Source organism: Sorex araneus, chromosome 4 (assembly GCF_027595985.1).
Source record: "Sorex araneus isolate mSorAra2 chromosome 4, mSorAra2.pri, whole genome shotgun sequence".
Classification (NCBI taxonomy): domain Eukaryota; kingdom Metazoa; phylum Chordata; class Mammalia; order Eulipotyphla; family Soricidae; genus Sorex; species Sorex araneus.
In genome coordinates, this window is record NC_073305.1 from 148,457,248 (window position 1) to 148,601,426 (window position 144,179).

The following is a 144,179-nucleotide window of genomic DNA, read 5'->3' on the forward strand; positions in this document are numbered from 1 at the left end:
GTGCACCTGAAGAATCAAAGCATTCTAGCATTTCTCTCTATAACAGAGTAAAACTACAGTCTATAAAATTATTTGCCTAGATTAAAAAAATACATTATTATATAATAAAATAATAAGATCTTATATCTAAATGTGATGATAGCAAATAATAAATTTTGAAGTCACACTAAAGATGAAATAACTCTCAATCTTTTTGATCATTGCCTAACTACACAAATTACTGTTTTTGAACATTGAATGTACAGTTGATGGCATTTAAAAAATTGCAAATTTTAATGGTGCTATTTGAAAGAATGTCAGTCAGTTTGAAAGGCTGAATGATGTGAATTCAAAAACTAATGGAGACTTTTTCTTAGATTATTCCCTTTTCTTCAAATGAACTAATCCTTGCTGAGCCCCAGTTTATTTTCTAATTATTTTTTTGTATTTTGGGTCACACCCAGAGATGCTCAGGGGTTACTTCTGGCTCTGCACTCAGGAATTACTCAGGTTGGCCTGGTGCAAGGCAAATGCCCTCCTCTCTATACTATCACTCCAGGGACACCCCCTCCCCAACACACACCGTTTATTTTCTGAAAGCATATTACTACAAAGGCAGAGGGGAAGAGGAATGCTCAATCACTCAAAGAGCTTTATGGTAGGTCATTTGCAGATATTTTACTATATCTGCCTCATTACATTTCGTATCTCAATAGCCTTGCCCTAAGTGGGGAATTTGGAACAAGTAGTGCAATGGCCCAGGCCATGGCTAGGAAACCAGAGCACAGTGGCAATGAGCACTGAGTATATTTTTGTTAAGACTTTGAACATGTCATGAGTTTCAGGTTATCAGTAATCTCTGGGTTCCTGCATGGAGAAAGCACTTCAGGAAGCCTAGAAGTGCATCTTAATTTGATCAGCAATGTTGCTGATATTAAATGGCATTTAAAGGACACAGGGATACCTAACTTAACAGTAAGGACCTCATTTTTCTTAGTGAGAACCTGAAAGTGAAACTTGGTATGAGTCATTTTCTCTTTTCTTTCTATTTGCTTGCTTTCTTTCTCTTCCTTCCTTCCTTTCTTTCTTTTTCTTTCTTTCTTTCTTTCTTTCTTTCTTTCTTTCTTTCTTTCTTTCTTTCTTTCTTTCTTTCTTTCTTTCTTTCTTTCTTTCTTTCTTTCTTTCTTTCTTTCTTTCTTCCTTTCTTCTTTATTTCTTTCCCTCTTTCTTTTTTTCTTTCTTCCTCTCTTTCTCTCTTTCCTTCTTTTTCTCTGTCTTTCTTTCTGTCTTCTTTTTTGCACAAAAGTTATGGGCATTACATGTTGCTTCCCTATCTGCAAATTACAATCTGTTAATAAACGCAAAGAGCCAGATTCTGGCTGCCGATAGGAAAACCATGCACAGTCCTACCTCTCCGAACAGCCACAATTAGATTAAAGGGCAACCTTATGACACTTGGACACAAACCCTCCCAGCGCACGCACAAACGGGTTGGACGGTAAACAAGATGTCCAGGAGCAGGAAAACAAAATGCCAGCAGTCCTCTCAAGCAAATTCTAAACAGACCCTGAACAGTCACTCGTGGGAACTGAGAACAAGCCTCTGGGGAGGACACGGGTTCTGCGATCATCACTGATGATCAGTCGTGTGCCAACGCGCACGCTAGAGCGAGCCGGGTGTGTTGCGCCCGCCGGGAAGGGCCGCCCGGCTGGGGCTGCACCTTGCGCAGGACTGGGCCGGGGGAGCCGCGTTTGGCTCCCGGGGGCGGATCCTGGCGGCCGCTGCCTCCGCCCCCCGAGTCCCAGCCGCCGCCTGGCGGAGCTCCAGGCAGCTGCTCCGAAGCGGCAGCATCTCGCCGGGCTGGAAAGGTGGTCGCCGAGCCAGTGCACGCGTCGCCGCTGCCGGCCACACGCAGGCGGCCAGCCGGGGCGCGAGGGAACGTGGCCCGGACCCTGCCGGTACGTACCTGCTGGAGGGGCCGCGGGACTGGGAGGGAAAGGACTTGAGAGTCGGGGGAGACGGAACCCCAGCACGAGTACAACTTTCGCATTTCCCCCCTCCCCGTCTGCACCATCCTGGGGCGGGGGCAGTCCCGGGCGATCGCCCCTTTGGCTGGAGCGATCACAGCAGTGACATGCAAAGTAGGGGACTTAGAATGCGAGAAGGGGCGCTGGTGTCCTCAGGCTTAACCCTGGAGATGTGGTTACCTGTCTGGGGATTTGTTTCCTCCCCGTCTTTTAATTGATTTTTCCCTTCGGTCCAACGGACGGTGGGTATAGGTAGGTGATCTATTTTTAATTACCGCTGACCCCTCTCCGTCTCTCTCTCTCCGTCTCTCCGGCCGCCAATGAATGCCACGTCGTTTTCCTAGGGCTGCGCTTTCCCAGGTCCAAGCTGCTGCTCGAGGCTAGAAAAGAGCAGACCCGGAGTTCTACCTGTGTGTCAGAATCGAGCTGTGTGACTTGAGTGTAGTCCCCTCAAGTATCCCAGACACGGCTGAAAAATATAGAGATATTTGGGGCTGGAGGTTTCCAGGGGTCTACTAACAAGAGTGGTTTTCCCTGATGCGAGGGCCCTGGCAGGCGGCCAAGAAGGGACTGAGGGTGCAAAATGGTCCCAGGAGATTCGGGGAGGGAGGAGTGTGGGTCCTTCCCGCTGCTGCTGCTCTCTTCTGGGAGAAGCTCCCCAAGTGCCTCTGCAGTGAGGTCAGCTAAACCTGGCCAGCTGGGGCCCAGACCTACTGGACACTAGTATTATCTTCCTAGAATTCATTCCAGGGAGCGCAGCCAGAAGAGTCAGTCTGGAAAAGCGCTTGGTAGGAGCAGGGCATCTAAGAAACATGAAAACAAAGCCAGCAACAATTACTCCCCCCTTCACCTCCTCCCCCCCCCCCCCAGCCTGCAGGCAGTGTATTATACCTGTGATTATACCTGTGACTACTTTAACGTGGGGGGTGGGGGGTTGGAGAAAAAGAACAACTGAAACTACACCACCGCTTAATAAACGGTTGAAAGTTAATTTCCTAAAAACGTGTTTTGGGAAGGTGGATGATTTAATTTAGAAGCAAAATATACCTTTTTTTTTCCCTCCCCCTCTCCTTAAACGTTGTTAGTTAGTTGACATTTTTTTCAGTTGTGGCAAAGTTTTCTCTTTGCCACAACTTTATCCAACCCGTCGTTTAATGGAATATCTTATATAAGATATTAAGAAAATGGGCCACATTTTATCTTTGTTAAAAGATTTTTACTCCTCTTTAGTCAAATTTAGTCAACTTAAAATTTAAAGTTGAATTTTAGATCTTTGATTAGAAATTTACCCCTTTCAGTGATTTAAAAAAAAATTACCAATTAGTAAAGCAACCACCATTATTGAGTCTTAGAACATCTTCCTCATCCAATAAAATCCATCTATAATTAATTTCTGTTCACCCTTAGTATTGAGAGATTTGCCCCTTCTGGGTACTTCACATGAGAGGAATTCTACAAATATATCAATTGTGTTTATGATTTTTTTCACCTAGCATACTGTTTTTGAAATTCATGCATGTCGTAAACATTTTATTTTTTTCATTGTTCAGTAGATATTTTTCTTTCCTGGCAGTACTGGAGATTGAACAGAGAGATTCTGACATGTAAGACATTCACTCTACCACTAAGCTGTAATATATATATATCCCTGACCTTGAATAATTTTCCATTGTGTTTACTGTATTTTGTTTATTCATTTATCAATGATTAAACCTTTTGATTGTTCCCAGTTTGAAGTTACTGTAACTCATACTGATAAGAACAAACACAAGCAATTCTTTGTACATATATATGATTTTATTTCCGTTGGGTAGATGTTTAGTGGAATTGCCAGATTGTATGATGAACTATGTCTAATTTTTAAAGAGCACTATAGAGTGACTTTTAAATAGAAGTTAATAATTTTTCAAATTATAAACAATTCTGAAGAAATTAATGTTTCTTGCTGGATTGCCTATTTTATTTTTATTGACTCACTGTGAGATACAGTTACAAAGCTTTCATGTTTGAGTTTCAGTCATACAATGATTGAACACCTATCCCTCCACCAGTGCATATTTTTCACCACCAGGTTCCCCAGTTTCCACCCCCCCAATCCCAACCCTCCCCCTGCCTCTATGGCAGACGATTTACCCCATACTCTTTCTCTACTTTGGGGGATTGCCTATTTTATAAGTATATTGAGAGAAGCCTCAGAGAAGAAACACTTTGGTTCCTTTTGTATTTATGGCTCTAACACTGCAAACATTCATGTTCTGCACAACACAAAACAATGTAATGCAAAAAATCATGTAACATTTTCCAGAAAGAAAGTGTCTTGCTTAATATTTTAAGGTGTTTATTTTTAATAAATAACAACACTGAAAGGAAGGTACAGAGATTTCCAAACTATGTCCAGTCCAGACGCATACACAATCTCTTTCATTATTAACATTGTACACAGGAGTGTACATTTGCTATAATGGATAACAAATTATACATTTGTTATAATGGATAAGCCTACATTGACTCATTATAATCATATAAAGCCCATAGTAAGATAAATAAGGATGGCTGATAACTCTTGGTGTTGTTCATTCTGTGGATTTGGACAAAGATATAATGACATGGATGCATCATTGTAATATCACAGAGTACTGCCAAGGTTCTCCTTGCGTTCTCCCCATTAATGTTTTTTATTTTTCTAGTGTTACATGAGCAAAACAGGCTTAATCAAAACTGTTTTCTTCATTGCCCATTGAAAATGAAAGAAAGGAGCTATTTGAAATTGTATTTTAAGATGTTGATAAGATATAGCCCTCCCTGAATGACTTAATAAGTTCAGTTCTATTCCATTCCTTCAGTACAAGATTTTAATTCAGTTAGAAAAAAATGATTAATTTCTTAATATTAAAAACAAACTTCAACTTCTATGATAAAATCAGCTAATTTAATCAGGATACAATATTATTACTTACATTGTGTTTATAATGTATACAATTATCAAGGATAATACCAAGGTTTATGTTTTTCTGTTTGTAGACCTTCTCCCATAAGCACATCTGTCTGAATCCTGCTGATCTCAGAAATGTTTATATTGATATACTCCATGTATATTCTCTAAGTCATTCTTGGTAACTATATAAAAAGAAATCCAGGTAAAACATTTAAATATATCCGAAAAATGAAAAGATATGATTTTTTTCTTTTTATTTCAATTGGAATTGAATTTAGGAAATCTAATAGCCTTTTTACTCAGTAGAGATATACTTTTCATTCTAGCTCTCAATGACAAACCACATTTTTTTTTGTCTTCGGGTCATACCCAGACATGCTCAGGGGTTATCCTGGCTCTGTCTATGCTGAGGGATCATTGCCAGCAGTGCTCAGGGGACCATGCAGTTCTGGGGCTGAATCTGGGCTCCTGCAAGCAACACTATGCTCCAGTCTTTGGAGATATCCTCCTGTCTCCAAATTGCAGTTTCATCCATCTGTCTAAGCTTGATGTATTCTATGAACTTTATAAAGCAAAGCGGGATTCGTATCCTTTGGTCACCCCGATTCTTAAAATGCTACAGTGTGTGTGATAGAGGTTTGGGAATTTCAGAGCTGTCTTGCCTATAGAAATGTTTTTGATCTGTATATATTCCTGTACAGAAGGGAACATTGAAGGATTACAGGGTCTAGCAAAGAGAAATGGAGTCTTTGTATAGGGAGAAGCATTCACAGACAATATCAACAGAGTTAAAAGACTTTCTCAGTCTCTCACATTCACCCCTAGGCTTCGTTTCCTGCTAAACTTTATAATCTACTATGCTGATGCAAAATAGTCCCCATTTGGGACTGTGAAAATCAGCATGGTTAACATAAGTTTTCATTTTCAAGGGAAAGAGGAAACTGAGACCCAATGAGATTGTTTCATGAATAAAACCACAAGAGATGGGGAAGAGTTAAGGAATCTTGCCAATCAAACTTACATTTTAATTGCCATAAAATAATTTACTTTCAGATTAATCTGTTTGGGCTGAGCTAATGTATCTCAGAAGAAAATGCTTTTCTTAACATTTGTTTGTGTTTGTATGTGTGTGTGTGCATGTGTAACAATAGTTTGCAACTCATGCAATTTCATTATTATGTTTGTACATTTAAAAAATGAGAATAAATGCTGTTATCATGGAGCCTCTGGAGTCTAGTTATATTAAATCTTAAAACACTGAAATAGACCCCTCTAGTCTGCCTTTCCTATCGAGGGCTTGAAATCTAATAAATCAAATTACTGTGACAATGGATTTTGTGACAAACTAAAGGCTGGTACAGTCTTTTAAGTCAAAAGGATATGTGACAAAGGCCAAACCTTCACACAAAAACCACTCTACCTTTCAGTTCCTCTATCCTTGAAGGAGGATGTTGAACATAAAGAAACAGAAGTATTCTGTAGTGAAAAGTTAGAAATGCAGAAAAGATTTTACATATTTTAACATATCCAAAATGCATGCTTGCATCTCTCTTTTTCTCTTTCTCTCTCAATGTATCTATATTTTAATAGTTCTGAGGTAGTTGGGTTTGTCTTGGACAATAGTACAAACAAAAGATATGAAAGGTGAGTGATAGTTGAGATGAAGGATTAGAGATTTTAAAAAGTGTCTTTAAATTTTAGAGATATTGGGAACTAAAAGTGATCAGGCTTTGGTGATAATTAGGGTATGAAACAGGGAAAGATGGGGGTGAATAAAGATTGGATTCTTGTCTCCAGGTTGTCGGCTAGCACTATTTAGAAAGATGATAGAAAGAATGAAGAGAAAAGTTGGTTGGTTTATTAGATAACGTCTCCTCAAAATTCACATACTTGCTGTAACCTCAGAATGCTACCCTATTTAGAAAAAATTAGAAGTAATGAGTAAAGAGGTCATACTAGCGAAGTATGGATTCTCAACCCAATAGTTCTAATTCTTTTATTAAACGAGAAGAGGCAAAACAAGAGACACAGAGAGGGAAAACAAGTATGTAAGGTTAGGGGCATGGATTTAAGCAAGCCAAGGGATTCTAATATTTGCTGACTACAAGTAGAAGTAAGAAGAGAGGCATCAGATAATTTCTCCTTCTGAGATCCCAAGAAAAGAACAGTGATTTGGGACTGTGAAAATTAATTGCTAATTTTTTAAACACTGGTTTGTGGCAGTTTTTTACAACAGGTTTAGGAACAAATACAGTGAGAGGGAATATGATGAAAAAATGTATTCAAAGCAGGTGTAAAATAATTAAAAATATATAAATTTAGTTGACATTGGCATCCAGGAGAAAACACAAAGATGAGAGTCTATGGCAAGAACACACAAAAAGAAAGGAAATGGGGCAAGAATAGAATCCTGGGAAATGAGTTCTACTGGAACTTCAAGAACAGAAATTAGAAAAGATGCAGTCTTAGCAACAAGGGTAAGTAGAATTTGAAAATGTTTGTGATGATCAATAGATCTTAGTCATTACAAGGCTTATTAGAAGGAGAAACGCTGAAAGGACTTTATGGTTGGGTGATGGAAGCCCTAATGTATTGAGTGAGGGATGGAAAGTAAAGAAATGGCAATAGCTGGTACTGATTATTCATTCTAGGCTTAGAGGTGAAAAATGGAAGAAAAAGTTGGGTGACCAGTGGGGATCAAGACAGAGTCATGTTAATTTTCAGTTAAAGTTTTGAGGATTCCTTGGATCTCTCTTTGGATGCCAAAAAGGAATGATTGGATGGACAAAGTTGAAGTAATAGAAAAGATAATTCATCAAGCTGATTTACAAAGGGGGTATATGGGATTATAGTGAAACTAAGAACCTTAAATGTTTATATATTTTTCAGCATGTAATACTAAACTTGCATGTTTCTAAGGAACAATGTATATTTTTCTTTCTATGGAAAGTACTGTACATGTTAAGAGAAGGAAAATTACTCTTTACATACCTATATATTATTCTCCACCCCATAGAACTGTCTTTTTCCCACATAAAAAGGAGAAGAGAGAGACTATATCAAAGTCACTTAATAGTAAGTTGAAGAGTTAAGGGATGTTTGTCAGTATTTTGGACTTATTTTTAGGAATTGATTTCTGTATTTATCATTTTAACAGTTTCTATATTCACTTTTTGATTTCTGGGAGCTTTCTATTTGTAAAAAAAAATAATAGTAACTTGTAAAAAAAACATAATACTCTACATTATTTTGTAATTTTAAGTCAGTATTTTGCCATGACTTAATTTTCCATGCAATTCCCCAGAGGCCTGGGATGGCTCAGCAACAAATGCTCTAGCCTTGTGAGTGTGTGGCTAAGAAGTTGATCCCTGTCACCTAGTGAACAAACCTGGTGGGACACCTGCTCTTTGGGTTCCCGGGTACCAAAACAAACCAGGTGATCTCTGGTGTGTTTCTGGTGCATTGAAGTGAAATGTATGTGGGCCTCTTGACTACAGTGTACACTGCCTGGTGTGTCTTATGTCTGAAGTACTTGAGTGTTCAGTCCCCTGTAAACATGTGTGTGAGCACCACAACCAAGTGTCCAAGCTCTCTTTCCGGTGTGTGTGTGGACCCCTCACCCCTGAGTTATCTTACAACAACAAAGGGGAAGGAAAGAGAAATTTTTAAAAAAATTTATTTGTTTAAAATATTATTTTGCATCTATAGTATTTTTTGGTGCCTTTAAATATATACTTACTTGAAGGTTATTTTAGAAGAGTATGAAGTAGAGAGACCAGGTGTGTAATTACTTTTTATAACCAGGATGTTGTCAAGCCATTTACTCTGTAGCTGATTTCTCCCCCACCAATTTGACATAGCATTCCCCCTGGTCCAAGCCCCATACCTCTTTAGAGATCACCTTCCTCACAGTTGTCCCAAGCACTGTGAGTTTCATAGACTTTCTACCTACATACTTTCCTGACCACCAATTCTATACATGATACTCTTTGATTTCCTATTGAGTTGCTTTTATTTTTTATGTCAGACACCCCCTCACTCAAGAATGAAAAATGATTCCATATCCTGTTTTATAGCTCTCTCCATATCCTGGTTTGGGATTTTGGAACGCTACTGGTTTGGGAACGTGGAATTTTGTTATAGATCCTACAAAACAGATGATTTTCTTCAACCAGTTGTCTGTTCTAGGGCACTCGGGTTTTTTCCAGATTCTGGCTATTGTAAACAGTGCTGCGATGAACATATAAGTGCAGATGTCATTTCGACTATACTTTTTTGCTTCTCTGGGATATATTCCCAGCAGTGGTATTGCTGGGTCAAATGGGCGCTCGATTTCTAATTTTTTGAGAATCGTCCATATTGTTTTCCAAAAGGGCTGAACCAGTCGGCACTCCCACCAGCAGTGTAGGAGGGTCCCTTTCTCCCCACATCCTCTCCAACAGTGGTTGCTTTTGTTCTTTTGAATGTGTGCCAGTCTCTGTAGTGTGAGGTGGTATCTCATGGTTGTTTTGATCTGCATCTCCTTGGTGATTAGTGATGTAGAACACTTTTTCATGTGCCTTTTGGCCATTCGTATCTCTTCCTTGGGAAAGTTTCTGTTCATTTCTTCGCCCCATTTTCTGATGGGGTCAGACGATTTTCTATCATTTCAAATCTCTACTTTTATTGTCTGCTCAAATTTCTTCTTTCCTTTGAAATGTTTTTATGCCAGGTTGCCTTTTTTGGGTGAACTTCTGCTTTCTTATTCTTTCAAAACCATTCCATCATACTCTGTAGAAAACCTATTCAATCTCAAGAAACTCAAACTGTTTCATCCTACCTTGCCCTCTGTCCTCTATCTCATTTATCCCTGAATTATTTATTGTGTAGACTTTATTATTACATTGTTTATGAATCCAGATAAAGGGTTGGTTACATACCCTCCATGTAAGCATATTTTACTTTTAGGCCATTATTTCTTTACCCTTCTATACTAATCCCTTTTACTTTTAGCCACTTTGCTGCATTATCCTCTACCGTTTATCATTCCTATCATTTACCCACAACATGAACAAGTTCACAAGTTTGGTGAACTCGAGCAATTCTCCCATGTTTCATTTGTTCTGTGTCTCAATGGCCTCAGATCTAACATCTTACCCTCTCATTTCTTTGACTCCCACAACTTAGAAAGTAATGTTTTTAACTTTTCACTAAGCCTCTTCTGTACCCACACCTTGGGTTTGTTGTCATGTGAAATTGCCATTCATAAATCTTAATCCAGAAACTCTCTGACCACAGCAATATATATAAGATATTTTTAAACCACTAATCTAAAGATTAAGAACAAACTTGCCTCTTAGTTTCATTGTGATGAAATCATACTTTTAACTCATCAATTTTCAGTCTTCATGCATTCAGTGATTGGAATAAGCTGTTTCTCAGTGGATTCTGTTTCTATAAGTGAAAGTCACCAGATTACCTAAGAACTCCATGCATTTGTTAGTCCTTTACCATTTTCACCTTTAGAATCATGGATCCTGGGGGCTGGAGCAATAGTACAGTGGTAGGGCATTTGCCTTGCATGTGGTCGACCCGGGTTCGATTCCCAGAATCTCATATGGTCCTCTGAGCACCGCCAGGGGTAATTCCTGAATGCAGAGCCAGGAGTAACTCCTGTGCATTGCCAGGTGTGACCCATAAAGAAAAAAAGTAAAAAAAAATCACGGAGCCTTTCACCACCTGCTTTGAGCCCTTCATGACCTAATAAAACTTTATCTTCTTGTTAATGCAGAAATTCCCATATTCCCACATAGCATGACTGATTCCCTGTTGTTCCTGGGACATAAGGTTTTCCCAGGAGACTATGTAGAGAATGTGCTTGGCGTTTTGTTTTTTGTTTTTTTTTTTTGCTTTCTGGGTCACACCTGGCGATGCACAGGGGTCACTCGTGGCTCTGCACTCAGGAAATACCCCTGGCAGTGGTCAGGGGACCATATGGGATGCTGGGAATCGAACCCAGGTCGGCCGCGTGCAAGGAAAATGCCCTACCCGCTGTGCTATCGCTCCAGCCCCCAGAGAATGTGCTTGCCTTTAAGTTTCTACACTTTTGAAATTCCTCTTATTCTTTTTCTATTTACCTATTTCCATCTTCACTTTTAAGCCGTTATTTCATCTGAAATAAGTGATAGTTTTTACCATTCTTACTTCCTAGATGACCTCATCGATTGGTTGAGAAACTCAAATATTAAGTGAAAAGTCAGGTAACTATAACTAAGTTCATTAAAAGTTTACAGTTCATGATGGAAAACCATGTCAAGTTGGCTTAAGGAGAAAGGAAGAATTTCTCGAATTTATGTAAGCCAACCATAATTTGATCTAGAGTTCAAATTATTTTGTAAGAACCTAGTTTTCTTTAACTTCTTGGCTCAGCTCTTCTCAACTTGGCTTCGTTCTTAGATTCTGCTTGGTGACAAACTAGTTATCAACAGCTCTAGGCCTAACTTCTCAAATTAAATTCAAAGAAGATTTAAAAAAGTGATTTTTCTTAGTAGCTTTGGCCCCAGTCCTAGGATAGATTTGCTTGCATCATGGACCCATTCTAAGTATTTGCTGCACTTCAAAAACTCCAGTAATTCTGCTAGAACAAATTTAGGTCACACACCGCTTTTGACTCTATTTCCTTGGTGTGGGGCTTTACAAGTGCTGATTTTTCAGGTCTTGGCCTCAACTTCATTTTCTTATTTGGGAACAATTAAACCACTTGAACTGAGTAGAGAAGGGAAAGTTCCTAAATTTAGAAATGCATGTTAGACAGGCAAAATTTTTACTACCTGACAAACTTATGATCAACAAAAATAACAATAGGTGTTTATTAACACTTTAGTACATCTTACAAATAAAATTGCAAAATTATCAGGTACAGGTTTATGATGAAAGGGAAATACTTTTTTTCCTTTTCTTTTTTAAAAAATTTTTTAATGAAGCGTCATGAGATAGGATTATAGACTTACACTTTTGTGATTACGTTTCACTCATATAATAGTCGAGTACTGATCCCACCACCAGTGCCCATTCTTCACCACCAATGTTCCCAGTTTCCCGCCACCCCCATCCCACCCCCTCTGCCTCTGTGGCAGGCACATTGAAAGGGAAAATTTTTTAACACTGTTTCTATACTGTGTTTTGTAGTTTAAGTTGCAAAATAAGTAGACTCTGCACAACATTTTCTATGATACTTCCATTTAATATTAATGGATTTTACTTTGAGTTATGTTTGAGTAAAAACTTGAAGTGTAATAAGAAAATAGAGAATTTTCTTTACATATACTTTTGCAGTTGGCATTGTTTGGAAGCAAATAGTGGGGGGAAAAAATCACTAAATTGGCTATTGAAAATTTTTATTGTGTAGCCATTGTAGACCTGCAGGTTCCTTTGACTCTCTTGACAGTTTCATTTTGTTTTGTCAAAATACTGTGCCAGTGTGAACATGAGTTCAGGTCTTCATCTTGAAAAAAGTACTTGTTATTTTATATTGAATCTACAATTATTTTTAATACTATATGTTACCGTCTTTAGTTTCATTTTTATGCATGGCTATACATTTACAATTTTAATGGATGCTAGAACTCACATACAGCTCTGATGGAAGTGAAATTAAAATAAACAAATACCTATTTAAAAGTTACCTCCCTGGATCTAGGTACTTATTTTTAGTAATACTGTGCATACAGTAATGACTGACCTCTCTTCTATAGGAAGCTTAGAATTACATCTATTTGGGTGAGGTGAGAGATGATAACATACACAACTCTCCTATGAGGTATTCTAAAAGAGTGTGATATTTCAAAGAATATAAGGATACAAATTTGAAATAAATTACATAGCTTTAAAAGCTAATGCAGTTATTGGGATGTCCCTGAGTAACTGATGGAATTTTATTGAGCAGAAAAAATATTTCTGATTGAGAGACAACCTGATAAAAAGTAAAATTTGGAAAATCATGAAACAGAACTGTGTAGTTTTAGGGAAATGAGAGAAAATGATGGTAGAAAACTACACCGGGATGTTATTGAACAATTATTGATGCTGGGGTGGGTGAACTTTTGGGTTTAAATTCATTGCTAATGTAAGTCCTTGGAAGTTTTCGAGGGTGTTACAATGGCTGTGTTGTATGCTATTAGTGAACACTTATTTTGACAGGTCGCTTATATGTCAATAAAAAGGTTGTATACATTTTTAAAAAACATACTATATGCAGAAGAAATTATCTGTAAAATCCATTGAAAACACAAATTGACTTGAGTTTATTGGCAATTCAGTATGAATTTGTACTATCAAGTCAGTGTCCAACAAAGGCAGCATTTTTTTGGCCTGTTTAGTAAAAATATTTTTTTTGCCTGTTTGTACTAAATATTAACTGCTTATCTGTTATAAAGGAAGTTATCTTTTGTAAGGGATTAGGGACCATATAGGATTCCAGAGATTAAACCTGGAACCATCACATGCAAGACAAGTGCCCTACCTTCTGTACCCTAGAAAGAAAAAACACTTCATTCTTTCGGGCTACAACTGGCAATGCTGGAGTTTACTCCCAGAACTGTGCTCTACAGGGTCTGTCCCGGTGGTACTCTGGGGACCAAGTTGTGCTGGGGATCAAATCCAAGCTTCCTGCATGCAAAGTAAGTACTCAGTTCCATTGAGCTATCTCTTCAGTCTAGGAAAAATGATTTACAGTTAACTGACTCTAAAAAAGATGTTATAAAAGGCTAAGTTGCATTAAAAATGGGATTGTATCTCTTGGGGGTAACTTTGTTTTATTTTATTTTTGCTTTTTGGGTCACATCTGGCAATGCACAGGGGTTACTCATGGCTCTGCACTGAGGATTTACTCCTGGCAGTGCTCAGGGGACCATATGGGATGCTGGGAATCGAACCCGGGTCTGCCGCATGCAAGGCAAACACCCTAGGCACTGTGCTATTGCTCCAGCCCCTGAGGGTAACACTTTGATTTCAATGGCAATGATACTGATCTATAACTAAGAGGATATGTACATTTATAGAGAAAGGAAGAAATTTTCCCCATCCAGGGAGAATTTCTCAAGAAAAGGTCTTCTAATTTTTTTTTCTATTAAAGATTTCCTAGAAATTAGAAGCAAAATTCAAAACTCAATAGAAAACTGTGAAACATTTTTGTACATTATTTTTATAATTAATTTTAGCAATTTTTTTGAGATGCCTTGATTTACAATACTGTTCATTAACTTCCCACGCACACATTGTTGTTGTTTTTTTTTTTAATTTTTTTTTTTTAAATTTTATCACCATGTGGAAAGTTACAGAGTTCTCAGGTTTATGTCTCAGTTATACCGTATTCAAACACCATCCCTCACCAGTGCCCATATTCCACCACCAAAATCCCCGGTATACCCCCCGCCCCCCACCCCAACTGTATAACTGATGAATTTTACTTTATTTTCTCTTCACCTTGATTACGTTCCATATTTCAACACAAAACTCACTATTGTTGTGGGAGTTATATCCCCAAACAAGATAACCCTAATAAGGAGGCATTTGATAATTAGTTTTCCATTAAAAGATTGTATGTTTTCAGATTTTAGAAAAGGTCGGCGGCGGCTCGGATGTGTCCCAGTCCCGAATCCTGGAGCCGTGTTAGTTGCTGCTCAGTGTCGCCAGGGCTCCATCTGGAGAAGGTGTGCTGGCGGCACCTCTCCTTCCGGCCCCCCGGTGTTGCTGGCCCCGATTCGGGTCCGGAGCATTGTCCGGGCTGCGTTGCTCACCAGAATGCCTGCCGCTTCTCTGTCGATTGTGTCAGCAAGATGGCGCCGAGGGTGGGTCAAGGGCGTGACTTCCGGCGGCCGGGACCACTTGGAGTTTTGGGCTGGCGCCGCCCCACTCCAGTGCCCCCCCGAGGCTCGGATGTGTCCCAGTCCCGAATCCTGGAGCCGTGTTAGTTGCTGCTCAGACCACGCACACATTGTTGCAGTTCCACACCCATCATCAGAGTTCCTGCTTCCTTCCACCTGTTTCCCTCTACAGGGTCCCTTCCATTCCCTGTCCACCTCTCACCCTCCAGGCATACTCATTTCTGAGATGAAACATACAGTTATGATGCATTTGACCGTTGCTCTTCCCTTACTGTGTTTCTCTATACCCCCCTATAAAAATTTTTTTTCCAGCTGTGGAGGTAGTGATGACAACACACATTTAGATGAATAAAGCTGAATTCCTGAAATTTCATAAAACCATAAATATATGATAAGTTTATAACAGTGCTTAAAAATTTTTAGGGGCTGGAGCAATAGCACAGTGGTTAGGGTGTTTGCCCTGCACTCAGCCAACCTGAGTTCGATTCTCAGCATCCCATATGGTCCCCTGAGCACTGTCAGGGGTGATTCCTGAGCGCAGAGCCAGGAGTAACCCCTGAGCATTGCCAGGCATGACTCAGAAAGCAAAATACATAAATAAATAAATAAATAAATAAATAAATAAAATTTTTATAGACCTAAATTTTAAATTGTTCATATGAATAATTCTATGCTAATACATTAAAACTTATATGAATAGATAAATCCTACAAGTATACAATGTAGTAGGAATAAGAAGATAATATAATGCATCTGCATTAGTAAGGAAGCAAAAAATATAGACTAAATGAAATTATCTACATAGAATAATATTCAATATAAATGAACATTATTGCATTATTTAAAAAGTATGAAACTGGGGCTGGAGTGATAGTACAGCGGGTAGGGCGTTTGCCTTGCATGTGGCCGACCCGGGTTCAAATCCCAGCATCCCATATGGTCCCCCAGCGCACTGCCAGGGGTGATTCCTGAGTGCATGAGCCAGGAGTGACCCCTGTGCATTGCTGGGTGTGACCCAAAAATAAAATAAATAAATAAATAAATAAATAAAAAGTATGAAACTTTGCACTTTTATACTTTTTCAAGAAGGTATTTTACTTTAGAACGTATTTTGTTTTAATATACATATATTCTTTAACTACTGTTAAGTAAAACTTCTTTGATACATCAAAGTTGTCATGTTCTTGCGATAACTTCTATATATAAGCAAATATTTTCAGATTTTTTAATTGTAGCAGCACAGTCTTAGAAGTATAAAGAGCCCTAAACTCAGACTGAAATTTTATCTGTTTAATGTAAATAGACCGATAATTCAGATTATCGTTAAATAGACTTGTATAAGTTAGACAATAATATTATAGCCAATGTGAGGATATTTGCTAATATAGTTGCATAAACATATATATGTGGTATATATAAATTGAGGTGCTACAGAAAAACTCACAAACTTTTATATTGAAGATGGAAGCTCATATTTTGCACTTCAGAGGTGGTGAGAGAAAAGGTAGCAACTTCATGATATTATATATAGCTTCTACATTTGTAGTCTATTGTATTTTGTTTGTTCATGATACTATTTATTTTTTAAATTAGTGCTGTGAGGGAGACAGATGTTGTGTAAGTGCTGTTTTGTGAAGATTTTTCAGAAGGTTTTAAACATTGGAATAACTATTCTTTGGTTTTTTATGTAGCCACATTCTTGTTTATCCTCTCAGTTGCATAAGTTGATTCAGTTATTTTGGTCGCAGTGTGGGGCGGGGGTGGGGGGGAGGCAGGAAGGTGCTCCCCAACAATGACCAGGGTGTCGGAGGATCATTCCCAGCTATCTTCAGTCAGTTGGTTTGAATGAATTGTAGGATGCTAGGGCCAGTGGTACTGGCAGCCACCGAGGACACTCTGGAAAGTGTCCTGGTGATGCTGGTGATGAAACTCTAGGCTTCATATTCTGGCCCTTTTAGCAGGATCTATCCCTGCAGGCAGACTCAGCGGACTAAACACAAGCCTTCTATCTGGGGTATTGATCCTGGGCATGCATGCCCCTTAGCACAGAGCTGGGAATAGCTGCTGAGCACTGTGGACGCAATCCTAATCTCTACCCATCCCAATGAGTTGTTAATCTAAATGAAAATTTAAGTCAGATTTCCTCATTGCCCTTAAGACTAAAATCAGAGAGACTTTGATTATCTGAATATGTGACTTCCTTGAGATATCATGCTATTAGAATGAACATAATGCATCAATCTGATAATTTTAGTTATAGTGCTGGATGGATTTGATCATAATTTATTTGTCCTCAGTGTTGAGTTATAATTTAGAGACATCACTGTCACTGTTATCCCGTTGTTCATTGATTTGTTCAAGTGGGCACCAGTAATGTCTCTATTGTGAGACTTATTGTTACTGTTTTTTTGCATATCCAATACGCCACAGGTACCTTGCTAGGCTCTGCCGTGCGGGCGCGATAGTAGCTTGCTGGGCTCTCCAAGAGGGGCGGAGGAATCGAACACGGGTGGCTGCGTGAAAGGCAAACGCCCTACTGCTGTGCTATCGCTCTAGCCCTAGAGACATCAAAAGATTAAATTTTTTGTTTTTGGTCAAGTATTTTAATTACTCATCCCTAACTAATAAAGTGACTTTTCTTTGCCTTTGGGGCCACACTCACTGTACTCAGGTGAGTACTCCTGGCTTACTCCTGGTTTACTGAGTACTCCTGGCTTACTCAGATCACTGTTGTCTGGGTCAGGGGAACTATATGTGGTGAAGTGGCTCGTACTCAGCTGAGTTGTGTGCAAGGTAAGTGCCTCACCTGCTGGGCTATATCTGTGGCCCAATAAAGAGGTTTTAAATGTCCAGTTTTCTCCTTTATTTTATGATTTTGTTTAGAACTAATATTCTCTGATTATTAATAAACTATATTACAAAATACCTGTCGGTGCTAGCAAAGAAGCTGGCATTGGGGAGGCCAACTTGATAAGAAAAAGGCTTTAACCCTTTTTGGATGAACATCATGGAATTAATGTTGTGTAGGTACACGACTGTTAAACAGTATGACTAATACTACCATCTCCATATGAATCAAATGTAATGATAACAAGGGTGATTATAAGTAATTCTAAAGTCAGGAGTGGTTTCTCAGAAGAAGTGATGTCATTGCTTGATACAGAACTAGACCTAATAATTTTACAGAGAAGGATGTTCTAGGAAGAGGAAAGAGGAAAGAGATTTAAAGTGCTTGATACATTTAAGGAACTATAATTAAATCAATATAGTGGACAGCAGCAGATGTTGCTGGAAGTTTGACAGGGAATCGTGCCTTGAATATCACATTAAATAGCTCAGACATGACTAGTTTGAATTAGAAAATTAGTCTCATTTGTATTGTTACTGAATGCAAGCTGATGTCTCTTAGAGCTCATCCCTTCCTCTACAATGGAAAAGTTGGGAGCAGTAGGCAGCTAGCACAAGGCTGGATTCATGGTTTGATGTGTTGCTTTGGATCGAGTTTTTGCCTTTTTTCCTAAGAGATAGCTCAGATGTAGATGGAAGAATCTGAGCAGTGTGTTGAGTTTGAGTGAAAAGTTTAGCAGTCAGGAATCACTGAGACTTAAGGTGTAAATTTAACTCTACAGATTAGCAGTTTAGGTCTTTCCTAGACATTGCTACACTTAAATAGAGTTATATGCTGAAGTATTTTAGGAACAGTCTTATGAGTAATATGGTTTGCTGATTATGTTCCCTCCATTTTGGTCAACAACATACTCCAATAACACTACTCTTTGTAATTATATAAACTTTGAAAGCTCTATTTTTAAATGTGATTTGAAAAGGAACTGGCCTCCATTATGGGTGTGTGTTTTTTTAATAGACTGTTTTTGGCTACGAATTTTTGGCTCTGATGCATTCGTTTTTGTCAGCTTCCTTAAAAATCCATGCATGGAGATTAAAATAAGAATACTTTTCAAGGGTACCCTTCGGGGTAGAAAGTGGCTCTGCTCTGCTCTTTATTTAGTGACAATTGGAGAGCACTTAGAAGGAATGTGTATAGAGATTATGTAACTAAGTCATTTAGGGCCCCTGGCCTCCTGTTAACCAGGTCCCCCTTGAGAGGCCTGTGCCTGGAGCAGCTGGGTTTGACTCAGGACAGTTGCCTAGCACTCCCCTAGGCGCAGTCATAAGGGCTTGTTGCTGAGCAACCAGGGGGCTGTGGTGGCTCATCTTCCTCCATGGGCTTTTACAGTAGCTGGTGAGCCTGCCCCATGGGAGAACCATCGCAGTCTGGCAGGGGGCCAAGCCTCCCTCAGAGGCACAAAAGTTGTTAGCAGTAAGTACTTGACCTTAGAATCAAAGCCCATAATTCATGTTCTATGAACATGCCAGCAATTTATTGGAAGTATTGATGTAAATTTAATCAAACATGAACTTGCAGGTAGCTGTGACCACTAGAGTTCTCATTTCAAATATTTTATTTCAGTTTCTCTCCTTTGAGGACCATTCATCTCCTTAAAGATGAATTTTCTTTAGTGTATGTAATTGGTTTTGATACAAATGAAAAGTTTTGCTATTTTCCCAATGCCAGTGCCAACAGTATATCGAACCTGAACAGGAAATAAAATGCCTCAAACTAGGGAGACTAGAAAGGTGCTTTGATCTCTAAGTGTTGGTGGGGGTGGAGGCAAGGGTGGGTGGGACATTCAAACTAGGAATGGCTTTGGAAGGAACAATAAGCCTGAGAAATGTTATGAAATTGAAGAGTTGCAATTTGGTCATTTAATGGGAAGGAAGAAGGATGAGAAGAAAATACAGATAGAACTGCTATCCCAATATATAATATCAAGCTGAAGTTTTATAGCACTTATCAGCATATGAGTATTTGCACAGCAGCCCACTCATATTCAAAAATATGAACAGAATATGGTTTTCCTGTTTAGAAAACTTTAGTAACTACTATTTGTTGGTTCACTGTTAGTTGAAAGATCTGGTTTACCTAATGATAAGTTATAACCACTTAAATATACCGATTAGGGTTATATGTATGGAAATGAAAATAACTAAGTATTATCATTTTTAAATGGAAGATTACTAGGATATAAATTCCTAACAGGATATAACAGGGATATCATACAAGTGTTAATATGACTATTCATAGCAAATGTCCAGGTTACTTCTTGATGCTGAAGCATTATATGTGGGCTAGGTTTTTTTGGGCTAGTTTTCTCTTACATGATTGATACTACCATCTTTTATAATTGAGGACAACATTGTCCCTCTTCTTGACATTGGGATGAAAAGATGAATTGCTTTGGGGATTTATTGCTTTTAAAATCATAATTCAGAAAGACTCACTCAGCTAGTAAAGCTATACTCCATAGAAACTTTGAAAACATGAAGGAAAATGTATATTTTACTTTATTGTTGATTTTAAGATTCAGCAAGACTGAATATTTATTTACACAGTCTTATAGACCAACCACAAGGAAAATTGCTCAGACTGTAATGGATTTGAATAGTGAACAAAATAACAGCTATAATAACCAAAACATTCTGCATTTACAAGGGAATATTCAGCTTCGTATTCAAGAAATTTTATCCTGATGCTGTTATACATCAGAGTAGCACAGAAGAAAAAGAAGTCAGGATAGTTAAGGAATGAAAACTAGCAATACCATTTAAAATTTTATGGCACTTAACCTTTTAATTAGATGTTATTCCTCAAAGAATCATTTTTTTTCCTTTTCAGAGACCAGGGAAGAAGGCTATTTATCTCAACAGTTTCCATCAGCCCCTTTCCCCTTATTTCCTTTAGGGATTTGGTCTATTGAAAAGAACTTTAACAGAAATCTGGGGGAAGCTGGAGTCCATCAAGTAATTGAGGCTACACAATTGGGAGAAAAGATAGAGGTAGGTCCCTCCTTTTTTGTTTATTGGCCCTACTATTGAGGATATCCTCAAAATTATTTTTGTTCCTATAAAACATGAGAACAATACAGAAAAAGTAGAATGGTAGGTCTTTTAGAAAACTGTAAAAAACTACTGCCAGGGGGGCGACCGGGGGTAAACCAGTGGGCCACCCCCGGGTTCGAGGGGGATGGGCCCAGGCCACTCACCCAGCCGGAGCGGCCTGGGCCATGGGGCAGACGGAGGAGGAAAACGAGGGCCAAGCCAGTTGATCAATCAGTTGTCGTTTATTTCATTCTTTCTCTCCCCTTCTCTCCTGGCTCTCGATCTCTCTCTGGATCTCGCCCCCCAACCCACTCTTATAACCTAGTTAAATCCCCCCAGCATGAGGGGGTTGGGGCTTACACATAGGTGTGGTCACAATCAATAGGGGTAAAGTTCTTTCCCTTCAGGGGATGCTGCTTTTAGGACAGATTCTCCTTCAGCAGGACCATCCACCCAAGGGCGGAGTCCATGAGTGTGTTTCTCCTCTCCTTGTCCAGCAAACATATAAGCATTCATAATATTAATCATTTTGTATGGACACAATAAGAAATGCATTAAGCTTATAGAATTGCTCTCCTGGGGCCATCTTGATCTCAGACTACAGTGCTCAGGCCAGATTAGTCTTTGCTATCCCTGGCAAGGTCCTAGTCTCGTCATTACTTTTACATCATGACAGCATTTGTATATGATCAAGCTCTTAACTTAGAGTTAAGAATTAGGCACTTTGGCCAGGCCCATCTCGATGCCAGGGTAGCACATAACTTGCGCTGGATCCGTCCCATCCCTTGTCAAGACCCTGCTTTTGGGGTGCTAGGAACTGAGGGCAACTGAGGCTTAAGTGGAGAAAGCAGATGCCTGGGAATGAATAATATTTGAAGCCAATTAAATTCCAAGTTACAAAAGCATAATATTGTCTTCTTGTGTCTATACAAAAAGGACATTGCTTTAAAGTAAACTATTCAAAAGACACAAGGAGAGGAGAAAGGCAATATTAACTTACAATATAAGTTCAGTGTCCTAGAAAGATCTGACTTTACAAATTAACATTTTGATTAGGGGGAAAAGCTGATTAACTGGGGAAGAGAGCATAGAGAAGTTGTTACAGATAAACAAAGAAATGGAAGTACCTTGGGAACACCTTGATGGGTGTGACCAGGGATAAACCTAAGCTCCTTATGGCAAGGGAGGAAAAAACAAAGATGTCATCCTACAGAAAACAAATCAACATATTTTAACCAAAGCTGGAAAGAGTTGTTAATGTCATATTGATAGCAAATAATGCCTAGTGGGAACTTAAGGTATACCTTTTCATCCTGTGTCTGTCAAGCACTAGTGATTAGTACAGAAAATGAGTTGTTTATTATTTTCACTCTTAACTATGCTTATTTAAAATGTACTCATCAAGGGCTGGAGTGGTAGCTCAGCAGATAGTGCGTTTGCCTTGCATGCGGCCGACCCGGGTTTGATTCCCAGCATCCATATGGTCCCCTGGGCACCATCAGGAGTAATTCCTGAGTGCATGAGCCAGGAGTAACCCCTGTGCAATGCTGGTGTGACCCAAAAAAAAGAAAAAAAAATGTGCTCATCAGAGGCAGCTGACTCACCAAAATATTTAAGTTAGTGAAATAGGAGGAAGACTCATTACTTATCAACTCTTACAAATTTATTACTCTAGTACTAAACTTTTCAGAGATCATTTTAATAGATTTATAATCAGTGCACACCAGAATTTTTGTTTCAGGCTATACCTGGCAGTACTCAGGGTTTACCCCTGGCTCTGTGCTAAGGAATCTGGTGGGTGTAGGGGACAATATGGGTGCTGGGAATCGAGCCTGGGACAGCTGTGTGCAAGGCAAATGGCCTACCCACGGTACTACAAATATTCTTGTTGACCTGATTGGTCATCAGTGATGGAAATCTTAAATATTTTTTGAGAAACAGTCTTCTGTATATTAGTGAGAAATAACTGTTGAAGCATATATGATATGTTATTATATGATAGATATTTAATAAGCATATATAAACCTTAGAAAATATAAATAACATTGTATAGGTGAACTGAATATATAGTTTTCTGTATATACTTATCTGTATGTATATACTATATTATATGAGATCAAGCAAGCACTATTAGTACCTGTGTCTGTCCACTCACAAATTGTGTGTCCTTTGAATGTGAGGCATTGTTCACTTGTAATCCTATTATTTTTCATTAAACTTGTTACATTGTTGAGAATTTTTTTGCACATATTTTAATTTCTTAGTCCTGCAATGTCCTACTTGAAGTGACATCTTTGCTCTTTCTTTGCAAATAGACAGCAGTTCAGAGAACATGCAGTAAGCCTCAGCTTCTGTGAAGGCACTAGCATTCTACTCCCACTCTCCGATTCCCGTGAGAACACAATTCCCAGGGAACAAGAAAGAGTGGAAGTCATTAAATTTGGGTTAGGCGTATTGCCTAGTTTTTTTCTCCAAGCCAGTATAACTTTTTCTTTTTAACCCATTGATAGAATGTAGAGTGGCAATGGGAACTTTTGCTGTCATAGTAGAGGATTTTTACTCTAATGTCAAGACTTAAATTCATGTAAACAAAAAAATAGCGTATCTTAATGGAACTCTACTTTAATTAAATAATTTTATCAATGCATTTTGAATTTCTATGCAAATTTTCATAATAAAAATAGCAAATAAAATAATAAACATTAATTTTGTGGGGTTTTTGAAGTGCTCTGGGCAACTGGCCCTGTTCTTGGGGGCCGTTGACTAACTGGACTGGATGATTTGGTGGTGAGCACCGAGGTGTTGGGGGTCACCAGGGCCCCACCCTGTAGTGCTCAGGTGTCTTCAGAGCTGCACGTTTGACCACTGAGCCATCTCCCTGACCCTTGGTTTCTGTTTATGGAAAAATTTAATATAATGTATAAAATAGTTATTGAGTATCATGGGTAGGGCCCACTGTTAGGAAGATACCATTATGTAATCATAATAATTCTATGTGAAGAAGATAATTAATGAATGGTTGTTCTTCCCCTTGCCTGAAGTGCACCTTGCCATATGTATGCATTTAACTAGAGGATGGTGAAATATGGATTTGAGCCTAATTTTGTGTGATGCTTAAGTAAGCTATGTCCTTGACCACAGCTGGGTAGGAAGCTTTGTAGGAGCTAAAATACTATCTGATTAGAAGAGCAAAGAATCTTTTCATCAAGTTTGCATAATCAGTTGTTAGAAATGTACACTTTTAAGGAGCATATTATCCTCATATACTCTGTGAACACTGCAAAAGATAAAATATTTTTCTGACAGACTTAAAAAACACACTACTGAACAGCAAGTCTAGTCAAATTTGTGCAAAAAAAGTCATGAAAATTTATTCATATACTACACTTTGGAATATAGGAATCAGCTAAATTGTTATTACAATTATTTTTATTAGTGTTTGTTCTAGGAATATGCATCTGGTTCAATATTGGTTAATTTGTTAAAATAATGAAATAGATAATACAAATTAAAAGAATTGGTTGCAGATGTGATTTAATAGTATTGAACTACATTTCAATATAAAAGATATACTGAGATCATGGTTATTTAAGAACAGATGTTATTAAAAAGGAAAACATATTGTTACATATAATAATCTATTAGGAATAGATATTATTTAGGTGCAAATGTTGTTAAAATGTAAAAATAAAATATACTGTTGAATATAAAAATTATTTCATGAAGACTGCAACTTTAAGAGCTTATTCCATGTCATTTGTCATTTGTAGTTAACATCATTCTTTAAATTCTAACCAGTGTAATAAATTTTAAAGACTTAACATTTTAAAAGTTAATATGTAATCTAGAAACTGTCCTGAATACACTATAAATTTAATTTTCTTCGTGTTTGTCAGAGTCCTAGGAAATATTGACTACTGACTTTCTCATTTTACAGTTAAAAAGTTGAGGGGCCAGAGCAACTAAACACTTGGTCAAATTCATATGAGTAAAAACTTACATAATTAAGATCTCAAATAGTAAGGGAAGCACTTCTCAAAGTCATAATTACAAGAAAAAATGTGACATCTTATTTGTTTTAATATATATATGTGCCTTTGGGGCTGGAGAGATAGTATAGCAGGTTGGGTTCTTGTCTTGCATGTAGCTGACCTGGGTTTAATCCCCAGCGTAGCATTGGTACTGGAGGCCTACCATGAGTCTCTAAGCACAGAGCCAGGAGTAAATCCATGGACATGTCACAAGAAAAAGAAAATAAAAGTATATGTAGATTTAAGAGATAAAATTACAAAAAAAATCAACCAAAGAATTATTCGTGTGACACGTGCATTAAGTGATTGAAGGAAAAATGTACATCGATCAGAAAATAATATTTTATTAAGAAACACAAAATAAGATGAGCAGTCATGGACGTACATATTGTGTTCTTGGATGACAATAATAAAGATGCTAGATTGCCAAATGAATTTGCAAAGTTAATGTGATCCAGCTTAAACCACCAAATTGATTAGCTGCTTGGAAAAAATAATTACTAAACTATTTTTTTGAATTATCAACAGCCTGGAATAGTAAAAAAAAAATACATTTTGTTTCGTTTTGTTTTGGGCCACTCATGGTTTACTGTTAGCGCTGCACTCGGGGATTATGCCTGGCAGCGATCAGGGGATCTCTCCTGGTGAGAATTCAGCCACTCCTGGGTGTTGGGATTGTATACAGGTTGGACTACATGCAAGGCAAGTGCACTACCTTCTTTACTATCTCTCCAGCTCCTGGAAAATCCAAATTTTTATAAACGATGTAGTGGAAGGGCTGGTTACTTCAAATTTTGAAAAATTACCACTGTTACCACTAAATTGCTACTACTGAGGCAGTATGGTACGGTTACTAAAATAGAGACTAAGAGGGGTTGTATCAGCATGAAAATTCTCTAAACAGACTTAAGGACTTAAATGTAATATGTAGTCAGGACAGTAATTCAGGACATAGAGAAAAATACAATTGCAGTAATGGACTAATTTCAAAAAATGTAAAGATGTGTCTTTTATTTGTACAATATACAAATAAATATCATACTAATTTAAGAAGAAACAGAGGCTGTAGAGATAGTACAACAGTACTTGCCTCACATGCGACTGACCCAGGTTCTATCTCTGGTGCCCGACCTGGTCCTCTGATTTTTTTTTTTTTTTTTTTGTTTTTGGGTCACACCTGGCGATGCCCGACCTGGTCCTCTGAGCAAAATAAACACAATGAATAAGACTGAAAAATAAAAGATTTGGGAGTAATATTTAATCTTGTTTTTTTGTATCAATGGTAAAAAAGCACATCTAAAAATCCGTCTGAATGCACATATTAAAGCTTCTTTATGTATAGACAGAAAGGAAACTCAGCAGCCTGCTTAAAAATGACTTTGAGGACCAGGAAGATGGCTCCACAGTTGGAAGCTTGCCTTATTAGCTGGGGGAGAAGGCAGCTGGGATAGAGAAGGGATCACTAAGTCAGTGATGGTTGAAGGGATTACTCAGGATGGGAGACGTGTGCTGAAAGATAAGGGACCAAGCATGATGACCTCTCAGTATCTGTATTGCAAACCATAATAATGTCCACAAGTAGAGAGTAAGGGGTAAATTGTCTGCTATAGAGGCAGTGGGAGGGGTGGTTGGCGTGGGAAGGATACTGGGGACAGCGGTGGTGGAAAATGTACACTGGTGGAGGGATGGGTGCTCGGTCATTGTATGACTGAAATTCGAACATTAAAAAAAATAACTTTGAATTGATTTTTCCTGATTTGTTTTTTGAGGCTTGGATTTATGAGTTAAGAAGTTCTGTTTTATCTTCCAAAATATACTGCTATTTCAAGACTATATAAATTAGAGACTATCTTGTTATATCAGTTGGTAACATACTGCCAGGCATAAATAATAAAAATATTGCGTGATGAATATATACTAAAAATATAGATGAGGTTCTTCCACTGTATTCTCATCTACCTCAGAGTAGCTCTGCTCCTTCAAGACTGGAATCTCAGAGAAAATAAATAATAAAGAAAAATGTGTTCACATATTTAAAATATTCCAGGAGGTGTCAGGCTAGAGTATGACAATCAACTTATGTTAGCACGAATAAAGCAATTATATTCTGTCCTAGATTCCATTATGAAAAACTTATTGCACCTTCATGCTTAAGTATCACAAGAGTAATCATCAGTCACAACAAATTCTGTTTCTTTGTCTTCACATCCAGTCTTTCTGTCCCTGTGTCAGTGTGTTGGTGTCCCACCATTGCTATCCCTCCTAAGAGAATCCCCCTGCTCCTTGGTATTTCTCTCTCTTGACGAGGTCTCCTTGCTTCTTCCCCTTTGCAGGATGCTCTTTTATTTTCAGTTTCACATTCCCCAATGTTTTGCATTCAGCGCCACCCCCCCACATATCCCATTAAAAAAAAAATTCCTGACCATTGTCCCTAGGTCAGGAGCATTATTCAACTCTTTGGCCATGAGCACTGACGAGGGTCTTCCCCTTCTAAGCCAAACACTGGGACTGCTCGTAGCTATCTTTTTCTTAGGAAGCTCAGGAGTCTTGGTCCTGCATTCAGTAGCTGTAATCAGTGTCCTTCTTCATACAACTTGTAGGTATTTGTGAAATTATATACTTGGAAGATCCTTCCTGCTAGCTTATTAGATAGTCCTGGAAAAATTTGTGACTAAAAAATATAATTAGACGCCGTTTACTGCTGCTATAAGCAAAAAAGTGTTTAAGTGCACATATTTTTTGTTCATAGTTCTGCACTTGAATGTGGTGAATATGTTTATTTACCATTCTCAGAGAAATATCTGTAACTAGCCCAAATAAATGCATAAAAATGTTTTTTTCTCATAAGTAATTAAAGCAAAAGAGAGGCTTAGTCATTTTGTTTTAAATAAGAGTAGCAATATCAAACAAGTGCAACCATAAAGATAAAGAAATAAATCTTGTTAATTTTCTTGCCAGTCAGACTGTCACTTTTTAAAGTCTGTTACAGAACTATTTGTAAGTGGTGAGTTCTGAAGGGGAAAATGAGAAACAAAACAGCCAACAAACAAGAGAGATACAAACCCCTTTATAAAAAAGTACAAAGGAATATATATTTTACATATATTCATATACATATTTCATATATATATTTTATATGTATCTATATGAAATACGAAGGTTGTTAGACACAATCTTCACCTAATTGTTTGTGATCAAAATGATTGTCATGTCATGTCCATAGTGTTTATAAAACTCATTTTTCTCATTCCTTCATTCAGTAAGTTTTATTGATTGCTTGCCCCATACCCTGTGCCAGGGGCTTCTACCAATAGATAGGATTCAGAACTATGACAATCATTGTGCAGGTTTGCAAACTATCAGAATAAAAATTCTGAAGAAAAACTGACCAGAGGATCACAAAGTTAATGAAAGGGCATCAAATCAGGAGTGGCTTTGAGGAGGTGCTAGGGATTACATACTGATCGTTTTAAATATCTAAAGCATATGTGGAAATGGAATTAAATATTCCTATATGGCTGAGAAGGCAAACTAGATTGATGAAGAATTAATGAAAGACAGTTTTGCTCCATTGGAAGGGTGAAACTAATAAAATTAAATTATGCTATGCTATTAAAATAGATATTCATGATTAAAAGCTTCATTTTTTAAATGAATAAAGTTATAACATGCTCCTGGTGGTAAGTGATTGCAGAAACTTCCTACCATAGAAGAAATGTGGATGGCAAGGATTCATATGTGAGATAATGAGCGACTAGAAATGAAGAGTTGATAGTTGCTTGTCTCTCAGGACAAAAGTTCTAAGATATTTATTGAGAGTAAATTGGGAAGGGTTTTACAAAGAAAAATTGAGTATAAGAAGGCCTTAGTGTAAAAAATTTCTCATCTCTGAACCTTACATGAGAGAAATGATGATAACAGCGTATGCTTCAGAGGACCAGGGTGAGGAGGACTAAATTAACTATAGTACAAGTAATTTAAGATGTTTTCTGAATAAAGTGTACTTTATAAATGGTGCTATTATATTGAGGAACTAGGGTCTCATTGTGAAAATACTGGAGCTGTTTAAAACAATTCATAAAGCTAAAATTATAATCATTCTCCTTCCACCTACCCAGGGATTTCTGAAAACAAGTCATTCCTAAAATTTGCAATGAAAAATGGTAAACATGTACAATGTTATAAAACCTGTAGAGCCATTTTGTTAACATTTGTTTATAGTTTATCTCTTTTGGATACTGCAAAGTTTTCTTCTTTAAGGCAATTAAGCCTTAACTATAAATTAATATAGTTTTTTTAATTAGACTATAAAAGTGACTTTGCTTTTCAGTTTTAGTTAAGTCTATAAAGATCTTGGACCATGTATTGTGATCTATTCAAACAAATATTGTTTATATATGTTGGATGAGTTAAAAAGTTGTTGGTATTTAGATTGCAACTAAGTGTGTTGGTAATATGTTCTCCTGTTTCAGTCATGTTAATATCAACCACTGAATAATTTTAATTAGTCCTTAAGCAGGCCAAAGGATCTCAGGCAGCTGTGCTATCATCCACTTTTGGAGACATAAATCAGTAAAACAATCAAAAACTGCCTGTCACATCAACTCAGTTGCAGTGGATGACTGCAACTTGTGCTTATGAATTGCAATAAATTCAGGTATTCCATGCTGTTTTTTCAGGTACATATTTGATTAATTCCAATTGTGTTTGTTTCAGTAGCTCATGTCCTGTCCCATTTAATTATTATAAGGACCACTCTCAGTGGTGACAAAGAGGTCGGGGTCATTCTCAGAGTTTCGAGGCTTGGTGCTGTGGGCCTGACTGTACAGTGGTTGTTCTCACCATGTTTCCCTGGCCAGGTTCTGCAAGTGCTTGGAGCAAATTGCACCATAGAGCTAGTTAGGCACTAGTATATGCTAATCATTTCCATTTTATGTTTTTACCGATGTATGAATGCAGCCATTCTGGCATTTGTAATTGCTGTGTTTTTTTTTTTTTTTTTTTTTTTTTTTTTTTTTTTTGTTTTTGGGTCACACCCGGCAGTGCACAGGGGTTACTCCTGGCTCTTCACTCAGGAATTACCCCTGGCGTTGCTCAGGGGACCATATGGGATGCTGGGATTAGAACCCGGGTCGGCCTCGTGCAAGGCAAACGCCCTACCCACTGTGCTATCGCTCCAGCCCCTGCTGTGTGTTTTAAAAATTCACAAAAAATAAAAGCAGATTGCTTTTTTGACAGACCTTTTGTTTTGGAGAACTGCTTAGTGCTCTTGTGATATTTATATTTAATTTGCTAAGACACTTGATGTTCACATCTTGGCTTTCCTTGTTTCTAAATTGTTCACTGGCAGAGTTTAGAGAAAATATTCTAATTTGTCTTCCTATATTGGCAATATCCAGGACCTTTTACTAGTAACAAAAGCTAGGCCGGGTGGAAAAACTGGAAAGTGTAAATGAACTAGGGCTTTCTCAGACAAACCACAGTGAAGGATTAACCTACAGGGAGCCCAAACAAAGCTACTGGCTTTCTGGTTACGCAGCTCGCTAATGGCAGGTAGTCCTTGAAAATCCCAGTCTAAATTTCAGAGTCAAAGAATTGCATAAGATGAGACACAGAAAGCTTTCAAGTTCAGTGTTCTTTTCATTATGCTTCTTATGTAATAGAAAGATGTAAGGAAGTAAAATAATGGCTTGCTAAGGCCATCTCATCCCCCAAATGTTTTCAGCATGACTGGTTATTAATCCACTTTTCTTCTTGTGGATTTTAAATTGTATTTATTTATTTATTTATTTTTGGTTTTGGTCCATTCTTGATGATGCTCAAGGGTTACTCCTAGCTCACATGCAGGAATCATACCAAGCAATGCTCAGGGGCCCATGTTGGGGACCATAGAGGATGCTGGGGATATAACCCAGGTTGGCCACGTGTAAGGCTAGTGCCCTACCTGCTATACTACCTCTCTGGCCCCTAATCTATTTTCTAAAAGAGATTGTTGCTTCCATGTCTCGAAAAATGCTGTTACCTTCATTTTCTAATGGTAAAACACCTTTTTTTCTTTTTTCTCAATAAGTAGTATAAATATGTCCAGGTTAATCTGTTTTTATTGGTGATTGACTAAGTTACTTGATAACTAAATTACTTGGTAATTTAGCTTTGCCTTATAGTAGCTCGTTAATTACTAGTTAATTCATGAACCTTCTTTCTCTGAGCCTGTGATGTTTGGGCATGACAAGATTGCTAGGAAATAAAGAATTGACTTTTTGATTTAATCATGGCCTTAAAACAAGCAAGATTTTTCACTCTTAACTCAGGTCTGTGGTTTCCTTTCCCAAGCCTTAATCTCAGATTTTCTACCATAGGATACTGGGATTGCAATTGTGTTGTAGTACAGAGTATAGGAAGAAATCATTCAGCTTTTCAAATTTTATAAGAACTTCAAAATTAATATAGTGCTTAGTATTAAAATACTTGGAAATCATTTCTAAATTGTACTCTTTTAAAGTATTTTTATTTCTCCAAGATATTTGAGGTGTCTATAGAATAAATGAAACTGGTGTTCTTATTCCACTGCTGGATATGAAATTAATTGCTAACATACTCTATGCGAGAGAAGTCATACACTGAAATGAAATATCCTGTAATTATCAAGTGTCATATACTTAGGTTATTAATAAAATTATGGCTAATTAAAAATAATTTCAGCTTACAAGATGCTTAAGAACACAATGTTTTTTTTATTAATCTAATGCCCTTCTAGTATCCTTCCTTGTGAATAAGAATTGTACAGTCAACATAAAATATAGAAACCCATTGAAAGGAAAGTAAATACTTATGATTACTTTTAAGCACAATGACAAAAGATGAGAAGGTCATAACTTTCTACTTTTTTTTTTTTTGAGTCACACCTGGCAGTGCTCCCACATCTAGCAGGATCATATGAGATGCCGGGGATCAAACTCAGACTGACCATGTACGAGGTCCTAACTTTTGAACAATAAAATAATTATCCAAAAACTACCGAAGAGATGTCTCCCAGGGCTAGAGGCCATGCTCTGTATTCAGGAGCACTGGTGTTGACTTTGGACACCAACCACCTGGGCCCTCATGCACCACTGGGTGTGTCCCCTAAACAGACAAACAGATAAAGCCCATACCTGCACATGAACCGATCTTTCTTATTTGTTTTAATGATTCGTCTTCAGATTGCTCAAAGACATAATATTTTAGCTTCTGATTGCTATTTAAAAGTCCTCAATATAGCAATTCTATTTGTGTTGCATTACTGGTGCAGAGTGGCTAATGGGACGATTGCCTCAGCGTCATACCACATACCACAACCTGTGCAGTCGCCTTTTTGATTTAGCTTAATTTGTTGTTATAATTTGTGAATTGTATTATATATACCACAAGTTTGTGAGTTGACTTCTTGGGGCCACCCAAAATGAATCACTTAATATAATATTACTCTCTATACTAGTTCATGAATTCCCTTATTACTCTTTAAACCCATATCATTGCTGAATTACAGTCAATCAATTTATAATTTCAGTAGTACTTTTTCTCTCTTTGGTTGTTTTGGCTTGTGGCAATTTGCTCTAGTCCACTATATGAGACATCAGAAATGTCCTGATACCAGAAAAACATTGGGACTGTACAAAAGATTTGGTAGAAAGAAGATTGACTGTTGGAACATGATCCCTTATTTTTGCCTTTCTTTGCCATTTTCAAGAGTCAGGAATCTTGGTAAGTCATTTATAGATACAGTACAGTGCAATGAATCAAATTTTGCTCCTGCTTGTGCTATTTATTGTTTGTTTTCAGACAAATTGCTTAGCTTGTCTGTGTCAGGGTTCTATAAATTTGAACTGGCAATGATACCTGCTTTATAAAGTTATTTAGATTAAATTATGTGGTATTTATAAAACAAAATATTTGACTATATGACTTATTCTAAAAATTTAAATGTGGTTGTATGTTTTCACATTTAAAGACTGCATCATTCAAAATTTCTGTTGTCTGTCTTCAACATACATTTTCCATTGATTTTTATTAGTCTGTAATATTATCAGCAGTGCGGAAGAACACTGCTCTGTGTCTATGGCTTACGGCACCCTCCGCTGAAGTTTCAGTGTGATCCCACCAATAAAAAGAACCCTCTGCCCATTCTTCCACCTACCCTTCTCCTGTTCCTCCTGTAATCACTGCACTAGTGTTTTTCACTTTTCACCAAACTTGGAATTAGATTTGTTGTTGTTGCTGCCAGTTCATTTGCTTTAATTATTTATATTTCACCTATGAGTGAAACTACCTGATGATAATTTTCATTCACTTTATTATATATTTCAGTTAGTACGATTATATCAAATTCCTTTTGCTTCAATGGTATAATTTTATCTTTTTTTGTTTGTTCTGCTTTTTATTTTTATTTTGGGGGAGGCACATACTTGTTGGTACTCAGGACTTACTTAATCCTGACTTTGTGCTTAGGGATCTCTTCTGGTGAGGCTTGGGATCCAATGTGTTCAGCTTTTATGTGCAAGACAAGTACCCTACCTTCTGTAATATCTCTACAGCCCTGAAATTTCATCCTTTTAAGAACAAAAATACTATTTCTTTGCTTGTATATGCCACAGCTTCTTTATACAGTCACCTGTGAGGAGCATTTAGCTTGATTCCATGTTTTGATTGTGAATAATGATTCTATTTTGGATTAGTATTTTTAAGCCCTTCAGTGATTTTATGCCCTACGAGTGATACTGCTAGATCATGTAGCATTAAACACATTAAACAGTTTTTCTGGTAAGAACCTTTGATATTGTTTTCCATGGAGATTACACTGATTTACATTCCCACTAACACTATAGCAGATTTCCAGTTTGTCCACATCCTTGCCAGTATTTCTTGTTTCCAATGTAGAAATTTGAGATTATTATTTGCATTTCCTTCATGACAAGAGATATTTATTGAGCTCTTCTACGTATGTGTGTGGTGCACCTGTGTGTTTTCTTTGAAGAAAGTATCTATTCAGGCCTCTTGGACATTTTTTGGAGAAGATAGTTTGCTTTTTGTTTTTAAGTTGTGTAAGTCTTCCCCAATACCTTTTCTTAATTTCTAGGTTGCCTTTTTGTTTTTATGTAGTTTCTTTCACTTCATGTAATACTATTCATTTATTCTTTCTTTGTTTTCCTTGACAGTGGAGTTGAGTCTCCAAATACAATTCTGATTTTGTTTACACTTCTTAAGTTTGTTTAACATCACTGTCATCCCATTGCTCATCCATTTGCTGGAGTGGGCATCAGTAATGTCTCCATTGTGAGACTTGTTGTTACTGTTTTTGGTATATTAAATATGCCACGGGTAGCTTGCCAGGCTCTCCAAGAGGGGCAGAGGAATTGAACCTGGATGGGCTGTGTGCAAGACAAACGCCTTACCCGCTAGGCTATCACTCTAGCATGTGTTTGTTTATTTAACATATGCTCATGAAAACATTGTTTCTCTCCGGAGTATTAAGTTTTTATAGTTTAATATTGATGCTTTTTTTTCTATTTGTTTTAAATTAAGACACAATGTATAATCATATAACTAAAAAATCCAGTCAATTTCTACATATGTCATAGTTTATTAAAACTCTTACAACAGGCTTGGGACTTGTTTTTACATTGTATAGACATTTTTTTGCCTTTCCAAAAGACTTTGTCATTTATTTTACTTTTCAACTTCTTTTTATAGCAATGTTATTCGATGACAGATTGGATGACAGACTGAATTTAACGGTGGATTTTCACCTCTGCAATGATAAAGAAAACATTCCACTCTTTATGAGGTTTCTTTCCTACAGGTTGGGTTATGGCTTCTAATTTTTTAAGGCTTATTACATATCTATAGTTTTATATTAAATAATAAGTTTTTTCTTATATGTAAATTTATCTTGCAACCTATAAAATTATTCTCTTTTGTAGGACATAGAAGAATATAACTTCATTTTAAGAGGCTTGGTGTTAGAGGTATATATTCGTTTTGTTTTTTTAAGAGATATGCCATGTCCATCTGAGGTCATTGAAATTGGAACTAATATTAGCTGATAGGATAAAATTCACTGAAGCCCATGTTCTTATTATCTAAAAAGAATGATGATGGTAACAGGAGGCAATCCTGATGGGCAGGGAATTGGAGTCTGAGACCTACAAGGTAGAGCAGATGGTATCCCAGCAGGTGGGCGGGCAGGTGACACAGAGTCTGAAAGAGGCAGTATCTAGGCAGATAAACAGAGAAATCTGATCACAGATAGCAAGGCCCCAGGGCTCGGACTGGAGCCTAACATTCAGGACCTAGGAAAACTGGACAGACTAGTGCAAAGGACCTTTATACAATAGCAGGATATTATCGAAGGCATTATCCAACTTCACTGTAGAGTCTGTTCTTTGGGACCATGAGTAAAAGTGACCTTGTGATACTCCAAGTTTGCTGGGTTGTGTCGACTAGAGATGCTAGAGTGGATGTTTATATTTTTGATGCTAGAGCATTGATTGAACCAGGTAGGTCTTTATAGATGTTAAATTTGTTTGTTCTTAGAAAAGACTCACGTGACTATTGAAAATAGTCTATAAATATTATAGACTATAAATACTAAAGTGCTTATTACTAAGACATAAATACTCCAGTGTTATTACTAAGCTTGCTTTCTTCATAGCAAATGAATTCGATTAGCAGGCAGCCTTGATGAAAGTAGCTTTGCTTGGTTTTTGTTCGTCTTAGGCTTACACAGTAGCCTTCAGATCAGACTGAATTTCATGCAGCTGAAATTACACACATGGGGCCTGGGTTAAGTAAAATGTACAATAGGAGGTGAGATTCCCTGTGGTCATGCATGAGAGAAAAGAAACTGAAAATTAGTGGATTAGCAAGGAAGTGGCTCTTATCTTCTGAGCTTGCTTGATATAGAGGGAAAATATGGAAGTCGCTGAAATTTATTTTCTGACAGTGACAATTTAACTGGTTCTTTTCCTGAAAGTCCTAATTTAGCAGTACTGGCAAGCTTCTTCTGTCTAGGACCATGAGGATATTTTAATAATCCCCTTTCCCTCCTAACATCATTTTTTGGGGGGTCCACACCTGGCAATATTCAGAGATTACTTCTGGCTCTGTACTCAGGAATCACTCCTGGCAGTGTTCTGGGGCCATATGTGGTGTTGGGATGGAACCAGGTCAGCTGAGTGCAAGGCAAGTGCCATACCTGTTCTACTACCTCACTGATAGTTAATGTCATGCTTGGGCTATATAATTCAGGCAGCAGAACACATGGATGTCCCATCATGTACCTTGTAAATTTTTTCCATAAAATTTTTTTTTGTTGTTTCTGTTTTCTTTACAAACTTGTTCATGATTAGGTTTCAGTCATAAAATGCTCCAACACCTGTCTCTTCACCACTGTACATTTCCCACAGCCAGTGTCCCGTTTCCCTCCCTCCCTTCCCAGTGCCTCTATGGCTGGCAGGTGTGTGCTTCCTAAAGAGCCCTGCAGCTCTCTCTAGTACTGCCTGTGTTCAGTGGTCTCACGCTTCTTCCCTCACCCCTGCGAGGCTGATGGCAATGGGCGGATGAAGGAAGTAACGAGGGCCAGACTGATTGGTCTCAATTACCATTTATTCCAATCTCATCTCCATTCTCCTCTCATTCTCCCCCTGCTTCTCTCTCTTTCTGGATCCCTCTCAGCCTCTTCTTGGTTCCTGCTCCTTCATACTTCTTCCTGCTTCTGCCTCACCTTCTACTTCATTGTCCTGGATCCCTCAGCCCACTCTTACAGTCTTAGTTAAATCCCCAAAGCAAGAGGTGTTGGGGCTTACACATAGATGTGGTCACAACCAGTAGGGGTAAAGTCCTTCCCTCAGGGGAAGCTTCTTCTAGGACAGATTCCCATCCAGCAAGACGACTCTCCCAAGACTAAAATTCCAGTTATGGGTGTGTTTCTCCTTTCCTTTGTCCAACATACATTCATAATATTAGTCACTTTGTATGGACACAGTAAGAGATACATTAAGCTTATAGAATTGCTCTCCTAGGGCCATCTTGATCTCAGACTTCAGTGCTCAGGCCAGATTAGTCTTTCCTAACCCTAGCAGGATCCTAATCTAGTTGTTACTCTTTGGATCATGACAGAATTTATCCATGACCATGCTCTTAACTTTTAGTTAAGTATTGTGGCACTTTGACCTGACCCATTTTGATGCCAGTGTAGCTCACAGCTTGCTCTGGGTCCATTCCATCCCTCATTGGGACCCTGCTTTGGGGGTGCTAGGAACTAAGGGCAACTGAGGCTTAAGTTGAGAAAGCAGATACCCGGGAGTGAATATTATTTGGAGTCAATTAACTCCTAAGTTACAAAAGCATAATATTAACTGTCTTCCTTTTTCTGTACAAAAAGGACATTGCTTTAAAGCAAACTATTCGAAAGATATAAGGAGAGGAGAATGGCAATATTAACTTACAATACAAGTTCAGCATTCTTAGAAGGATCTGACCTTACAAGTTAACAGAGTCTGATTAGGGGGGAAAGGTGATAGACTGGTTGGGGAAGAGAGCACAGAGAAGAGTTTACAGATAAGCAAAGGAATGGTTGTTACTCGGGAGCACTGTGATGGGTGTAACCCAATAAACTTAAGCTCCCTGTGTCAAGGGAGTAAGGACAAACCAATGTTATCCTACAGGCAGGCACCTCTCTCTTTCTGTCTCTGTCTCTCTTTCTCTCTCTCTCTCTCTGTCTCTTTCTCTCTCTGTCTCTCTCTTCCTTCCCCTCTCATAATTGTAAGGGCTGCATATTCTGGCTCTAAGATTTAGGATAATATCAAGCCTACTTAGGTTAGTTTGCAATGCTGTTTCAAACCAAGACCTCCACCTCAAAGGACTAAGAAAGAAAGGATGTCACTTTTGCTTATGTCTTTGCTTTTGCTAGGCCTGTGCTTATTGTAAGCCTGCTGACATTATTTGTGAGCACAGAAATAAACAAAAGCCTCAAGTTATTTAAAATCAAGCATTTATATTTATACTCTATGTAAATTTTCAGATGACATTAGTAAATTTTCTTTTACTCCATAACTGTAGAACTTCAAATCGTCATCATTGCTTCTTCAAGTGTTATTTTCAACCAAAAGAAAAGAAAAGGGTTCTTTCTAGTAAACTTCTAATAGGCTTTATTTGTATGGGTTTTGAATTTGAGGGTCACTCCTAGTGGTGCTCAGAAACTTCTCCCTGCCCAGCAGTCTTGTGGGACCATGTGATGCTGGAGGCCTCATGTACACTACTAGCCTTTAGACTTTTCTCCAGCCCTTTCTAACATACTTTCTGCATAATGATGGCAATTATCAAGAGAAACTTTGCATTCATTTATGAAACATAAGTAATTTAACCTGTTGACACTGGTGGTTTAACACTTGAATATGGTTAAAGTAACACAAAATGCAGTGGCACAGCAGTAACAATTAAGAAAAAACCTTGACTGTCATCAAATCAATTAAAAATTCTGACGTTATGTGTAACTTGGGAGAAAGTTATTTACTATACTGGGTTTTTACTTCCTATCTCAATTTGTACTATCATAAAAGATAGTAAGTATTCCGTATTCCTTAGGAATCACAATGGATAGTAGAATTTCCATATTCCTTAGGAATCACAATGGATAGTAGAATTTCCCTTTTTAATGTAAGTTTTTATAGTGCAGTAAAACTTATGACCATATTTTGCTTTCCTAACTTTAGCATATTTGTACCATATTATGTACCATATAATGCTTTCTTAATTTGGACACATTGGTATCCAAGTTTCCACCAGAGAAACAGAACCATCCTCCACTATACAGTAAGAGATTTATTGCAAAATAAAAGGGTGTGTGTTTGGGGGGGGGTAAATTGGGAGAGGTGGACCAAGAAAAATGTATCAATAGTCAATGGGTTGTTTTACTGTATGACTGATCACACTGGAATCATATAGTAGGCAAGACTGACTGGAAAATCTGGGGAAAATGTTGAAGGTGAGCATTGATTGAATTTTTTCTTCTTCAGGGCAACCACACTTTTTCTTTTTAAGTGATTGGACCATGTCTATGCAGATTCTTGAAAATAAATCCCTTTACTTAAATTGATTTATTGCAAAGGTCAACAAATCGACAAGTCAATAAAGCTTTAAAAATTCCTTTAATTTGGTCAGGGTTTGCATAATTGTGGCTCATTGTCAAGTCAAATTCACACATACAACTGAGAATCCTGGCTTGCTGTCATGTACCTTGTCAACATGGCTCCCATTAAAATATACTTAATCTAAAATAAAGACAACACCTAAATGGTACTTGCACCTAACAAGATTTTCTTGAGTATAATAGCCATGTGTAACTAAAAGCAAACCCTTTACCCAGAAATGGAGGGAATGTTACTGAGTGCTCATTTTACCCTTTGCTATCCTTAAAATACAAATGCAAAATTGGTGGTTATTAATATTTATTGAGTTAGATAATATTCACTTGAAGGGATAGAATGAAAAAATACTTGACATACAAATACTTATAACAAAGTAAAGAATAAATTTTCATGATTTACATTCCCATTTCTGGAAATGGTCACAACTAATATTTTAACTATCATCTATTATAACCCACTCTACACATTTTAAAATATTCTCTTACTTTCAAGAAGGTATCTCAATGGTAAGGATATTTGCTATTGTGGTAGGTCACTTTCTCTACACAAAAGTTCTGGACCATTAGCATATGCTTGATAGATTTCATTGACTTGATTCATAGAACGTAGTAAAAATATGAGATGCCTTAATCAGCCTTCTATATTTCTTGCTTGCATTCTTGATAATCAGAACTAATTATTCTCATCAATATAGAAATAGTTCACTGTTAATTCCAAGACAGTTTACTTTTAGCTCAGCAGAATAATTTTTGTGTTTCCTATTGGAAACTTATTTTTCTTTGGATACTAACACAACTCAACCAGCAAAGGATAAGATCACAGGAAACACAAGATCTCAAGTAAAAGATCGCAAGAGGAAACAATGTACTTTTACAATTTCTTTGTAAGTTTCTATTAATTTATTTTCCAAGTAATCGATTAACCAGCAAAACTATTAGTCACAGTCTATGATGCAATATATTTTTTCTTTTAAAAAATTTTTTTATTAGAGAATCACCGTGAGACAAAGTTACAGACTTACAAGTTTTCATGCTTACATTTCAGTCATACAATGATCGAGTACCCATCCCTCCACCAGTGCCCATTTTCCACAACCAATGGTCCCAGCATCCCTCTCCCCACCCCCACCCTGTCCCCTTCACCCCACCCCACCTCTGTGACAGGGCATTCCCATTTGTTCTCTCTCTCTCTTTTTGGGTATTGTGGTTTAAAATTGCACTGAATCTTTAGGTTATTTTGTATTGTATGCCCAATCTAGCAATAGTAATTATTTAAATTAATGAACATAAGATATATTTCCATTAACTTTTTTCGATGCAATATATTTTTATATGTCTGAACAGTTATTCTTTTATTAAAACAGTTTTTTATCGAATCACCATGAGACACATAGCTACAGAGCTTTCACGATCCTGTTTATTCAATATTATCGAAACTTTATTCTTTTAAACAGAATTAACATGTGCTACTGCTAATTGAATTTCTACCTAGAGGAATGATTTCCCTTCTCCATGTTTTTCAGAGGTAGTTGAATTGTATCTGGAACTCAGTAGACTCTTAAACCTAGATGTTAAGAAGCACATTGTAAAGGTTTTTATTGTTGTTGTTGTTGTTGTTATTGCTGTAATCTTTAGTATTATTACATACCAAGCTTACATATGTTCCCAGAAGGTTTCAGAACAATGTTCAGTTATCTATTATTTTGTTATTTTTTTGTATAATAACATTATTTTATTCATTGCTTATGGGCTGGAGCAATAGCACAGCGGGTAGGGTATTTGTCTTGCACCTGGGTTCGATTCCTCCGTTCTTCTCTGAGAGCCTGGCAAGCTACTGAGAGTATCCCGCCGACATGGAAGAGCTTGGCAAGCTACCCCTGGCATATTCTATATGACAAAAACAGTAACAATAAGTCTTACAATGGAGATATTACTGGTGCCCGCTCAAGCAAATTGATGAGCAAGGGGATGACAGTGATACAGTGATGTTTATCAGACATGTATGAGAAAGGCACAATAGTACCACAGCTCTGCTTTTTTAGCAGGGTGATGCTCCCATATCATACAAAACCCATCTGTATACCAGGTGCAACTTCTCTCTTCCACAATAATCTAACTTTAGGGACCAACTCATGAGGCAAAAAGTATGGCTGGTAATATTATTAAGAATAGAATCCATGGGCCATTGGCCCACTTCCTCATGTAATTTACTTATACCTAGGATGTCTTTTGGCCCAATCCTTCATGCACCTCTTATTTAGATTGGAGTTCTGTTGTTTTTGCCCATTTTATAGTTTGGTGTGTCAAACAAGCACCAGTTCATGATCAGCACCAGTTCAGGTCTCACCATGATTAGTCATCACTTTTTAAAGTCCTATAAAACATCAAAATTAAATATGTTTTTCAGAGGGATTGTAATTATCCAGATACTCAGGGTTTGCATTGTGGTTCACTCATATGTATTCTCCAGGTCTATACACAACATCTTCTGTCTACCACTGGCAGTCATTAAAGAAGAAGACTCATAAGAAAGATCACCGGCATGAATCTTTGGTAGTACAGCAGATTCTGAAGGGAGCTAGCCATTCCTCACACAGTGGGGTTCCAAATATATGGAGAGGTTATGACTATATTTTATGATTCAAGGTAGATTCATTCATCGGTAATAAATCTTGTAAGCTTATAATGACAAGGATATGTTTTCCTGGGATCTATGATCATCTAATCACAGTATAGTTTTCTTCCTGGGAGACACGCTATTCTGATTATTGTTTAACTATGCTATCCAATTTGGTAAACACATTTACACATTGGTGGTTAAATGCTGCTTCTTGGCCCTGCCACTTGGTATCTAGTTATTTTCATTGCATTTAGGAATTTGTTTTTTTTTTTTTTTGCTTTTTGGGTCACACCGGGCAATGTACAGGGGTTACTCCTGGCTCAGCATTCAGGAATAACCCCTGGCGGTGCTCAGGGGACCATATGGGGTGCTGGGAATTGAACCTGGGTCAGCTGCGTGCAAGGCAAATGCCCTACCCGCTGTGCTATTGCTCCAGCCCCGGAATCTGGTTTTTAGTGACTGCAATTTGTACTGTAATTTCTGACCAACAGAGAATTATGCCAACAGTGTTATTTTAAAGATACAGAAATAGGGCCAGAGTGATAGTGCAGTGGTAGGGTGTTTGACTTAGGGCACTTTCCTTATACACTCAAATTCAAGCCTCGGCACTACATATAGTCCTCCGAGTACACCAGTATTCCTGAGCACAGAACCAGGAGTAAGCCCTTAGCATCACTGGATGTGATCCAAAAAACATAGGGAAAAAAAAACAAGCAAAAATATAGAGGTTCCCCTCACAGATTTGTCACAGTCATAGAATAATATGTCCTTTGCAAACCTTACTTGATAAAGACACTTAAACATTTATCCTGCAGACATCCAGATCTGGACTTTTTGTTTGTTTTATGGGGTGCTGGCCAGCTGACTATACTCAGGGATGACACTGGCTCCTTACTGGGAAATTGTTCCTGGTGGTGCTCTGGGACCAGGTAATTCTCGTAATCAAATCTGAACCTCCTACATGTAAAAAAACATATTCACTCAGCCCATTGACCTATCTCTCTGGCCCCGCCTTAGAATTTTGATATTTATAGTGTTATGTGCATTTAACCAATGAAAATACTTCAGTTCTTTCTAATCCCTTGAGCTAAAACATTAACTATAGAATCTATAATTATAGATACTATGCTAAATTAATTTTGATATAACTTTATATTCCTTCCATAATTATCCAATGACTTTACTGTCCATTGAGGATATCCCCCAGATAATGTCTGTATATATTGGACAAATCATGCAGTTCTTCTATTGTGTAGTGCATTTCCTCATGGGCTGTACTTTGTACCTTATCTCTGGGGCTGCTGAAACTGAGTCTAAAAGTAAAACAGTCTAAAAGCAAAGAGGGGGTATGAGGAGAATCTTGATTTTCCTTGGAAAAATCACCCGTGTCTTACAAGATGCCCACACCCAGAGAGGTTCCTACAAGTTCTTTAAGCAAAACAGTGATAGATATCCTCAGAATGGAGTAGTGCACTGCCAAGTTTCTACTGACAAATTAGATGATTCAGTCAAATTTAGGAGTTTGATAATTCCAAGCTACAACGGGATTGGCTCGTTCGCCTCTGTTCTAAGTTTTAGGATTTCATTTCTTTGCTAATCAATATCCCTATCTTAACCAAAACTGACTGTCAGAGAGGTTGGGAGTTCAATTTGTGTTATAATTCACATATTGAAGAATGAAATTCTGGATGGATGTAAGAATGAAGTTTTTATAGATATAGAAAATTAGTTTTTGTGTGTGTGTAGACAGAAGTTTCAGGTCATTTATACAATGCTTGATGGACTTTTTAGCCCTGAGCTAATTTTCCCTCTGCCCCCCCACTTCCTGTTCCTTTCTTTTGCTATTTTCTACGTACTATTAAATGAAAAGCCAATGGGGCTGGAGCAATAGCACAGAGGGTAGGGTGTTTGCCTTGCACGCAGCTGACCCGGGTTTGATTCCCAGCATCCCATATGGTCCCCTGAGCACCACCGGGGTGATTCCTGAGTGCAGAGCCAGGAGTAACCCCTGTGCATCACCGGGTGTGACCTCCCCCCCAAAAAAAAAGAATTTTCCCTGATTTAAATGACTATGGAAGCTAATTAGGCAAGCCCTAAATGTATAGAATGGATTAGGTTGGCAAATTAGAAAGTGCCTGAGAAGTCCCAAGCAGCAGACTGAAGATGCAATTTCTTTTTCCTCAGGGAAACCCTCTGTTTTGTACCTTCATCTGTCTGAGACTCAATCTTTAGGTGATTGTTCCAGATAATTTCCTTTACTTAAACAAACTAATGATAGATGCGAATTATATCTACAAAATTCCTTACACTACCTGGATGTGTATTTGATTAAAGAACCAATGACTACAGCCTAGCCAGGTTGAATCATGAAATTGGTCATTGTAACAGATCAATTTATTCTTGACTCAGAGGATGCAATGACGTGCCTATGACACAGATTATGACTAATTGTCTAAAGACAGGCTGTAAAACTTACTTCAAAAAGGTCGAGATAATAGTTCATTTTCAGTTACTGTCCCTTAAAAATACAATAATGTAATACAACTACACTATACTTTTTAGTAGTGTGAAATAACTATTTTGAAAAATAGAGTTGGATGTCATAGTCTTTTTACCACAGGATTTCTCAGAAAATACCTGTGATCTTTGATTACATTTATTTTACTTAGAGAGATTTTACTTAAAGACCCTGGGTCTTTAAACTGGCACATTGTTAAAACACTTACTGTGCTAATTTGTTGTTCACTGAGGGCCAAGTTCTGCAAATAGGTTTGAAATTTAATTTGTTCAGCTAGAATTCTATAATTTAAAATTTCTAGAAAATTGGTCCCTGAATAATTGAGCTTTCTCAGTGCGTTGCCTGAAATGTTTTACACACACTTCAGTTAAAAAAAAAAGTGATGTTGACATTTGACTAGAATAATAACTCCTTAGAGGAAAAGGAGCATTCAGCTGAGTGAATCTTTGGTGATTAGTCAAAGCAGGTTGACTTCATTTGTGACACGATAGTGCTTCCTGGATAGTTTTGGTTTTTCTCTGGGTGACTTTTCCTTTCATCTGAATTCATGGAACTCATTTTGGCATAATGTGAATTGAATTGAATAATTTCCTACTCTTACATATAGGCTTATGGCCAAAAAAATTGTGATTAGAATATCAGGTGAAATCTATGGTTGTGCAATTTTTATAGGAAACTTGTAATGCAGCTTATCCATCTCATAATAATTCAAAACTGGGTCAGAGGGGGAAGCGGGGGAAGAGGATTGTGATTGTAAAGCAGGTATTTTTACCTTTTTATTATCGTCTGAGTCTGTTTAGTATAACTTGAGAAAGTGTATAAGACAAATGGGATGGAAAATTATTGTAAAAGCCCTGGAGGACCCTCAGTCAGTGCTGGGACTTCTAGGCTTAAGCATCACACATCTTTGGGTTCTTGCATTGAACCCGAGTCCCAGTTCACTGAGTTACAGGGAGCGGTCCATGGAGAACCTGAGTACCACTTAGTTGAGACCCCCAAAATTAAATTTTAAAATAAAGCAAAAATAACTGTGATAAGATGAGGTTGCTTCCTGGCAAACAGCAATTTCTTCTGCTACTAGATGTGGTTCCTTGTCTCCATTTTAATGATCAGCTAGACATCACCTCTGTTTTATTTTATATCAGGTCATCTTAGCACTTAAGGACAACCACATTCCCACTGTTCCTGAACCATCTTTCTATTCTCTGTTCTGACAGTGTAATGTAACATGAAGATTTTAAATTTGAGATCTAGTTAGACCAAGTTTTAGATTTTCACTCTCTTAAGAGGTTCAGTTTTTATTCTGAACCTTGGTTTCTTCATAAAGATAAACTGACACTAGTTCCCATTTGCCTGTAGAATATTGCTTATATGAATCGGCACTTACTGAAAATATACTATGTTCAGAATTTGGAATCAAGGCTAAGGAGAACTGTACATGCCCGCTGGCATTAATTGTATAACTGAACAATATAATCTACCCATAGAATATAATATAATCTACCTTTCAGTATTTTCTCCTCAAAATTTACAAAACAGTTCTAGTCATTATGTATTCTGTACTGAGTTTTTTATAACCTGTTGGAATCTGTTTTAGTCTGTTTTGATAAGGAGGTTGTGATTACCTTTTTACCAAGGTGATGACTCCGGAGGGTTAGCTCTGTAATTCTCAGGATTACAAGGCCCATTGTCTGTCTAGGAAGCTGCCATGAGGGATGTATTAGATCTCACAACCATCTGTGATGAGTGCCTTTTCAGCTACCCTGTCTTCAAAGTTATCTTCATTAAAACTGAAAAAAAGCCCCACTTCTTGGAGGCATTGATCTCTCAGCAGGAACCTTGAAGTTGGCCTTGTGGAGAGCTTAGATAACACTCCTATTCTGCAGCTTGGTACAAGTTGGCATGATAACTTAGGCAATGTGGATCCTGACCACCAGGGCACCTGCATAGCAGTATGGGGACAGCATGAGAACAGCTAAAAATGCTAATCTGAGAAGACTGTCTCAAAGGTCCCTCAGGGCCACCCACACAAGCAACAGGCTGCATACATTGCCAACGAGAATTCTGTTTACAGTCAGTGTATACCTTATATTTTCCTAATATCATATTGCCTTAAAATATTAGCATTGGAGGGGCCGTAGCAAAAGTATAGCAGGTAGGGAGTTTGCCTTGCATGCAGACAATCCGACTTCAATCTCCAGCATCCCATTTGGTCCCCCGAGTACTGCCAAGAGTGATACCTGAGTGCAGAGCCAGGAGTAACCTATGAGCATCGCCGGGTATGACCCAGAAAGTTAAAAAAAAAAGTTAGCTTTGAAAAGAGAAGCTTCAATGTAATACACATACTTCAGATTTACTCTATCTTATGGCAAGAAAAATATCGCATGTTTGTTCACCATATATATAATATATATAGTCTCATATATGTGTGTGTGTATATATATATATATATATATATTCTCCTGCCCCCACGCCTGGCTGTTTTCACTGGGTCCCCTTGGAGGGGAGCGGGTTGAGTTTCCCTCCCCACCCTGAGCAGAGCCCCTGTAGCCTCAGACCTCTGGAACCCAGCCACAACCATGTTTAAAGCCACTCTCGACAAGCTCAGATGAGCTTCACGTGTGAAGGAACCGGCAGAGGAACCTAGGTGTGCGGGACTGGGGGCTGAAATCTACAAGACTACTTGGATCAGGACTGGGCTTCCTCCACCCAGATACCCCATTTTCCAGTACCTTGGCAGCCACACCCACAAACTGCCCCCCACCACGGCGCCGTGTAATCCCATTAAACAGCCAAGATCCAGAGACTATAATACCAAGCTCCAAGAAGAGAGCGACGCAGAGTCTCTTCTCCCATGCCTGGCTGTCTTCACCAGGGCCCCTTGGAGCGGGGCAGGTTGAATTTCCCTCCCCACCCCGAGCAGAGCCCTAGCAGCTGAAGACCTCTGGAATCCAGCCACAGCCATGCTTAAGGTCCCTCTCCACATGTTCAGACGAGCCTCGTGCATGAAGGAACTGGCAGAGGAACCCAGATGTGCAGGACCTGGGGCTGGGATCTCCAAGCCTGCTTGGATTGGGGGCCTCCCCCACCCAGATCCCCCATTTTCCAGTAGCTAGGCAGTCACATGCTCAAACTCCTCCCGACAACCATATAATCCCATCATTGGCAAAGATCCAGAGATAAAACAAAGCTCCCAGAAGACTTTTTATTGTCTAGTTCTCCCTCTCGGAGAACCCGGCAAGCTACTGAGAATATCCTGCCTGCACAGCAGAGCCTGGCAAGCTCCCCGTGACATATTTGATATGCCAAAAACAGTAACAATGATGGGTCTCATTTCCCTGACCCTGAAAGAGCCTCCAGTGCCACACTGTTGGGAAGGAGAGGCTGCTAAAATCTCAGGGCAAGGACGAATGGAGACATTACTGGCACCTGCTCAAGAAAATCCATGAATAACGGGATGACAGTGACTGTGATACAGTGATAAAGTCATATATACATACTTATATTTGCTACTATGGTTATAGATTTAAATTGCTTTTCCATTCATGTGTTCTCTCCTGCTTTCAGCTCATATCCAGGAATTTTTAATCCATAATACCATATGCATATATTACCATAAGCATTCATTCATTCAACAATAACACATTGTTGTTATTGTTGTCCTATCAGAGTGTAAAATCCCAGGTGGTGAGGGGGAGAGCTGCCGGGGCTCCCCTGGCTACCCGGAGATTTCGGTTAACAGCCGAATCAGAGCCTGAGGATATAGGGAAAAATGTAAATGGTACCTGCTTTCTTGGAGAGAAGACAGACATAAATAAGCAAACTTCAAACTAATTGCTATAATTACTAAGGAAAAAATTTATAAAACTAGAGATAATAGCCTTAATATTTATATTGCTGACAAAATAATTTAACTTTATGCTAAAGTTACATGGCCTATTGGCCATAGTGATAGTACAGTGGGCTGGGCACTTCTCTGGCATGCAACTGACCCAGCTTTGATCCCTGGCATCCCATATGTTTCCCCAAGCACTGCCAGGAATAATTCCTGACCGAGAAGCCATAAGTAGCCTCTGAACACCAGTGCGTATGGCCCAATAAGGGGGAAAAAAAAAAGTCAGGTAGCTTATAATTGACAGTGTATAGAAAACTAGACATTTTAGCTTTTATTTTTCTATGTATGAAATTTTGGGAAAGTATTTTGATACTTTGACTTATAGGACTTTGAAATAGAAAATCAAGACACTGCTTGAAATCACAAAATTCGAGTTCAATGAAAACCTTATCATATTTGGTAATTTTTCTATTCTTGACAACGAGTCTTTCATTGTCTTTGGAGTTTTGTTTACATGGATATGTTTACATGGATATGAGATTTTAAAACTTTTAACATGGAAATCTTCATATAAGCGTCTGCAAATGCCTATGATTAAGAATAGCAATTGGCTATTGAGACATTGGCAATATCTTTTTCATTATAGACTAGAAATGGCAGAGCAATAGTACAGTGGGTCAGGCACTTGTCTTGAACATGGCCAACCTGGATTTGATCCCTGTACCCCTTTTAGTTCCCATAAACTCCCAGGAGTGATCCCTGAGTATTGATTAGGAATAAGCTCTGATATGGCCCCAAAACAAATAAAAAAATAGAAATGGTAAATTCATCATATGAAAGAATATTTTGTTGTAGACATTATATCATCAAACTTTAAAGACTTTTAAAGATTAGTAATAATAGCATAAACCTCATTCTTATTTTATCTAAACCAAACAGACTTTTAAGTGTATTCCTAAATAATTGGAAAGGCGCAGCTCACAGTGAAGTGAATAAAATTGTTTATGTGAATAGGTTTTGAATGTATCTTCTTAAATTTGAGAAAAGTAAATACTGTAGTAGAGAATTGATTTCTAGTCAAACTGATTTATCAGTTTTACTGAGTTTTGTCCTCATAAATCTGGCTGATTCTCATTCTTCTTTCCCTGGTCCTACAGCACAGCAGTGCCAAAGAGAGATTTATAAATGCAGCCAACCAGCAGGAAGCCCATCTGGGAAATATGAGGAAGAAAGGAAGCTGATGGGGGAAGGTGGGACTCTTGGGAGAAGGGAACAGGAGTGTCTTTTTACTGTAAATGTGTTCCTGACCATAGAAGACAGAACTGACATGTAGGTTGAAGTCATTTTTTTTGATGAAGACAAGGTCACCAGCAGCTTATATGTTTGCTTCCCAGCATATTGATTACCTTGTGCAGATCCAACTGGTTCACCTCTTCAGTGAAGCTGTCTCTGAATTTCTCATGTAATTTTGATCCCCTTAGATTTCTCAGTTATCTCTAATAATCTTTATTTCCCCTTTGCAATCTTTGTTAAAACCCATAAGTTATATAGTTGATTTCTTGTACATGTTCTAGTCTCTCTTAGTCTTTTGGCTCTTATCTGTATTTACCACAATATTACAGTCCCTTCCTCTGTTCATTTTTGCATTTTGATTCATATTTGCTAACGGGATGAATGATAATCACTGTTTTCCCAGCTTTCTAACAAAAACTTCCTCCTTTATCTATTAGAACTTGGGTCTAACATGACTGGACTTATCTACCTACTCATGTATAAGATGAACATCAGGAATGTCAAAAACATGCCTGGAATTTTTTTGTTTTTTTTTAAGTTGATTTGTGATGGATTGTTCTTACCAGGTATATAGTTATTCATTCTTAGTACCACAATTTAAATTAGTGTTGTTTCTATTTTTGATATCGTCCCTTGATGGTAAGATGATTTTTAGAGCTCTTTAGGGTCAGTTTTAAATATAAGATGTAGAATTGGTAGTAAATAGAATTCATGAAGAAATATTGAGATATGTTGGGATTTCCTCAATCGGGAAGAAAGTCAAAGTGTTGCTTCTTTTTACATCATTATGATGTTAGAGACACTTGGGTCATTTCTTACATTGCTTCCACCTGTACTATATATTATATGTTTATTAAATGTTAATCCCCATGACTTATCAATAATGTAAGGTTTGTCATGTAAAAGATTCCAACACCACACATTCTAACAGAATATTAGTTTTTTCACTATTGTATCAGTGTCTATTCCTCATCTCCTTACATCCCCACAATTTCACTGCAGTATATACTTCCACTAAAGACCGGTTCTCATTTTTTGCTGACTTGAGGTATTTGTTATTTCCTTAGTATGTTTCTTTATATACCACTAGTGGGGGAGATCTTTATCTATTTATCTTTGACTACCTGAACTCAGCATAGCACTATCCAGATCCATCCATATTTTGTTGTAGCAGTAAGTTGCATGATTTTGTCTTTTATTATAGCCATGTATTATTCCATTTGTGTGTAAGTACTATAGTTTGCTATCCAGTTCTGTTCTTGGACATTTAGATTGTTTCCAGATTTTTGGCTATTATAAAAAGTGTTACAATGAACTTAGGAATGCAAATATCTTTTCTGAATAGATTTTGGGCTGGTTGGGGCAAAAATCAAGTAGTAGATTGCTAGGTAATATGAAAGCTTAATTTTTGCTTTTTGAGAAGTGTACATATTGTTTTTCCAAAAGATTGAGTCAATTGACATTCCCACCAGCAGTAGATGAGAGCTCCTTTCCCTATATCCCTATCAATTGTTTGGCTGGTTTTATTACTCCGTAAAAAATTAAACTGAGGGAGGGGTGCTGGAGCAATAGCATGGCTGGTAGGGCATTTGCCTTGCATGCAGCAGACCCAGGTTTGATTCCCAGCATCCCATATGGTCCCCTGAGCATCGTCAGGAATAATTCCTGAGTGCATGAGCCAGGCGTAACCCCTATGCAATGCTGGCTGTGACCCAAAAAGAAAAAAAATTAAACTGGGGGCTTGAGCAATAGCACAGCGGATAGGGTGTTTGCCTTGCATGTGGCTGACCAGGGTTTGACCCCAGCATCCCATATGGTCCCCTGAGCACTGCCAGGGGCAAATTCTGAGTGCAGAGCCAGGAGTAACCCCTGTGCATCGCCAGGTATGACCCAAAAAAGAAAAAAACAAAATTAAACTTTTTTAAAAAAAATCATGAATATGTATACATAGCTTTGGAAAAAATGACCATTTTGACAATATTATTCTTTCCAACCAATGAATTGGGGGTATGTTTTCACCCCATTGTATCTCTTTCATTTCTTTATTTTTGTGGATTTTTAAAAAATTTTTTAAATTTTATTGAATCACCGTGAGATAGTTACAAGCTTTCATGTTTGGGTTACAATCTCACAATGATCAAACACCCATCCTTCCACCAGTGCACATTCCCCACCACCTATATCCCGGGTATAACCCCCTTTCCCACCCTCCCCCTGCCTCTATAGCAGACAATACTCCCCATAGTCTCTTTCTCTACTTTTGGGCATTATAGCTTGCAACACAGACACTGAGAGGTTACTGTGTTTGGTCCATCATCTACTTTTGGCATGTATCTCCCATTCCAACTGGTTCGTCCAGCCATTATTTTCTTAGTGATTCTTTCTCTATTCCATCTTCCTTCTCCTCTCCGCTCATGAAGCAGTCTTCCAGCTGTGGGGCAATCCCCTTGGCCCTTGTATCTACTGTCCTTGGGTGTCAGCCTCATGTTATGCTACCCTACACTCCACTAATGAGTGCAGTCCCTCTATGTCTGTCCCTCTCTTTCTGACTCATTTCACTTAGCATGATACTCTCCATGGTTATCCATTTATAAGCAAATTTCATGACTTCATCTCTCCTAACAGCTGCATAGTATTCCATTGTGTAGATGTACCAAAGTTTCTTTAACCAGTCATCTGGTTTAGGGCATTTGGGTTGTTTCCATATTTTGGCTATTGTGAACAGGGCTGCAATGAATATATAGGTACAGATGTCATTTCTACTGTGCTCTTTTGCATCCTCAGGATATATTCCCAGAAGTGGTATTGCGGGGTCACATGGTAACTCAATTTCTCGTTTTTGAAGGACTGTCCATATTGTTTTCCAGAAAGGCTGGACCAGTCGGCATTCCCACCAATAGTAAAGGAGCGTCCCTTTTTCCCCACATCCACACCAGCACTGGTTGCTTTTGTTATTTTGAATGTGTGTCTTTGTGCAGTGATTGGTGGATTTTTTTGTATAACTCATTGACCTCTTTTGTTACAATGATTCTTAGGTATTTGATTTTCTAGGGCATGGTTGTGAATGGTATTTTTTAAAAATTCTCTTTCAACATTATTATTTGCTTATAGAAAAGCTATAAATTTCTGTGTATTAATTTTTTTAGTCTGCCACTTTACTGTACATATATTGTTTATTGAAACTTTTTTGGTAGAGTCATGGGTTTTTCGGTATAGTCTCATGTCATCTACAAAAAGTGAGAGTTTAAGTTCTTCTATATGGGTATTCTTAATATTTTTTTCTTGCATGATTGCTTTGGCAAAGACTTCCAATTTTATGTTGAAGTTGTAGTAAAAGTGGGTAACCTTGTCTTGAGCCTGATCTTTGAGGGAAGGCTTTCAGTGTTTCGTTATTGAGTACTCTGTGTGTGCCCTAGTATGTGGCCTAGATTGCAGATTGTCCCATGTGCACTGGAGAAGAATGTATACTTCACTTTTCAGATGCAATGCAGTTCCTATAAAAATATCCATGTTCCACCCATCTATCTATCTATCTGCTGGCTCATGTCTTCTATTTCTTCCTTTAGAACCACCATTTAGTCTACAATTATTGTGTTACTGTCAGTGTCTTTTTTAATGACATTGAGCATCTGTTTCAAATACTTTGATGGACATATGTCATGATGTTCCTACCAGCTCCAGATTGCCATGCTGGGCCCTTGGTCTACTGGAGTGCTAATCTGAGTTATTGACAGCACCATGAATGGCATTAAGCTGCAGGCATGTGTTGACACCCCAGATTTCTCTCGTGCAGACTTTGGGCTGGGACTTTTGATTAAGGTCTTAGTATGTCTGTTTTATACATTTATAGAACTTTTAAGCTTTGTGCTTTTAAACTTTAAAATATTGTTGAGTGATTAACTTAAATATTGATTTTCAGCCACATTTCAATGTACTCATACAAATTTGGTACTTCATATGTACTTCTTAAATATTTTTTCTCTGCACACAGAGAAATTCATGATTCTGCATACTTAAATATTTTTCTTGGCAACGTTAAGTATCTCTGCCTCATTAGAATATTTTATCTATTAATTTGCTTAAATGTAATAAAGATGTATAAAAATAAGATACACTTGGATGTATTTTTAAAAACCTGGTTACAGACTTAGTATGTATATTTAAATATCCTCTAGGAAGACATTTTTTGTAAAAATTTCTTTTTTTTTTTGAGTCACTGAATTACAAAGTTACAAAGTTATTTATTACTGAGTTTCAGGCATACAATATTCCACCACCAATCCTTTCACTAATGTCCACTTCCCTACCAATGTCCCCACATTCCCTCCCACCGCTCCAGCCAGTCTCTTTTGCAGGTAATTTTTTCTTTTTTCCTTTTGTTCTCCTTTTTAGGCTCTGAGGTTACAAAACTGTTACTTGAATAGGGTATTATGCATATCATTTTACCTCCTTTCAGCACCCTATCCTTGTCCAAAATGACTGCTTTCCTCTATCATTATTGTAGTGGTCCTGACCTATTCCCCTCCTTGAGCCTCAAGGGGCAATCTACCTCCTAGGAACCAGTTCTCCCCAAAAGCTTCTATTGCCTTCGGTCATTATTCCCCTACACTGTTTCCTTATATCCCACATATGAATGAGATCATTTTGTGTTTATTCCTCTCCCTCTGACTCATTTCACTCAACATGATATTGTCTAGATTAATTCATGTACCAGCAAATTGTATAATTTCATCATTTTTTAAACAGCCAAGTAGTATTTCATTGTGTATGTACCAAAACTTCTTTATCCAGTCATCTGTTCTTGGACACTTGGGTTGTTTCCAGATTTTGGCTATTGTGAATAGTAATGCAGTGAACATAGGAGTGCAAATATATTTTCATTGTATTTTTAGGCTAAGATTTTTGAAATTTTTCACATTAGGAATGTTCAGCATTAACCATTCTGTTTTCTTCAGGTATGACACAAAATTTAATTGTGTGTTTTAATTTAATTCAATGTTAATTTAATTCATTGAATTAATTTAATTCAATGCTTTTAATTCAATGTATATTAATCTTTTGATAAACCAAGTGTAAAGTCATTCTGTAAGATCACTTGAATTACATGATTAGTATTGAGGTACTTTAGAATTTTATTTTAAAAGTTTATTGTTTTGGGGGCTGGAGCAATAGCACAGCAGGTAGGGCATTTGCCTTGCATAAGGCCAACCTGGGTTCGATTCCCAAATCCCATATGGTCCCCAGAGCACCGCCTGAAGTAATTCCTGAGTGCATGAGCCAGGAGTAATCCCTGAGCATTGCTGGGTATGACCCAAAAAGCAAAAAAAAAGAGAAAAATTATTGTTTTAAGGAAGACATTATTAATAAGAGTTAAAATCACAATTTAGTAAATCCTAGCACAGACATTTTGGGGTAAAACTATCTGGGCTTATGGCTAGAATTGATGTAATGAAGTAGCAACAAAGGAATTGGTAAACAGAAAGTTAAGTAATTTGAAAAATCTATTACTTGAGATATTTCTGGTCATGCTATATTTAGAGGACACCTTTTAAAAATGCAAAAATCGACTGCCTTTTAATACAAAAAAGAAACAGAGAATGACAATCAAAATAGAAAAACTTTTAAGATGAAAAAGGAAAAAAATACTGGAAACATGTACCTTGAGCAATGTGATATTAAATTCTGAAAGACATGAAAATTAATTATGTGCTTTGGTTTGTCTTTTCAAATGAGTTGGAAATGTCAAACACATTTCTGGATGAATGGGAAAGCTAAGTACTGAATCATTTGCAGGTGTTTTATGAACCAGCAGAACCTCGGGATTTTCGACATGCACAACAAAAATCCCACAAAACAATTGTGCGCTTATCATATTTGTACATCCAATCATTATTATTGACTACATGGGCAAGAGCAAATAAGACTCTGGCTTCCTACATTGAAAGACAGTATAGTATGAATGAGGCACTGGGAGGATCTGTGATTTCTGTTTTCATTCATTTTTGCAATTTATTTTAAGGACTGTGACATATAATGCCTCAATTCTGAAACTAGAAGATTGAGATTAATTTATTCTCTAAAGTTCCCTCTTACATCAGAATTTTATAGTTTTGTGATCTGTTGTTCTTTTACGAACTAAACCATAAAGCTTTCCTGTCTTTGCTACTCAGAATTTATGATTGTCCAAAAGAACTTATTCTGAATCTAGAGTGGCGATCACTGGAAAAATATCAAAGACATAAATATCTTGGAGTCAAGTAATTGCATACTTAACTGTCATTTACAGACCATAAAAGCATTCCTGTTCCAGTAAACATGAATTCTTTAAAAAAAATTTTAATTGTATCACTGTGAGATCCGCAGTTTTTCAGAGTTATTCATGATTGAGTTTTAGACTTGCAGTGTTCAAACACCCATCCCTTCCCCAGTTTATATTTCCTGCCATCAATATCCCCAGTTTCCCTCCTGCATCCCCCTCCTGCCTGCCTCTGTGGAAGACACTTTTTTCTCACTCCCTCTTAGGCATGGCCGTTTGCGATGCCTTACTGAAAGGGTATCATGCATATCCTTTTACTTCCTTTCAGTACTGATTATTTCCAACTGCTGTGTTATAGTGCTCCCTTCTCTGTCCTAACTGAACTCCCTTCACCCTCTGACACACTTGTGGCAAGCTTCATGCCACACACAAGTCCTTTTGACCCTTATTTTGTTATTTTGGGGTGTTATTCTCATACTATGCTTTTTTCTAATATCGAGCAAATGAATGCAATCATTCTATGTCAGTCTCTTGCCCTATAACTGATTTCACTCAACCGTGATACTTTCCACGTCCATCCATTTATAAGCAAATCTCATGACTTCATTTTTCCCAACAGCTGCATAGTATTTTATTGTGCAGATGTACCATAGTTTCTATATTCATTTATCTGTTCTCAGGAACTTGGGGTTGTTTCCAGATTCTGGCTGTTGTGAATAGAGCTGCAATGAACATAGGTGTGCAGATGAGTTTTCTGCATTGTAAGCACAGATTTTTGTTGGAAATAAGAGGCAGTTCTCTCCTATGTCATTGATTTAAAGCAGGGTTCCTCAGTTGGGGGCCATTTGCCACACTTTGGATCACCAGGATATTCCAAAATGTAATGGTAAGCCATGAATGGCATGCAGCAAGTGGGCTGACTAGCAGGGCAAGGGGATCACAGGAAGTAAATGAGGCCAGAAGGGGCCCATGTTTAGGAAATATCTGGTAAACACTTACCTAAAGAAATGATGCTTTTATCTATAAATAAGTGACCAGACAAAACATATTCTCATGTGGAAAAGCGTGATTTCTTCAAAAGAATAGTTAGAACTGGGTGGCTTATTCCTGCCATCAATATTATCACTTACCCCCATAGTTCAGCCTTTAAAAAATCCTTCGCTATAAACATAATTCATGTAGATAGAATATTCATACTTACTTTTTATTTTGAAAGAGTAATGAAATCAAAAGCTACAACACCAACATATATGTAGACTCTGTAAATTAACATCTAAATTCTCATTATGTTTTAAGAAAAGAGAGGACACAAACTCTGTCTTTAATGTGTTTTTCAAAATATTTAAAAAATAAATGGCTTTGGGGACTGGAGAGATAGCACAGTGGGTAGGGCGTTTGTCTTGCATGCAGCCGACTCGGGTTCAATTCCCAGCATCCCATATGGTCCCCTGAGCACCGCCAGGAATTCCTGAGTGCAAAGCCAGGAGTAACGCCTGTGCATCGCCAGGTGTGACCCAAAAAGAAAAAAAAAATGGCTTTGCTGGTTAATTAGCTCAAATGGTAAAAGCCACACTTGACATGTGTGAGGGCCAGAATTTGATTCCTAACTCCCAAGTGCTCCCTCCATCCACTGTGCTTTGCTACTTGTTGCTCCTGGGTGCGCTGATTATGTTACCCCTAAACACTGCTGCTCCAAAATGCGCTGCATTGCCTGATCTTAACTCTGCACTGCCAGGCCAATGGGCTGTGCACTGTTGGGGAGTGCCTCTGCATACGATGACAGAACAACTCACTCTAGATAATCATGATTAGCAAGAATTATAAAGGCTTTGTTTCAACTTTTGTTTTCCTTATTTTAATTTCATCATTTATTTAATAAATTTCTTGATTCATAAGCCTTCATGGGAGTAGAAACTATAGTAAATCTAGTGCATCCAGTTGTTCTTTTGAGTGTGAGTGTGTTGCATCTTTTAAACATGAGTTAATATGGTGGAACTTGGAATCTGTTAGTACTGACGGGTCACAAGATAATACTAGAAAACAGTAGAAACAATCTGATATGGGATCTTTGGTTCATATAGAGCCATTTAAAATGATTTCCTTTTCCGACTTTCTCTTCTCTGTGTATGTATGGGGGCTTGAGGGTGGGTGCTCTCCCAAGTGTTGCTCACGGACCATGGGATCACTGCCAGTGATACTAGGCCAATTATGTCAGAAAAACCAATGCAAGGATTTGAGGATGGAGTAAATGCCACTTGGACCCTGTGATGTTCAGGGCCACTAGACTTGTAGCCAGTGATCTCCAAGGTGGCACCTGGGGAGGCAGCCATGGAAAAGGGCCATACAGTGCCAGAAATCAAACCTGGGTCAGTTGCATGTGCTCTTAACTCTCTCTCTCTCTCTGGCCCCTTTATAAATTTCTTGATTTGGACGGGGATCACACTCACAAATGGGCAGGGCTTACTCTTGACTCTATGTTCAGGAATCATCCCTGGTGGGACTCCTGGGAATTTTACGTATTTATATCTTAATTTAAATATATATATTTTTTTATAATTTATTTATTTTTAATTAGAGAATCACCGTGAGGGTACAGTTACAGATTTATACACTTTTGTGCTTATATTTCCCTCATACAAAGTTCGGGAACCCATCCCTTCACCAGTGCCCATTCTCCACCACCCGTAAACCCGGCGTCCCTCCCACCCTCCCCACTCCCATCTCCCCCCCACCCCACCCTGCCACTGTGGCAGGGCATTCCCTTCTGTTCTCTCTCTCTAATTAGCTGTTGTGGTTTGCAATAAAGGTGTTGAGTGGCCGCTGTGCTCAGTCTCTAGCCCTCATTCAGCCCGCAACTCCTTTCCCCCACATGGCCTTCAACTACAATGTAGTTGGTGATCGCTTCTCTGAGTTGCCCTTTCCCCGGAACGTGAGGCCAGCCGAGAAGCCATGGGGTCAACCTCCTGGTACTTATTTCTACGGTTCTTGGGTATTAGTCTCCCGCTCTGATATTCTATATACCATAGATGAGTGCAGTCTTTCTATGTCTGTCTCTCTCTTTCTGACTCATTTCACTCAGCATGAAACTTTTCATGCCCATCCACTTAACTACAAAATTCTTGACTTCCTTTTTTCTAACAGCTGCATAGTATTCCATTGTATAGATGTACCAAAGTTTCCTCAACCAGTCATCCGTTTTGGGGCATTCGGGTTTTTTCCAGATTCTGGCTATTGTAAACAGTGCTGCGATGAACATACATGTGCAGATGTTGTTTCAATTGTACTTTTTTGCCTCTCTGGGATATATTCCCAGCAGTGGTATTGCTGGGTCAAATGGGAGCTCAACCTCTAGTTTTCTGAGAGTCGTCCATACTGTTTTCCAAAAGGGCTGAACTAGCCGGCATTCCCACCTGCAGTGTAGAAGGGTCCCTTTCTCCCCACATCCTCTCCAACAGCGGTTGCTTTTGTTCTTTTGGATGTGTGCTAGTCTCTGTGGTGTGAGGTGGTATCTCATGGTTGTTTTGATCTGCATCTCTCTGATGATTAGTGATGTAGAACACTTTTTCATGTGCCTTTTGGCCATTCGTATTTCTTCCTTGGTAAAGTTTCTGTTCATTTCTTTGCCCCATTTTTTGATGGGGTTGGATGTTTTCTTCTTGTAGAGCTCAACCAGTGCTTTATATACCATTGATATCAACCCCTTATCTGATGGGTATTGTGAAAATATCCTTTCCCATTCTGTGGATAGTCTTTGTATTCTGGTCACTGTATCTCTTGCGGTGCAGAAGCTTTTTAGTTTAATGTAGTCCCATTTGTTGATCTCTGTTTTTACTAGATTGCTTAGTTCCGTGTCACCTTTGAAGATACCCTTATCTTCAATATCGTGGAGGGTTTCGCCGACCTTGTCTTCAATGTACCTTATGGTTTGTGGTCTAATGTTGAGGTCTTTAATCCATTTTGATCTGACTTTTGTGCATGGTGTCAGGTCAAGGTCTAAACCCATTTTTTTGCATGTGGTTGTCCAGTTGTGCCAGCACCATTTGTTAAAGAGGCTTTCCTTGCTCCACTTCACTTCTCTTGCTCCCTTATCAAAGATTAGATGGTCATACATTTGGGGTTGTGTGTAGGGATATTCCACCCTGTTCCATTGGTCTATGGCTCTGCCTTTGTTCCAGTACCATGCTGTTTTAATTGTTACTGCTTTGTAGTAAAGTTTGAGGTTGGGGATGGTGATGCCTCCCATCATCTTTTTCCCAAGAATTGTTTTAGCTATCCTTGGACGTTTGTTATTCCATATGAATTTTAGGATTGCTTGATCCATTTCTTTGAAGAATGTCATGGGTATATTTATAGGGATCGCATTGAATCTGTATAATGCTTTAGGGAGTATTGCCATTTTGACAACATTGATTCTCCCTATCCACGAGCAGGGTATATGTTTCCATTTCCTCATGTCCTCTTTGAGTTCATGGAGTAGCGTTATGTAGTTTTCTTTGTAAAGGTCTTTTACTTCCTTGGTTAAGCTGATTCCGAGGTACCTGATTTTCTGGGGCACGATTGTGAATGGGATTGCTTTTTTCATGTCCCTTTCCTCTGCCTCATTGTTTGCATATATGAAGGCCATGGATTTTTGGGTATTGATTTTGTAGCCTGCAACTTTACTGTATAAGTCTATTGTTTCTAAGAGTTTCTTAGTAGAGGTTTTAGGCTTCTCTAGATATAGTATCATGTCGTCTGCAAATAGTGAGAGTTTGATTTCTTCCCTTCCTATCTGGATGCCCTTAATCTCTTTTTCTTGTCTAATAGCTATCGCAAGTACTTCCAGTACTATATTGAAGAGGAGTGGTGAGAGTGGGCATCCTTGTCTTGTGCCTGATCTCAGAGGAAAGGCCCTTAGTTTTTCCCCGTTGAGGATAATGCTTGCCGTAGGCTTGTGATAGATGGCTTCGACTATCTTGAGGAAAGTTCCTCCAAACCCCATTTTGGCGAGGGTTTTCATCATGAAAGGATGTTGGATCTTGTCAAATGCTTTCTCTGCATCTATTGATATGATCATATGGTTTTTATCTTTCCTTTTGTTGATATGCTGGATTATGTTGATTGATTTCCGAATGTTAAACCATCCTTGCATCCCTGGGATGAATCCCACTTGGTCGTGGTGTATGATCTTTTTGATGAGTTGTTGGATCCTATTTGCTAGTATTTTGTTGAGGATCTTCGCATCGGTGTTCATCAGGGAAATTGGTCTGTAATTTTCTTTCTTAGTGGTGTCTTTGTTTGCTTTTGGTATTAGGGAGATATGTGCTTCATAGAAACTGTTTGGGAGAGTTCCTGTTTTTTCAATTTCCTGGAAAAGTTTGAGGAAAACAGGCAATAGGTCTTCTTTAAATGTTTGGAAGAATTCGCCAGTGAAACCATCTGGGCCTGGGCTTTTGTTTTTGGGGAGGTTTTTGATTACCGTTTCAATTTCCTTAACATTGATGGGTCTATTCAGGTATTCCAGGTCTTCTTTCTTCAGTCTTGGGAGATTGTAGGAATCAAGGAATCCATCCATTTCTTTTAGGTTCTCCTTTTTTGTGGCGTAAAGACTTTCAAAGTAGTCTCTAATGATCTTTTGAATCTCACTGTTTTCTGTTATGATGTCCCCCTTTTCATTTCTGATTCGATTTATTAGAGTTTTCTCTCTTTCTTTCTTTGTGAGACTTGCTAGCGGTTTATCAATCTTATTTATTTTCTCAAAGAACCAACTCTTTGTTTCATTGATCTTTCGGATTGTTTTTTTGGTTTCGATGTCATTAATTTCTGCTCTAATTTTTATTATTTCTTTCCTTCGGTCTGGTTTGGGGTCCTTTTTCTGGTCCTTTTCTAGGGTCTTGAGTCGTAAAGTCAAGCTATCTATGTGGGTCCTTTCTTCCTTCCTGAGGAATGCTTGGAGAGCTATAAATTTTCCCCTTAACACGGCTTTCGCTGCGTCCCATAGGTTTTGGTAGCTCGTGTCTTCATTCTCATTTGTTTCTAAGTATCTTTTGATTTTTTCCTTGATTTCCTTCTTGACCCACTCATTGTTCAACATGGAATTGTTTAATTTCCAGGTGTTTGATTTGATTTTCCGTATTTGTGGGTGGTTAGCTTCTATCTTCAGCGCATCGTGGTCTGAAAAGATGGTTGATACAATTTCTATTTTTCCGATTCGATTGAGGTATGTTCTGGGGCCCAGTACATGGTCTATTTTTGAAAATGTTCCATGTGCACTGGAAAAGAATGTGTATTCTTTCTTTTTGGGGTGTAAGGCCCTGTATAGGTCTATTAGGCCTCTCTCTTCAATTTCTTCATTCAGGGTCAGTGTTTCCTTGTTGAGTTTTGTTCTTGTGGATCTATCTAGAGGTGATAAGGCCGTATTGAAGTCTCCGACTACAATTGTGCTGTTAGTGATGTCCTCTTTGAAGTCTGTTAGGAGTCGTTTTAAATATTTAGCCGGTCGTTCGTTAGGAGCATATACGTTTAAGAGTGTGATTTCTTCCTGTTGTACATATCCCTTGATAAACAGAAAATGACCTTCGCTGTAATTTAAATATATTTTTAAACCTGGTTTTGCTTTAGCTAAAATTTGTCTGACTCTACTGAGAAAATTCTCCAAACAGAATGTTTCCTGAGTTAACACAGTCTCTGCTCAGACTTTCTAGGGGTTGCTGATACGATCGCATCATCCCCAAATACATGCCCCCCAAACTCCCAAAGGTAAATCCCAAACCAGAGTGTGTGTGTGTGGGGGGGGGACTTAAAATGAAGATTTATTCTTCACCAGGCTGGAGGCCAGAAGTCAGAAATCAGTGTTTCCTGGGCTATATTACAAGGTCTCTGAGGGAAAAGCTTTTCCTGTTTCTTTCAGCTTCAGGAAGTATCAGAATTTCTTGATTTATAGGTGTATTACTCTAATCTCAGCCTCTGTCTTCACAGGGCATTTTCTTTGTGTGTCTCTGTCTTCACAGTGTTTCCTTCATTTTATATGAATGCCAGTTAGCATGGATTAAGAGCTTAAGATACCTTTGTTTGCCCATCATCCTATCTTGGTTAATTCTGAAAGATTTTTATTTCTAAATAGAATCATATATAGGAACTAGGGTTCAGGATTTCATTATATCTTTTCAGGGACACAATTCAGTACCCATTTTGGCATTTGAACATGGTTGAAGCTGACCACTCTGAGAAACATGGATTTGAGTGAGTGGATTTACTCTGCCAAACATTTGTCTCTTAGCATTTAGAATACATTTTGCTGCCTCCTTCACAGAATGATTAAATTTTCATGATTATTTGGATTTTTTCATATTTGAAGACCCACAAAATGGTGTTATTTTAACTAGTGCAGCATGATATGACAACAGAATCACTGAAATGTAATGCAAAGTATCAACACCTAGAAAGTCAATAGGCTGGATAGATAATGTGGCTAAACTACTGCAATGATCAGCCAGCGATTGATGTATGAAGCAAAGCTTTCAGCAGCTGCTGCTTTCCTGAGAATTGGCTTTAATGAATCACTGCTGCAGCTGCCATTTTTCTCTGAGCCAGATAAATCCTGACATGAACAAAGTACATTTATAGGAGGTGTAAATTCAGCTAGCAATGAATGTCACTGACTTAAGTATGAGGCATGCCGTCATTCTCAAATTCAAGGTAGGAGATAATTTTGATGTCAAATATATTTTCATTGAATTTGATCTCTTTTTGTGTGTTTTGTTCATAACTTTTTTGGTGTTGAATTGAATGTCTTAAGTCAAGCATGTCTAAATTAAGTTTAAAGGGAAGCCATTCTAAATAAATATGTCTCCTGAAAAGCAAACGCATGTAATGCACTTAATTTGATATTACTAGTAAATAACATGAAAGAAAAATGTTTCTCTTTTTAAAAAAAACTGTATTAAGGTTTTCTTTTATTCTAAATTTGTATTTTAATGACGTTAACAGTTTCTGAGTGTCACACCATAGTGTGCAGGAGGTCATTTACACACAGTGTAAATAGTCTCATGCAGTGGCCTGCTAAAAATACTTCTAGAGCTCAGACATGATTTAGAAATGGAAAGGGTTTTTTTTTTTTTGACCCATTTACCTGGATTTCTAAAAAATCCTTAAAATAACACATAAAAAGAAACAAGATTAGGAAGAATTCTTAATAAATATGAATAGGAAAATCAAAAATGAGCATCTTGGCCTCTCTACTGATCTAAGAATGAAATTTGTTCAAACGATTGTTGTTATGGATACTGCCCAAGTCACTCTTTGAAAGACCCATCTAGAACAGATTATGTCAAGATGTCACTTCAGATTTTTGTTCATATTATTCTAAAATCTGAAACTGCTGTTCTGTATCTTACTAAGATAAAAGCATCAAAAATGCACTGTTAATCGCAATGCCTCTGAGTGAGATTCCCTTAATATATTTCAATGTGTGTTTTTGCAAGATGATAAAAAAATAGAAATTACAGTAATTGAGATCAGAAAAAGTTTATTCAATTTCAAGAACTATAATAAAAATCACAAATTCATATGGAGAGTTTTGGAAAGAAATAGAGGTTGGATCAGAACAAAAAGCCATAAAATCAGTGTTGTTAATGGCAGAATAGTAAAATACCATTAATATTTTCACACACCTATTTTGGCCGTATTTTAATGATATTTATTTACAGCCATTTTGATTTTAGAGGTTGCTGTTTATACTTCCCCTCTCTGGCACTAAAAGATGATTGGGGATCTCTTGGTAATGATTTAAACTTCTGAAGAATGCTTCTCAAGTTGGAGTCATAGTACAGCTGGGAGACACTTGCCTTGCATGTCAACGGACCTGGGTTCAATCCCTGGCATACCATTGTTCATCGATTTGCTTGAGTGGGCACCAGTAACGTCTCCATTGTGAGACTTGTTGTTACTGTTTTGGGCATATCGGATACACCATGGGTAGCATACCATATAATGCACAAATGAGCACAGAGCCAGGAGTAAGCCCTGAGCACATTTGAGTGTGGCCTAACAATACCTTCACCCCTCAATCCACCCCTCTTAACAAAACAAAACAAAACAAAACAAAACAAAACAACCTTGTCCTAGTTACAGAGAATACCATCAGTACTTCTCAGATATTCTCTCTGTCTCTGTCTCTCTCTCCCTCTCTCTCTTCATAACAACCTGAAAGATGGAACTTTAGTTTCACATTAGGAATAAGGAAAGTTGTATTGAATTCGCTCAAGTCCCACAGCTGTTTTATTCCAGAACCAGTCTGGCTCCAAAGCTCATGTGCATATCATTATACTGTCTGTGGTTTTAGAATTTCTTCCAGCTTTAGCCTTCCCTGACCAAACCTTTGTGATCATTTCTTGCTGAATGTTCTCACCATGAATGTTGCCTCTCAGACCCAAAGAGCATAAGACAACAAATGCCCTTAAATTCCCACCAGCTATCTCTACAGATATAGAGTTTTACTGTTTTGTGCAAAGTCATCATGTTCATTTCATTAGAGCATTTTGCCTTTTCTAAAGAGTACAAAATTATACTAATATATATCTAATTTTTTAAATTTAAAATCTTTTTTTAAAGCTCCTTTCCTTGTTATCCTAGGAGTTTGCAAATCACTTTCTGTCAAGATAACACATTTAAATACTTTTAAATTGAAGAACATTGTTGTGTTTTCTTTAATAAACAGATCAGGCTATTTGGAACAGATTAGTGATTTTACCAAGAAGGAAATGGAACATCTGGTGTTAAAATATAATTGCTAATAGAATGTCTTCTAGAAACCACTTTGGAAAAAAATATGTGGCATATTCAAAGTGACCTCTAAAGTAGAGTTTGAAAACTCCATGTATATTTTATTTTTGCTGTTGCTAAATTGATTTAGTCAGGACATCACTACTATTATTTAGTATTTATTGCTTTGTTTTAGGTAGACCCTGGTTTTGGTTCAAATCTGGATTATTCTTATTGCTTCCTCTGTTAAAAGGTCAGGCTTCATCAAGCATTAATTGGTATAATATTTCCTTCTGAAGTCTTTTTGTAAGGATTAGTGAGATAATGCATAAGCCCTCTGAAAAATTATGGGGACTCCTTTATTACCCAGTGAATTGGCATATCACTTTCATATGAAACAGCCTTCATTGACTTTGCGATATAAAAATAATTTTTTGATAGATAGAATGTCACTATACTGTGCCAGTATTTCAAGTACTGTCTCATTTTGACTGGGCACACTCAGTGGTGTTTGCTGGCTACTGTTGCCTCAATACTTGGGTAACTGTGGTGGTCATTGGTGGCCATGTAGTGCTGAGGACAAAACTGGGCTTGGCCAAGTGCAAGGACAGTGCCCTAATCTCTTTACTCTCTCCAGCCTTCATTAAAAAAAATAACATTTAAATAACTTTGTTATATGTGATTGGGTTTTGACTGTGCTCAGGACTTACTCCTGGCTCTGTGCTCAGGAATCATTCCTCGTGATGCCCAAGAGATGAGATGGGCTCTGGGAAATTGAACCTAAGTTGGACACTACAAAGCAAGTAACATATCCCCTGTACTATCATTCTGGTGCCTCAACAGGACTTAATAAATTTTATTTTTATTAAGGCAACATGGATTTACAAGCGTAAATATTTATAACTTCAGGATTATAGTGCATCCATTTCATACCCAGTACTAAAGAGCTATTATCCTTCTCCCGCAGTTTATCCTTTTAAATGACTGAACAATATTCGCTTACTTATATACCAAATGTTATTTTACTTTCCTTAAAATAGTACAATGTTATTTCATATTTGCAGTGCTGTTACACCACACCCACTTCCAGAGTGTCAAGATTTATCCACTATTCAATTCTGCTTTGGGGCAGGGGTTGGGTTTCGGGATGGAAATATCTGAAATATGGTGGTGGGAAGGTGTAAAGATGGTGGTATTGGCATTTGAATATTAATCACAAATCATGAAATCCCATTAATCACCAATTTCTCGGGCGGGCTCAGTAACATCTCATTTCGTCCTTTCCCTGAGATCTTAGAAGTCTATCTCGACTTGGCCCTCCTAACGATGTTGCACTGGGGGCTCTTCAGGGTCAGGGGAATGAGATCCAGCTTGTTACTGGATTTTGCATATGAATACTCCATGGGAAGCTTGCAAGGCTGTCCCATGTGGGCAGGAAACTCTCAGAAGATTGCCAGTTTCTCCCAGAGGGAGAAGTAGGCTACAAGATATCTTCTGAGATCTTGCTTTTAAGTCTCTCTGGATGTTGGCCATTGATGGGATTACACACACCTGGGTTCCTCTGCCGGTACCTTCATGCATGAGGCCTGTCCGAACGTGTGGAGAGGGGCCTCCAGCATGGCTGTAGCTAGGTTCCTGTGGTCTTCGGCTGCCGGAAGCTCTGCTCGGGATGGGGAGGGAAGCTGGAACCCATCCCCTCTGAGGGGCCCTAGGGAAGACAGCCAGGCATGCGGGCAAGAGACTCTATTTGAATATTAAATGTAATAAAATATTGTGAACTATTTTATAAAATAAAAAATATTAAAGATTTATCCGCCATTATCCCAACCCCACCTCCTTAGTATTATCAGATCATAGTCTGCTGATCTATCTCAAGGTTTATTTCCACTAGGAATTGTCTAGTTTACTGCCTTGTTTCTTCTTTACTTTGTGTATGAATGAGATTATTTGTCTTTTTTCTTTCCGACTGACTTCACATAGTATGACTTCCTCCAATTCTATTCAAGTTGCAAAATTTTACCTTTTTCATAGCTGTGTAGTATTCCATTCTCTGTGTGTTATGTTTGTGTGTGTATGTGTGTGTGAATATACTTTATAGATAGATAGATAGATAGCTATAATCTTTTGTTGATAATCTGTTGTGATGCTTAAGACTTTTCTTTTGATGAAAATGAACCTACTAAATGTTTTAATAGTATGAGCCATATTTAAATTTTATATGTTGATGTCCTTGTGTAGGAGTATTATGATACAGGCAAAAAGAAATTTGCATTTTGAAAGTTTAATATTAAAAAAAATTTAGATTTCCCTTCTTAAACCTTTACAAGCAAATATTAAGAAGAAGGGGTCATTATAATATGCACCTGGTGCTTTGGTACTGTTAAATGTTTTCTATGTTATATGGTAAGAAAACAGAGAAAGGTACTTTCTTGAATGGTCATATTTTTATCTATGTAAGCTACAAAATATTAGACTATAAAAATTCTAGAAACATACAAGCCATACCTATGGAGTTAGACAAAACAGATGGGAATAAATCATGATCAATTCACATATTATTGAATACTAAGTACCAGAAAACACAATCCGCCCCACTAATATCAAATACATATTCACCTTATAAAGACTCAAAATAAGAAAACTTTTTTCTACTTCCTAAGTTAATTTTGTGGCTTACAGCAATCCTTGTTGAGGTATTTTGCAACAGTTTGTAAAGAAAAGGTCATTTTCAGGGCAGAACTTCCCATCCTCATTTACTTACAACAATGAATAGTAATGTCTAATTGTTATGTTAAAGAAAGACGAAGCATAAAATCCCTCAATTTGAATCAATATTAAGAATTTAAGACTGATGGTGAAACTCAAGTTCAACATTAAGAACAAGGACAAAAACTATTCCAAAAACAAGATTTAAAGACCATGAATAATCCAATCACTATGTGAAGAGAGACAAAGGCAATTAGTAACAGATTTTTTCTTCAAAGGAGGGGAATATCAATTTTGCATACAAAGTGAATTACTATGATTGGTTTCCACGGAAAATACAGTGGTAAAGAATTATGGAATTGTCTCCTGTTTTCTCTGTGTGGTAACATTCTTCTGCTATGTCTAGAAAGAAAATCCTTGGGCATCTGAGTTCGGTTAGCTCAGAGTAGAGGACCTATTGCATAAGGCCTGAGTTACACCTCTGGTGCTACTACCCTACTAAGTGTGACTCAAGTGGCACTAACATCTCTGGTGTCATGAGTGTGTCATTCACCACTGCTACAAGTGTGTGACCTTCAGTCATCTCAAACAGAAACACAATAAATGAACAGGAAAGGAGGAGGGGAAGGTAATTTTTATAAATAAAATAAAATAATCAAGAACTAATATGAGTTTCAGCACTATGAAATCAGACAAGGAAATAAAAGAAAATCAGAAATCTTGACTGTGATTCCTTCCCCTGCAAAGCTCTCCCATTGAAGGTCCATATACTAGGATAGTCCATTTCAGGGCACAGTACAGCAAAGGCACCGGATACCCTGGAATGCTGGTCATCTCCCAGTAATTGGGATATATCTGGCAAGTAATACAAATTCTCAGATAGTCAATTTTAGGTTTCTGTGTTGTTCACCTTAAATTATATTAAAAGATAAATACAATATTTAGGCCTACTGCATCTTTGAATGTAATTTAATCAAAGTTGTGGAGGAGGCTTTTGATTTTGTTCATTATGTTCACTAAGAAATGTCAGCCTCCTAGGAAGGATTAGGACAGTAACAAAACACTTCTGCTTTCAGTTCCCTTTGTTCCCTTCACCTCATTCCTTCTTCTGTTATAACAATAAAAAAATGAGAGAGGGTGATATGAGTGCCTCTTTATTCTTTGCTCTTAGAATTCTGGAAATTTAAGATGACTCTAAAGTGTGATTGAAACCTGACTTACTCAGAACCTTGATTAATGCTATTCTATTTCAAGAAATGATTGCTTTAATTTTTCATGGGAAATTTAAACTGACTTAAGTTTACACTACATAAAATCCCTCTTAAATTTATTTATTGGTTAGAAAAGATTAATTCTGTTATTCAGTGATTGTAGTCATTACTGTCTCCCATCCACGAAAATGGTATTTTTTTTTATGTTGGAGTCACACCAAGAGATAATCGGGTTTACTTCTAGCTCTCTCCTGACAGACTTGGGACTATATGGGAGGCTGGGAATCAGAGCTGGGGCAGCAGCTTGAGAGGTAATCACCCTACTTACTGTTCTATCTATCTCTTTTCCCCAGTATTTCTTTTTTACCCTTTTGGCTTATTACTGCTTCTTCCAGCAATCTGAGAGAATACCCTGTCATTCATATCAGCACACACTAATATAATGTTTTATTTCAGATCCTATCAGTTCTCCTCTTTTCAATGAATACATGTGTACTGTTTAAAATATTTGAAGTTTAATTTTCTCTTCTTGCTTAATTTGAAGCCCACAGTTCCAGTTATTCACCGTGCATGTTCCCGCTAGTTCTTTTGTAATCATCTAAACTCTAGCTTGCCTCACCTGTTATTTTGTTAGTAGCTCTATTAATATCATAGTTCCCTAGACAGAAAACCTTACACCAGTCTTAATTCATTGCTCTCTTTACCTAGAGTACCATAATATTTCATTTGAAATTTTAAATAAATTCATCCATATTATTAGTTTGTCCTGACAAATATAAAGAAGTTTTAAAAAATAAGTGAGTCAAGACCTCAACATCAGACCACAAACCATAAGGTACATTGAAGACAAGGTAGGCAAAACCCTCCAGGATATTGAAGATAAAGGTATCTTCAAAGATGAACTAAGCAATCTAGTAAAAACAGAGATCAACAAATGGGACTACATTAAACTAAAAAGCTTCTGCACTGCAAAAGATACAGCGACCAGAATACAAAGACTATCTACAGAATGGGAAAGGATATTTACACAATACCCATCAGATAAGGGGTTGATATCAAGGGTATATAAAGCACTGGTTGAACTCTACAAGAAGAAAACATCCAACCCCATCAAAAAATGGGGCGAAGAAATGAACAGAAACTTTACCAAGGAAGAGATACGAATGGCCAAAAGGCACATGAAAAAGTGCTCTACATCACTAATCATCAGAGAGATGCAGATCAAAACAACCATGAGATACCACCTCACACCACAGAGGCTAGCACACATCCAAAAGAACAAAAGCAACCACTGTTGGAGAGGATGTGGGGAGAAAGGGACCCTTCTACACTGCTGGTGGGAATGTCGGCTAGTTCAGCCCTTTTGGAAAACAATATGGACGATTCTCAAAAAACTAGAGGTTGAGCTCCCATTTGACCCAGCAATACCACTGCTGGGAATATATCCCAGAAAAGCCAAAAAGTATAGTCGAAATGACATCTGCACTTATATGTTCATCACAGAACTGTTTACAATAGCCAGAATCTGGAAAAAACCCGAGTGCCCTAGAACAGATGACTGGTTGAAGAAACTCTGGTACATCTATACAATGGAATACTATGCAGCTGTTAGAAAGAATGAGGTCATGACGTTTGCATATAAGTGGATCAGCATGGAAAGTATTATGCTAAGTGAAATGAGTCAGAAAGAGAGAGACAGACATAGGAAGATTGCACTCATCTGTGGACTATAGAATAATAGACTATAAGACTAACACCCAAGAATAGTAGAAATAAGTACCAGGAGGTTGTCTCCATGGCTTGAAGGCTGGTCTCTCATTCTGGGCAACTCAGAGAAGGGAACACCAAGTAAAATGTGGTTGGAGGTCATGTGGGGGAAAGATGATGCGGGCCCAATATAGTCTAGAGACTGAACACAATGGCCACTCAACACCTTTATTGCAAACCACAACACCTAATCAGAGAGAGAGAACAAAAGGGAATACCCTGCCATAGTGGCAGTGTAGGGAAGGGGGAGACAGGACTGGGGAGTGGGGGAGGGATGTTGGGTTTACTGGTGGTGGAGAATGGGCACTGGTGAAGGCATGGGTTATCAAACTTTGTAAGGGAGAAACATGAGCACAAAAATGTATAAATCTGTAACTGTACCCTCACGTTGACTCACTAATTAAAGATAAACTATTAAATTAAAAAAAATTAAAAAATAAATAAAATAAAAAATAAGTGAGTCAAATGCAACAGCTCTAACTTTCTAATGGCTCTGGTATAGTCCCTTGACAATGTTACTGATGAGGGCTCCTCCCCATCTTGTCTCCTCATAAGAAAGAAGAAAAGGGGAAAGAGAAACCACACTTCCTTCTCTGTTTAGTGTATAACCTAAAAGTGGGGTGCAGTAATGTCTGCTCAGAGTTCTATTTATATGGTGACATTCTGTGGCCTGGTCATGCATAGCAGAATATGATGTTGGGAGATGTGTTCTTATAAAGGTTTTGGTCTTGATGCTGTAGGTGATAAGAATGCAGTGAAGTTTAATCATAGGATTACCATGGTAATCCTATGATTTACTTTGAAATATTGCACCTGACATTTATATTAAGAGTTGCAGGAAGATGAGAACGCCTACAAGGAGACCATTCAGGGTATTGTTGCAGTGTTCCTGAAAGAGGGCATGACAGGCTGAACTAGGTCAGAGGGAGTGGGGCTGAGGATTTGCAAAATGCCCTGTGTGGGAAATAACTAATGCAAATACTGATGGTTCATGTTTCTGTTATTTTTCACCCTTCTACATGAATTCAGTTCTGAGCTAGAGAGGTCATTCTGTGGTTTATAGTTTATCTTAATTTCGAGGAGCGAGATGGCTGGATTCCTCCTCCCTCAGGATTCCTTTGTAGGTGATGAAATTACTGATACTGAAGTGATAAAAAAAAATTTCTCTGGTCATATTTCAAATTGGGATCTGTTTTTAAAACCTCCCTACTCATACCAAGTATTTTCTTATTTCTATGTCTTTAAATGTTTGTTGCATGGTCAGTTGTAAGTTGATTTTCTCAACTTCAAACCGATCCCTATCAGGTCCAATATTGTAATTTAATTGTATATTTTGCAGTTGGCTATCCTAGGAACCTGTTGTCCAAAATAAACCTATTTTGACACTTCAGTGAAAAATTTATTGTTGAATTGGAGGTTAACCTTTTCCCAAGAATAGCAGGAAAGTAATCGATTTTATGTTTTAATATATTGTAAAAAGACAAGTAAAAATGATTAAAATTTATAAAGTAGATTTTCACCTTTTTAAATTTTTATAGCTTTCTTTCTTTTTAAAATTTACAGGCTCAGAGTTTCTTCCTAGACTTGCCTTAGAAACAACATCACATTTTAATCTGAGATTTGTAAGTATCCTTTTCATATTTAGTTAAGAAATTTTGTTAATTTGTGGGAAAAATGGCTTTCAAAATCAAAGGAACTAAACTTAAAAGAAAACTGTCACCAAGTCTTTCTATAGCTAATGACTCTTGTATATTTTTTTAATTTTTTTTTTTTTTTTGCTTTTTGGGTCACACCCGGCGATGCACAGGGGTCACTCCTGTCTCATGCACTCAGGAATCACCCCTGGTGGTGCTCAGGGGACCATATGGGATGCTGGGATTCGGACCCGGGTCGGCCGCGTGCAAGGCAAACGCCCTACCCTCTGTGCTATCACTCCAGCCCCTTTTTTGTATATTTTTTGGGCAGTTTTCTTTATTGCTGCTGTTTTCATTTTCCCCTTGCCTTATTAAAAATCTCTATGCCTACATCTTTCAGGAAGTCCATAATATCAGTGGGAAGTATGATGAAAGCATAGGGTAGAAAGAAAAGTGTAGGGGCTGTGAACACAGGAAAGAGAAGAATTTGCGTTCTATTAAAAGATATATGACTAAAAAAAAAGATATATGACTTTCCAGGATCACTTTTTTGAATTGTTAAATATTTCAGATCCAGGTCTCTTAATAGTCTAAGTCCACTCAGTTTAATCATGTTATGAAATGTCAGGTACTTCACTGTGCCCCAAACTGTTTAACTCACAAATGGAAAATCGGGGAAGCCTTTTCTATTCAATTTAGCAAACTATTAGGGCAAATACTCCTTTTATTTATTTATTTACTTACTTACTTACTTACTTACTTACTTAATTTTAATAAATCACTGTGAGATACAGTTACAGACTTGCAAACTTGCATGATTAGTTTTGGTCCTACAATGTTTGAGACGGATACTCTTTATGAATGGATATTTTACTAGATGATAAAAAGGAAAGAAAAAAGCACTTGAAACAAGACAACCAAGTATGCAAGGTGTGCAAGTACCACTGCCATGTGTTGGAGGACTAATCTTTGCAACAGAAGCAAATAACAAAGGGAAAGAAAGAGGAACAAATAAGAACAACATAGGAAGCAAAACTCACCTCTGCCCTAAAAGTATATCTGTAGGAATGACACATTTTATTTTCTGAAGGAAATTTTAAGTCAATCGATAGTCTTAAAATTTTAAGTCTTTATTCCAGTAATAAAGTGAAAAACCAGAGTTTTCAATTAAGGAGAGCAGAATCTAGGATCTATAGAATAGACTTTTTAGGTAATATATGGAACTAAGTAGGTGGACTTCTCACTAAGTAGCTCATACTTTGGGCAACATACTTCTAAGTTGCTCAACTATAAATATTTGATGATTTTTTAACTACAATTGATTACTTTATATCATTTTATGGCCCTAGGAAATCCCTGAAACACTATTGCTAAGTAGTTAAGTCATTTTTATCGTGACTTATCTATGATTATTATAATGACATTAACATTTGTCTTGTTACTAATAAAACCAAGCAACAGGAACTAATGCACTTTTAATTTGCTTGGTCAGATCAGATCTTAGCAAATTGCATAATAAAAGGAGTATTGAACCCTTAATTACACAATCTATAGCAACATATACTGTTTCCTAGTGATGTGGCTTTAGTTTTCTGTCCAATACATACTATTTATGAATCCTGTGTATTGGGGCAAGTTCTTTAATACTTCAATTTGTTAGAAAGTAAAAAGCACCGACATATAAAGGGTTTTAATAGAATGGATAGCCAATAGAGTACAAATAATATTGAAGTAAAATTCTACTGCTATTAGGACTTTCTTCTCTTACTATCTTATTTTGCAGACTTTGTGACTTTTTCATTTGTCAGCATACATAAGCTATTTTCCCAAAGAATGGAGATGTTACTGGTGCCCGCTTGAGTAAATCGATGAACAATGGGATGACAGTTATACAGTGATAAGCTATTTTGTGGATGAAATTGGCATTTATAAAGTTGCCAAAATAATTGTTAAATGCAATTCTTGATCACATGTGCAAGTATATAATTTACGTTTTTAGTTTTTGGGTCACACCCAGCAGAGCTGAGGGGTTACTCCTGCTCTCCACTCAGAAATCACTCGTGGTGGGGACCGTAGTAAATGTCAGGGAGTCAAACCCGGGTCGGCCACTTGCAAGGCAAGCACTTTATCTATTGTAATATCTCTCTGGTCCCATATTTCCAGATATTTTAAATAAGTGTCTTAGATAATAAAATTATCTAAGGCTACCTTTGACAAATAATGATATCTATTAAAAAATAAGCCCCAAATAATAATCAAAATCACACTGGAATTTTGTAACAGAAAATATTCTGCCTTGGAAATTCTTGTGTTTTAAAAAAGTTGACATATTAATATTCACATTTGCAAATCACAGCTTTTGATAATTAAATTTTTTTACTTTAATTTTTTTTATTGAATCACAATTCTTAATTGTAATTGAATCATTACAAAGCTGTTCATGATTGAGTTTCAGTCGTATAGTATTCCAACACTCATCCCTCTACCAGTGTACAGCAAATCACAGCTTTTATAACCTTTCTGTGTCTAACTTTTTAATTAATAAAACTTTTGACATGATTACTCTAGCTAGCTAAAGGGATATATCATTATGGGTTTGTGGTTCAGCTAGTATAGATAAGGTTACAGAAACAAAAAGGAAGTTTTTATATGGATATCTGCATTGCATGACTTAAATAGGTGGACCACCTACTTAGCACTTACACCTTTAGCTACTTTAAGTAAATTCAAATGTTAAGCTCATGAATCCTGAAAGGAGAAGACTATTAAGGATAATTTAGTTCAATCCTCTTATTTCACAGAGGAAAATGAGGAGAGAAAGGCTCACGGCTTTGCCCAAGATCAAATGGTAAAATTAGGGCTACTATTGGATTCCTGCCTTGAGCTCTCAGGTTTTTATCCATTCTATTGACTAGCTGATTCTACCATTGTAGGGACCCACAACGGGTCCCTACAACTTCTGAAGTCAACTTCTCTAGTGCTGGAGTTAGGCTTTTTAGCAGGTTTAAAAAATACTTTATAAGTCAGTTTTCCTACTCAACTACCTAGCAATTGGAAAGTGAGAACTTCTTTCTTCTCAGTTTCACTTCTCAGTAATAAAGACAATCAAAAAGACCAGTGAAGGACTGAAGGCATTCATCTGTTCCAGCAGTGATACGATATTCTTTAATTCTTGATTTTCTGTCTATCCAGAACTGCCATTTTAAAAACACATCTCTCCATTTCTAAGCTATCAATATTTCATCACTTCTATTTTTACGTCATTGCTCCCAACCCCACCCACACACCCTGAGCCTCCTTTATATCACTTCAGTTTTCCTTATTTGGATACAATTCACTCTGGAGTGCCATTTAATTCAACAGATTTCAAGAACTATTCTGTCTTAAGACAAATCTTGGCTAACAGTGATATGGAATGAATCCAATATGATATTCATTTCCGGAGGGTTTATAGTATCACGGGCAGTGGAACCTAAAAATGGTTACAAGAATCTCTTGAATGTCACCAGACCCTCGGCTACCACTTCCTGAGGGAGTCACAAAAAGCTTTGGAGAGTAACATTGGTTTGTTGGTACACAAAGTAAAACCCAACATATATATCATTTTAAAATCACACAAAGGTAGTTTTCTAAGACTTAATGAAGAGATGAACACAATTAAAATTAAGAAGTGAGCTGTCCTCATGATTCAGATTGAGAAGCATGTCAGGAGACCCAAATCTTCTCACATTTCCGTTACCAGGCTATGTGACTTGAGGTCATCTATTCTATCAAAGTTATCACTTGACTTCTCCATTCAAATCATGAATTTCACATTGTAAGTTCTCCTTCTTGGGTATCCTCAGGTGGAGGAAAAATACTTACTGGCCAAGCTAGTCTCTGAGATGAGACCTCAGTTTTGAGTTGTTCATCGTATCATGTAAAGAGGAATTTTGGAAAGAGAGTGCTCCAACTAGGAGGGGTTGTAATCATCTGGATTGCCCTGAATCTGGAGGGAAAGAGAGTGTTTCTGATAACTATAAATCCTGCATAGGGAGCATTTTCTTTCAACTCCTTGACCAAGAGGAAACCTGTAAACTACTAAACCTGCATAGTAGTTCATGGAGGCTGGTGTTAGTGAGGCTAAAGCAAGGATAACTTTTGCTGGAGGACGATTTATGGGTGATATGTGAGGTAGTACAATCTGACTTGTGTAAGGATTGGATTAGAAGGTTACCAATCCAGGGCAGGATAATCAATAAAGACTATGATATTAGACTAGAGAGACTGATGCCCTTAACTAGCATAAATAGTATGAGTAAATCATACAATCCACCAAATTGATGAGAAATTTACAAAACATGGTTTGTATGTAACTTTATAGTCATGGGAGGGGGGAGAATGATGTCTTCTAGGTTTCTATCTTGTATAGCTGAATATATTTTAGTGTTGTTTCTTGAGAAAGAAAACTCAGAAAAAGATTGGGTTTCTTTAAGGCAAGAGATAGGATCTTTAACACAGGTTATGAGACTAATTCTTCTATCCTGGGGCTCTTCTATATTAACTGGCTTTTCACATGCTGAGAATATCACACATGTTGTCACACTTAATCTTCTAAACTGTGGGAGGTAATTACATGTAATCAAAAGATGTGAAAAATTGAGGCTCAGAGAGCTTAATGCTTTGCATAACATCCCTAAGTTAAACAGTAGAGCCAAAAGTTCAAACCAGTGTGCTAAACCCTGTGTATTATTTCATTCTAAAGCGTATGTACCTTCTATTTAATCACTCTGCTCCCCTTTAGCTTTGACAGTATTCTGGGAAAATGGGTCACCTGTGAATACAATTAACTGTAGATTTGTGGATTATTTAGTTGAAAACACAAACTGTTTTCCAATTTACCATCATCTGTCTTTGTCTTGGAATATTGCAGTTGCCTAAAAATTTATCTCTTGAATCCATTCGCTTCAATCTATTTCATATGCAACAACTAAAGTGGTCTTTCAGAATTCAATTTAAATTGTCACATTATTGCTTAAAAACAAAAGGTTTTGCTTAAAAACAATAATGTAACTATTAGAATTGAGAAACTACTTAATATGCCTCAGTCACCGAATTATACTGTACTGTTTTTCATTGCATGAGCTATTCTTTTCTGCGTCTGTGCCAGCTAGATTCAATTTTTCCTTCATCTTTCAACTCCTTTTGTCAATAAATATGGTTCTGACATACTCACAAACAATTTCTAATATTTAAAAATGTTTGTATTCAAATGTGGATTTATATTTTTCTTGCTGATTAGATTTAAGGAAAGATGTTATTTCACCCCTTGCCAAGCATATTAGTAATCAGTAAATTTTTTACAGGTGAAATGATGCATTTGTAAATGAATGAAAGTGATTGAGATTTGTCAATTTTCATTTTTGATTATTCTTGTCCATTACTGCTTTTAATAGAACAAAGAACACTTTCTTTTGTGCCTGTAAAATAAACTGAGTTTCAAACATTTAGAGAAGAGTTTTAAATTTCTCAATGATGTAGTTTCCCCTAGCATTTTGTAGTAGCTGTTTTCCAATTCTCAAGTCAATTTTAATTTTTTCTATAAATGAAGTTGATTCTAATGGCAGAGGGTTAATAGCCAAATTGACATTTTGGGAATTGAAACAATTAAATCAAACCAATTAAATTTGGAAATGACAAGTATAAAATTATGATTGTCATCATTCTATATACCAATGAAGGATGAAAATACTCTATAATTTGTTTCTAAATGTCACATCTTTATTGCACTTGCTAATTTAATTAGACTTTCCCTTAAGAATGATTCTCAAACATGTGACTGCTTCATAGTCTCACAAATAAAACTTGGGTCAAGTTCTGACCAGCTCTTGCCTTTACTGTGATATTCTATAACCCTAAAGTGAAAGTGGACTAAATGCTTGAAACTGGCTCTCAGGTTCAGAGTAAACATTGCTGGACTGTGGAGTGAGATACAGTGTATGAGATTTTTTGTTGTTGTTAACTCCCAGCTGTGTTCAGGGCTTACTTTAGCTCTGTGCTCAGAGATCAATGCTGGCGATCCTTGGGAAACCACATGCAATGCCAAGAATTGAATCCGAGTTGGCTGCGTGCAAGGCATGTGCCTTACCCCTGTACTATCTTTCCTGCTTAAGAGATTTTTATACTTCATTATCTATGAATATTACTGAGATCCCTGGGAATTGTCTGCTGAATCTATCTATAATTCTCTAGCCTTTCAATCTCTTAACAGAAGGTTTGAAGGGATTAGAATAGATGAACACTAAGGAATTTAGAAGTTTAATAGTCTGCATTGAAGATACATCTAGAGTCAGTGTCATGAAGTATTTTTCCTATGTTTTCCTCAATAAAATTCATGGATTCAAGACTGATATAGAGGGCCTTAATCTATTTCGATTTGATTTTTGAGCATGGTATTACAAAGGGGTCTGAATTCATTTTTTTTCCCATGTGAGTGACCACTTTTCCCGGCACCATTTGTTGAAGAGGTTTTCCTTACTCTTTATACTGTTTGCTCTCTTATTGAACATTATTTGTTCAGATTCTTGAGGATCTGTCTCTGATTTATAGTCTATTCTATTGGCTTTATTCTATACCACATTGTCTTATTAGTAAAACTTAATTGTATTATTTGAAATTGTGAAGAAAGAAACCTCCGGTCTACTCTTTATTCTAGGATCGCTTTGGTTGTTTTTAAGGGGGCAGTGAGGATAGGAGGGGGATGTTGAGATTACTCTGTAGATTCCAACAGCATTTGATCTATGTCCTTAAAAAGTTTTCTCACTTCCAACCTTATGTTTTCCAATACTTGAGAGCAATTTCTTTGCTCTCATTAAACATTCTCAGTACTGTATATTGAAAGTCCTTCTCTGAAAGGTAATAAACCTAGTTAGTACTGGTGGAGTCTTCGAGGCTATCGTGTTCAGTCATTACAATTTCCCCATTGAGTCTATGTGTTGCATTGTAGGGATAAACCTTTGTAACTCACCATCCTCTGAGGGATTCAGTTGAGTTGAACTAATTAGTTCAACTATCTCTAGTTCCTCATCAGAGCTATGCAAATCGGGTGTGTTGTTGATGGCTGGCTGTTTTGAGTAGAAGAGAACTTTCCTTGTCATTGGCACTCTGCAGTCTGTAGTTTAAGTTCTATAGTTTTTTCCAACCACCACCACTATTGTGAGTTTTAGCGTGGGTTAGGTGGATGGAGCTAGAATATAGACCTTGTTAGCACATTGTACCTAGAGGAAGCAAAGGGTGGTCCATTGTCAATGGGTTCACTGCAGAAGGCGCAAATGCGTGCCCCCTGGGGTGCTGTGTAGCTTCGAAAGCACTGGCTATCACCACTTTTAAAAGATGGTTTTTTGAATTCTGTTGATGAGGTTTGTCTTTGTCTACTCCTCCTCCTTGTCCTCCTCCCCCTTTTCCTTGTCTCCCTTCTCCTTTTCCACCTTCTCCTCCTCCTCCTCCTGTTTTTGGGCCACACTTGGTGGTGGTACTCAGGACTCGCTACTGTGTATTTAAGGATGAGTGCTCATGTTGTTCAGGGGATCAAAACTAGGTCAGCTGAATATAAGACAAGTGCCTTACCTGCTACACTATCCTTCCAGCCCCCTTTTGACCTTTTAGTTTCTTCTGTCCCCTGCCCTTTCTGTTTGTGTCTTCTGAATATATTTGTCTTGAGATTACTAAGTATTTTTATCTCTGAATAAATAAGAGATTTAAATTCAAAGCAAGTGAGCCTCACGTTTATTTATTATAAAAAACCAAGTTATAACTCTCCTCCGTTCCCACATTTTATGTTTTAGTATTTTACTTTACTTCCAAGTAGGAGTTCTCTTTTATAGAAAGGCAGCTCATACTTATGCAGAGCTGGTTTGATAACTATGAACTTTTAAAATATTATTTGAAATATTATTTGAAAATTTTGTTTCACTCATTTCAATGCAAAAAAGGTTTTTTAAAAAATTGATGTTTCCAATTATTATAAGATCCATTTTTAATATTTTCCAGTTATGTTAATTACGACAGATTCAGAGAAAGATTTCTTTGCTAACTCATCAACCTTATGTCTGGAGCAAGTCTGGATAGAGTTAACTATGATTAATTTAACTTTTAGTTTACTACAAGATCATTTATAATAGTCTATAATTTAACAATAGATCCCAAGACTTCATATGTTCATTTGTATGCTTTGCTTTTACCATCAGTATCATTAGTACTATCCCATTCTTTTTTGGTGGTAGCATGCTATTCGAGCTTGAAACAACATCATTTATGTTTTTTTCTTTCAGTGTGTTATCAGAGAAAGATGGAGGAAAATGTGACCTAAAATATACTTCAATTCAGTAACCCCCAAATTTGTGTGGCAACAAGAATCTCCTTGGATGAATGTAATACGCATGGTGTCAAACATACTGGATGGTAGACTCTAGGGAAGGTACTGGGAAACTGAATTGTTAATAAACTTCCTTCACAGGTGAGCCTTGTGCAAGAGCAAATTTGGGAAGCATTGATCTAGTTCATCTGGCATAACATTTAGGTAAATAGGCTTTTTATCCACCTTAGCCTTCCTTCTGTTTCTCCCTTGTGAGATTAAACAAAAATTTCTTAGGAACAGCTCACTATCTATCACTATCATCCTGTTGCTCATCGATTTTCTCGAGTGGGCACCAGTAATGTTTCCATCGTGAGACTTGTTACTCTTTTTGGAAAAGGTAATTTGATTTAAATTCATTGTTTATCTCCAGACTAGCATAGGCAAGTTACATTTTTCCCAGAGACCGCAATTGAAAAACTTTAATCAAGTGTTAAGGTGAAAATTCTGGCTTTTCTCTGTGTCTCTTAAAAAAGAATTATTATTATTATTATTTTTTGCTTTTTGGGTCACACCTGGTGATGCACAGGGGTTACTCCTGGCTCTGCACTCAGGAATTAACTCCTGGGGGTGCTGAGGGACCATATGGGATGCTGGGAATCGAACCTGGGTTGGCCGCGTGCAAGGCAAATGCCCTACCCACTGCGCTATCACTCCAGCCCCAGAAGAAGAATTAATTTACATTGTTTGGTGTCAGAATGTAATATGATTAAGTTAGCAAAGCTATATAAGGGAAATATACAAAGCTTATAAAGAATTTTGAAAGATGTCAGTGATAGAGTAGATGGATGAAACAATATCTGATTATTAACTTCTTAGCTAAAAGGTACTAGGGAACTAAGGTAGTTTGATAAAGGTTACAAATATGGGAAATTTTAGAGTGAGATATATTTTCATTTTTACTACAGTAGAAAAGTAACTAAAAGGTCTGGAAAATACCGTGCAAGTTGCTGTCAATTAATTCAAGAAAATCTCTTTAACTATGTTTTGCTATCTTTTTTTTGTATCCAGAATATGTCGTTTTCGAAACATGCAAACCTTGTTTCATACTTTTTATTAAAAAATATAGTAAATATATGTTTAGACAAAAAAGCCTAATGTTAAACTAAAAAAATACTTAACCATTATTAAACAAAAGTTTATATTTACGTCTTTGCTATTTTAGATAACTTCTGCTAATTGAAATGGAAGATAAGCAAAAAGGTAAAATTAATTCACATGAAAGTAAATTATAGATAATATTGTGCAAAAGCAATAGAAATTTTCATTTTATTATGTGAAATAATTATAAAGGTATCTAAATATATATCTGTGAATTATATAATTATGCTGTGCATTTATTATATAATAGTACTGATAACTTAAAGAGAAAAGTAATTTTTATTTAAAATTCTGCTATTTAAGTCATGTTTTTTATTTTTGACACTTATAATTGAGGTTTTCAAATTAGATGCATAATGTGAATAATGCTTTTGAGTTAGTTTAGTACTATGGGAATATATTCAAGTAAAAAAAAATACTCTTTTTGAAGTGATTCATGCATACGATAGATGACCACACATTTATTCTGGGAACTTGCCATTATAACTCTAGATATTTCTGATCTTATCTAAACTTAGAAAGAACTATGATCCTGAAAAAAGGCAACATACTGAAATCATTAAAAGTTTATATGTTGGGCTGAGCGATAGCATAGTAGGTAGGGTGTTTGCCTTGCACCCGGCTGACCCGGGGTTTCAATTCCCAGCATCCCATATGTTCCCCTGAGCACTACCAGGAGTAATTCCTAAGTGCAAAGCCAGGAGTAACCACAGAGCATAGCCCGATGTGACCCAAAAAGAAAAAAAAAAGTTTATCTGTTGAATTACATATAACATGACATATCAAACTTAGAACAAGTTTCTAATTTAAATTCATCATCTTATTTCAACTGAAGAGATCATTATTATTATTTCTCTCTCTTTTTACACACTCATGCACAACACACATTTGTGGCTTAATATAACTAAAGCAATGTAGCAATGTATACTCCTTGGTAAGGGCTCCATTAAGTGTTGCAATGTAGCACTGCCATCCCAATTTGCTGAGTGGACACCCAGTAAGGTCTCCATTGTGAGACTTGTTACTGTCTTTGGCATGGGTAGCTTGCCAAGCTCTGCTTTGCAGGCGGGATACTCTCTGTAGCTGGCCGGGCTCTCCGAGAGGGACAGAAAAATTGAACCCGAGTTGGTCTCACGCAAGGCAAACACCCTACCTGCTGTGCTATCGCCTCAGTCCCCATTAAGTGTCGCCATTTCAGTTTAATTTTTTAATTAATACTTTTATGAGGGCCCCAAACAGTGCTCAGGGGCCCAGCAGACCCTCCTAATAATTGTTCGGTGCAGGCTAATGGTTCAGTGCGAGAGCTTCAGGATTCAGCGCTGCTCATGTCCCCTTGATGGGAATCATCACATCTTGAAGTGCTGGGGGGTCACGTGGTGATGCACAGGGTTACAGTGATTCTCAGGAGGTCATGTGGTGTGAGGGATTGAACTGGGGTCAGCTGTTTGCAGGGCACACACCTTAACCACTGTAATGCCTCATGTTCTCAAGTAGCTCCTTTCAATATTTATGAGTTGTTTTAAGTATTAAGATTTCTTGATCCCACAATGCTTTCATTCGACACGACTTGGTGACCCTAAACATGACATGACATAACGTGACATGACCCTTGAGCACAGAACCAGGAGGAATGACATACATCTCAAGGAAAAGAGTTTACTAAAGTTTTTGATATCCTATCATATACTCAAAGAGCCATAGTCTTGACAGTCAATATTGCCTCTGAAAAATAACCTAATTTTTTAATAGAAAAGTGTTTATTTTTAATGAGACCAAAATCAAATTTTGGACTGAGAAAGATTATATAAGGACATAAGAGTGAATTGGTGTTTATATTTCTGGAGAGGGAATTGAATCACTGACTGGTGAAAAAAGAACTTAAGATGGATGGGTTTACTTCCATAAATGTTGTCTGAGTCTCTGAGGAACTTTCTAGGACCCCTACTCACCGGGCTGAATGTGATATATGAATTTAAATGCAGAAGACTATTCTTCAATTATCATTTCTAACAACCCTAGAATATTAGGGTGTTCTAATGGTGAAGAGAAGGGCTTCAGTAGATGGGCTTCATGCTGCCTCAGACTTTCCAGGTCCTCTAAGGGCTGCAGGAGAGAAACTAAAATGATATCAAGAAGAATGCAGTTGGTTTAAAAATTAACCTTTGGTCCAGGATGAGGGCAATAGTTCATGAGGTAGGTGCTTGCCTTGCATGTGGCCCACCGGGTTTGATTCCTGGCACTCTATATGACCACTGAGCCTACCAGCAATGACCCTTGAGCACAAAACCAGGAGTAATCCCTGAAGGTTACTGTGTATTTTCCACCCTCCCTGCCATCCTGCAAAGTTGACCTTTTATACTGAGTGTCTTGGAGTTAGAACAAAGAGAAAGAAGATCCATCTAGATTATAGCGACACCTGAGCCCCAAGTGATGAATCCCAGTGCACAATGATTAAGCAGAACAAACTGCTATTCAAATGACAGTCAGCATGGACACAAGACATAAATGAACTCGATGGCATTTCCCCTCTATACTTGAAGATCCCCTTCACGAAAAAGTGGGAATGTGATATTGATGGTAGGGTGTTTTAAAAATCTCTTCACCCCATTGGTGAAGGGTTGGGTTCCTATATGAGTGTCATGAGGATGTGCTACACACATGATGCCTGCCACCGGCCAGGTGGCATCAGATAAGGTCAACATCTCATCTGTTGATCACACAGGAGATATATGAGATGCAGTTCATTATAACTTGGATGGAATTGATGGAATTTGCTAAGTGAAATTAAGCAAGAACAGAAGAACAAATCCAGGAAGATCTTCCTCATTTGTGGCATATAGAAAAACAAATAGAGTCTGGACAATATCAAATGACAATAAATCTTGGATATCAAAATACAGACTCAAGACTACCATATTTTGGGAGAGGGGTTGAAGGGAACACCAGGTTGATTGAAAGTAAAGTATCTAGAGCACGTGGATGATGCTAAGGGGGGTACCTATATGTATCCAAATCATAACCATCAATCAAAAATAATGCAAGGGTGTTGGGAGGGAAGGAAGGTTGGACCAAAGGTGATATAGGGACAGAGGTGGAGGGTCACGGGCACTGTAGTGGCTGTGGTGTGTGGAAACTTTGTACATCAGTGCCAAAAATTTGAAGACCATTGTAACTATCATTTAAACTACAATAAACAATTGAAAACTTAGAGATGCATGATGATCATTCAAGAAAAAAATTGGGAACAAAGTGAATAGCCAGGACTTGGAGACAAGGTCTTTGTCGTGTTCAGAGGGTGGGGTGTCTCCTAGTTCTTCTGGAAGCATATGATTTGTTTGAATATTTCTGCATGCAGGTGAGGAACTCATTCAGAATGAGCAGGAATTGTGCTTAGTCCCATAGAAAGGATTGCCTAAGGGACCTTATCTGAACCAGCAGCTAGGGCATTGGATGCTTAGTCCACCAGAGGTCGGGGCAGAGATCTGTATGGCAGTGGCATAGTAGTGCCTGTCCCCAGGACACGGGATGAATTTTCTTTTGAAGAATTTATTAAACCTCTCCATCAAACCTAGCTGCCTGGGCTTACAGGGAAGTGGAAATTTAGTTGAGGGGCTACTGCAAGAACCCAGCACTGTATATAGTCTGAGAACTTCAAGAAGGTGTGTAGTCGGTATATTATCAATTCTCAGTATGTATAGAAGAATATGCATAGGGTATATGTGATAATAGATATGTGTATCTTCTATCAAATCAAGAGATCTATTTAGTAAGATATGTCCTAAAATATTATCTAAAAATGTATAAAAATGTGCAGATTGGTGCTTGCCTGTCTGACAGCTGTGCTGGCTATTGGTTTCTTTTTTTTTATCAGAGACATTCTATTTAAGGAATAAAAGCAGCAGCTTTTCAAATAGTTTAGTCACAGTGGAGGTGGTAGGATCAGTAAAAGGTTTGAAGTCCCATCGTATGTATTTTAATGGCAGGTTAGGCACACTGAAGTGAATAGGAATAAGAAGTCTGAAAATATGGAATGCTACACTGAGAGAAATGGAAAATATGGAAGAAATATTGAGAGACATGGTCCATGGAATGAGAGTGTCCATTTCATACGTCTGACTGCAGTTCCCAAGAAAATGGTAGACAATAAAAAACAATGTTGAAAAATGTTTTCATGAATTTGAAATTGATGAAAGCCTAATCCTCAAACCCTAATAAATTATAAGTGCAATAAGTAAAAAGATCCTGTAGGCACCTTTAATAACGTTTCTGAATGCTGAAGAGATAAATCCTCAAAATAGGGGAAAACAAAAACCATTTTTGGTCTAAAGGAATTTCTAGAGAGAGTATTCTTGTTTTTTTTTTTTTTGGCTTTTTGGGTCACACCTGGCGATGCACAGGGGTTACTCCTGGCTCTGGACTCAGGAATTACCCCTGGCCATGCTCAGGGGACCATATGGGATGCTGAAATTTGAACCTGGGTCAGCCGCGTGCAAGGCAAACGCCCTACCCGCTGTGCTATCTCTCCAGCCCCTAGAGAGAGTATTCTTCAAGGAATAGGGGCAATTATTTCAGAATTGTAATATGCAAAAAGAAATCATGTGGACTTAAGAAGTATATGCATACCCATATGCAGACCCAGACCCATATACATGCACATATATGAAAATATATCTATGAATCTATCTTTTCATCTTAGAAAGTAATTTTCAAAGTCTGTCTGATTAGAGGGCTTTTTTCTTGGGAAAGAAGATCATATGTGGAAGTGCTCAGGGAATACTCTGTATCTGTTACTAGGGATCACTCATAGGTGTATTGGAGGTAGGGGACCACATGCAGAACAGTGGTAGGAACTAAAATGGATTTGGCTGTGTGCAAGACAAGCACATTCACCCCTTGTGTATTCAAAAAATAAATTACAAAAAGGGCCTTTCACTTGGCTCTCTCTTTCCACCGCCTGCGTTCCGTAGTCTCACGCCACTGCCCCCACCCCGGGGAGATTGATGGCGATGGGTGGATGAAGAAGGAACAAGGGCCAGGCTGGTTGGTCTCAATTGCCATTTATTCCTATCTCCTCTATCTTCTCCTCTGACTCACCTCCTGCTTCTTCCTCTCCCATGCTACTTTCTTCTTCTTCTGAATCCCCCTTCATTCTCCTCCTCCCTCAGCCCACCCTTACAGTCTTAGTTAAATCCCAAAGCATGAGGGGTTGGGGCTTTGTACAAAGGTATGGTCACAATCAATAGGGGTAAAGACCTTCCCTCGGGGGAAACTTTTTTTTTTTTTTTGCTTTTTTTGGTCACACCCGGCGATGCACAGGGTTTCCTCCTGGCTCTGCACTTAGGAATTTCTCCTGGCGGTGCTCGGGGGATCATATGGGATGCTGGGAATCGAACTCGGGTCGGCCGCATGCAAGGCAAATGCCGTACCCGCTGTGCTATTGCTCCAGCCCCTCGGTGGAAACTTCTTCTAGGACAGATTCTCATCCAGCAGGATGATCCACTCAAGAGCAGAATCCCATGGGCATGTTTCTCCTCTTTGTCCAACTAACATAAACATTCATAATATTAATCATTTTTTATGGACACAGTAAGTGATACATTAGGCTTATGGAATTGATCTCCTGGGCCTATCTCACTATAGATCTCAGACTGCAGTGCTCAGGCCGGATTAGTCTTTCCTAACCCTAGCAGGGTCCTAATCTCATCGTTACTTTTTGGATCATTACAGCATTTGTCCATGACCATGCTCTTAACTTTTAGTTAAGTACTGTGGCTCTTTGGACTGGCCCATTTCGATGCCAGGGTAGCTCGAAGCTTGCCAGGGGTCCATTCAGTCACTCGTCGGGACCCTGATTTTGAGGTGCTAGGAACTAAGGACAACTGATGCGTATGTCGAGAAAGCAGAAGCAGATGCCTGGGAGTGAATGTTATTCGGAGTCAATTAACTCCCAAGTTACAAAGCTTAATATTAACTGTCTTCCTGTGGCTGTACAAAAAGGACATTGCTTTAAAATAAATTATTCAAAAGACATAAGGAGAGCAGAAAGGTAATACATGAATAGAAGTCAAGTGTCCTTAGGAGGATCTGACCCAACAAGTTAACAGAGTCTGATTAGGGAGAAAGATGATAGACACGTTGGGGAAAAGAGCACAGAGAAGTTACAGATAAGAACAAAGGAATGGGGGTGACTTGGGAGCACTGTGATGGGTGTACCCTGATAAACCTAAGCTCCTTGTAGCAAGGGGAAAGGACAAGCCAATGTTATCCTGCAACCCTTTACTCCCTGTATTATATTTCCAACCAATAGATTCTTTTTATATGAATTGACATGTTATCAGAAGCTTGTTTTTGTATTGTCAATGAAAACAAAGTTTTGCATGTAGAGATTATGTACAGCAAAGTTTTAGTAACTATTTAGTGGAGGTTTTATATATTTAAAATATAAACATATTTAAATATGAAATTTATGGGAAGACACTGTAACTTAAATCCTTATTAAACAAAGCTAGTTTTGTCGCAAATTGCTATGAACATTATCTGTTTTTCTTTGGTTGATTATTTTCCCATCACTACCTAGTTTTGTGGTTCCACTCTGTGAGTTCTTCAAAGTCACCAGCATAAGTTCAGTGACTACATTATTTGTTGTCACCCATATGCATTTATTTTTATAGCCTACGCTTCTTTTGACTTGCCTAGTCTGGAACAATGCAACGCCATTTTGACAACTAGTACTTTATAGTGAATCCTCTTGTCTGGTATTGTTGTCCTTTGCATCTGAGTCTTTAAGTCTGATAGTGTGTCTTTCTGCCTTTTCTTAATAAATATGACAAAGGATATAACCAGTCATTTACTCTATGATGGCGGATATTGTTTACAAAACTTTCCGTTATAATAGCTGCATAATGGTTTCCTATACATCAGTTTCTATTTTCAGATAATGTGTCGCCTCTTATACACACCTTTATTATGTGACTTAAGAAATTTCAGTTTCCCCAGTGCTCACAAGAAGAAATACAGCACTCTATCTAGGCTGCTTTAGACAAAAATTTCATGTGAATGAGACTCAGTTTCCTTTGAAGTAATGATAATGATAAATATACCAGAATAGAGAATCCATAAACTAATTCTCAATAAAGTACTTTAAAACTGTGTGCATGCAACACATCTTCCAATTTTCATATTATAAATGCTCATTATAGAAAATTGAGAAGAACAGTAAAAAGAAGAAAATATAAGTTATTTTAATAACAATACTCAGGAAAAACAACTTAGAGTTTTGTTGCATTTCCATCACCATATTTTATCATGTGTATATTTTATTTATGTTTTGAAGTGCTAGAGATAGAACCCAAGTAGATCTATTTTTTTAAAAGTTGTTTTCTCTGTGGGTAAAAATAACTTAAACTTAATTACTTTGCTTTTTTTTAACCTTATCTAGTCACCATGATTTATAAGACTTGTTAGTATTATAAATGTTGAGTCAAGTGGAGGTTATATGTACTTGGGTTTTATGCATGGGACACTAGAGCACTGCCACATTCCATCTATTTTAAAAGCGAACATATTCTTATTAATTTTGGACTTTTTAATTCATTCATACTAAGTGTATTTTAAATATTTTCCTGGGTTTTATTTTTTTATTTAATTTTATTTTATTTTTTATTGAATCACCAAGTGGAGGGTTACAAAGTTCTCAGGATTATGTCAGTTATACACAGTTATACAATATTCAAACACCCCTCCCTTCACCAGTGCCCATCTTCCATCCCCAACCCCCCCAGTATATCTGCCGCCCCCTCCCACCTCCCTAGTCCCCACCCTTGTACGTGATAAGTTTCAGTTCATTTGCCGTTATCTCGATTACATTCCAAGTTTCAACACACAACTCACTACCGTTGCTGGGGTTTCCCCCCAAAAAGAAAAAGACAGTCCTATTGCCAATGAGGCATTTGATAATTCTCCATTACTAAGCATATAGAGATATTAAGTCCTGCTGTTTGTTACATAACTTTTCTTTTTCCCCCTTGCCCCGCGCCACCGAGTTCACGCCTGTTTAGTAATCGCCACGCTGTCTGACAAAGGGAAAAAAAACCGAAGAGGATGGTTATTTCCCGTCATCAGCCAGCGTGGGGCTCTGGCTTAGTTGATAGTCTAGTAGAGTGTCTGCAAGCAGTTTCCGGAACCAAAGCTCTTGCGCTGATATCGGCTCTGGCTCGAGATACCACCAGCGTCCCGCTGGTCCATGTACCTAATTTTTCCCCTTATTTCCCATTCCCACGCCACCAGGTCTGTTTGCTTAATGGACATCACACTATGTTTGACACCACGCCACGTTTCTTCCCGAGAAAGAAGGATATTTCTTCTCAGCCGGCGTGGGGATATAGCTTAGTTCAGTCTAGAGAGATGGCTACCATTTTGATTGCCTTCAATATTTCAACAAAATACTTACTATTCTTGTTAGGATCACCCACAAAAGTCCGACCCATTAAGAAGGAACCATTACATACTGCTGATACTAAGATGACATTAGGTTGTCATAATTACTATTACTGTCTAAAGTCCAGGGTAAAAGTTGAAGGAGAGAGAGAGAGATTTCCGCACGGGGAACCTGGCGGAAACTCTCAAGTCACATACTGCAGGTTGCTGGTGGGCTGCCGGTGTCCCAAGCAGCTCCATCCTCTTCGTCAGTCATTCTGGGGGTGCGGGCGTGGAGAAAATCCCTGGGTTTTATTTTTATATTGAACTTAATTATTAACTATACCAATATAATTGTCTGTATTTGGCATATCGAATATGGCAGGGGAGCTTTCCAGGCTCTGTCGTGTGGGCTGGATACTCTCAGCAGCCTGCCTTGAGTTTGATCCCCAGCACCCCATATGGCCCCATAAGCACCACCAGGAGTGATCCTTGAGTGCAGAGCCAGGAAGCCCAGAGCACAGGCAGGTGTGGTCCAAAAACCAAAAACTAACAAAAATAAACATAATCATATAGAAAGGAGCTGCTTTAGTGAATAATATTTATCCTGCACATATGGAGAGCTTGTTAAACAAATTACTCTGCCCTGGAGGTGCGCAGTCTCGTGGGAAAAACAGAAGATGACTACTTGATAAGTTCTTCTGACGGCATGCTAAAAGTTGGCAGAGGTCAAATAAGGGGAAGAGCAAACACAAAATTCTTACATAGCAAAGGACTTTGGGGACACCAGATAGAAAGGAACTTAGAGTAACTAAGAAGCAGTGAGGGAGACTGTTCTGAGAGGAGGTCAGGTCAAGGGGTGTGTAGGTCATGATGGAAGTCTGAGTTTATCAAACTTTCTAAATAAGAGGCAAAAAGTCCTGATTATATTTGATAAAGAGGGCTGCTGTGTAAAGACTAAAACTGGAAAGATACACAGATATTTAGTATGGATGGTGAACATCATATGGACTAGAGCATCATAAAAACAAAGAACTGGAAAGTAGACATATCCCCCCACCTGAGACTACATTAATAAAATACTGTCCACTTTAATGAAATTTTGGTTTCGGGGACACACCTGGCAGTGCCCAGGGATTACTTCCCACTTAGTGCTGGGGAGGTACTCAGTATTCAGTGCATAGGGGAACATGCAGTGCTGGGAATTGAACCAGTGTCTCAAACATGGAAGGCAGCTGCTAGATCTGAGCTGCATCCCATTCCTTAAGACATGGATTTTTATTTATTTTTATTTTGGGGTCACACCTGGCAGTGCTAAAGCTTCACTCATGGTTCTGTGCTTAGCTGTCATTACTGGCAGGGCTTAGCAGGTATCGAACATGGGTCTCATTCCCTTGACCCTGAAAGAGCCTCCAATCGTTGGGAAAGACGAGTAAGGAGAGGCTGCTAAAATCTCTAGGGCTGGGACAAATGGAGATGTTACTGGTGCCTCCTCCAGCAAATCAATGAACAATGGAATGAGAGTGATACAGTGAATATAATTTTCTATTTTTGTAAAAGGATTTTTAAAAGATAAGTCCATCTATATAAATAATTTGTACTTCTATTAACCTAATTGTAGGCTAATATAAATATGTATAATTCAATGAACAAAGCTTTTCAACAATATCATTCTTTATAGTTATTTGCTATTCAGTTGGAAGATATTTTTGTCTATACAACAGAGAAACTTTTTAAAACTATTTTAAATTTTTGCTATTGTCATTTTTATTGAATTTTGTGCTTTCAAAGCACTAAAATGACTTCTGCAAAGAAAAATAAAGTGCTAAAGGAAACATCGGAGACAAATCAGAGCTTGAAAAGATTCAATTATTTTACACTTTTCTTATAAGAAAAAATGAAAATTGAATTTATCTGAAAAGAGTCTGCACTGTCCCAAGTAATTTTTCTTTAAATTCAATGAAATAAAGAAAAAGGCATTTTGGGATTTAAAAAATCTTACTTATATGTCAGCTTCATCAGTTTAATGAAGAAAAGGTTTATGAACTCTAGATACATCCCTAACTTTCCCCATTGCATCTGGACTTTTGGCTACGCTTATTTTGAATATTTTTATTGAAAGTTTACAATCCTGGTCTGAAATTTAAAGGTTTATGCATTTAAAGGAATAACAAACTAATAAATATAATCTAACTTCAAATTTCATACACACATGATATGTTTGTGCACCTTGAACCAAATTATAACCAAATTATCACTTGTATCACTTGTCATTCCATTGATCTCCAATTTGCTCGAGCAGGTGCCAATAATGTCTCCGTTTGTCCTTGTCGAGTGCTAGTGTAGCCCAATGGTATCTGCTCGCTCCAGGAACATGAAGAGCCTCAAACCATTTGTTCAGGGTTTTGACGAAGAAGGCTGACCATCTCATAGGTGGGCGGCCATGCGGTCTTTTGATGTCCTGTGGAATCCAGACGGTAACAGCTCTAGTCCAGCAGTCATCTCTAACTTGCATTATGTGTCCGGCCCATCTGGGTTTCGACGAGACAGCGTCCCTGATTCTTGATTGTCAATGGAGGTTGGAACTCTGGGTTCCTTGTCTCACTTGAGTGAAATGTGATATTCCAAGCAGAGTTCTTTAGATTCCTCCTTGGGATACCCAAATAGTGTTCTCATCCTGTTTTCATAGGGTCCAGGTCTCTGTTAGTACAGGAAGAACAGTGGAGTCAAACAGATGTGCCTGGAGCTGGAGGTTCTTCGTCCTCTTACCCACTTCTTCGATGCTCTTGAAGGTGTTCCACGCTGCTCTCTTCCTCTTGCGCAGTTCTGGCACCAAGTCTTTCCTCATGTTGAGTTCTTTCAGTGTCAGGCGAATGAGGCCCATTGTTGTTACTGATTTTGGCATATCAAATATGCCACAGGTATCTTGCCAGGCTCTGCCGTGCGGACGGGATACTCTTAGTAGCATGCCGGGATCTCCAAGAAGGATGGAGGCTTTTAGGGTGGCCTCGAATTGCCTTTACAGATGTTCCCATGGTTCATACTATATTTGAACCCCATCAAATATGGTGTGGAAATATGGAAAATGGGTATTAAGTGTCTTATGGTGTGTTTGGAACGTGGTGGTGGCTGGATAGTGGAGGTAGTGGAGGTCGGCCGATGAGATATTTTTCTGTGCTGGTAGGGTGGGTCATCTGGGATTGATCCCTGGGGCGCCAGAGATTGGAGGAGACAGGCAGAGGATCTTATTATAACTTGGTTATATTGAAACCCGGAAATAACCAAATCATAACTGTTGATATTGAGCATTTTTTTAGTTTCTTAGGCTTTTCAGAATGATCATGTCCCCCAACAATGTCTATATTTTCATTAAAAATTTATTTTGAAAAATGTTCAAAAATGGAAAGATGATTGTTTCAATTAGTGAACAAGTTTATAGAGTCCTATTGAGTGCAAGGCATGGCTTTTAATATCATGAATATATCTGTGAAACAACTTATGAAAAAATCTGTCTTAAAGAGTTTACATTCTATGTGATTACATAACAAACGAGAGAGCCAACAGAATAAGTGCTAGCGTATGGTGAAGACACCATTTTTTTGAAAGGAGAGATAAGGAGAAGAGGCCAGGCAGTCTGGTGAGCAACGCGGCCGGAGAAATGCTCCGGACCCGAATCCGGGCCAACAACACCAGGGATCCAGACGGAGGAGGTACAGCTGGTACACCTTCTCCAGATGGAGCCCTGGCGACACTGAGCAGCAACTAACACGGCTCCAGGTTGCGGGACTGGAACACATCCGAGCCACGCGGCTGCTAACGCGGCCGCGCGACCTTTTCTAAAAACTGAAAACATACAATCTTTTAATGACAAACCAATTATCAAATGCTTCCTTAGTAGGGCTGTCTTCCTTGGGGGGAAACTCCAACAACAATAGTGAGTTTTGTTTTGCAATATGGAATGTAATCAAGGTAGAGAGAAAATGAAGTGAAATTCATCAGTTATACAGTTGGGGGGGCGGGGGCGGGGGGTATACTGGGGATTTTGGTGGTGGAATATGGGCACTGGTGAAGGGATGGTGTTTGAATATTGTATAACTGAGACATAAACCTGGAAACTTTGTAACTTTCCACTTGGTGATATAATAAAAATTAAAAAAAAATAAAAAGAAAGGAGAGATAAGGCACCCTCACTGAGAAAGCTGGACTTCGTCATATGATCTTTTTTCTATTTATTATGCTTTTACTCAGACTAAGAATTATTTTTGCAGGGAGCTGAAGACCTAGTGCAACAGGTAGGTCACTCGCCTTGCTCACTGCAACCAGGTTCAATCCTTTGCATCACATATGATCCTCTTGGGCCCCTCAAGAAGTGATACCTGAGTGTAGAATCAGAAGTAAGCCCTGAGGACAGCTGTGTGAGCCCCCGCACCCCCTACCCCTCCAAAATATTTCTCAGGAATATTCAAGAACCTGAAATTTCTATTCTATTTTTAACTATTGAAGAAACACATAAACATGGCTTATTGCTTAAGGCATGTGAAAAGTTCATTTTAGGTAGAAACTTAGATGAACTATATATGGAAGATGTGGTTTTTCTATGACAAGTGACATCTGATAAAGATGATGCAGAAAAGTAGCTGACTAACGTGTGTGTGTGTATGTATGTATGTGTGTGTGAGTGAGTGTGTGTATGTGTATGTGTGTGAGTGTCTGTCTTTCCTGTGGGAGAAATTCTAATTTTTTTTCCTTAATTTATTTTAGTCACATAATTTACAATACAGTAAATAGGAAGGTTCAGATTATAAATTTGTTAATACTCTTTTAGGAAAGAGTTGTATGGTAATATCTTTTCAGTTTTTGTTATATCCTCAACATCAGAGGCTGTCTCTAGGGCCACATCAGCTCAACTTTACAAAATAATTCACAAAATAATAATCTTAATTATAATCTATTTAGAGTTTATAAATTAACATCTAGAAATTATAAATGTACCTAAACACTAAATTGTTACCTAAACACTAAGTTTGTTTTGTTCTAAAATAGTAGAACAGTTAGTACTAATTTTCTGAATGTAGGATAAATGTGGAAAGTTAATTAACTAAGGCATTGAAAGCCTTTTTAGAAATTACAGGTCTGTTAGGCATAATGAAGACTTAAACTTCAAGAATGTTTACTTTTAGGGGAAAAAAGCTCTCCATTACTCCATATGGACTATATAACAAACATGATAACTAATTTAAGGGCAATCATCCCAAAGTTGTGTTTACACAGCTCAGAAATATCATTACTTAAAAAATGCTCAGAAACCTTCACTTGAAGTAGTTTTCTTCTGAATTATGTGCAAATATAAATTAGTTGAGGAGGTTCTGAAAAGAATCTGAAATTATTCTTAGTATGATCAGAGAGATGTATGATTGAATGGAATATAGATTTTAGTTAAAAATAATTTATTAAAAATATGATATATTCTAAATGTAGTAATAGTATTTTGTCTTTACATTGTGTATAACTCTAAAGGGAATTTTACTAATGGAGTCAATATTTTAACTGGTGCACTAAATATGTAACTTCCTAAAATAATTGCTTTGATGGACATTGTTTATATTTGCAATGTCTATCTAATATTTTGGGGTGGGTTTTGGGGCCATATCCAGCATCAACAGGGCTTACTCCTGACTCTGCACTCTTGGCTCTGGTGGGGTTTCATATACTGGGGATGGAACCAAGGTAGTCTCAAAAAAGAATCTTCTTACCTACTGTACTCTCTTATCCATATATGTATAATTCTTATAATAGTAAAATAGTTTTATTATTTTGTATCACACTGCATTTTTCCTTTTGAAAATTGATAAGCATATGATAAAGTAATTTTGGAATCGAAACACTCAATTTAAAATGGCCTTATTTTGTCTATTGCTCTAAATAACCTTCATATTGAAGAGGGGGTTCTTTTGGTCATAGTCCAGGAAATAAATAGGATATAGGCCTTTATTTTTTTTCTACTTTTTCAGAATGAAAATCGCAAGAAGAGTCTGTTAAACCTGTTTAATATAAACTATTGGAACTACAGTTTATAGTGTTTATATATTTATAGTGTAGTGATATTCTACATTGTACAGAGAGAGAAAAACTGGTGAATTATGTGTAACTGGCTTTACATTGGCAACTCTGATAATATCTTAGGGATGTCTTCCAGAGAGAGCAGAGAGAACCTAAATCTAAAATTACATAGGTAACCCATATTCCTAGTGAGGGGTGGGTCTGTAAGGGCCCATTGGTCACTGTTTCATGTAAGATAATTGATGTTGGGGCTGGAGTGAGAGCACAGAGGGTAGGGTATTTGTCTTGCACGTGGCCGACCGGGTTCGATCCCTGGCATCCCATATGGTCCCCCAAGCACCGCCAGGTGTAATTCCTGAGTGCAAAACCAGGAGTAACCCCTGAGCATCGCTGGGTGTGACCCAAAAAGCAAAAAGTAAAAAAGATAATTGATGTCATCTACACTATTAAACATTGGATTTGCCAATATAGATTATTAACAAAGATTATTAGACTTGTTTGGCCTACTTCTCCCTTTTAGAAAGAACAGTACTCTGCCCCCTGAATTCTACCATCTTTAAGTGACCAAACAGAAAATATCCCTTCCCTGAATCCACATGCTGGATCCTTCTAGCGCCACCTAAGGTGGGAAGTGGCATTGCCCTCTCTGGAAAACACTGCTTACAACCTGAGTCCAAAGTTATTTGAATGTCAACCTAATGAAATGAGTTTAATATTTAATAGAGAAACATTCTTTTAAAAAATGATATCTTTGTTTATTTTTAACAATAGAACCACTATAAAATTTCAGTATTTACTGAGAATATTAATAATTAATAATACCTGCAATGACTATGTTTTCCTTATAATTTATTGTTGGTTGTTATTTCAACATCTCAGGATTTTATTAGACTGCTATGTTTGTTTTTTTTTGTGTTTGAGGTAGAAGAATAGAAGACATTTCTAATTGTTTTTTGGAAGTAACTTCCTCTTTTCTTCTTCCTACTGATTTTATCAGTCACTTGACATTTTAAACCCGTCTGTCTCATTGACCAGAGAATCAGGCTTTGCATTTAACTTTCATGTACAGATAGACTTACTTCAGCCTGAGATGGAAAAAGTGCAAGTAGAGCACACAAATTTTAAAATTGTACTATTTCTCCACTATTGCAGATTCAGCTTTTGGGCTTTTGTTAACTTGGAGAGTCTTTGTGTCCCTTTTGCAATCTGGGAACATTGCATCTAAACACAGTTAGAAAGGACTAAAATGGCATGTATCTAGCCTGAGAGCCCCCTCTCTCTGGGCTTACTGTCTGAAAACACCACTCACACGTTACATTTCCAGTGAGGCCTCGTCCCACTTTTCTTTTTGAATTCAGCGACATTTTCTCTGCATCTGTCAGGGGCCTGCCTGGCAAATATGTGTCTAGTTGAGGCAGAGAGACTTCTTATTTATTATACCAAGGCCTACAATCACTTAATAGGGATGCTACTTACATAGAAATGATAACACTTTTTAAATTAAATCCAAATAATTCTGTTAGCAAGACCTAATGTAAAAAGAGTGAAGAAAAAGTAAATGTTAAAAGAGTGAAATAGCATTTGAGCCAATAATGAAATGAAAATGGAGTGTATATAGAATTCGAGATAAAGTGGGAGAAAATGTATGAGAATGGTTCCTTCTGATCCAAGTATGTCCTCTTAAGTGACCATGCAGAAAAAGGAAAATATATAGAGTGGGGATAGGGTCACTATGGCCAAATAGGGAGAGCCTGGATTCACAGCCTCATATGGTCAGTTGCTGAACAATCTACACTTAAGCTTGGATTAATCACAAAAACCTATGTAAAATCCAGTGAACAAATGTCTAAAGGGAAGCGCCCAGAGAGACTGGAAGAAAAGTTGTATCCTCATCAAGAAAGAAACCCCACTAAGCTAGGACCAGAAAGAGATTTTTATGGTATGGAATTTTGCCCTAGGGAAATTGGGTTTTTACCTCCAAGAACCTGACATCATAATCCAACTATCCTTTACTTAAAACACTAGAATAGGCAGCAGGAAATGATAGGATATAAATAAGGACAGTTACCAGCAGCTGCCTTGTTGGTGAAATTTCACAGCCTTGCTGATTATAAAAACTCAACAAAATGGGAATCAGGGAACATGCCGCATCTTAATAGTAGGCATATATAACAGCCCATAGCTAACATACTCTGGTGAAAAATGAAACTTTTCTCTTAAAATTTGGCAGAAGACAAGGCTGCCCACCCTCACCACCATCATTCCACACAATATTGGAAGTCCTAGTCTTAGTAATTAGGTGATAAAAATGAAGAAATGTTTTTTTCAAGACAAACTGGGAAATAAATTAAACTATGACTATTTGAAGATGGCGTGATATACACAAAGGAAATCCTAAAGAATCTGCTGAAAATTGATAAGCAGTACACTGATACAGTAAAGTGGAAGGCTACAAAGTCTACAAACTTAATATGCAAGAATTGTGCTTTTTTATATACAAACAGTAAGGTGAAAAAGCAAGCCAGGAAATAATTGCATTTATAATGGCATCTGTCAAGTATCTAGGCTTAATATTAACAAAGGAAGTAAAAATTTGCATCAAAAATTAAGTCACTATTAAAAGAATTTAAAAGAAAAACAAGAAATTTGAAAAGCATACCGTGCTTATGAATTGGAGCAATCAATGTTGTTAAAATGACCATCTAGCTTAAAGCATTATATGCATTTATTGTAGTATCTAGAAAAACTCTAATAGCATTTTCATGGTCATAGACAAATTTCTACAATAATTTGTATGACACTACAAGATCCCCTAAATAGCTAAAGCAAATCTGAAAATAAGAAGATGGGAGGAATTGCTTTCTGACTTTGAACTGCACTAAGCTGTAATAATTTAATGAAAGCAGACACTCCAGTTCTATTAATGTCTAACAACTCAATAAAAAATCCCAATAGAATTGGAAACCCAGAAATAAATCATCACATTATTAATTAATTAATTAATTAATGCCAAGAGGATAAAATAGGGGAAATTCTTATTAATAAATGTTATTGAGAGAACTGAAGTGTCAATACAGAAGAACAAAATTGGACAGCATTTGTTGTTCTAAGAGATTAATTAGTGGCACTTTTAGGTTCTTCTATGTATATTATCATGTCATCTACTAATAGTGATAGTTTGACATATTTTCCAATTTAATGGACAAGAGGAACAACTTCTGAATTATAGGAATTCCAGAAGAAAAACAGAAATGGAAAGTATGTCTGGTGGAAGAGATAATAGCTGTGAAGTTCTGAGGAGGGAAACAGATGCACTAATTCAGAATGCCCAACGAAGTTAAAAAACAAACAGAACAACGCTGACATATTGTAATCAAAATGTGAGAACCAGAGATAGGGATCCCTTAAAGTTGAAAGAAGCAAAGTCTCCAATCATCATCATCATCATCATCATCATCATCATCATCATCATCATCATCATCATCATCCTCCTCCTCCTCCTCATCCTGTTGATCGTCAAATTTCTCAAGCTGTCTCAGTAACGTCTCCATTCTTCCTACCCCTGAGATTTTACTCATCCTTTCCAATGGTGCCGCATTGGAGACTCTCAGGGTCAGGGGAATGAGGCCCATCATTGTTACTGGTTTTGGCATATAAATGCACCATGGGGAGTTTGTGAGGCACTCAGATGAGGGCAGGAAACTCTCAGTAGCTTGCCAGGTTCTCCCAGAGGGAGAACTAGGTTGGAAGGTGTATAACCTTCTTATAGGTTTCGGCCTTGGGCTTCCAGGAGTTTGGTTTTATAGTCCCTGGATGTTGGCTGTTGGTGGGATTACACGGCGCCGGGGGCAGTCCCTGGATGTGACCGCCTAGCTACTGGAAAAATGGGGAATCTGGGTAGAAGAGGCCCAGTCCCAATTCAAGCAGGCTTGGAGATCTCAGCCCCAGGTCCCACACACCTGGGTTCCTCTGCTGGTTCCTTCATGACTGAGGCTCATTCGAACGTGTGGAGAGGGGCCTTGAGCATGGCTGTGACTAGGCCCTGGAGGTCTTCGATTGTGGGAGCTCTGCTTGTGGTGGGGAGGGAAACTTCCCCCACCCTCTCGAGGGGCCCTGGGGAAGACAGCCAGGCACGGGGTCAGGAGACTCTCTGCCAAAGTCTCCAATACAAGGAAAAAACAAAGTTCATGCCAGATAATTCAAATGAAAATATATAAGAAGTTAAATGATATATTCAAAGTACTGGATGAAAAGAAACTGTAACCTAGAATTCTGTTTAAGGAAGTGATAAAAATTTTCACATTCTCAAATAACAGCTAAATACATTTGTTGCTTCTAAACCAGCTATTTAAGCAAGACTACATGGCCTTGTGTAAAAAAAAAAAAAAAGACAGCTAACATGATCTAAATCCTCATAGAATAATGGTAATGGACTGGAATGAAGTGCAGTTGGTAGGGTATTTGCCTTGCACGCTACCAGCTTTGGTTTACTTCACAGCACTCCATATAGTTCCCCAGTCCCCCAGCAGTGATCTGTGAGTACAGAACCAAGTTTTAAGTTCTGAAAACCATCAGATGTGGTCCCACAATAAACAAACAAAACAAGAAAAAAGAAAAAATGGTAACAAACTCCCAAAGCACCAATAAAGTATCAATGAACTGAATTCTATTGAAAGCCACAGAGTGACCTCAAAGACAGGAAACAAAAAAATCTTAACATATTTTGTCTATAGGAAATGCACTTGAATTCACATGATAGAGACAGGCTTAGAGTGAAAAGCTGGAAAGCAATCAAACTAGTATCACTGTAACTTGCTCGAGCGGGTGCCAGTAACATCTCCATTTGTCACTGTTGCGAGCTAGTGTAGCCCAATGATACCTGCTCGCTCCAGGAACAGAAAGCCTCAAATCGTTCACTCAGAAATTTGACGAAGAAATATGACCATCTAGTTGGTGGGCGGCCACGAGGTCTTCTGATGTCTCATGGAATCCAGTCTGTAACAGCTCTAGTCATCTCTGAATCGCATTACATGACCGGCCCATCTGATTTTTGATGTCTTGGCAAATGAGACAGCATCCCTGATTTTTGACCGTCGACGGAGGTCAGAACTCCGGATTCCTTCTCCACTTGAGTGAGACATGATATTCCCAGCATAGCTCTTTCGATTCCTCTTTGGGATACCCTAATAGCATTCTCATCCTGCTTACGTAGGGTCCAGGTCTCTGAGGCATATGTTAGTGCAGGAAGAATGGTGGAATCAAAAAGATGTGCCCGGAGTCGGAGGTTCGTCGTTCTCTTAACCACCTCTTCAATGCTCTTGAATGCATTCCATGCTGCTCTCTTCCTCCTGCGCAGTTCTGGCACCAAGTCATTCCTCATGTTGATTTCTTGACCCAGGTACACATAGCTGCTGCATTCAGAGATCTTCATTTCATTGAGAGCAAATGGAGCTTCAGGAACCAGTTCTTTTTTCATGAACATCGTCTTGTTGAGATTCAGCTGCAATCCGACCTTTCCACACTCGTGGTCGAAGTCGGCCAGGATTTGTGCCACTTGGCTAATATTTGGCGTTATGAGTATGATGTCATCAGTGAAGCAGAGGTGGTATAATTGCCGACCGTCTATCTTCACTCCCATTCCTTCCCATTCCAGTTGTCACATGGTGTTCTCGAGGGCGGCACTGAAGAGTTTCGGTGAAATGGTATCACCTTGCCACACCCCTCTCTTTACATCAATGGTCACTTCCTTGTAGAATGGTGAGATCCTGGTGGTGAATCCACAATACAGCTCTCGGAGGATTTTGATATACTGAGTTTGAACACCCTGTTTGGCCAAGGCTTCGATGACGGCCTCAGTCTCAACATAATTGAAGGCCTTCTTTAAGTCAATGAACATTAGACAGAGTGGCATCTTGAACTCTCGCGAAACTTCAAGGAGTTTGGTCACTGTGTGGATATGGTCTATCGTGCTGAATCCTCTTCGGAACCTGGCTTGCTCGCATGGTTGTCCTTCATGGAATGCCTTCAAGAGCGTCGAAGAGGTGGTGAAGAGAACGACGAACCTCCGATTCCGGGCACATCTTTTCGATTCCACCATTCTTCCTGCACTAACGTATGCCTCAGAGACCTGGGCCCTACGCAAGCAGGATGAGAATGCTATTAGGATATCCCAAAGAGGAATCAAAAGAGCTATGCTGGGAATATCATGTCTCACTCAAGTGAACGATTTGAGGCTCTTTCTGTTCCTGGAGCGAGCAGGTATCATTGGGCTACACTGGCTCGAGATAGGGACAAATGGAGATGTTACTGGCGCCCGCTTGAGCAAATTGAAGATCAACGGGACTACAAGTGATACAAGTGAAGTGATCACTGTAACACTGTCACTGTCCTCCTGTTGCTCATCAATTTGCCCAAGTGGGCACCAGTAACGTCTCTATTGTGAGACTTGATGTTATTGTTTATGGTATATTGAATACCCCATGGGTAGCTTGCCAGGCTCTGCTGTGCAGGTGGGATACTCTCAGTAGCTTTCTGGGATCTCTAAGAGGGATGGAGAAATCAAACCCGGGTTTGCCGCATGCAAGGGAAACACCCTATCTGCTATCCTATCGCTCCAGTCAAACCAGTGGTAAGTTAAAAAAAAAAACAACAACAACCAGCAGGACAGCCATTCTTGTGTCCAATCAAAAATCATTCAACCTAAAGAAAGTAATAGGAAATAATATGGACATAACATGGTTAAGGAACCAATGGACCACAAGAACTAATTACTTCTATCAATGTATATGTATTGAATTAAAGTTAGGCAAAGTCTCGAAAGCAGCTGCTAATAGACTTGAAGTGGTACATTGATGGCAATGCAGTAACAGTGAGAGACTTTAACACTCCCCTCTTATCACTGGACATGTCAATTAAACAGAATATCAGTAAGAAAAGAAGAGCCCTTATTGAGAAATTGGAAGTTAATATACATATATAGGTTCAGAAGCCTCCACACCCCAAAGTCAAATATGCATTCTTCTGCAGTGCACATAAAAGTTTCTTCAGATTAAATGATATGCTGGTGCACAATTTGAATATCTACAGGGTCACAAAAATAGAAATCACATTATGTGTCTGAGAAGATGGAAATTATAAAATGAAAGTTAGGAAAAGCTCCAACATTTGGTAACTGAACAACATATTGTGAAACAACTATTGGGTCAAAGAGGAAATCAAAGAAGAAATTAGAAAGAAACTTTGAAATGAACAAGTAATGAAAATACATGGGACACAGCAAAGGCAGTGCCAATGGGGGAGTTCCCAGCAATATAGACTTCATGCTGGGAAACAAAAAACTCAAATAACACACACACATCTAGAAAAAGATAAAATCTTGTCATTTGTTGCAACTTGAGTGGAACTGGAGATTATCAGGTGATGAGAAATAAGTCAGGGGTAGAGGACAAATAACAATAATCAAACTTATTTGTGACATATATATATATATGCAGAGAGAGAGAGAGAGAGAGAGAGAGAGAGAGAGAGAGAGAACAAGGGAATAGACAGTATCAAGCAATGGTAAACTCCTTAGATTACAAAACTAAGATTATGAAGTGTGGGTGAAATGGCCAGTGGAGAAATGAAGACACAGACGAGAAATGATATGAGATCATTGGCAGAGAGCCTTGGGCCCTTTGATGGTGGTGACTGTACTGTCCATAAAAATTATGCATCAAACAAATTTGATTTACTATACATCAACTGCATACCAAAACTATAATATTAGCACTGTTATAAACTTGTTACTTAAACTGCAAAAGAGCTAATGGCTCTCCAAAGACATTATACAGATGGCCTAGAGACACATATATCAAAGTGCTCACCAGTACTGATAATCAGGGAAATGCAGACAAAACAACAAAGAAGTCTCATACCAGTGAGGATGGCTCATCCATGTTAAAAAGGCCATATAAACACAAGAACTGACTGTTGGCAAGAATCTAAGCTGGTTCAGCTTCAGTGAAATACAATATTGTTTAAAAAAATTAAAAATGAAACTGCTATGTCATCTAGCAATTTGATCCCTCAGTATCTATCCAAAAACACAAAAACACTTTAAAATATGAAAAAAAAAAAACGTGGTAATTGCAGGGTTTTATTCAATCTATACGAATAGGTAATTGCTGCCATTTTTTCACATTGTTGGAAGATGGTTATATGTTTCAAAAGAGAAAATCATTAAGATAATGATTTTTTTGACAGTTAAGAAAATCAAGTATAAGGTATTAAGATTGATTGAGGTAACAAAAGCTGAAAATAGAGCATTTGTTATCAGCTGAGTCCAATATATATTTTTTCTCTGAATCTCCTGTCTTTTAGCCTGGAAAAGAAATGACTTTCCAGAACATGTTCTTCCTTCTTTGTCACTTCAGCTATTTTTCAGATAACTTGACTCATTGCCTAAACTATCCTCCACATTGTTTAATAAACATAATTGGATAGAGGGTTCACTTTGAGAGACAGGGTGATAGGAATGCCTTGCATTGAAAGAAGGCATCACTTTCTTTCAGGCCTGACTTCAAGTACAGGTGTGTGAGTAAAGAATGAATGAACTTATTATATGAATCTTCTCAGCTTGTGGGAAATAAGTTCAAAACCTACAATTCTCCATAATTATGCCTATAATATCTCTTTAAAATTTGCATTTTGCTGTATTCAAAGTGGTGTCATTTATGATCAATGTATTCTAGGGCCTTATATAGTCACATAAGCTTTGTTTAACTTTATTTTCCTTTCCTTTGTTCTCTTTCTCTTTGTTGATCAGGGTAGGGCATACTTGGCAATTTTCAGGTGACCATGCAGTGCCAGAAATTGAACTCAAGACTCATCCATGCAAAGCATGCATTATAGCCCTTTGAGCCTTCACCTCTCTTTCTTCCAAACTGACGTGTGTCTCATTAAGCTTAAAATCTATAGCTTAATGGTTTGACAAAGTATTGTGAAAAGATGTTATAATAAATTTGGTCACTTAGATATAAGAAGAAGAAAACATTTTATCTGTGAAATTGAGAACTCTTAAGATTTATTCTCCACAACTTTCAAATAGATCATATAGCAGTTGATAACTATATTCATCGTATTGTGCAGTACACCCTGGCACTTTATAAAAATTAAGGTCAGAACTGGAGCAATAGCACAGCAGGTAAGGCATTTGCCTTGCATGCAGCCGACCCAGGTTAGATTTCTCCACTCCTCTTGGAGAGCCAGGCAAGCTACTGAAAGAATCTCTTCCTCGAGGTAAAGCCTGGCAAGCTACCCATAGCATATTCAATATGCCAAAAAACAGTAACAAGTCTCACAATGGAGACATTACTGGTGCCTGCTCAAGTAAATCAGTGAACAATGGGACTATAGTGATACATTGAAGGCAGCAATGAATCAAAATATTGTGTAATTTTTAGGTTTCCATCATTAAGAATCAATGTGTGTATTACATTAAGTTAACATATTCCCCGTAGTCTGTTTTATTCTGTCTGGGAGCTTTAATGCTCTTTTTGGCTTGCATGTCTCTGCCATCTTCTGTTGTGTTGGTGTTGCATTTCCAAATCCTTGAAATTTCAAAGGTGCTGGCTTTTGTGTGTATGAGAATATGTAATCATCTTTGCTGAAGACAATCTGAAAGTTGTGTATTTTCAATGCAAATATGTGTGCTCAGGTGATGAAAATCACATTTCCTTGTCAGGGCATACAAGGACATATTAGAAATTTTCAAAGTCCAAATAATTTTATTCCCTATAAGCAGCCACAGTTGACAAAACAGAATTTATCCTGCCTGACTCCTCTGTAATTCTGTAGAATAGGAGCAAAAGTTGTTAGTGAGTCAGCTGCATTGGTTAGCAAACATGAAACATTATTTGCTTTTTAAGCCTAGGAAATTAAAAATGTCTGGGAGTTAATCTCTTGCTATTTTTTAATTTATTTATTTTATTGAATCACCATGTGGAAAGTTACAAAGCTTTCAGGCTTATGACTCAGTTATACAATGCTCAAACACCTGTCTCTTCACCAGTGCACATATTCCACCACCAAAAACCGAAGTATACCTCCCGCCCCCCACCCCCTACCCCCACCTGCGTAGCTGATAAATTTCACTTCACTTTCTCTTTACCTTGATTACATTCCATATTTCAACACAAAACTCACTATCATTGTTGGAGTTTCCCAAAAAAAAAAACAGCCCTGCTGAAAAGGAAGCATTTGATAATTAGTTTTCCATTGCTGAGAATGAAGAGATACGAAGTTGCACAGCCGCAATAGCGGCCGCGCAGTTTGGGAGTTCTGTATTTTAGTATTTTAGTTACTAAGTCCAGGGAGATTTATGTTAGAAATTGCATCATTTCCCTTCCTGGGGCAGCATGGGGCTATGGCTTAGTTCACAGTCTAGAGACATTTCTGCAAGCAGCTGCTGGTACCAAAAGTACTCTAGCTGGCCTCAGAATCGTGGTCGATCAGCAGCAGAGTGGCCGCACAAACGTGTGGCCACCCGGGTCGCATCTTGGTGGAGAGCACGCTGGTATTGCCCCGGTCCCGAGATCATCCACGCGTCCCACTGTTGCAAGTTCATACCTCTTTTTTTTTTCTTCCCAAACCACCAAGTTCATACCTCCTTAATGGTCCTTATAAAATGGTGGACACTACGCAATCTTTCCCCAAAAAGGGAAAAAAAGCTGAGAAAGAAAGATCTTTCCCCTCCTCAGCCAGTGTGGGGCTATGGCTTAGTTCACAGTCTAGAGACATTTCTGCAAGCAGCTGCTGGTACCAAAAGTAGTCTAGCTGGCCTCCGGATTGTGGTCGATCAGTATCAGAGTGGCTGCACAAACATGTGGCCACCTGGGTCGCATCTCGGTGGAGAGCGCGCTGGTATTGCCCCCATCCCAAGATTACCCATGCGTCCTGCTGTTGCAAGTTCATCTCTTGCTATTTTGATAATGATTTTATATCTTTCTCTCAGATAAATTTTCAAGTGTCACAAATGATTTGAAAATAGCAATTTTCATATATATGTTAGATCATATACATATATAATATTTGAAAGGTCAAGCGTACAACTAAGACAGTAACAGACAAAATGGAGTATATTTTTTTAATTCAATCCCCATGAGGTATACGATTACAAAGTTATTCATGATCCAGTCTCAGTCATACAATGTTCCAACACTCACCCCTTTACCAGTGCACATTTCCCACCTCCAAGTTCTCAGTTTCTCTCCTACCTGCCTCACCCCACCCCACCCCTGCAGCCTGCCTCTGTGGCAGACCCTTTTTTGCATGTGAGCGCGCTCTCTCCATACCTCTCCCCCGACCCCCCTGTCTCTCATTTTCCTTTAAGGCACTAAGGTTTGCATTACCATTACTGAAAGGTTATCATGAATATCATGTTACCTCCTTTCAGCACTCAGTTTGTGTCCAGAGTGATCATTTCCAACTGTCATAGGTAACCGCCCTCCTCTCCCCCCACTTTTTTTCTTTTTGGGTCACATCTGGCAATGCACAGGGGTTACTCCTGGCTTTGACTCAGGAATTACTCCTAGAAGTGCTGAGGGGACCATATAGGATGCTGGGAATTGATCCCGGGTCGGCTGCATGCAAGGCAAATGCCCTACCTGCTGTGCTATTGCTCCAGCCCCCGCCTCTCCCTTTTTGGAAAGCTTCCTGCCATGTTCCACTCCTGGCCCTTATTTCTACTGCCTTTGGGTATTATTCACATACTGTGTTCCTCCATGACCACCCTTTATATCCTACAAATGAGTGCAATCATTCTATGTTTATCCCGTTCCCTCTGACTTCACTCAGCATGTTACTTTTCAGATCTATTCATGTATATAAGCAAATTTCATGACTTCATTTTCCCAAATAGCCATGTTGTATAGATCCATTGTGTAAATGTATCATAATTTCTTTTTGGGTCACACCCAGCGATGCTCAGGGGTTACTCCTGGCTTTGCACTCAGGAATTACTCCTGGCGGTGCTTGGGGGACCATATGGGATGCCGGGGATCGAACCCTGGTCGGCCGCATGCAAGGCAAATGCCCTACCCGCTGTGCTATCGCTCCGGCCCCTGTATCATAATTTCTTTATTCACTTGTCTGTTCTCAGGCATTTGGGTTGTTTCCAGATTCTGGCTATTGGGAATGAATGTACTGCAATGAACCGAAGAGTAAAGATGGCTTTTCTGCACTGTGCTTCTGGGCCACTAGGGTAGCCAGGAGTATTATTGGTGGGCATATGGAAGCTCAATTTCTAGTTTTTAGGAAGGTCCATATTGTTTTCCATAAAGGCTGGAACAGTCAGCATTCCCACAAGCTGTGAATGAGAATCCTCTCTCCAGATCTGCTGCAGTAATGGTTGTTCTTTTTTTTTTTCGCTTTTTGGGTCACACCCAGCAATGCTCAGGGGTTACTCCTGGCTTTGCACTCAGGAACTACTCCTGGCGGTGCTTGGGGGACCATATGGGATGCCGGGATCGAACCCGGGTCGGCCGCGTGCAAGGCAAACTCCCTACCCGCTGTGCTATCGCTCCGGCCCCAATGGTTGTTCTTTTAGATGTGCACCAGTCTCTGCAGTATGAGATATCTCACTGTTATTTACATTTGCATCTCCCTGATAGTTACTGATGTAGAGCACTTTATCATGTGCCCTTTGGACATTTGTATTTCTTCTTTGAGGAAGTTTCTGTCTATCTCTTCTCCCCATTTTTTGATCGGATTGAATGTGGTTTTTTTTCTTGTAAAGTTCTACCAGTGCCTTATATATCTTGGATATTAACACCTTCTGAAATGAGTGTTGGCTTGGAGTCTCAGTTAACGGTAAACTATTTTTGGTTAAGTTGTCAAATTATTACTTTGGAGAGTCTTTTCGATTGAATATGTATATTTTCATTGCTTTGGTACGTGCATGCATTTCAATTCTGTATGATGCCTGCTTATAAATAAGTTAAAAGATGTAAATATGTATCAAAATGATTAGTATCTCCTATTCTTTCTTATATTCACTGTTGAGATTTTTATTCTATTTACAAAGCTGAGATTTCATTGTTTTCTTTATATTATAATGAATATTAGTTTTAAAATTTTGTTTTATAATGTGTTGTGATCATATTTTCATAGATTTACCAATTAAATTTGACAGGTTCTTTGTAACAGTTGTATGATGTTTCATAATATAACAAATACAACCAGCACTATAGCATATAAAAATGAAATATAAAAACATATATTTCAAAACCTGTTTAGAAATCTTATACTTCAATAATATTAAGACAAAAGTAAAATTCCAAAATATCACTCAACTACAAAGTTTCTTGAAATAAATCTGGAGATCACAATTTTTTGTTCTAAGTGAATGACTTAGTTCACAAAATACCTTTAGAAAGAAAGTTCCGTTTTAATGTACAGATTCCAGCTAAATTCTCCTTTAACATATCCTGTTTAGTTAAAGATGCTTACCAGTTCCACTTAGGATAAACTTTTTAGCATTTACTTATTTAAAATGGATATCTTAATATATAAAATATTAAACATGAATATAGTTTTCATGTATTGTTATCTTCAATTTTAAGATTTTAAACTATGGGGAAAGTAATAACGCACTAATGGAGCTTCTCCTCCAAATAGTTGGCTAACTTATCTTCAGTTGCACAGGAAGATACTTGCAGCTTACGTGGTTTCTATTACTATGTTACTATATGAGCTAATAAACATGACATTTGATGCTATGTAAATTTGATGAGACAGAATGGGAGTCTGCATATGGGGTCTGTTTATAAAGTGGTATCAGGCACATATAACACTGTAGAAAAGAAATTTCTAATTAAAATTCATATACCTTGGGGAAAGGGGTGGTACTACCAACTGTAGAAGCACTGTAGAAGCACTGTTGTCCCGTTGTTCATCAATTTGTTCAAGCAGGCACCAGTAATGTCTCTATTGTGAGACTTATTTTTACTGTTTTTGGTATATCAACTACGCTACAGGTAGCTTGTCAGCTCTGCCATGCGGGCGGGATACTCTCTGTAGCTTGCCGGCTCTCCGAGAGAGACGGGGGAATCGAGCTTGGGTCAGCTGCATGCTAGGTAAACGCCCTACCCACTGTGCTATCACTACCAACATAACATAATATAATGTGTAATATATTATAATGGGCTGGAGTGATAGCACAACAGGTAAGGCGTTTGCCTTGCATGCAGCCGACCCGAGTTCGATTCTTCCGCCCCTCTCGGAGAGCCCGGCAAGCTACTGAGAGTATCTCGCCCCCACGGCAGAGCCTGGCAAGTTACCCGTGGCGTATTTGATATGCCAAAAACAGTAACAAGTCTCATGATGGAGATGTTACTGGTGCCCGCTCGAGCAAATCAATGAGCAATAGGATGACCGTGACCGAATATATTATAATATAATATAATATGTAATATATTATAATATATATTATAAGATAATATATTCAAGCAAGTATTCAAGCCAAAGATAACACTTATGTAGAGACAATAGTTTTGAGAATCTCTTTTTCTCACTCTTTCTCTCCCTGTCTTACACACACACACACGCACACATACACACATAAACACACAATTTTCCTTATTTAAAAAGTAATGACAGATTCAAATTTTATGTTATCTCTATGTCCCTCAGAGCTATAAAAAGATAATTTTGTGATTGTCTGTGTCATCTTCTTTGCAAAATGAACGGCACTGAATTTAAATATGCATTAAAGCTGTGCAGCTTTAAGTCATTTAAATTCCCTGAGTCCCAGTTTCTATATTCACAATACAAAAAACATTTTTACAAGATTATTGGCATACTTAAATAAGATAACATAGGAAAACATTTATGCAGTATTGAATAAATTCTGTTTCCCTTAAGAAGCTTTTCATTAGAAAAATGTTTCTTTTTAGGATTAAAGGTGTACAGATATGAAGGTAGTATAACAAACAAAACCTTGTGACATGAGAGTAACAATGCTTATAATCAAGTATGATTTCATAGTTATAAGGAACTTTTTTGTTTTCATTTTTGTTTTTGTATTTTGCTTTTTTGGGTCACACCCAGTCATGCACAGGGGTTGCTCCTGGCTCTGTACTCAGGAATTACTCCTGGTGGTGCTCAGAGGACCATATAGGATAGTGGGAATAGAACCCAGGTCAGTCACATGTAGGGCAAATGCCCTACCTGCCGTGCAGTTGCTCCAACCCCAGAACTTTTATTTACCTTATTTCACTTTTTCACAAGAAAACCATAAATGACTTTTTATTCTTATAACCAATATATAGAGTAGGAACTTTGAATCAAACTACATGAACTAACCATTATTGCTATGCAAGTTTATTATGGGGCAAAATTCCTTTTGATAAATCATTTTACGTTATTTATATTATTTTATATTATTTATTAACGTCAGACAGCTAATAAATGTTAAACAATTGGAAGACTGATTCCAAAAGTATGCCTTCAAATCAAACCTAATCTCCAATTTATTACATTTCTTGAAAGATGAGAATGTCTGAGGGAAATAGACTAAAATATTTCTGGATACCTGAAGCCTATGTTAAACTCAATGTGCATTTCTTGGGTATTGTATATCAAAGACTCATATTTCTAACACCAAATGGGTCCTGTTTTGTGTTAAAAACATAAATGAAGGTTAGTTTTAAAATAAGCAATGTCTGCTATCTTCCTATGTAATAAATTATCATTTTCTCTCTTTTTTGTTAATTTATTTATTTATTTTTTGGACTGCACCTAGTAGTACTCAGTCCGAACTTGAACCCTAACTTCTGGATTTGCACTCAGGGATTACTCCTGGCAGGCTTGAAGGACCATAAGTGGTGCCAGGGATCGAACTCTTGTCAGCTGCATGGAAGGCAAACATCATACCCTCTGTACTATTCTGAGTCCTAATGAAAGATCCTCTTGAGGATTCTCTCATAGAAAGAAACAATTGCGGGCTGGAGAGATAGCACAGTGGGTAGGGCGTTTGCCTTGCACGTGGCCAACCCGGGTTCGAATCCCAGCATCCCATATGGTCCCCTGAGCCCGCCAGGTGTGATTCCTGAGTGCATGAGCCAGGAGTGACCCCTGTGCATCGCCGGGTGTGACCCAAAAAGAAAAAAAAAAAAAAAGAAAGAAAGAAACAATTGCTAGGAAGGTAAAAGATGCGGAGGTTAGCACTAGTAATTTCGTTATCTACTGGAAAGTAAGAAAAAAAAAACAAATAGGTTCTGTTCTCCTACACAAAAAGGTGAGTCTATTGAAAATTAGGTCGATGCTATATCAGAATTCACAGTTGTCACCTGGGGGATAAAAGCTTGTGAGGTCAACTTAAATTTCTTATTTCTAAAGATTAAGAACAGTGGTTTGTTGGGTCCCTTATAAATTATAGTGATTTGGTTTCAGCCGGAACAAGCTCCACAAGCTAATACTGGCAGCCACTCTCTAAAGGGAGTGGCCAAACAAGTCAGTTTTCATTTCCTTTCAAGTCCTTGTTTGGCTCATCTATCCACTGAAAAGCAGAACAAAAAGGCAAGAGATTACTGAACCTTAAAGCAACCAAGTGGCTCATAGGCTCAGGGGTTATTTATAGCTGGCTGGCTCACACCGAGAACTTCCTGCTCTGCTCAGTGAATGTGTAAGGTGTAAATGGGAGCTCCAGTGCTTTAACAGTAGACAGACGAAGGTGTGATCAATGATTAAATTCTCAAACCTTAAAAAAAAAAAAACTCTAAAAAACAAAACAAACAAAAAAAAAAACACATTGTGATCATTAACCGGAGGCTAGATAGACTCATCCTTTTCTTCATGAGTGCTTTCTTTTTGTAGATGTTGCTATGAAGACAGATTCATCATCAACTATGACTGATGTGGAGTCTGCGGACACCGATTTTGCATCTTCAGCAAGGTCAGGCCGCCGGAATGCTGTCACAGACATCCAGGATGTAGCGGTGGCAGGCGAAACTTCAGAATTGCCTGTCAAACTACAAGCACTCACCCTGAAGGAAGGTAAAACTCAAAAATCCTTTTAACATTCATTGATAGCATGGAGGGGGTAGGGGTACAGCAGGAGATAATTCAGGGAGTTGGAACACTTGCTTTGCATACAGGAGATTCAGGCTGGGGCAGAGCCAGGAATAATCCCCACCGGTATGACCCAAAACAACTGCAGCAACAACAAAGTTGTTGGGAAAGAAAGGTTAGGCCACGCCCAGCAGTGCTCAGGCTTACTCCTGACTGTGCTCAGGGGACGATATCAGGTGTGTGGACCAAACCAGGTCAGCAGCATGCAAGGCAAGTACCTTTACCCACAGTACTATCTCTCTGGTTCTAGCAGCAAAAAAAAAAAAAATATATATATATATATATGTTTACTAATATTATATTTCAGATTAAGTAGACTTTTCAGTCTTTTGGAAAGCGGACAATGTCATCTTTATTTCTCATGGTGTGTATAAAAGTTTATTCAGTCGACTTGCACAGTGATTGGGAATACAAAGTTGGAACTTATGATTTCTTTAATGTGCTTACAAAATGTATTGGAAAGCAGAAAAGGCAATGCTTTCCTCTTGCTATCCATTGGCAGATCCCTTGAAAACTTCCGATTTCTTATAAATTGCAAATGGCTTTCTATTGTCTAGAAAGAAATTTAGTAACTATATATTTAAAATGAATATTTGCATAAAAGGTGAAAAAACTCAAATTAAGAAATAAAGAACTGCCAAACCAAGAAGGGAAAGTTTGTGGCTTTCTCTACAATGTATGGGGCCCCTGGAGTTTAGTTTTCTAAAAATAAATACATAATCTTTCAGTTAAAACTTTGGTATTGTATGTTCAAAAGCTATGTTGGAGGGATATAGTGAGATTTATTCAATTTTATTGAAATCAGACAAATTCAGAAACCAGAAGGATTACAATAATAACTGTCCATGAAAATATAACTATTCTATTCTAAAAAAGACTCTTTTTGTTTAACTATTGTGTTTATTTTTTTTTCTTTTTTGGGTCACACCCAGCGATGCTCAGAGGTTACTCCTGGCTTTGCACTCAGGAATTACTCCTGGCGTGCTTGGGGGACCATATGGGATGCTGGGATTGAACCCGAGTCGGCCGCGTGCAAGGCAAACGCCCTACCTGCTGTGCTATCACTCCAGCCCCAACTATTGTGTTTATTAATATTCCAATAAGAAGGCAACAACAACAACAGTCACAACCTATTGAGCTTGTTGTTTCCTTTTAATTTCCATTTTTTTAAATGTAGCTTTAGACATTTTAACATTTTTACATTTCAAAGCAAAAAAATGGGACTGGTAAGGCCAGGTAGACAGCTAGTGCATCTGAGTTGCATGTGTGAGATCCAAGGCCCAACCTCCTGCACCGCATGACTCCCTGAGCAGTGCAGGAGATGGCCCTAGTGACTCTCAGAATTGCTCAATCCAAGCTGTACCACAAATATCTAACACTGAACCATCACAACAGCACCACTAGCTTGAGTATTGTTGGGACTTCTCCCCACCCTGCCCTCTCCACAAATGAGACCACTATAGGAGGTGTTTGGAATAACTTCACATGTTTTAGTTGATCATCCAAGAAAATTTAGTTCATCAACAGATGATCTCTGTCTAGTTGTTATCTGATCACTGAATTTCTTGTCAACTTCATACCAAGAGAATTACTTAAAGCACCATCATCAATGTACCATCTCTTCATCAGGCTACCTAGAGAGAGCACAGCTTCTTCCAGGAAGCCTCTAGTGCTTTGTATGCTGTTTAGAACCCATAGCAGCAAATGCTGCTTTGATTACTCTGGAAATATTTTTTTTTTATTTTTTGCTTTGCATTTCATGCTTCTGAGAGTCCCATTTCCAACCAAGCTTGTTTTTCCAAGGGAGTTGATTTAACCTCCCAGGAGTCAGAAGGCAATTGAGTGTGATGGGAAGATTCGTCTCTTCTCTTGATTTTAGTTCTGTCTTTAACAACTGTTAATTTTTCTTTTTTTTTTCCTGGAAAATTACTAAAAGCCATCTTCGTCCACCCAAAAAAGTGTCCCATTTTTATCTCTAACCTTCATCAGACTCCAGCTCCACTTTGTTTTCACTCCATTCTTGGTTCTCCTCTTAAATTATCTCCAGGAAACTCCTTTTTCTTTCCTCTTCTTTTCTCTGTTTTTCTTCTTTTTTTCCTTTATTTTCAAATCTGGAACCCATCACATACAAGTATTTATTTATTTATTTTTGAGTTGAGGTACATGATTTTATAACACTGTGTGTACTAGAGGAGCACAGTTTGCTACTCTTCAGATATGTTGCCACACCATACAAATAACTGAAATGTCAGTATCCCTCTATCGGAGAGCATGGGACCTTAGCCTTTACCCTTTCTGCCCTGCATTCACAACCCCCTTCTGGTGACCCTACGTAGTTCTGCATTCAGAATCCAAGGGTTTCTTTTATTTCCGTTTTTTTCTGTTCCATTCTTTTGATCTTTTTGATCTTTTATAGGTCACATAGAAGACCACTCAGTAATTTTCTTTCTTCTGCTGACTTATTTCACTTAGTATGACCTCATCTAACTCCATCTACACTGGCACAAGTGGCAGTATTTTCCTTAATTATAAAATTTTCATTTTGGTTTATTGTTCCTTTCCCCACTCATCATATTTTTTTCTGCAATCCTGTTTTCCTTCAGACCCCACTGACTGTTCACCTTAGTCCTTGTCCCTTAATGAACTGTATGGTATTTGCACTCAGTTTTGGAATATCTTCTCAATCAACACTCCCTCTTAAATATTTGGTGAAATAAAGGTGTAAACATGACCAGAATCTATCCAGTTTGTTTCCAAAAGTGCCGTTTGATAAGAGTGGTAGGAGCAAATTTGAGGATGCAGTAGAAAGGTAACATGTTTTTTATAGACACAAGAAAAAATGATATATTTTGAAGGATTACAGAAGAGAAAGTAATAGGAAGACTCTTACTGAAAGAGGGTCTTACTTTCTTTATTTGGAGATGTTAGTGGCTTGAGGAGTCAGGAAAATCTTTACCAGATGGGATGGAAAAGAGTGGGAGTATAATCATTAGAATTAGCTTCCTGATGAGGGAGAAATGGACAGGAACCCAGGGCATGAAGGATTTAGATTGGATAATATGAGCAGTGCAGGGCCAGCTCCAAACACATGCCTCATGCAAGATACATAAGGTCCTAGTCTCAGAAACTGCCCCTTTGGTTCCATGCTATACTGTTGCTATCTTAGGAGCTGGGGATATAGTATAGCAGGTAGGGCTCTCCCTTACTACACAGATGACCCATGTTTAGTCCCCTCCCTCTGCCAGGAGTGATCCCTGAGCACAGAGACAGGAGTAAGCCCTGAGTCACCCACCTACCCCATCCAAAAGAAAAAAAAAAAGACAAGTATCTTCTGTTGCTGTCTTAAGACTTTCCATATTTTTGAACAGCATTTGCTTTATTTTCACTTTGCATTGGGTTCCAACAGAATAATTTGCCATCCCTGAGGACTCCATCATCCTTTTTATTCTAGAAAGGACAAAAAAAAAAAAAAGAGCAAGTGGAACTAGAGAGATTGCACAAGGGTTAAGACACTTTTTTTTGCATACAGCCAACCCCAGGTTCAATACCAGTCATCACATATGGTTCCCTGGACTCTGTCCCCCAGGAGTAATCCTTGAGTGCAGAGCCAGGAGTAAGACCCTGAGCACAGCTGGGTGTGTCCTGCAAACAAACACAAACCCCAAAGTAGTGCACATCTTGTGTCTTTTGGGAAGTGGCCAGCAACAGAGGTTTTGCTGCAGAAAGTTGAGGGAGATCTTATCTGATGACTTTGAGTTTTCACTCATTGTTGTAGAAAGTGAGATTACCTCCTCAGAGTTAAAGAGGTAGAAAATGGGAAGAAACAGGAGAGGATGTGACCTAGTAGGAAAAGATGTGTGAAATTAGGTGTTCTGTGTCCAGATTGTGACACTTTTTGTCACTTTTGGCTCGGTGACTTCCCGCAAATCGCCAAATGGTCAATGTTCATACTTTATTTCACTTCCCTATATATGAAGATTTAATGATACCCTAGAATACCATCTGGTGCATAATGATTCTAAGGAATAAGGGTAAGATAATTAGGAGGATATATATTCACAAATACCTACCTCTTCTCTTTGTTTAACTTCTATATTTGAACTGAAGATCAAGTGTGTTTTAGTCAAGTAGAAAATCACTTGGATGCATAAACGAAAAACCAACTGCTTATTCCAATATAAATATAAAATATGTATGAATTGTGTTATACAATCTTTTAAATATTTTTGTAATTTAATGACATTAATTTTTTAGATGAAAAAAGCAAAGATGAAGAAACAACAAAAGAACAACTGGAAAATCCACCAAAGAAAGAAGACTGAAGGCACAGAACCTATCAAAAAGTATTGAATTTCTGTGTGTGGAAATGCTTAGTGGCTCTGCTTTCCTGAGATGTCTGATCTGGTAGTAACTCTGGTAACATTAAATATGTGTGCATTTTATAATTTTTGTTGTGATACCACTTACTTGGGTTGCAACCCTGATATCTTACATAAGTTATTAAAAAGAAAGTTTCTTCTAAATTGCATCAAAGCAAATGGTTAAAAAAAGTGGTAATTTAAATCCATGTCATTGTTTATAAACCCAATACAATCTACTATGTCTTTTGAATTTATTTAGCCAGATATATATTTTAATTCCATTTTTATGATAATGGGTGAATTGTTTCTTAGTAAATAAAAAGCAAACATCATTAACTTAAAAACTATGGTGAGAAACCAAATTAATCAAGATTATAACCTATAAAACTATAAACTATATAACTATAAAAATGTAATGTGAAAAATACATCAATATATTGTGTTCATTTTGTTTTAAATCAAGTGTACTAATTTTTTTCAAACCAGTAAAAGATACGGAAAAATTACAAAAGTTTTATAGCCTAAACATTGCAAAGATGATTTTGCCTGATAAAGTTTGCTTCTAGTCTATGCATACTGTGATTTTTCATGTGACTCTTTAAAATGCAAAATTTGTGACAAATTGTTTATATGGAATATGCTTATTAAATGAAATTCACTATCTTCCTTAACTTTAATGTATTGTGTGTGTATATTTTACTTAAATGTGAGTTATGCAAAATACTAATTGCTTTACATTGTTAATATGATATTTAAGACTTTTTGTGTATCTATGACTTGTTTCTGAAGTAATTTCCTCAGGAATGCAGACTTTAATTTTATATCTTTCTAAAAATAGCTAACAACTTAAGGCACTTAAATATTTAGTGAGTGGTATAGGTAAATTAGCAAAATACTTGCTCTTAATATATTTAAGTATATATTTTTAAAAGAAAAAAACAAAGCTTTAGCAAACTTTAATTTATTAGATTATATAAGAACAATACAATTCTGAATTTTTAACTACATTGACTAATGAGTTTATTTTCATATTCATATATGCATGCAGTTTTATTTTATTTTTTTGTGACTTAGACCATATCTGTGCACAGCAGTTAAATAAACTCTTTCACTGTTAAAGAAAGCTGTTATTGACACATATCTTTTAGTTTCTGATGTATGCCAGGTGAAAATGGCAACATAGTTTAAGTCTTTGCAATATAAATCACTGCATACTTAATATTTTATGGACAAATTTTCCTTGTATATTTAACATTCACTAAAGGAATATATTTTAGTTAATATGATTTAAGTTATAAAATATAATTTTTTCCTTATAAAGCAGTCCAAAGTGTTATTTTATGTCTGATGCAATTTAACACTCAGTAAAATATATTATAGCCATTTCCCAGCGTTATATCACGCCAGGATTATGTTCATATAAATTATATTTTAGATCATTATTGCAAGTCAGATTATATCATCAGCATAAAGAGGGGTTAGAATAGGTTGGTAATTTTCTCTGTGGGAAAATTGACAATTTTGCCACCTAAAGGGCAGTGAAACACTTGGCTGCAACAAAAGGCAGGGGGCGAGGACCAGAAGAGATGCTGTTGCTACTGACCTCTAGTGGTCAGAGACCAGACAGTCAGCTAAGTGCACTGCAGTTCTACAGTTTACCTGAGTGCTGAAGCTGAGCAAGTCAAGAGGAGAGTTAAAATTGTTAAACATGTGGATTTTGGATTCAGATCATCTGGGTTTGGATTCACACATATCAACTATTTGTGTGACCGTGGGCAATTTACATTTTGTTTTGTATCTGTTTTTAATCTGCTGTGAAGTTATAAAAATGTAGTACAGGGGCTGGAGCAATAGCACAGCGGGTAGGGCGTTTGCCTTGCACGCGGGAGACGCGGGTTCGATTCCCAGCATCTCATATGGTCCCCTGAGCACCGCCAGGAGTGATTCCTGAGTGCAGAGCCAGGAGTAATCCCTGTGCATCGCCAGGTGTGACCCAAAAAGCAAAAAAAAAATGTAGTACATACAACATGGGACAGTATAGAAAAACACACTTAACCACTGGGTAGCCAGGAATAATTTGGGGCTGGAGAGAGTTCAGAGCAAGGCAAGCATCATACCCATTGCACTCTCTCTCTCTCTGGCACCCATGAGGTCCTCAGAGCCGTGCAAAAAGTGACCCCCGAGCACTTCCGACTGTGGCCCGAAAAACAAAAGAAAATGATTTAAACCTTAGTTGTAATTATCATTTTAATACTTTTAATTCTAGATTCTTTGGTCATTATCCTCTGGTGTTTGAGGTTGTGACAGCTGGATTTGTTAGTTTGTCTCTTCTGACTTCCTCTGTGCTTTCATAAACATTCCCGATTCTTGCTTGCTGGGAAAAGACTGGATGTTGAAATAGACTCTTGGTAATTACCATTTTACTGCCAATTCAGTCATGTTAATCAGTTGTTGACAGTTGACTATTACCATTTAGCAGTGAGTCACCTCACTAATGTTTTATAAAAATTTCTGGAACAAAACAAGAATTTTGACTCAGTATTTAAATGAGCAAATTGTTCTGTGGAAAAAACCTAACATAATTCCCGTTATAGTATCATGCAGTATTCATCCTCATTTAGGAGACTGAAAATGAAGCCGTGTCTCTTCTCTTTATTGATACTAATGATATATAATCTGAATAATTATAGTTCTAAATCACATAGGCTTTAGTGCACATGTACATGTCCCATTGTGTGCATATTTATTATTTAGTTACACAAATAATTAGGCTTGTTGAATATTTATAAAGAAAAATATTTACTGGCCAAGAGGCTATTCAGGCAAAGGATAATGAGAAGTTAGTAGTTTAAAAACAAAATTGAATTCACCTAGAAATCTTAAAAATAAACTAGTTTAAAGAATCTAAGATGTTTTATCATAGCATGTAGATACACTTTTGTTTGTTTTGGGGTCACAGGACTCAGGACTCAGGACTAAATCCTGACTGCTCTCTAGGATCATTCCCAGCTGGGCTTAGGGGACCATGTGGTGTGCATGGAGTGACCCTGTGTTAGCTGTGAGCAAAGCAAGTACCCCACCCTCTATATTCTCTTTCTGAACCCAGTAGATAAATTTCTGTAATTTTCTGCAACAGATGGAAGTGTTCATGCCCACTTTTTGCCTTTATCATTTTTATGCTGCTTGCTAGATCAGTTCCTAAAAAAATCATCATCATTGTCATCATCAACAACATTGTCCACAGCCTGAGCAGAAATACAGTAGAGACTTCAAGAATCTGTTGATTCTTTTATGTTATTTGCCAAGAAGATTTCCCTTCTACTCATTTGCTCTTTTTTATTTCCATGCACTATTTTCCTAGTTACAGCTCATAAATCAGAATATCCACAATTTTTTCAAGGCTCATACTTTTCGGAGCATTGATAACAATTCTCATAATATTGAAAGTCTGCTGTTATTTAAAAAATGAAGCAAAGTGGGGCTGTAGCAATAGTACAGTGGGTAGGGTGTTTGCCTTGTGCACGTCCGACCCGGGTTCGATTCCCAGCATCCCATATGGTCCCCTGAGCACCTCCAGGAGTAATTCCTGAGTGCAGAGCCAGGAGTAGCCCCTGTGCATTGCCGGATGTGACTCAAAAAGCAAACAAGAAAAAAAGAAAAAAATTGAAGGAAAGGCTCAAATAACAATCCAGAGACCAAGGTGTATATTGTTCCTACGGGTTAAGTTCCTAGAATGGAAATTTTATGAAGTATATGTCCATAGAAATAATAATTATTCTTTTGAATGATTGGTGATTACTAAGTACCTCAGTTTTTTGAAACTTAATTTTTATACAGAAGACTTGCTAATGGTTCTCATTTTATAGATGAAAACAACAGATTCAGGGAGTATTATTGGGAATTCATCCAAGAGATAAAGGACCGTGATGATCTGGGATAGGACACGTAAAGCCAGCACATGCACTGACTTTCTTGTACAAAAGGCCTTGTTGCCTTAAACCATCTAATATATCAATTAATAAATTTATCTGAGTTCCACTAGGATAACTGAAGAGTTGTACATAACACATAAACTGTTTTGAGACTTTTATATCTTAGTTTAAGAAATTTTGCTCTGAACTGATTCATTTATTCTCTTCATTCACCCTTACTCCAGGAAATACTTTTTTCAGCAAATGCAATTATCATATAAATTGCCATCCACATTCAGGACCCTGAAAGAATGGAAAATTAGTAGAGCTGTGGTTCTTTTTTCAAATGTTTCAATTTTTTGTTTTATTTTTTTAATTGAATCACTGTGAAATAGACCCTAACAAAGCTGTTCGTGATTAGGTTTTAGTAATAGTGTTCCCACACTAATCCCTCCACTGGTGTACATTTCCTAGCTCCAGTGCCCACAATTTCCCTCCCATCACCGTCCCCCCATCTCCTGCTTGCCTCTCCCCCCCACTCCTCTTGGGCATTGTAGTTTGCAATACAGATACTGAAAGGTTTCATGTATATCCCTTTACCTACTTTTAACACTCAGTTCTTGTCCGGTGTGATCATTTCCTGTAAGATAACATTGGTTTGCCCTTCCTCTCTGGCCTGTTGATTTGGTCTGTTGATCACTCCCCCAACCTGTCAATTACTTTTGTTTCCTGATCAGACTCCATTGACTTGTAAATATTGTTTTTCTCTTCTCCTTAATATCCTTTGCATGGTTAGTTATTTCAGAGCAATTACTTTTTTTTAAAGCAAAAAAAGGAAATATTTAATAGATGTTTCAACTACAAATGCAGAGTGGAAAGTAAAAATTTATGTATGAAGACCTGAGTAAAGACAAATGCAAGGAAAATACTAGAAAACATGATGAGTAAGAAAGGCTTCCTAGCCAAAACAAATAGATAATTCTTTCTTTTTGTTTTTTTGTTTTGTTTTTGGGTCAAACCCAACGATTCTCAGGGGTTACTCCTGGCTCATGCACTCAGGAATTATTCCTGGAGGTGCTCGGGGAACCATATGGGAGGCTGAGATTCGAACCTGGGTCAGCGGAATGCAAGGCAAATGACCTCCCCACTGTGCTATTGCTTCAGCCCCACAAACAGATCTTTCTTTCTTTCTTTCTTTCTTTCTTTCTTTCTTTCTTTCTTTCTTTCTTTCTTTCTTTCTTTCTTTCTTTCTTTCTTTCTTTCTTTCTTTCTTTCTTTCTTTCTTTCTTTCTTTCTTTCTCTCTCTCTCTCTCTCTTTCTTTCTTTCTTTCTTTCTTTCTTTCTTTCTTTCTTTCTTTCTTTCTTTCTTTCTCTCTTCCTCCCTCCCTCTCTCTCTCTCTCTTTCTTTCTTTCTTTCTTTCTTTCTTTCTTTCTTTCTTTCTTTCTTTCTTTCTTTCTTTCTTTCTTTCTTTCTTTCTTATCTTTCTTTCTTTCTTTCTTTCTTTCTTTCTTTCTTTCTTTCTTTCTTTCTTTCTTTCTCTCTTCCTCCCTCCCTCTCTCTCTCTCTCTCTTTCTTTCTTTCTTTCTTTCTTTCTTTCTTTCTTTCTTTCTTTCTTTCTTTCTTTCTTCTTTCTTATCTTTCTTTCTTTTTGTTTCTCTCTTTCTTTCTCTCTTCCTCCCTCCCTCTCTCTCTCTCTTTCTTTCTTTCTTTCTTTCTTTCTTTCTTTCTTTCTTTCTTTCTTTCTTTCTTTCTTTCTTTCTTTCTTTCTTTCTTTCTTTCCTTCTTTCTTTCTTTTTTAATTCATGGATCACCGTGAGGGTACAGTTACAGATTTACACATTTTTGTGCTTGTATTTCCCTCACACAATGTTCGAGATCCCATCCCTCCACCAGTGTCCATTCTCCACCAACCATGAACCCAGTATCCCTCCCACACCCCAATCCCATCTCCCCCACCCCACTCCCCTCTGTGGCAGGGTATTGCCTTTTGTTCTCTCTCTCCTTTTGGGTGTTGTGGTTTGCAATAGGGGTATTGAGTGGCCATCATGTACAGTCTCTAGTCTACTTTCAGCACGCATCTCCCTAGAGCAATTACTTTTTGTATGGACACAGAAAGACAATTAAAAAGACAAAGCTGAAACTTGGGAGTTAATTGACTCCTGATAATATCACCTCCTGAACATAAGCTCTCTCAACTTAAGCATCAGTTGCCTTTACTTCCTAGATCCCCAATGGACCCAGGACAAGCGGTGAGCTACCCTGGCATCAAAATGGGCCAGGCTGAAGTGCCATAATACTTAACTATAAGTTAAGAGCATGGTCATGGACAAGTTCCGTCATGATCCAAAAAGTAATAGCAAGATTCAGACCCTGCTAGGGTTAGGCATGATTAACCAGCCTGAGCACCGTAGTCTGAGTCTGTGGCGAGATGTCCCCGGGAGAGTTGTCTTTCAAGCCTAATTGTGTCTATTACCATGTTCATACAGAATGGCAAATATTAGGAAGTAAAATTAGATATTAATTAAATTACTGGTCTAAGGAGAGGAGAAACAACACACCTTAAGTGATGTTTTGCCCTCGTGGGCTGCAGGTGGTCAGGAAGGCTTGATAAACATGTTGATTGTGCTTCAGGAAGGCTTGATAAACATGTTGATTGTGCTTCAGGAGGGGGGGCGTGGTTGGGAGGCGTAGTGAGAGAAGAGGTGAAAGAGTGAGAGATAGAGTTGGTGAGAAGGAGATTACACAGCAGAGATTTGGGGAGAGCATTGTGGAGTGGGCTAGAGAGAGGGCTGGAGAGGGCTGGGAGAGAATTGTGAAAATTGTGGAGAGAGCTTGGGAGAGACGAGAGATGGAATAAATGATAGTTGACCAGCTTGATCAATTGTCACCAACCAGCTTGGCCCTCATTCCTCCTTGTCGGTCCAAGGCAACGGCCATCCCAGGTGGGGAAGCGGCTCAGAGAGAGCCACCCGGAGAGCCCATGAACATTCGTTACTGTGTGATCACTCCTAGCATCACCTGAGTAAAAGGAGCTGACACAATTTCCAACTATTATTGTCATCCTGGTCTCTTCTTTACCTTACCTACCCTCCGCCCCACACTCTTGTGGTAGATTCCAACCATTGACCAATCCTCCTCGTCCTTGTTTTCCCTTTGCTTTGGATGTTAGTTTTCTACTGTCTATTTTTATATACGCTGTGCTTCCTTTGGATGGGAGGAAGAACATAAAGTGAGACAGTGCGGGTAAAGGCTGGCCTAAAAGGGGAGCATTGCCACACTCAAGCTTCACTTGTTACATTTGACAGAGGCTTGGCTGTGACTTTGGGCAGGACACAGTACATTCCCTTGGGAAATGCAAACATATTGTGACATGAACTAACTGAAAATACCCTTAAATTGGGGCCATGTAGACAAATGAGATCATCTCCCCTGGTCCTTGCACTCAAGGTTGAATTGAATGTGCCAGTTCTGACAGGAGAGATCTGAAGCACAGGTGGAATCACTATAAGGCCACAGGGAACCAGGGCAAAAAATTAGAGGGAAGAAATCTCTCCCATCCCTAGAGAACATGAAATTGACTTTGGCAGTTCTGTGAATGCTTTTTCGAACATTAGACTTTCAAACATTGCTGCTGTATAATAAATGTTTACTTAAACTGGATTTCTATTGTGTAGAAAGAGCACTGTCACTGTCCTCCTGTTACTCATTGATTTGCTCGAGCGGGCACCAGTAACTTCTCCATTGTAAGACTTGTTACTTTTTTTTGGCATAATGAATATACCAAGGGTAGCTTGCCAGGCTCTGCCGTGCGGACGAAATACTCTCAGTAGCTTGCCGTTCTCTTTGAGAGAGGCAGAGGAATTGAACCCGGGTTGGCTGCATGCAAGGCAAACACCCTACCCGCTGTGCTATCACTGCTTTTTTTCATCTTTCCTACCTTTAATGCTATAATGTTGTGGAGAAGACAGACAAGCTAAGAGGTTCTGAGTCAATAAAAAATGAGTCTGCTTTTAGAATTTTGACCTACATTTGACTTAAATTTACTGTGTGTCTTGAGGTTAATTCTTATTTTCTGTAATATTTATTTGTGAGACATACTCAAAATCAACAGCAGGTGGTGCTGGTTTAACACATCTATGGATTTCACAAGCATCAAAAGTAAAGATTTAAGACATCCATTTTCTGGGATTTGTGTTTATTTGGTTTTTTGTTTACCAATTCTATTATGTTCAATAGTCAGGATTATTGAAATTATAAAACCCAAACTACAATATTACAAAGTATTTATTGAAATTTCTAAACTCCAGGATAAGTGTGGCTAATCTCTATGTACAAATTTTAGGAAGACCTATGTGTACCAAAAGAGGGTGCTCTAGTACCTCTTTGAAGTACATTTCCAAGGCGTCAAAAAGTACAGCTTTTCCTTTTCTGTCACAGAGTTGTTTCTGCTCTGTCAGTATCAACTGGGTTTCTTTTTTGTTTTTAATGTAGCATAAGCACGGATATTTTCTTCATACAAATCATGTTAAAAAACTGTTCTCAGTGTCATAGAATCTTAGATTTAAAGTTGACCATTGATTTTTTTAAAAAAACATTCTTTTCAGTTGTGACTTTGAAACTTTGAAAAGCTTGAATTCAAGTAAAGAATATGTGAATGTGGAGCTTTATTCTTGATTTACCTCAAAAGAACTTCTACTACTTGGCACTTTTCCCTCCACTTTGGAGAAAGATGGGTTTCGTGAGAATGTAATGGGGAGGTCATTACCTCCTGATTATTCCTGATCTTTCAAGGATAGGAAGGGAAATAGGGACATTTTTTTCCCACAAACTCTGCTGTGCGTTTTGTGAGAAAGTTGAGCAAGACAAAGAGAATCCTGTCCAAGGAGCCTGGACAAAGTAACTCTTTACAGTTCGAACCTCTGAAATCTCTGGAGGGCTTTTACTGGACACGATGTTTGCTATTTGGTGCCAGGCCACCTCTGGGTTAGTAGGGAGGGGAAAACACAGATGCTTAACAGGCATTAAAGACAGTTCCCAGTGCCTTGTATGGTTAATTCATCCCATTGTCACAATAGCCTTACTCATGAAGAAACTGCCCCAAGAAGTCCTTGCCCAAGGTCACACTAGTAAATCACAAAGCTGTCTTTTTAGACCAAAGCAGGTTGAATTCAGAACCTTTACTTTTAATCTTTAACCTAGAGCTCTCTAAATAAGATCAAACACTCACAGCCACTCTGATTAGTGAAGTTTGGATACAGATGCTATTCACAGAGCATTACTCATATTATTAACGCTTTAAGTTCAGGAAACATTGTGATGTCAGTGTTATTGTCTACAGCAGAAGAAACCGAATCAGATTAAAATGTTAACAGAAGCGGGGCAGAGTGTACTTAGAAACATAACTGTCAAACAAAGTCCATTTGAAGAACACTGGACAGATGCAGAGTTTATCTCTTCCCTTCACCCACTCTGGTTTTTTTTTTTTTTTGAGGGATATGGAGAAGGTTTTCTCTTTTCCTGATGCTTCATCCTTAAGTCTCCCCTAAGTCCCACTGTCTTTCTTTGTGAGCTTCAAATTAAGCATGGAGATGTATTTCTACTCAGGGCTGGAATTATATTACAAGAAACTTCTCTGAGTGCCATACCCTGCTACCCTGGGAGAGCATTGTTTGAGAAACAAGGTTCTGCGACAGTGTTATAAGAACCCACTTGCTTCCCCCCCACAGGCTGCATTCCTTGGGTGCCATCTTGTTATCTTCCCCTTCCCACCATAAACAAAATCTCCTTGGATTTCTTCCCCAAATATTTGTCCCTTGCTGATAATTAACAAAATGAGCAACCTCATTCCACCAATGGGTACGCAGTTTTTCAAGTTTCTCAACAGTGGTATAGCTTGAAGTGGCTGGCCAGCAGATGATGTGGTGGCAGTGGGGGTGTCGGGGTGTTGTTATGGGAGGTTATAAAGGAACGTTGCTCTGTGGGAGAGAGATAACTAATCATTTGCTTCACCTGTTAGCAGGAAACAAAGTCCGGTAGGCAGGATGGTTCTGTTATCAGGCGTGACAGAAAACCCAAAAGAGAAATTTATAAGTTCAACAGTCCTTGTCTAAGAGGAAGCTAAGCACTACAAGTATAATAAGTTAAGAGCATGGATATCGAACAAACTCTGTCATTAGAAGTAACTGAATAAGGACCCTGCTGGGGTTAGGAAAGACTAACCTGGCCTGAGAACTGTGGTCTGGAATATATAGCGACATGTCACCAGGAAGAGCCAACCTTTAAGATTAACATATCTCTTACTGTGTTCATACAAAATGACTAGAAATATTATAAGAAGCAAATTCACTATGATTGATTAAATGGATTACTAGCTGAGGAATAGAGAAAGCAATACACACTAGATGAAATCTTGCCCTTAAGTGGATCTTCTAGTAATCTGGAGAACCCTCAGATGAAGTTTTTCCCTTGAGTCAATCTCCTAGAACTTCCCCCAACGGAGTAGCTTTACCTCTGTTTGTTGTTATGACAATGTTCAACCCCACCTATGTGTACCCCAACCCTTCATGATTACTATATAGCTATGCTGTACGGGGAAAGAAGGAACTATGAGACTACAAGAAGAGGAAGAAGATATAACAAGGTAGAGGACTTTGAGGTCTATGAGGAGACTAGGATGATGGATCTATGATGACTGGGATTATGATCAAAACTACGATTGTGCTGTAAGGGGAAAGATCAATCTACACTGGGGAGGAGAAGAAAGAAGTAAACTGACTACCGACCAGCCTGGGGCCCAGTCCTTGTTTCTCCATTCCCTGGTCCTTTGTCCATCCGTTGCCATGGACTGGCCGGGGAAGACAGCTCCTGGCCACCAAACGCTTGTCTCCATGTGCCTGTTCTTTCTTTGGAAACACACTGATCATCACTCTAACTTAACTCAGCCTGTGAAGTCATTAACACCCCCAAAACTTCCCCATCGGAGTTATTGGTCACCGGGCTACTCCTCTCCTTTTCTTGGATTTCAATTTAATATATTTATTTTAAAATCTTTTTTCAAATCAATTTTTAAAAAATTCAAGCATTGTCCATAATAGATCTTTAGGCATGCATATTTCAACACCAATTCCATCTTCAATGTCCTGGCTTACCTCTCACCCTTTAGTCAGCCTTCATAACAGCACATTTCAGAGCTTTATTATTGCAGTTTTGATTCCATGTTTTAGTAAGGATGGCTCTGTGTTTTAGACACACACACACACACACACACACACACACACACATATGTATATCTCACACACCCCTGGCTGGTTACCTCCCATCGCCTCTTATTGCTTTCATTCTCTTGCTTTTCTGTTTCTGTAATCTAAAACGAAGAGTTTTCTAATCTTTTGCTTACTAAGAGTTTGGTACCCTTCACTTCCTTGTCATGTTATTCTACATAAAAAAGATAAGACTTTATAGGATATTTTACCTTCTTTTTCTGACTTATTTCATTTACAGGTTGTGCTGAAGTGGAGGTGATGAAGACAGAACTCTGATCTATTGCTGGTGGGAAAGTTGTTTTGTTCAACCCCTTAGAAAAAGAGTATGAATATTTCTCAGAAAAAATAAGGAAAAAAAATTGTATACACTCCAGTAGTTTAATTTTCAGTATTTTCCCTGAAGACAAACATATTCATTCAAAAGGACACATATAGCCATTGTCATTGCAGCTCTTACCCTCAGAGCTAGGATGTGGAACCCAGGTGTCTAATGACAGATGAGTACGTAATGAAATTGTGGTATATATTCACAATGAAATACTATGTGGCTATAAGAAATGATAAACCGTGCAATTTATTGCTACTTGAATGCAGCTGGATGATATTCTCTTTGTTATTTTTTTAAGACCCTCACCCCTCAAAATAATCTTCCCAATCCTTCTCACCACATTTAGTACTAAGTTTAGATCTTTTAGGATTTCTAGTGACAATGTCAAAAATAAAAGAAAGTAATGTGTGGAGCTAAGAGACTGGAGCGTCCCCATAACTGGACTTCTACGTGATCCTTGACACCGCCCATGGCCTCTCTTTGGTCACCTGAACACAGAGATTAACAACACAATTCGTACAGCAGGGATAGTCTTTTAGATGTGGTAGCGGAAGAACTGAAATGTGTGCCACATTTGAAAAAATGTGCAGTCATCATTGAGATAAGTAGTGAGAGATACGGAAAATAAGACTGGAAATAAGAATTGTAAGTGACCTGAGAAACACAGGTTAGATATCTGGAAGTTATCCTCTAGGCAATATGAAAACAAAGTTTTGTTTTTGTATTTTTTTTCTAGTAATCATGAGATGAAAACTACTAAATATCTTTATTTTTCAAGCTGTAAAATCCATTCACTGTAGGACTTAAGGAATCAGGCAGTATCAGAAATTGAACCTGGGCCCCCTACGTGCAAACCATGAGCTCCTGGTTTGCATTGCGCTATCTCTTGTGTGTGTTTTATGTTATGAAGTAGGATTTGAAATGCCTCAGTCTTCAAAGCAAGCAAGCAGACGTGGAAATTAAAATCTGACCCATTGTTGTCTCTAAAGCTAAGATTTTTACATTTTAGTTAATGGCCCCATAAGCACTCTAACATAAGTGAGCAGAATTTTCAGTCACTGAAATGCTACTGTTGATTTTCTAAAAAGGAATAGAACGGTAACCAGATGGCAGTTGATTAGACCAATTTTAAAGGCGAGTGGTTATTTTAATATCTTTCCAAAGGGAAGAAAATTAAGATAACTAACAGCAGGGAAGAAAATAAGAGACAGCAACAAGGAGAGTATTATAGATATAAAGGGAAATATGGAGGATTGGACAACGGTAAATAAGGGAGGAAAATTTACCTAGTTCTAGAAAAAAAATTTTAAAAAGGAGAAAAATATCTAACTGCAGAGTTTTTACTAAATGGTTGCCTGGGAAACTTAACCAAGTGTTCTCTCTACTAAATAATTCTTCAGGGACACACTGAATTTAGAGTCTATTGGTTGTAGTATCAAATGGAAGACAAACATCTGTCAGACATATTCACTCAAATCATCTTTTCCCCCCCCCCCGCATCATGCTGTTTCTCGCAGCAAAAATAGTCATTTTAGAAACACCTTTGGAGGATAATAGAAAGCGAGTAGTAAAACTGAAACCTAAAACACAGACACTGTGATATTTGTAAAGGTTATATAGGTCTAGGATTGCACTTTGGTATGTGTAACACAGGGCAGCAAACCCAGGAAATGAGGGCTGGAGAGATAGTACAGTGAGTAGGGTGCTTGCCTCGTATGCAGCTGACACAGGTTCAATCCCTGGAATCCCATATAGTCCTCTAAGTGCTGCAAGCCCTGAGCACCACTGGGTGTGGCCCCAAAATCAAACAACAAAAAGTTTGTAAGTAAATTTGGAAAACAGATCAAAGTCTATTTGGTAATATGAACTAGTTTTTACTCTTGGCAAGTATTCTGTTAAGAATTTTTTTTTCCCATGTAGAACCTTGGCATATTTAAATAAGGACATATATAGTATTACTGTATCACTATCATCCTGTTGTTCATCGATTTATTCAAGTGGGCACCAGTAACATCTCTATTCATCCCAGCCCTGAGATTTTTAGAAGCCTCTCCTTATTCATCTTTCCCAACAATTGGAGGCTTTTTCAGGGTCAGGGGAATGAGATCTGTTATTGTTTTGGGCATATCAAATACACCACGGGGAGTTTGCCAAGCTCTGCTGTGTGGGTGGGAAACTCTCAGTAGCTTGCTGGAGTCTCTGAGAGGGATGGAGAAATAGAACCCAGGTCAGCCGCATAGTAATAGTAATAACAATAATAATTGAGTGCACAAGATAAACCATGTCTTTTGCTTTGCGGTGTCCATATGTGGCCCCATACCAGATCATAGCTCTGAGATGCACACACTAGTCTCAATATTTTTCCAAGAAAACAGACTCAAAGTCTGTCTTTGTTGAGATCACTAGGAGGGGGAAGAACAGAGCTGGAAGATGCACCTGGGTCGCCCAGACTCTGAACAGTCTGAGACACTGACAGGTGCCAGCACACAGAGTGGTTGACACCCTGCCCTGACGTCCTAATATATAGTATAGAGACAAATATACATATTTGTATATATGTACTCTGTCCCTCTTAGAGAGCCCGACAAGCTACCAAGAGTATCCTGCCCGCACAGCAAAGTCTGGCAAGCTACCCATGGTGTATTCGCTATGCCAAAAACAGTAACAACAAATCTCACAATGGAGACGTTACTGGTGCCCGCTTGAGCAAATTGATGAACAATGGGACGACAATGCTACAGTACTAATATATAGTATAGAGACAAAAACATGTTTTACACTAAAGTAAAAAAAGTGATTTATATGCAGTCCCTATATATTTTATCATTTTTCTTTTTATCAAAGAATGAAAATTTTAAAAAAATTGAACACTGTTCTTGAGCTGGAGAGATCACTGTATCACTGTCATTCTGTTGTTCAACGATTTACTCGAGCAGGGGCCAGTAACGACTCCATTCTTCCCAGCCCTGAGATTTTAGCAGCCTCTCCTTACTTGTCTTTCCCAATGAAGCTTTTTCAGGGTCAGGGGAATGAGACCTGTTATTGTTACTGTTTTTGGCATATTGAATATGCCAGGCTCTACCATGTGGGTGGGATACTTTTAGTAGCTTGCCAGGCTCTCCAAGAGGCGTATATATAAATTTCCTTCTATGATGATGTGTCGCATGGCCACAAAGCAGTTTTGCGATCCAGGAATATGTCCACTCATGTGTGAGGCTCGGCCCAAGCATGTGAAAAGCGGCTTGGAGCATGGCGGCGGTTGGGTAGTGGAGGTCGGCCTCCGGGGCTGGGTTCCTTGGGACGGGGAGGTCTCTCACCTGCTCCCCTCTGGGGCTCCCCAAGCATAAACAGCCTGGCGTAGAGTCCAGTAGCATGGTTATAGGAGCCTCATTTTATGCTCCCTTCCGGGAGAAGCAGCCGTGAGTTCTGGACAGTGGCCGGTATAAGCCTTTTTAATGGTAGCTGGCAGAGAGAAGCACTACCCATACTTACAATTCCATTATCAATGTATTACAATGGTTTTTACTTCTATTAATACTTACTACTGATACCAACAGTGCTGATTTCTTTGGATATAAAAAAGGACAAGCTGGCAGCAGAGCTTGCTCTCCTCGTGAAGCCTTTTTCCAAGGAGCATAACTCCTGCCAATCTGATCTCAGAAAAGCAGAAGGGCACAGAGGGCATGAGACCTGCCTCAGAGGCTGGTTTTCGGTCGGCAGTGTGCCCATGACCCATCCCAAAGCTCCTCCTATTCCTGTACCGGGCCAGCCTCGACCCTTTGCCTATCTCACTGACTTATCATAAAACTGTGTTCCTATATTTAAAATGGAATAGCGTGCCCATGATCCACTGGGAGCCCCGCGCCTACTGAGATTTATTAAAAATATAGTTTAGGGCCCAGGGATGTTCAGTGGTAGAACATATGCTTCGCACCTCTGAGGCTTTGGTTTCATGCCCAATGAACACAATACATGCATACATACATATATATATATATACACACATACACATATATAATATATATATACATATAAATCACTATCACTGTCATCCCATTGCTCATCGATTTGATCTAGCGGGCACCAGTAATGTCCCCATTGTGAGACTTATTGTTACTATTTTTGGCATTTAGCTGGAGAGATAGTATAAGGCTAAAGCACTTTTCTTGCAGGGGTCAGTCCCTCGTTTGATCTTTGTATCACCTTTGCTCCTATAAGCACCTCCAGTGATCTTTGACCACAGAACCAGTGGTAAGTCCTGAGTGCCACCTGGTGAAGTCCTGAAGCAAACAAACAAACAAAAAACCCAAACCAAATCATTTAACTTAGTAAAAAGATTCTTTCACTAAAGGAGCTTTGCAGTTGCTGTTACATTATCATTAAATGTGTATGCTCTTTTGTGTGTTTGAGATAGGGTGGGCAAAAGAAGTCAGAGGGATTGTTTTTCAAAATGATTGTTTTCCAAATGTTTACCATCTCTTTTTCCTTAAGAGTTAAGAATGTGAGAATTTGGTGCCTAGGGATGATTGGAAAAGTATCTTGCCTTGAGACCATGATGTCTGGCTCTGCTATTAGGACCATAAACGTTTTTGTTTTTTCAGCCCGCTTCTGCCAGTTATGTTTGAGCAACTGAAGATGTCCAATTTCTCTCATTACAGTAGAAATAAAGACAGAGGTGGTGGGTGGTGGAGAATGTGAGAGTTGTTGCTAGTGTTTTGAAATTTGCTTTGAGTTTCCTTCGCATGAACACAAATTTCTCTAAGGAAAACTTCCAAAGTCATTTTCTCACTTGGAGGAGGAAAAAATTTGAGGCTGTAGTTAGTTATGGTTTTAGACAAATTGGAAAGGCATAACTTTTACTTTTAGCAAGTGTTTAAAATGTCTCCCTTAAATTTCTTTTATCAATCATTTACTACTATATACTTCCATAAAACAGAAAAAAAATAAAATCTAAAAGTTTACAACAGGACAAGTATATTTAAGATTAAACTACCTCTTAGAATTAAGATATAATCATTTTCTAAAACAAAGTTGAGTAGAGAAAAGTGAAAATCAAGGTGGATTTTTGCTCAATTGTACTTAATTTTCTGGACCTATGTAAAATGGAAAGATAGAAGATTGTGTACATATATCATATCTCTGTTTTATATCACACACAGTTTATATATAAATATATATGTGTGTGTGCGCATGCATATAGCTGATCACTGAAAATCATTATGGTTAGTCAACCCATCTTGCATAATAGAAAACTGTGTAAATTTTGACTTCCCCATAAACTTAGTTTCTAGTAGTCCTTACAAAAATAGACTAAATTACTACTTAAGGACTGATTAATAGTCCTTACTTAACCAAATCATTTAGCTTTCACAATTTTTGTATGCTATATGCACTATACACTATATTCTTTCTTGTGTTTGCTGGTTTTCGGGTTTTGGGCCACACCTGATGGTGCTGAATTTTTTCTTTTTTTAGACTTAAAGAATAACTTTATTCATTGCGAAGTAAATCAAAACAAAGTTTTTCATTGCCTTCCCTCTCATTAGAAAAAAATACATACACATAGACTTCAAAAAACATTCTCATGTGATTCTGTTTTAGTTGCCATCTCCCTGTCATTTGGGAACCATGTGGTTAGTTTTTTTTTTTAACTTTTTAATTTTTTAGTGAATCACCATGAGGGTACAGTAACAGATTTACACATTTTCATATTTGTGTTTCCCTCATACAATGTTCAAGCAGCCCTCCCTCTACCAGTGTCCATTCTCCACCACCAGTGAACCCAGTATCCCTCCCACCTCCCAATCCCATCCCCTTCCCTCCCCTCCCAGCCTCCCCTCCACCTCTGTGGCAGGGCATTCCCTTTTGATCTCTCTCTCTCCTTTTGGGTGTTGTGGTCTGTAATAGGGGTATTGAGTGGCCATCGTGTTCAATCTATAGTCTACTTTCAGCATGCATCTCCCCTCCTGAGCGGGTCCTCCAACCAGAGCTCACTTGGTGTTCCCTTCTCTGTCTGAACTGTCTTTCCCCCCAGCATTTGAGGCCAGCTTCCAAGCCATGGAGCCAACCTCCTAGTACTTATTTCTACTATTCTTGGGTGTTAGTCTCCTACTTTGCTATTTTATATTCCACAGATGAGCACAATCTTTCTATGTCTGTCTCTCTCTTTCTGACTCATTTCACTTAAAGCATGATACTTTCCATGCTGTTCCACTTATATGCAAAGTTCATGACTTCATCTTTTCTAACAGCTGCATAGTATTCCATTGTATAGATGTACCAAGGTTTCTTTAACCAGTCATCTGTTCTCGGTTACTCGGGTTTTAGTGCTCAGAGTTTACTCCTGGTTCTGTGCTCACTCAAGGTGAACTCACTCCTGAGATCACTCCTGATGTTTCTAGGGGACCACATGGGATGCTGGAGATCAAACCTGGATAGACTGCATGTTCTACCAGCTGTACTATCTCTCTGGTCCTATAGACTGTGTAGGCTAGAGAAAAAAAGTCTTAAAGCTATATAGTGGAGTGCTCATTTACATTGCTTTTACTAGTACTCAAGACTAAGACATTAGTTTTTAAGAAAATTAATAGAAATGTAATGTACAACTATATACACATTTTTCTATACTTAAACTTGAATAAAATAATCAAAGTATTCTAATTCTAAGAAAATTTTAGAAAAGTAAAATAATCAATATAATTCAAGTTTAATGATTAAAATCAAATAATTATATGAAAATTTTAATAAAATTTGATATCATGTTAGAATACTGTTCTATCTACTTGCTGTCTCCTCAGGATGTGCTCTGTCTGCTATTAGGTGAGACCTGGATGAGACCTGGTGAGACCTGGATTCTTCCTAAAGAATTTCATAAGGAAATTGGCCTACTTATGCTTTAAAATTTCTATTTGAAAAGAAAAAGAATGTAGCTTTTGCTATTTAAGAAAAAAATGTATGACGTTATAAAGATAAAATTTGAGAAAATATTTACAATGATTTAGACAAAATGAAAGGCCATTAAAGCAAAAGAAAAGTATGCATATTTGAAATGAAAAATAAGGTCTGATACCAGGAAATAGTTCACAAAGGAGGAAAAAAAAGTTTGAGGAATTAAGAAAGTGTGAATATAATGCATATTTTTGACTTAATTTAGCAAGATTAAGAAATAAGGGTATAGTAAGGACCAGAGCTCTGAGACACACAAACGCTCTTAGATTTAAATAAGATTAATATGTTTGGTAAAATGACTAACAAATACTAAATTTATTTAATTTACTTGAAAGTTTTTAAAAAATTTATCTTCAGTAAACTTATTTGTAAAAATACTGATTGCTATTTTTAACCAATGAAATAGCTTAACCTCATTGTTCATTTTTTATATAAATAACTTCATATATTATTATGGTTTGTTTACAACAAATATACCACTATTTATATGTATTAGTCTAATCTCCAAGAAGTATGGAAGTATTAGGCTTAAGACATTTTTAACTAGGGGCCAGAAAGATATTACTGAGAGTAAGGTATTTGTCAAGCATGCCACTTACCCGGATTTGATCCCTGGCATTTTATATGTTTCCTTGAGCACTGCCAGGAGTGATTCCTGAGTGCAGAGCCCTGAGTACAGCTGGGTGTGGGTCAAAAACAGAATTTTTTTAAACTTAAATTGCATGTTTTTATTTGATGAATTAAAACACCACAAAACAAAAATATCTAACCACAAGTAGTTTATGCTATGATCTATAGTTAATATTTAATATCTTACAAAATATTTAAATGGAATCAAAATAATATGTCAATAAAAATTTAATATTCAAAAAATGAAAAAATAATGAACTTTTTTTGTCAATAAAATTTAGCTTAAGTTTGATCATATATGTTTAACATTTGAAGAGATAATGGGTTAATTCTTTAAAGCAGTGAAAAGATTTAAACCTTGATTTTCAGCATGCTGTCACAACAGATTTTACTTTAAACAAATTGCTATTCATCTGTGTTTCTTGTCCTTTTTTTTGACCAGTGAGGGGGCGGGGGGGGGGGAAGCGGGGAGGCACACCCAGCAATACTTAAGGGATATTTCTAGCCCCACACTTAGGAATTAGTCCTGATGGTGTTTGGGGACCATCTGAGATACCAGGGATTAAAGCACCTTACCTGCTGTACTATCTCTCCAGCTCTTGCGGCTCTTGTCTTAATGAACTAATTCCACTTCATTGTCAAGATTACATGGTCCCTTAGATAAGTAACTACCAGGATCTAAAAATGTAATAATTATTATTTTAAAGATCCTTTGTAAGCTAAGAACATTTTTTAAAGGAAAAGCTCTACTTTAAACTGTATTTTACTATTTATGTGTGAATGCTCAGAGATTGATTTTTTAAAGTACTTTTCTAACTATACTATACTATTTTCACTAAAATTATTGCCTCCATTTACTTTTTAATTTTTTTTAAATTTATTGAATCATCGTGAGATACCCAGGTGTGCAGGACGTAGGGCCGAGATCTCCAAGGCTGCTCGGATCAAGACTGGGCCTCTTCCACCCAGATTCCCCATTTTCTAGTAGCGAGGCAGTCACACCCAAAAACTGCCCGGTGCTGTGTAATCCCGTCAATGACCAACATCCAGACACTATAAAACCAAGCTCCCGGAAGAGAGCGACAAGAGTCTCTTGCCCCGAACCTCACTATGTTCACCGGGATCCCTCGGAGGGGGTGGGTTGAGTTTCCCTCCCCGTCCCGAGCAGAGCCCCAGCAATTGAAGACCTCCTGAACCCAATCACAGCCATGCTTAAGGCCACTCTCCACACGTTTGGACGAGCCTCACACATGAAGAAAACGACAGAGAAACCCAGGTGTGTGGGACTCAGGGCTGAGATCTCCAAGGCTGCTCGGATTGGGACTGGGCCTCTTCCACCCAGATTCCCAAGTTTCCAGTAACTAGGTAGTCACACCCAGAAACTTCCCATGGCATCATGTAATCCCATCAACAGCCAGCATCCAGAGACTATAAAACCAAGCTTCCGGAATGTGGTCATGTGACATCTGATAGCCTAGTTCTCCCTCTTGGAGAACCTGGCAAGCTATGAGAGGTTACTGCCCACACAGGAGAGCCTGGCAAGCTCCCCATGGCATATTCATATGCCAAATACAGTAACAATGATGGGTCTGACCCTGAAGAGTCTCTAATGCAGCACTGTTGGGAAGGACCAGTGAAAAGAGGCTCCTAAAAATCTCAGGGTTAGCATGATTGGAAACGTTACTGGGCCCGCAAGAGCAAATGTTGATCAACAGGATGACAGTGACAGTGGCATGAGATACAAAGTTAAATATTATTCTTGACTGAGACCTCCACTTCCTCACTGCAATTTTCAAAAATTTCTTTACCTCAATATAAGATAATTGAAATAGTGTAAAATTTCCCACAAGCATAGAATTTTCTAGTTCTATAGGAAATGCAAACAAAATTCTCAACAGACAGAAGTATTGAAGTAGTGAAATGTTGCTTTTTGTGTCCCAAAATACCATGTGTTTTCACTATTTTCAAATCACAACTCTTAATCTCTGTTATTTCGGGACACTACCAATTAACCTTTGCCTCACACTTTCCTCAGGACAGATAGCAGAAGATCCTTCTCCACCTTCCTCCACGCCAAGCTTGTCATGTTTCAATTGTATTTAACATGTATCTGAATACACATTTGATCATATAATTCTGACAGTCAGAGTATAATCAAGTTATTATAGATCAACTTCAAGTATTTTTTAGTGTTTTTGATTATGTGAATTTAAGCAAATCAATTAGTCCAGACTTGTTAATGACCTGAATAAGGTGATTCAGGGTCTTCAATAACTTTGTTGGATTTGGATGACCTTTTGGACTTTTCTATTTGGTTCTATTCATAGTTGTGTCTAGCGGCTTATTAGTCCATCAGAACTCTCACTCGGCCTTAGTGTCAACATCTATGGCCAGCTTAATATTTTAATCCAGGGCTAACAAGACTAAGCAAGTGGCTGCTAAGACTATGAACATCAGCAGTTCCAGACCCTCTGCTCCCTACTAGAGTATTTCCCAGTGGGAAGTGACAGTTGCTCCCCAATGCTTTCAGCTAATACTTTCTGGTAACTATGTCTTGAGACATGCTCCTAGGTAGAAACTTTTAGCTATAGAAAGAGGATACATGGGGGCTTAATTCCCAGTACCCCAAGTGGTCTTCTGAGCCCATCAGAAGTAAATCCTGAGCACAGAGCCTTGAATATCCCCAAGCATGGCCCCAAAACAAACAAAAAAGAAGATACTTGAGTTGGCTGCAACTAACACTTGTTCTCCTCGCTATGTCAAGAACCATATGATCATATCAATAGATGCAGAGAAAGCATTTGACAAGATCCAGCACCCAATTATGATGAAAACTCTGACCAAAATGGGTTTTGCAGGAACTTTCCTCAATATAGTCAAAGCCATCTATCACAAACTTATGGCAAGCATTATCCTTAATGGAGATAAACTAAGAGCCTTCCCTCTAAGATTAGGGACAAGACAAGGATGCCCACTCTCACCACTTCTGTTCAATATAGTACTGGAAGTACTTGCAATAGCGGTTAGGCAAGAAACATATATTAAGGGCATCCAGATAGGAAAGTGAGAAATCAAGCGCTCTCTATTTGCAGATGATATGATACTTATATTTAGAGAACCCTCTACCAAGAAACTCCTAGAAACAATAGACTTGTATAGTAAAGTTGCAACTATAAAATCAATACCCAAAAGTCCATGGCTTTCCTATACACAAATAATGAGAAGAAAGTGACATGAAAAAAAGCAATTCCATTCACAATCATGCCTCAGAAAAACAAGTACCTTGGAATCAACTTAATTAAGGAGATAAAGGACCTGTACAAATAAAACTACAAAACGCTACTTCACAAAATAAAAACAGACACGAGGAGACAGAAACATATCCCCTGCTCATGGATTGGCAAAATTAACATTGTCAAAATGGCAATACTCCCTAAAACATTATACAGATTCAATGTGATCCCTATAAGGATACCCATGAAATTCTTTTAAAAAATGGATCAAACACTCCTGAAATTCATATGGAACAAAAAAAAAACCCACGAATAGCTAAAGCAGTTCTTGGGAATAAGAAGATGGGAGGCATCATCTTCCCCAACCTCAAACTCTACTACATGGGGACTGGAGCAATAGCACAGCGGGTAGGGCGTTTGCCCTGGCATGCGGCTGACCCGGGTTTGATTCCCAGCATCCCATATGGTCCCCTGAGCACCGCCAGGGATAATTCCTGAGTGCAGTGCCAGGAGTAACCCCTGTGCAGAGCCAGGTGTGACCCAAAAAGAAAAAAAAAAAAACTACTACAAAGCGGTAATAAAACAGCATGGTACTGGAACAAAGGCAGAGCCACAGACCAATGGAACAGGGTGGAATATCCCTGCACACAACCCCAAATGTATGATCATCTAATCTTTGATATGGGAGCAAGAAATGTGATTTGGAACAAGGAAAGTCTCTTCAACAAATGGTGCTGGTAAAGCTGGGCAGCTACATGCAAAAGAATGGGCTCTACCTAACACCATGCACAAAAGTCAGATCAAAATGGATTAAAGACCTCAACATCAGACCAGAATCCATCAGGTACATTGAAGATAAGATGGAAAAAAAACTCCAGGACACTGAGGCTAAAGGTATCTTTAAAGATGACACTCCACTGGCCAAGCAAATGGAAACAGAGATAAACAAATGGGACTATCTTAAACTAGAAGCTTTTACACCTCAAAAGGTACCAGAAAAGATACAGGGACCAGAATACAAAGACAGTCTATAGAATGGGAAAGGATATTCACCCACTACCCATCTGATAAGGGGTTGATATCAAGGATTTACAAGGCATTGGTTGAACTCTACAAAAAGAGAACATCCAACCCCATCAGAAAATGAGGCAACAAAATGAACGGAAACTTTCTCAGAGAAGAAATTCAAATGGCCAAAAGGCACATGAAAAAATGTTCTTCATCACTAATTATCAGGAAGATGCAGATCAAAACAGCAATGAGATATCATCTCACACCATAGAGACTGGCTGACATCCAAAAGAACAAAAGCAACCAGTGTTGTAGTGGATGTGGAGAGAAAGGGACACTCCTTCATTGCTAGTGGGAATGCCAACTGGTTCAGTCCTCTTGGAAAACCATATGGACGCTTCTCAAAAAATTAGAAATTGAGCTCCCATTTGACCCATCAATATCACTTCTGGGAATATATCCTGGAGATGCTAAATAGTATAGTCGAAATGACATCTGCACTAGAATGTTCATTGCAGCACTGTTTACAATACCCAGAACCTGGAAAAAAAAACAAGTACCCAAGGACAGATGACTGGTTAAAGAAACTTTGGTACATCTACACAATAGAATACTATGCAGCTGTAAGAAAAAAATGAAGTCATGACATTTGCATATAGGTGGATCAACATGTAAAGTATCATATTAAATGAGTCAGAAAGAGAGGGACAGACATAGAAAGATTGTACTCATTTGTGGAATATAAAGTTACAGAATGGGAGACTGACTCCCAAGAGTAGTAGAGATAAGCACCAGGAGGAATGCCCCACTTCTTGAAAGCAGGCCTCGCATGCTGGGGGGAAAGGCAGTTCAGATAGAGAAGGTACCACCAAGTAAAGGGCACTAGGAGGGCCTGCTCCGGATGGGAGATGCATGCTGAATTAGGAGGCCATCATGTTCGGTCTGAATTATAGACTGAACATGATGGCCTCTTAATACCTCTATTACAAACCACAACACCCCAAAGGGGAGAGAAAAAGCAAAATGGAATGCCTCACCACAGAGGTGGTATGGGTTGAGGGGGACGAGGTAGGGGTGATAGGAGGCACACTGGAATCATTGTTGGTGGAGAATGGGCACTGGTGGAGGGATGGGCACTCGATCATTGTATGACTGAAACACAAGCATGAAAGTTTGTAAGTCGGTAACTGTACCTCATGGTGATTCATTCCTAAAAATTACATTTTTTAAAAAAGCAACAACTTATGGTCAACCCCATCTGATCCTAGTAGAATCAGAAGAATTTGTCAACATTTACCAAAGTAGCAAATCAATAACAACAAAAATGTGTAAATACCTTATTATACTAATTTTCAAAAAACATTTTGTGATACTATACACATTAATTAAAGAACACATAAGCATACTGGTAATGGAGATTAGCTAAATAGTAATTGTTATTATCTCTTCACCTGCGTGAATGCGAACATTTTCCCATTAGGGACAACAAGTACACTTTAGCCCTCTTGGAAAACTGTATGGACGGTTGCTTTTAGATGGAATTGTATGACTTGAAACCTTAAATTTCAGCTTTCAGGATTAACAACCATATAAGCTCCAGGGAGTGACTTCTCTGCTTGTTTATCTTTCCTTGTAGCCTGTATTCTTGAAATGAAAGGCAAGTGAGCTTAAATGCAATGAATGTTGCAGACTGCATCTTTGCAACTGTCATAGACAATACTGAAGACAGGAGGTTTGAAGATGTGAGCAGGGATTCAGTTAGTAAAGAAAAATGAACACATTGGGGCTGGAGCGATAGCACAGCGGGTAGGACGTTTGCCTTGCATGCGGCCGACCCGGGTTCGATTCCCAGCATCCCATATGGTCCCCTGAGCACAGCCAGGAGTAATTCCTGAGTGCAGAGCCAGGAGTAACCCCTATGCATTGCCAGGTGTGACCCGAAAAGCAAAAAAAAAAAAAAAAAGAAAAGAAAAAGGAACATCAAATTCATTCTCACAGGCATTCTCACAGATCTTGAATTGTGAAATATTTTTCATAATACCAGGAATGCTATTTCTTGCTTTCTTTTATGTTATAATTGGTGGTTGTAGCACTAGCAGAAAATTATGAGAAATGAGAAAAATTTCAGATGATGACCAAAATCATTTTATAATATTCACCAATTTATACTCTTAGAAGTATATGAGTTGAAATACTAGTTCAACTTGGTAAAAGCAGAACATGATGTAAGTGAAAAATTTAAATTTATAATATTAAAATTATAATAAGCATTAAATTTAATTTGCATTTGATTTATAATTTAAATATTGTTGAATATTTCAGAAAGAAATCTTAAAGATAGAAAGTTTGGTTTGAGTATCTACCTTAATTTCAATTAACTTCATAATGAGAGTTTAGATTATGTAATTGGATATAGTTGCATATTGTTTTTTAATACTTCAGAGTTATTTCTGTCAATAGAACACAAACAAGTCAAAACAAACTTGATTATTAAAATAGTATTTGTTTAAATAAAGGCAATCAATGTATATTATGGAATATTAATTTATAAATGATGCTATTATTAGTTATTTATGTATTAATAGTTTATTAAAACTTAGGGGAGTTAAAAATGAAATTCTTTTGTCTTCAATATTTTGCTTGCTTTCAACCTTATGTTATACATGTTATAGTGTTACACATTTCTGGAGTATGATGGTCAAGGCAGAGTGATTGTGAAGATGTTATTTGTCAAGGAAGGGAGTGGTTTTGAAGCAATGTTTAAGATAGGGTATGATAGTTGTGTAAAAACACTAAAAAGAATAGGGAGAGGGGCACCACGTGGGGCACCACACCACTTCGGGCACTGGGCACAGGGCACAGGGCAGCAGTGCTCT

General features: G+C 38.0%; 1 protein-coding gene and 1 non-coding gene across 5 annotated transcripts; one reads left to right on the top strand and one right to left on the bottom strand.

Annotated features, from left to right (window-relative positions):
• Positions 1-1,533: 1,533 nt before the first annotated feature.
• Positions 1,534-119,302, top strand: PKIB (cAMP-dependent protein kinase inhibitor beta). Of its 4 annotated transcripts, XM_055135674.1 has the most exons (6): positions 1,534-1,937; positions 72,471-72,529; positions 80,851-81,035; positions 82,099-82,136; positions 113,364-113,543; positions 117,873-119,302. In XM_055135674.1, exons 4-6 carry the CDS (start codon positions 82,118-82,120, stop codon positions 117,938-117,940), a joined length of 267 nt encoding a protein of 88 aa, XP_054991649.1. In that variant the 5' UTR covers positions 1,534-1,937; positions 72,471-72,529; positions 80,851-81,035; positions 82,099-82,117; the 3' UTR covers positions 117,941-119,302. The 4 variants fall into 4 exon arrangements, with proteins under 4 accessions (XP_054991649.1, XP_004614077.2, XP_054991651.1 ...); XM_055135676.1 differs by lacking the exons at positions 80,851-81,035; positions 82,099-82,136 and adding an exon at positions 20,608-20,702 and having other exon boundaries at positions 1,548-1,937; XM_055135675.1 differs by lacking the exons at positions 80,851-81,035; positions 82,099-82,136 and having other exon boundaries at positions 1,558-1,937.
• On the bottom strand, positions 46,095-46,225 carry LOC129404648 (small nucleolar RNA SNORA70). Its single transcript, XR_008630022.1, has one exon. It is a non-coding gene; the product is annotated as a small nucleolar RNA SNORA70 (small nucleolar RNA).
• Positions 119,303-144,179: the final 24,877 nt, after the last annotated feature.

Coding starts and splice junctions, on each gene's coding strand:
- PKIB (XM_055135674.1), top strand. Junction 113,544..117,872: donor AGCACTCACCCTGAAGGAAG/GTAAAACTCAAA, acceptor TTAATTTTTTAG/ATGAAAAAAGCAAAGATGAA.